This window comes from Platichthys flesus, chromosome 15 (assembly GCF_949316205.1).
Source record: "Platichthys flesus chromosome 15, fPlaFle2.1, whole genome shotgun sequence".
NCBI lineage: Eukaryota > Metazoa > Chordata > Actinopteri > Pleuronectiformes > Pleuronectidae > Platichthys > Platichthys flesus.
Genome location: NC_084959.1, coordinates 527,141 through 664,434, shown reverse-complemented (window position 1 = coordinate 664,434; position 137,294 = coordinate 527,141). Strand labels below are relative to the sequence as shown.

The 137,294-nt window shown below is 46.2% G+C and overlaps 16 protein-coding genes, 2 long non-coding RNA genes and 2 other non-coding genes across 38 annotated transcripts in view; 13 read left to right on the top strand and 7 right to left on the bottom strand.

Annotated features, from left to right (window-relative positions):
* LOC133969124 (stromal interaction molecule 1-like) overlaps nt 1–4,037 on the top strand; it is a 9,689-nt gene extending 5,652 nt beyond the window's left edge. Inside the window, exons 8-16 of one of the 4 annotated variants that reach the window (XM_062405399.1) lie at nt 261–438; nt 539–706; nt 826–926; nt 1,191–1,426; nt 1,991–2,077; nt 2,404–2,467; nt 2,781–3,321; nt 3,434–3,469; nt 3,654–4,037. In XM_062405399.1, the coding sequence (XP_062261383.1) occupies nt 261–438; nt 539–706; nt 826–926; nt 1,191–1,426; nt 1,991–2,077; nt 2,404–2,467; nt 2,781–3,186 (1,240 nt within the window). In that variant the 3' untranslated portion in view covers nt 3,187–3,321; nt 3,434–3,469; nt 3,654–4,037. Of the gene's footprint in view, nt 1–260; nt 439–538; nt 707–825; nt 927–1,190; nt 1,427–1,990; nt 2,078–2,403; nt 2,468–2,780; nt 3,470–3,621 lie in introns of all 4 variants that reach the window. The other 3 variants (XM_062405398.1, XM_062405396.1, XM_062405397.1) reach the window with 3 other exon arrangements.
* Nucleotides 4,038–9,477: 5,440 nt separating this feature from the next.
* dub (duboraya) lies at nt 9,478–13,952 on the top strand. Of its 2 annotated transcripts, none has more exons than XM_062405394.1 (7): nt 9,478–9,554; nt 12,054–12,143; nt 12,225–12,293; nt 12,401–12,469; nt 12,541–12,777; nt 12,895–13,247; nt 13,532–13,952. In XM_062405394.1, the coding sequence occupies exons 1-6, from the start codon at nt 9,549–9,551 to the stop codon at nt 13,207–13,209; spliced, it is 786 nt and encodes a 261-aa protein (XP_062261378.1). In that variant the 5' UTR covers nt 9,478–9,548; the 3' UTR covers nt 13,210–13,247; nt 13,532–13,952. The 2 variants fall into 2 exon arrangements, with proteins under 2 accessions (XP_062261378.1, XP_062261379.1); XM_062405395.1 differs by having other exon boundaries at nt 13,466–13,952.
* Nucleotides 13,953–16,304: 2,352 nt separating this feature from the next.
* guca1d (guanylate cyclase activator 1d) lies at nt 16,305–22,588 on the top strand. The gene is made up of 4 exons (XM_062405393.1): nt 16,305–16,783; nt 19,071–19,220; nt 20,527–20,614; nt 20,698–22,588. Exons 1-4 carry the CDS (start codon nt 16,589–16,591, stop codon nt 20,820–20,822), a joined length of 558 nt encoding a protein of 185 aa, XP_062261377.1. The 5' UTR covers nt 16,305–16,588; the 3' UTR covers nt 20,823–22,588.
* On the top strand, nt 22,572–23,114 carry LOC133969811 (putative per-hexamer repeat protein 5). Its single transcript, XM_062406509.1, has one exon. It carries the CDS (start codon nt 22,572–22,574, stop codon nt 23,112–23,114), a length of 543 nt encoding a protein of 180 aa, XP_062262493.1.
* Nucleotides 23,115–23,652: 538 nt separating this feature from the next.
* alg8 (ALG8 alpha-1,3-glucosyltransferase) lies at nt 23,653–29,504 on the bottom strand. The gene is made up of 13 exons (XM_062405392.1): nt 29,400–29,504; nt 28,889–28,967; nt 28,614–28,807; nt 28,207–28,316; nt 27,974–28,041; nt 27,732–27,858; nt 27,224–27,327; nt 26,638–26,758; nt 26,012–26,151; nt 25,748–25,887; nt 25,341–25,438; nt 25,081–25,153; nt 23,653–24,511 (listed from the first exon to the last, which is right to left on the bottom strand). The coding sequence occupies exons 1-13, from the start codon at nt 29,486–29,488 to the stop codon at nt 24,295–24,297; spliced, it is 1,560 nt and encodes a 519-aa protein (XP_062261376.1). The 5' UTR covers nt 29,489–29,504; the 3' UTR covers nt 23,653–24,294.
* A 608-nt stretch (nt 29,505–30,112) lies between these two features.
* ccdc90b (coiled-coil domain containing 90B) lies at nt 30,113–32,371 on the top strand. Its single transcript, XM_062405390.1, has 9 exons — nt 30,113–30,270; nt 30,459–30,578; nt 30,759–30,862; nt 30,934–31,035; nt 31,628–31,669; nt 31,739–31,810; nt 31,888–31,941; nt 32,092–32,206; nt 32,276–32,371. The coding sequence occupies exons 1-9, from the start codon at nt 30,222–30,224 to the stop codon at nt 32,329–32,331; spliced, it is 714 nt and encodes a 237-aa protein (XP_062261374.1). The 5' UTR covers nt 30,113–30,221; the 3' UTR covers nt 32,332–32,371.
* A 1,418-nt stretch (nt 32,372–33,789) lies between these two features.
* pcf11 (PCF11 cleavage and polyadenylation factor subunit) lies at nt 33,790–45,262 on the bottom strand. 2 transcript variants are annotated; one of them, XM_062406145.1, is made up of 17 exons: nt 44,879–45,262; nt 42,551–42,676; nt 42,031–42,213; nt 40,776–40,997; nt 39,022–40,028; nt 38,687–38,861; nt 38,241–38,574; nt 37,806–37,949; nt 36,391–37,631; nt 36,185–36,251; nt 35,964–36,089; nt 35,758–35,881; nt 35,491–35,674; nt 35,176–35,331; nt 34,779–34,871; nt 34,647–34,682; nt 33,790–34,564 (listed from the first exon to the last, which is right to left on the bottom strand). In XM_062406145.1, the coding sequence occupies exons 1-17, from the start codon at nt 45,044–45,046 to the stop codon at nt 34,343–34,345; spliced, it is 4,608 nt and encodes a 1,535-aa protein (XP_062262129.1). In that variant the 5' UTR covers nt 45,047–45,262; the 3' UTR covers nt 33,790–34,342. The 2 variants fall into 2 exon arrangements, with proteins under 2 accessions (XP_062262129.1, XP_062262127.1); XM_062406143.1 differs by having other exon boundaries at nt 38,172–38,574; nt 44,879–45,261.
* Nucleotides 45,263–47,361: 2,099 nt separating this feature from the next.
* ncbp3 (nuclear cap binding subunit 3) lies at nt 47,362–52,580 on the bottom strand. Its single transcript, XM_062406142.1, has 13 exons — nt 52,404–52,580; nt 51,806–51,871; nt 51,610–51,715; nt 51,393–51,518; nt 51,112–51,237; nt 50,891–51,036; nt 50,571–50,679; nt 50,350–50,449; nt 50,130–50,239; nt 49,304–49,622; nt 49,004–49,149; nt 48,768–48,932; nt 47,362–48,683 (listed from the first exon to the last, which is right to left on the bottom strand). The coding sequence occupies exons 1-13, from the start codon at nt 52,578–52,580 to the stop codon at nt 48,358–48,360; spliced, it is 2,022 nt and encodes a 673-aa protein (XP_062262126.1). The 3' UTR covers nt 47,362–48,357.
* Nucleotides 52,579–57,581, top strand: LOC133969574 (uncharacterized). The gene is made up of 3 exons (XR_009924220.1): nt 52,579–52,708; nt 57,232–57,352; nt 57,450–57,581. It is a non-coding gene; the product is annotated as an uncharacterized LOC133969574 (long non-coding RNA).
* LOC133969571 (rap1 GTPase-activating protein 2-like) lies at nt 52,937–75,649 on the bottom strand. Of its 5 annotated transcripts, XM_062406141.1 has the most exons (23): nt 75,314–75,649; nt 68,160–68,195; nt 62,738–62,822; nt 62,611–62,637; nt 61,894–61,926; nt 61,538–61,753; nt 61,257–61,360; nt 61,068–61,146; nt 60,738–60,791; nt 60,567–60,650; nt 60,373–60,473; nt 60,148–60,277; nt 59,883–60,038; nt 59,590–59,661; nt 59,426–59,512; nt 59,210–59,356; nt 58,754–58,858; nt 58,526–58,617; nt 58,350–58,454; nt 57,494–57,602; nt 56,896–56,947; nt 56,723–56,793; nt 52,937–54,031 (listed from the first exon to the last, which is right to left on the bottom strand). In XM_062406141.1, exons 1-23 carry the CDS (start codon nt 75,355–75,357, stop codon nt 53,939–53,941), a joined length of 2,082 nt encoding a protein of 693 aa, XP_062262125.1. In that variant the 5' UTR covers nt 75,358–75,649; the 3' UTR covers nt 52,937–53,938. The 5 variants fall into 5 exon arrangements, with proteins under 5 accessions (XP_062262125.1, XP_062262123.1, XP_062262124.1 ...); XM_062406139.1 differs by lacking the exons at nt 68,160–68,195; nt 75,314–75,649 and adding an exon at nt 54,148–54,195 and having other exon boundaries at nt 61,894–62,347; XM_062406140.1 differs by lacking the exons at nt 68,160–68,195; nt 75,314–75,649 and adding an exon at nt 54,148–54,192 and having other exon boundaries at nt 61,894–62,347.
* LOC133969573 (uncharacterized) lies at nt 70,619–74,397 on the bottom strand. 3 transcript variants are annotated; one of them, XR_009924217.1, is made up of 5 exons: nt 73,294–74,397; nt 72,695–72,876; nt 71,989–72,075; nt 71,133–71,280; nt 70,619–70,897 (listed from the first exon to the last, which is right to left on the bottom strand). It is a non-coding gene; the product is annotated as an uncharacterized LOC133969573 (long non-coding RNA). The 3 variants fall into 3 exon arrangements; XR_009924218.1 differs by having other exon boundaries at nt 70,622–70,897; nt 72,695–72,801; nt 73,294–74,392; XR_009924219.1 differs by having other exon boundaries at nt 70,622–70,897; nt 72,695–72,796; nt 73,294–74,391.
* A 2,241-nt stretch (nt 75,650–77,890) lies between the features above and the next one.
* Nucleotides 77,891–77,972, bottom strand: trnas-uga (transfer RNA serine (anticodon UGA)). Its single transcript has one exon. It is a non-coding gene; the product is annotated as a tRNA-Ser (tRNA).
* A 775-nt stretch (nt 77,973–78,747) lies between these two features.
* Nucleotides 78,748–78,819, top strand: trnaa-cgc (transfer RNA alanine (anticodon CGC)). Its single transcript has one exon. It is a non-coding gene; the product is annotated as a tRNA-Ala (tRNA).
* Nucleotides 78,820–79,555: 736 nt separating this feature from the next.
* On the bottom strand, nt 79,556–85,538 carry LOC133969200 (trafficking protein particle complex subunit 14-like). Its single transcript, XM_062405508.1, has 13 exons — nt 85,283–85,538; nt 83,697–84,037; nt 83,284–83,379; nt 82,783–82,912; nt 82,625–82,711; nt 82,296–82,416; nt 81,922–82,069; nt 81,703–81,785; nt 81,156–81,307; nt 80,878–81,014; nt 80,700–80,778; nt 80,271–80,385; nt 79,556–80,203 (listed from the first exon to the last, which is right to left on the bottom strand). The coding sequence occupies exons 1-13, from the start codon at nt 85,473–85,475 to the stop codon at nt 80,047–80,049; spliced, it is 1,839 nt and encodes a 612-aa protein (XP_062261492.1). The 5' UTR covers nt 85,476–85,538; the 3' UTR covers nt 79,556–80,046.
* Nucleotides 85,539–93,241: 7,703 nt separating this feature from the next.
* Nucleotides 93,242–94,189, top strand: LOC133969933 (odorant receptor 131-2-like). The gene has a single exon (XM_062406667.1). The coding sequence runs from the start codon at nt 93,242–93,244 to the stop codon at nt 94,187–94,189; it is 948 nt and encodes a 315-aa protein (XP_062262651.1).
* Nucleotides 94,190–104,028: 9,839 nt separating this feature from the next.
* On the top strand, nt 104,029–104,997 carry LOC133969810 (odorant receptor 131-2-like). Its single transcript, XM_062406508.1, has one exon. It carries the CDS (start codon nt 104,029–104,031, stop codon nt 104,995–104,997), a length of 969 nt encoding a protein of 322 aa, XP_062262492.1.
* Nucleotides 104,998–106,172: 1,175 nt separating this feature from the next.
* On the top strand, nt 106,173–107,120 carry LOC133969765 (odorant receptor 131-2-like). Its single transcript, XM_062406454.1, has one exon. It carries the CDS (start codon nt 106,173–106,175, stop codon nt 107,118–107,120), a length of 948 nt encoding a protein of 315 aa, XP_062262438.1.
* A 14,188-nt stretch (nt 107,121–121,308) lies between these two features.
* Nucleotides 121,309–122,277, top strand: LOC133969809 (odorant receptor 131-2-like). Its single transcript, XM_062406507.1, has one exon. The coding sequence runs from the start codon at nt 121,309–121,311 to the stop codon at nt 122,275–122,277; it is 969 nt and encodes a 322-aa protein (XP_062262491.1).
* A 1,177-nt stretch (nt 122,278–123,454) lies between these two features.
* On the top strand, nt 123,455–124,402 carry LOC133969965 (odorant receptor 131-2-like). The gene has a single exon (XM_062406719.1). It carries the CDS (start codon nt 123,455–123,457, stop codon nt 124,400–124,402), a length of 948 nt encoding a protein of 315 aa, XP_062262703.1.
* Nucleotides 124,403–125,953: 1,551 nt separating this feature from the next.
* The window catches only part of nup98 (nucleoporin 98 and 96 precursor), a 17,500-nt gene continuing 6,159 nt past the window's right edge, over nt 125,954–137,294 (top strand). The window contains exons 1-24 of one of the 8 annotated variants that reach the window (XM_062405713.1): nt 125,954–126,082; nt 127,621–127,731; nt 128,137–128,232; nt 128,500–128,685; nt 129,134–129,282; nt 129,637–129,744; nt 130,285–130,465; nt 130,635–130,801; nt 130,984–131,121; nt 131,360–131,495; nt 131,607–131,699; nt 132,187–132,330; nt 132,436–132,569; nt 132,663–132,850; nt 132,972–133,088; nt 133,423–133,606; nt 133,793–133,892; nt 134,023–134,136; nt 134,307–134,445; nt 134,543–134,720; nt 134,808–134,969; nt 136,592–136,825; nt 136,900–137,032; nt 137,125–137,294. The exon at nt 137,125–137,294 is cut by the window's right edge and continues 72 nt beyond it. In XM_062405713.1, the coding sequence (XP_062261697.1) occupies nt 127,653–127,731; nt 128,137–128,232; nt 128,500–128,685; nt 129,134–129,282; nt 129,637–129,744; nt 130,285–130,465; nt 130,635–130,801; nt 130,984–131,121; nt 131,360–131,495; nt 131,607–131,699; nt 132,187–132,330; nt 132,436–132,569; nt 132,663–132,850; nt 132,972–133,088; nt 133,423–133,606; nt 133,793–133,892; nt 134,023–134,136; nt 134,307–134,445; nt 134,543–134,720; nt 134,808–134,969; nt 136,592–136,825; nt 136,900–137,032; nt 137,125–137,294 (3,330 nt within the window). In that variant the 5' untranslated portion in view covers nt 125,954–126,082; nt 127,621–127,652. Of the gene's footprint in view, nt 126,221–127,620; nt 127,732–128,136; nt 128,233–128,499; nt 128,686–129,133; nt 129,283–129,636; nt 129,745–130,284; nt 130,466–130,634; nt 130,802–130,983; nt 131,122–131,359; nt 131,496–131,606; nt 131,700–132,186; nt 132,331–132,435; nt 132,570–132,662; nt 132,851–132,971; nt 133,089–133,422; nt 133,607–133,792; nt 133,893–134,022; nt 134,137–134,306; nt 134,446–134,542; nt 134,721–134,807; nt 134,970–136,591; nt 136,826–136,899; nt 137,033–137,124 lie in introns of all 8 variants that reach the window. The other 7 variants (XM_062405719.1, XM_062405718.1, XM_062405715.1 and 4 more) reach the window with 7 other exon arrangements.

Sequence of the window (137,294 nt, the reverse complement as noted above, 5' to 3'; positions counted from 1 at the left end):
CACACACACACATTCCTTCATGCTCTGTGCCACAGCACCTCCTGCTGGCACCAACATGCTACTGAGGCTTCATTCTTCACTGTGGTATAGCAGGTGTGTGTGTGTGTGTGTGTGAAGCCCAGAAGGCCCCCTGGTGGCTGGCTGCAGTATAAATCTGTCTGAAGAACAAACTCAGTGAATGATAAACGTACAGAGATCAATACACTAACTGACATGAAGTGCTGAGTGAGCTGTCAGTGACGAGCTGTCGTCTCCGTCAGGCTGCAGCAGGCTCAGGAGGAGCAGCGCTGCGTTCAGGTGGAGAAGGTGAAGGTGGAGGAGCAGCTGAGGAACCAGATCTGCTCGGCCAAACAGGAAGCTCAGCGTCTCCGAGAGCTCCGAGAGGGAACGGAGAAGGAGAGGAGCCGACAGAAGTACGCAGAGGAGGAGCTGGAACAGGTGGAGCCCACGTCGCCTGCATCCCTGAGGCCCTGAGTCCACTGCTGCTGAACAGTGTGTGTGTGTGTGTGTGTGTGTGTCTGTGTGTGTGTGTGTGCAGGTACGTGTGGCATTGAAGAGGGCGGAGAGGGAGCTGGAGTCACGGGTTCACTGGGCTCCACCGGAGGTTCTGCAGAAATGGCTCCAGCTGACGCACGAGGTGGAAATTCAGTATTATAACATCAAGAAACAGAACGCAGAGAAACAGCTGCTGCAGGCCAGAGAGGGGGTGAGGACACACACACACACAACACGTTCACAGACACACACACACAACACGTTCACAGACACACACACACAACACGTTCACAGACACACAAACACACAGATGAAGAGGTACTGTTTCAGGCGGAGAGGATCAAGAGGAAGAGGAGTTCTCTGTTCGGGACGTTCCACGTCGCTCACAGCTCGTCGCTGGACGACGTCGACCACCAGATCCTGTCGGCCAAGTGAGTGACCTTTGACCTTTGACCCTGAACATGTCCAGAGCTGCAAAATAAATGAGTATAGTCAAAATTATGAGAAGTATAGATTAGTTCAGTTTTTAATTACTTTTATTGTACACTTTATATTAAATGTTTTTATATAGATTATAAAAGATTAAACCTGTGACCTTTGACCTCATCCAGTTTTATTTTGAAAGCTCACAGCTGTCAGATTGATGCTGAGAGCATTACTTTATAAAGTCCTTCAGTCAGTGCCCCCCCTCTCAGGCAGGCGCTGGCCGAGGTGACGGCGGCGCTGCGGGAGAAGCTCCACCGCTGGCAGCAGATCGAGTCCCTGACTGGGTTCTGTCTGGTCAACAACCCGGGTCTGGGAGCGCTGGCGGTCGCCCTCAACCTGGACCCCTCCGTCCTCGGCCTGCGACCTCCGACCCCGCAGCACCTCCTGCTCTCCGACGACCTGGACGACATGGACGAAGACATCCTGTCCCCTGGGACGCTGCAGTGTGAGTCCTCGTTAACACGACAACTTTCTGGTTCCTGACAAACGATGAGATTCAGATCAGACGACACAGGAAGCAGCAGGTGTGACATCATCAGAGCCACAGACAGGAAGTGCTGCGAGACCGACAGACATGTTGCCTGATTGAGTCTGAACCTCACACTGTAAAGAGATGATCGCCCCCTGGTGGCCACGTGGACCGCTGATATTTGTTCGAGTGTCAGGGTTAAGAGCGTGTGTGGGCGGGGCCTCAACACCAGGGCTCCACCTCCCGATCACTACTGCACAGACTCTGACCGTGAATGACATCATCACCACAAGATGGCAGCGTTCATTGCTGAGCCCCTTCACAGGAGACGTGGTCTTTGGTTTGAATGTAAACAGAACAGAACTCGCTCTGTGTAGTTTGTGTAGTAACAGCTTCAGTTGTTGATCGAACAGGAGACAGTGAGTTTATCAATCCACGTGTGTAACTGTAGTGAACCTCAGATGACTCTAACCCTTTCCCTGTTGCCCCGCCCCCTCCTGTCATTGGTCCCTTTTCTGTCTCCTGATTGGCTCCCTGCAGATGCAGCGTGGCAGATGGACCGGCGGGTCAGCGACCTTTGGCCCCTGAGTGGCATCGCAGACACACAGTCGTCATGGAAACACTCTGGTTGGCCCCTCCCTCCTTCCCATCTGCCTCTCTCTGATTGGTTCATACCTCTTACTTTGATCGAGGTTTCCTATTGGTGCTTGAAAACCTGGATATTAAAAATAATTTTGGGGAAAAAATCTTATTTAATTAAAGGGAAATAAAAGTAGAAAGAATTGCAGTCTTTATTATGAATTTTAAAACATGTTCAAACGTCAGAAGCTGATTCGTTTCTAGGCTTCAGATCCACTTCCTTCTTAACGTGGAGAAATAAACTGCTTCCTGTTTATGAACTGTACTCCCTTTGATTTGACTTTCAAAATAAAAGTTGTTCTACTCTTCTGCAGCTCAGAGCCTGATGCCCTTGCGACAGCGGACAGGAGACCCCGCTCTGATGTTCAGCTCTCAGAGGTTGGTTGAAGGGCGGGGCTTACCTATACAAGAGGCAGAATGCAGCCGCTCTATTGGCCAGCTGGAGTTCCTCCCCCTGCCATCACCCTCTCGCTCCTCCTCCCTGTCTCACCCCTTCATTAACCCTTCCTCTCCTCCTCCCCTCCCCCTCCTCTCCTGTCCTCCTGCTAACTCCGCCTCCTTGTACACCGAGAGCCCCGCCCACATTTCTGCTTGCTCTTACGGACTTCTTAATTCCACTCTCTGGAGGCGACGTCCAGCCTCCCGCCTGCAGGGGGAGCTTTAACGAATCATTATTCTCTTTCTTCATCAGAGACATTACCAGCCGCTCAGACTTTGACTCCTCCCTCCCACTCTCTCCCGGTGAATCTCGATGTCTGTACATTCAAAAGCCCCTCCTCCTGCCCTCTGGGCTCCACCCCCTGCAGGGTCAGGGTTCTGGGCTCGTCGGAGGCCTGGAGAAGAGCTCCAGCCTCGGGGAGCTGAGGAGCAGCGCTGCCTCCATCCTCACCTCCTCCTGCTCCACCCGCTCCCTCTGCATCACACCCGACCGCCCCGTGGCCTCCTCGTCCGGCTCGTCGGGCAGCGCCCAGGGGACCGGCCCCCAGCTCCTGACCAGGAGGAGCCCCGTGGAGGAGGAAGGAGGCGACGAGTCGGCCAGCAGCCGGAGGAGAAACACGTTCAATAAGATCTTTAAGAAGAAGCAGGGACGTCATTGATTCTCAGTTCCAGAGTCACCATGAGACTTTAACCTTCGTCTACTTTTACTCTTCCGACACAGTTTGATTTTTGCTCTCCTTAAAATGAGTAAAGATCAGATTCAGACACATGAAGATGGATCGGGACAAAAACAGGTGAATAGAGACAGACAGACAGGTGGATAGAGACAGACAGGTGGATAGAGACAGACAGGTGGATGGAGACAGACAGGTGAATAGAGACAGACAGGTGGATGGAGACAGACAGGTGAATAGAGACAGACAGGTGGATAGAGACAGACAGGTGAATAGAGACAGACAGACAGGTGGATAGAGAAAGGCAGGTGAATAGAGACAGACAGGTGGATGGAGACAGACAGGTGGATGGAGACAGACAGGTGGATAGAGACAGACAGGTGAATAGAGACAGACAGACAGGTGGATGGAGACAGACAGGTGGATGGAGACAGACAGGTGGATGGAGACAGACAGACCAGTACCATCATGATCACATTCATCCTGCTCTCATTGTTCTGCCACAGCTCACAGGATGGAAACACAGGAGAACAGGATGAGTAACAATCTCATCTAATGACACTCGTGTCCGTCCTTAGAAATTCAAACTAAACACAAAGATCAACTGGATTCCTGAATCCAATCATTGAGATTCCAACCTGCTGATGGAGCTCAAAGAACAATGAGTTATCACGGTTCATCCTGAGGGAACGTGAACGTTTGTAAAACACTTTATCAAGAAGTTTAACTCAACGAGCCTGGCGAGGAAACGTCTGCGTGGTTCATCCTGTGGGAACATGAATGTTTGCACTTCATGCTTCATCATCTACACAAAGATAAACTTCTCTGATCACGAACCATTAGTGTCTTTTTTTGCTCATTAATGCTGCAAACAGCCACTTAACACAATCAAACATCTATTTCATTATTTCTTAAGTGCTTCTTCAGAACTTTCTGGTCAAAGTCGACCATTGATGTCAAATTTCCATCGAATTCTCTCTGTGGCCACAAACGTCTGATTCCTTCAAAACTACGAAGCCACTCAGAGCGAATCCTCCTCCAAGATAAATACAGTTTGTAGAAAATACACAAAAAGATGAGAAACATCAATATTATTGAAATGAAGCTGGTAAAAGATTTGTTTAATTTAAATTGAAAGACAATTTATTGATGCTGACATTGATTATCGAGGCTCAACCTCCTGATTTCAAGATCTTCAGTCACATCTGGAGTGATGAAGATTAATTCATTAATCAGATAATCAGGTATATTTAATACACATTATAAATATGAGACATAATTACACACATTTTCTGTCTAAACACCAGTTCTATAAGTTTCACGAGAGATTCTGCTGTTAACAAATTAACTAATTAAGACTTCAAATGTCGTCATATCTGCTAATGAAGTGGTAGTAAACAGTAAATCTATCTAAACTAGTGGCAGCTGCTTCTTCTGGTGACTATCGACACGAGGCCCTGTAGTATCCCAGTAAGTCAAGCCACTGGGAGCGCTGGGAGGTGACGCACAGCTGCTGGGACACTGTCCGTCTGGCTCTCAGTTGTTCTGCATTGTGGACCGAAGAATCTGACATTTGAAAAATAACTGACCGAAGGGCAAAAGACTGGCTGAGGGGCGAAAGCACAGCACAGGAGAGTCGGACCTCAAGATGAAGTTGATGGACACAAACCGACCTGAGAGCATGCTCAGCACCAGAGATGGTTCTGCCATTGAATCTCGAAGAGAAATGAACTGTTTCTCCGAGTAGATCCTTGACCGACAGTCTTCCACTGACAGGAGCTCCCCTGGTAATCCAAGACTAAAACACCTGGTTCAATGGGCTGGGTAGAGAACACACAACTTAATAAACATTTACTAACAAGTAACATTGAGGGATCTTGTGCTTCCACCATTTGCAAATTCTATGCGGTGTTACCGGAAAAAAATGTGATATGACTTTTGAATAAGTTGGAGCTGACATATAATCATTCTCCAACAAGGTTATTTATTTAAAATGCACATACACACAAGCAATATAAACCTGAAAGCAATGTGTTGCAATTTAATCTTTTCAACTTTATTTCATGTAAATATTTATGATAGACACCAGGCTTATGTAAACTTGCTCACACAGGGCTGCACTCATTTTACAAAAACAGCAGCTATAAGCACGTGTTTTTTAAAGATATCTACTTCTGAGATAAATAAATATGTATTTATACCACATGTAAATGTTAATGAATAGTACTGAGAAATGCACAATATGCTACACCGACTGGACCAGACATGCTTCTTACCTTTGTTACTATCAATATATTTATCTATAAACACTGCTAGACCCTTGAAGACAGAACCCACGATATTGCCTCCTCTGCAGGCTGGACCCTCTTCCTCTCTAACATGTGGCTCTGTGAAAATCATTTTCAAATCAGACAGCAAACTAGGGTTTATTATCTGGGACTAGTCATCAGAACTACAGGTGTGTCTAAGAGGTTTGTGCCGATGGCACAATAACACTCACTTGTAATCATGAACCCCAGCATTCAACTCTTAAAGGGGACATGTTATTTCCATTTCTCCACAGTTGATCTGGCTCCTTGGGGTCTTAATGAAATGTCTGTGACATGTTTTGGTCAAAATACCACAAGGGTCATTTAAACCAGCCCTCCTCACATTGACCTGTTTGGAGTGCCAGCGATGAGTCAATGAGATGTGAACCTATGACCTGACGACACCAACTCTGAGTGGAGGATGATTCCTGATCCAAACATTAACGTTTCACATAAAACACAGATATGCTTCATAAAGTGATTTCTGACTGACTTGTGTCTCTGATGTTCAAACTGATAAAGACAACATTTGTTGTTTTTAGAAACGTGTAGCTTCGGTTTTGTTGATGTGTAAATTCTATAATGATTTATTGATGACACTGTTGTGTTGAACAACTAGGACAACATATTGTGTGGTGAACATGTGAAGTTGTGGGTTTGTGACTCACTACGAGCTGCAGCAGCTGAACTATTGATCATAACTCATCGAACTGTCAGTCAAACAACTGTCACCTGCACACCCCCCCCCCCCCCCCCCCCCCCCCCCCGGTGGCTGGCTGCAGTATAGGTCGAAACCAAATTAAAGACCTTGAATTTAAAGCAGGTTCAAACTGAATCACTGACGTCTTACAGCCTCATTTTACAACTACATGTTGTACATTTATAACCACCTGTCTGTCTCCATCCACCTGTCTGTCTCTGTTCACCTGTCTGTCTCCATCCTCCTGTCTGTCTCTATTCACCTGTCTGTCTCTATCCACCTGTCTGTCTCTGTTCACCTGTCTGTCTCCATCCTCCTGTCTGTCTCTGTTCACCTGTCTGTCTCCATCCTCCTGTCTGTCTCTATTCACCTGTCTGTCTCTATCCACTTGTCTGTATCTATCCTCCTGTCTGTCTCCATCCTCCTGTCTGTCTCTATTCACCTGTCTGTCTCTATTCACCTGTCTGTCTCTATCCACCTGTCTGTCTCTGTTCACCTGTCTGTCTCCATCCTCCTGTCTGTCTCTATTCACCTGTCTGTCTCTATCCACCTGTCTGTCTCTGTTCACCTGTCTGTCTCCATCCTCCTGTCTGTCTCTATTCACCTGTCTGTCTCTGTTCACCTGTCTGTCTCTATTCACCTGCCTGTCTCTGTTCACCTGTCTGTCTCTATCCACCTGTCTGTCTCTATCCACCTGTCTGTCTCTATTCACCTGTCTGTCTCTGTTCACCTGTCTGTCTCTATCCACCTATCTGTCTCTATTCACCTGTCTGTCTCTATCCACCTGTCTGTCTCCATCCTGCTGTCTGTCTCTATTCACCTGTCTGTCTCTATCCACTTGTCTGTCTCTATTCACCTGTCTGTCTCCATCCTCCTGTCTGTCTCTATTCACCTGTCTGTCTCTATTCACCTGTCTGTCTCCATCCTCCTGTCTGTCTCTATTCACCTGTCTGTTTCTATTCACCTGTCTGTCTCTATCCACCTGTCTGTCTCTGTTCACCTGTCTGTCTCCATCCTCCTGTCTGTCTCTATTCACCTGTCTGTCTCTATTCACCTGTCTGTCTCTATTCACCTGTCTGTCGCTATTCACCTGTCTGTCTCTATTCACCTGTCTGTCTCTGTTCACCTGTCTGTCTCCATCCACCTGTCTTTCTCTATTCACCTGTCTGTCTCTATCCACCTGTCTGTCTCCATCCACCTGTCTGTCTCTATTCACCTGTCTGTCTCTATCCACCTGTCTGTCTCCATCCACCTGTCTGTCTCTATCCACCTGTCTGTCTCTCAGTACCTTGCCAACTGAACTGTCCCTGTCTGTCTCACTCTCCTGTCTATCTGACTGTACTGAAGGGTAGCCCTTTAAGGAGCTGTGTGTGTGTGTGTGTGTGTGTGTGTGTGTGTATGATCACATTAATATGGTTTATTGGAGATAATATTTCTGCTTCCTGTAAATCACAATCGATAGACGATTGTGCCTGATGGTGCAAATAGTACACATACCAATGAAGGTATTGGAAGCACTCTGCCGCCATCTAGTGGTCGGAGTGGAAAATAAATACTAGCCCCTTGGGACTGTACAGCAAACTTATTTTGAGGTATTAAGCTGTATTTGAAATACTGTAATGATGAAACAGGAATGATTGTACCGAAATATAAGTTGTTTTTCAAGTTCAAGCAAAAGCAGCAACAATATCTACATACCAGACACTGGAAAATGTATTAAATTAAGGTTATGCCCCATTATGCCTAATGTCGCTAATTTGCCTCATACCTTAATGTATATCTACTGTAGTTGCTATATTGAAATTAACAATCTCCAAATAATTTAGCATCTGTATGACAGCCAAAAACACAAATAATAATTTCTTTATATAATTGGAAATTAATTCAGGCATTAAGGGGTTCAAACCAACATGATTAAAGTTCCACTTCAGCATGTGACCACCAGGTGGCAGCACAGAGCCGCAGGTCATCAACAACAGACTGAAGAGAAGCAACATTTACGCTTTTTTAAATGTTTAGTTTAAAGTTTTCGTTCTCATCATCTGTGGATGAAGAACAAACTCAAGGTGTAATCATCAGAGGTTCACAGCAGCACGTCAACATGAGCAGCTGGAAAACCTATTTCACTTCTGACTGTTTCAGGTGGATGAATAAATTATCATTTCATTTCTTAGTATTTCAGTGTTGAAAAACTCTACATGTCTGAGTTCAAGTCCAGAGTCGTTATAATTGTATAACTGGACACTGGTCCAGTGTGAAACAGGACCAGTGTGAAACAGGACCAGTGTGAAACAGGTCCAGTGTGAAACAGGACCAGTGGTTCGGTCACATTGTGTTTTTGCAGGAATCATCAGATTCAAAACTCGGGTCTTAGTCTCTTAAAAACAAGTGGTTTGTGCGTCAGGTGAAATGTTTCTCATTCTGGCAAAACGTTTGTGGGTTTGTGGGTTTGTTGACAGTTGTGTAACGTTTCTGGTCACATTTCCGGTGGCACTCATCAAACCTTATACGGTTTACTCCTTCATGCAGCCAACGTTTCAGCGAGTCTCCTCCCCTCCACGTCCTGTGTCTCTGCTCGATGCTCTTTGGTCGAAGATGAACTGACAACGTTTCACATCAGATCTCCTGATCGTCTTCAGTTTGTCTGCTAATCTTTAAAATCAGTTTCTGACCCAGCAAACGGTTTGTGGTGCCTTGTTCATCCGTGTCATTCACCAGGACCGTCGGTTTGAGGCTCTGTTGTTGAAGCAACGAGGGGAAGAGGCAGAAGTGAAGAAACCCAAAAGGAGAAATGAAAGAAGAAACTCTCTCTCTGCTCGGGTGACTCAACTTCCTCCAGCAAACTGAAGACAACAGGTTCCTCTTCAGTTTGAGGAGGACGAGTGAGAACGAGCTGCAGCTCCCAGAGGTCCATCGTGCTGCTGACAGAAAACACCTGCAGTGCATTGTGGTCTATCCAGAGATAGTGTGAGGAAACATGAGCACCACAATCTGGAATTCTACTTATTGGTGAATTATTCATTCATAAGTGAATTGAAATAAATGAATAAAATTGACCTAAAATAAATATTATACTTTTGAATTGAATTCAATGAATTAAGTTACAAAGTAACTCAAGTTTATTTGTTTTTGAATAAACATGAAACTGTAGATCGACACAGAGAAATGATCAACATGTGTCAGAACATGAGCTACAACCCCCCCCCCCCCTCTCTCTCTCTCTCTCTGTAGTGACACTGGTTCTATATTTAACCTGCAGGCCTGCTCGCTCGCTCCCTCTCTCTCTCTCTCTCTCACACACACTTGACATAAACGAGGCCACAGAGTTGACGAGCAGGATGGAGGTAAACGTCTAACTTGTGTTCTGCTGCTATTCACTGTGTCTCTGTGTGTGTCTGTGTGTGTCTGTGTGTGTGTGTGTGTGTTTGATGTGGATCATGTTGTGAGGGTGAAACACACGAAGGAGAGACGGTCAGTTGTAAAATGTTTTATGTTTATTTCAGTTTGATGCTGAAGCTGTGATTCTCTGAAGTGTCGGATCACTTCCTGTTTCAGGAGTCGTTTGTTCAGCAGCAGTTTGTGGATCAGACACGTTTCTCACTCTAACGTCGTTAACATCCGCAGATCAATTCTATTCTCATTTTAAAGTTTAGTCCCTCGTCAGCAAAACAAAAGAATGTTTCTTCACTTTTAACATAAATAAACATCTGCAAAAAGTGTTTTAACTTGGTTACTTAGAGGGTTTGAGTGCAGCATGTGATCTCTGACCTGGAGGTTACTACAGGTCACAGCCGACAGGTCTCCACGTTTCCAGTTTGAATTGATTCTGTTTTACTGATATTTGACTTGAATGAGTTGTTTTTCATTCGTAGTTATGATCTGAAACTTTCAAACAGAGCTCAAGTTCATGAAGCGGAAAAAAAATTAAAAATGATAAAGAATAAGTTTAGTGAAACATTCTCAGTTTGATGGATCATTGAATCATTCATCGTGTTTCCATTTTAAAGCATTTAAATTACCTGCAGAAAAGTTTGATTAGAATAATTCAAATACAAAATTAGAATCCGAATAACATTATATATTGATAATGATATAAATGATGATGGCCTCTAATTCTACTTTCTTGATTCTTGTCGTCCTGGGTCTGTTCCCTCGGGGTTGATGCACTTACTGTGAGTCGCTTTGCATAAAAGCATCAGCTAAATGTAATATAATATAATGTAATATAATGGAATGGAATGGAATGGAATATAATGGAATGTAATGTAATTCGTTAGGACTTTGACAAACATTTCAGAGCGTTTGGTTCATGACTATAGGAAAACTTTCATTTTACAGAATAAACAATGTATATTTATTTATTATTATTTATAATATATTTATATTATTTATATTTAAGCTTAAAATGTTAAATATCGAACCTCCTGGACATGAAACTTTAGAAAGCGACATCTTTGCAATAACGTAAAAAAATGGCTTCCTGGTTCCTTCCCAGTTCTTATACTGGTTATGAAATACATTCTCTCTTGTAACATAGCTGGTGCTGCCACCTAGTGACGACACTATTGTTTTTTTACCAACTGTACGAACTCTCAGTGAATAATACAAACTAAAGCATGGTCAAGTGATCTCAGCAGTGGTTTATCTTAAAGAGACAAACTCAGAGTGTGACAGCAAAGGCTCATGGGAGCTGTAGTTGTTCAGGGAGAAATATGATGAATGTTGATTCTCATGAATCTACAATTTGAAACTGAGCAAAAGAAAATCCTGTGTGGAATGTAATGTTATAATTATATGTGAAAGACTGTGAACAGCAGCTGGACACACACATACACACACTGATACACACACAGACACACACACTCACAGAGAACTCTCACACACAGAACATACACACACACGCACACACACACACACACACACACACAGAAAGAGGAAGTGGTTAAACGGATTTTCCTCACTTGCTGCCTTTAGTTCATTGGATGACTCAAAACAATATTTGTGTGTGTGTGAGTATGTGTTTGACTGTGTGTATGTGTGTGTGTGTAGCGATGTGATTTCATTATCTGTTGAATGTCAGCAATGTGAGACCTTCAGCTGAAATAGACATGGATCAACCTCACGTCCACAGCTGTTAGTGTGTGTGTGTGTTCTCTGTGTGTGTTTGTGTGTGTGTGTGTATCTGTGTGTGTGTGGACTGATGAAGCCAGTGACGGATGATGTAGTAAAGACGATCAATGAATTTATATTTGTTTGATTTCCTGATTTAATTTCTTACTTTGGTTCATGTCCCATCTGCTCACATGTAGGAGGAGGGTTTTATTACCTGTACTGCAGCCAGCCACCAGGGGGCGATCAGAATGACTGGACTTCACTATACGGAGCCGTCATGTTGTTTATCACAGATTAAGGGGGGGCTCAACAGTTGTTGTATTACAGTGGGCGTGGCCTGTGATATCGCTACATCTTGTTACTATGAAGTCATCAATGTCTCTCTGACCCTTCATCATGTGTTCACTAACACACACACACCCACACACAAACACACACACACACACACACACACACACACACACACAAATACCCACCCACACAGACACACGGGGCGCACCACCCTCGGTTCAGGCTGTGGTTTCTCCTCCTGGTGGACACACTATGACACAACGGCTCCTTGACACTGACATATAAAAGGCCCCGCCCTCCTACAGAGTGACGGTGACAAGTCACTGACAGGAAGTCTCTCTCTCTCTCTCGCTCTCTCTCGCTCTCTCTCTCTCTCTCTCTCTCTCTCTCTCTCTCTCTCTCTCTCTCTCTCTCTCTCTCTCTCTCTCTCTCTCTCTCAGGAGGAGGCTGCCTCCCAGCGCTCGGTGGCTGAACTTGCAGGACGGTTCAGAGACTCAGCTCCTCCACACGGTGGCGCTGTGAACGATCCAGTGAGTTCAACGTCAGTTCAGACACAAACTCACCATTGATCCTTTAACCAGTTCCAACACAGTGTTACTTTGTGTCACCAGGAGAAGCCGGTGAGACGTCGACCTCCTCGTTCACTACAGCTGCCGAAAACACACGGAGACGACCAGGAGGTGAGGGGGGGGGGCTCCTTCAAATCAGAAGTAAACAGTTTCATCACTTGAGAAACAAACAATATGAAACATCACAAGTTGTTTTGTGTGTGTGTGTGTGTGTGCAGCCTTCAGGTGTCACCTCACCTCTTTCTGCCAAAACCAAGAGGAACTCTGCCCTGATCGAGAAGCTTCAGGTGAGTAGTGCTGCCCCCTGCTGGTGGGTACAGAAAGATGCACTCTGAAGTCTCTCTCTCTCTCTGCGTAGGCCTCGCTCGCTCTCTCTCCCTCGGCCCAGCTGACGTCACCGAAGAGCCCCGCCTTTCGGCTGCTGTCCCCCGCCTTCCCCCCCCCATCCCCCGGCTCCGCCCCAGTAACCACACTGACCACCTCCTCCACAGCGCCTCCCACTAGGGCCTCACCAGGAACTGAGGAGGAGGGCCCCGTCTCCTTTGAGGCCCCTCCCATGGTGGAGGAGGGGTCCATCCTGCCCAGTATCAACAAGGTCCGATTTAAAAAAGAGACACAACACCACCACTGAGAGACACATTCGTTTATCAGTGAATAAATAAAGTCATAGTTACTTTCTAATAACTAACTTTCTCTGCCCTGATTGGTCCAGGGCCGAGCTCGTCTCTCCCTCCGGCGACGCCCTCCATCCCGCCGCCACAGGGCGTCCAGCAGCGGGGACGAGGTCGGAGTCACTGACGACGTAGCAGAGAAAGCAACAGCAGGAGGAGAAGAGGTCTTTAAGACAGACGATAAAACTGATGCTTCAACGTGTCCCGAGAAAAAACAATCAGACAAAGACGATGAGTCAAAGACCAGAGAAGAAGACGAGGAGGAGGAGAAGGAGCGAGTGAATGGACGGATGGGAGAAGACGAGAGAGACAGACCTTCATCAGGACGAGAAGAGGAAGAAGCTGAGCAGATGTGACTGAAGGAACGATAGAAAAAGAAGAAGAAAAGAAAGAGGTGAGTCTCTGATCATTTATTCACTGAACTCAAACTCAAAGATACAGAAATAGAGAGATCACTTTGTCCAATCGGTCCCTCAGAGGGACGAGAGAGACACATCAAGACAAACAGGAGCATCTTCAATTAAACAAATTTTAACAAAAACTTAAACTGTTGTAAGGTTAAAAGACGACCCAGCCTACAGGACACTCATTATGTCGGTGCTTTGTCAATAGGTGGCGCTGAAGAGCACATGACTGTGTCGTCAGGAGCTCGTGAACCTTTTTTCTTTTCTCCTTCAGCTCCATGAAGATCCAGATGTTGGGCTGATCGGGTCGTGAACACTGGAGACCCACATGTTTCTTTATCTGTGAAGACGACCTGAAGGAACTTGTACATTAACAGAGACGTTGTGAATTTATCGGCTCGAAGCTTTTGAATCTGGAGCGACACATTTGATCCTTTTTATAAGAATCTGATGTTTTCTCACTGGAGCGATGGCGACAACGAGGAGATCGAGGCTGGAGACTTCTTTCGTACAAACGTTTCACTTTTAACAAATTATCTTTTTTTTGCTCAGAGGGAAAACCTGAAGTTTTATTTTTTTAACTCATTTTTAACACGACTGAAAGTTAACATTTTATTCATTTTAAAACTGCAGACGTCAAGTTGTGACCTAAAGTCTGAAAGTGAAATTAAAATACATATTTTTGCTAAATTACAGATTGTTTGATTTTTGACTTTTTTATGACTTCTGTAACTAAAGTACCGAGTAGACGGTAGATTTGTGTTTTTGGTCAGTGCGACACTAACGTGAGTCAGCAACACACAATCACACAATCACATCAGAGCTTCTTAACAACGAGAGATAGAAAAACCCTCAGTTTCAAGTTGGATGTTGAAGTTAATTCTCATTTTTCTACTATTCATTTTAGAAGAACAATTTAAAGCTGAATAAAAAACAATGACTATTTCCAGAGGGGTGGGTTTTATAACCTGTACTGCTTCCAGCCACCAGAGGGAGATCCAGATGTTTCCTGTCGTCCATCTTTAGTAACAATCATTGGTTTGTCCATTGTGCACATCCTCAGAAAGACTTAATATGCACACGGACACTAGGGGGCAGTGTAGAGCAGGAAGGTTGAAAGAATAATTAATTTTACGATTCAGTATTTTGCCATAAACTTCCGCATGCAGAGGGAAAGACTGTGGATTGAACCACCGACCCTCTGGTTAAAAGACAACCCATAGATGTATATATATAAAGGCTAGATGTCTCATCTGCGTTTCCGGTCAACAGAGTCGAACGTCCGCACATGGCGGCCATCTTGCCACAGGCAGCTCGCCCACCCATAACATTCTGCTGGTATCGGTACATGTACTTTTTAAATAAAAAAGATTAAAAAAAATCTTGATGTATATTTGTATAAGGGAAATCTTGTACCTATATAGAACATTATTCTATTTTTTAGAAAATAACATAATTATTCATAAGTAGTCAGTGTCATAACTACATCTCTGACGTTTGTAACAATCCGAACCGTTTAAAAATCGGTTGAGAATTTAGCAAGTTATGGTTATTTAAAAAGTACCAATTGACATGAAATAATAATGTTAGCATGTTTACTGTTAATTATCTCTGTGGGGCCCTCTAGAGGAATCCTCCAGTATCACAGGTGTTGGTGGTGACCTGAACACAAGGTGGATCACGTTGGTTCCAGTTGTTGAAGCAGCAGAATCCTGCAGGAGACGCAGCGTCCCTCGAGGACACAGCAGGTGAATCAGTGATGAACTGTACTTACGGCTCAAGGGAACGTGATCTCTCATCTGGCCCGTCTCCACACGACTCAGCGTTAATCTGCAGAGGACTGAGGAGAAGGGTCTGGAAGGAGGAGGAGGAAACAAATCCACATCTGGATCAGTCTGATAAACCTCCAGTCTCACTGCCGCTGCTGACAGAACAACCAGCATCCTGAGTCCAGAGGCATGCTGGGAAACTACTGTCTTACTGAGGTGAAGGTGAGAAGACAACTACAAATCCCAGGAAGCATTGCTGTATATAACCATATATGGGGGGAGCCGGAGGTTGTTTCAGTACCAAAGGTTAAAGATGAAAGGTTCTCAGTCCACGTCCTGTCAGATGATGAATCATCAGCATCGACCCACCGTGACCTCACCGGTCGGTTTGTGAGCTGCCGTCCATCTTGGTTTTCTGAACCACATGTAATGTGGAGGAGCAGGGGGTGGAGCCTGAATAAGAGTTCCCTGCTGGTCCATACGCAGAAGACAGGATCCAGACTCTTCCTCATTGGCTTGAGGTGGAGGTTGTTCAGGGTTGGTCTGAACCCTGGGCTCAGTGGAGAGCTACTTGTGAAGCTGTGATGTGAGCGGCTGGCAGGACGAGCTGCTGATGAACACATGGTTCCTCAGTTTAGCTGCTGAAGCTCCGTTCTGGCTCTGATTTGAGGCGTCAGGAGGATTCAGGGTCACGTCCGAGTTCGACTCCATATTTGTAGGAATATCTAAACTGAACAGTGTCGACAGAGTTTACGTTGTTTCTTCATCTCTAGTTTTCCTCTTCAGATGTTTCACTGGATCACTTCCTGCTGCTCGGAGCCTGTTGCCTGTGAATAAAGATGGCTGACACGTCGCCACGTCTTCTTGTGGTGTTGACATCTTTACGTCAGATTCTGTGCGGTAGTGATCGTAGAGTGGAGCCGTGGTCTGGTCAATGCTCCATCTGCCAACATGGAGGAGTTTACGACCTATACTGCAGTCAGCCACCAGAGGGAGATCCAGATGACTTGGCTTTACAAGCTCTTCCCTTATTTACAGTCTGTGCTGTGGCCGAATGACAAACTTCATGAAAGGATCATTCTCAGTATTTTGGTGTAAAAAGTGAGGTTCACAGGTTGGTTATATAAGGACTCAGGGCCGGCAGGTCAAGCCTCCTGAGGCCTCTGGCAGCGGCGCCCTGCAGCAGAGCGGCCTGATCTCATTAGGTTGTTTATTTTGGGTGCTTCCTTGATTCTTCCTCCAGGTCCTAAGAGGGTTAGAGAGTCCTGAGGTCTGCTCTCAGTCTGCACAGTCACTGCAGCCTGGATGTGGGCCGGCCTGCTGCTGAAGACTGTGGCCTCGCCGCCGCCCCCACGGATATCTCCCCCGTTCCCTGTCCTCGTTTCCCGCTGAGGACACAAGAGAACAACTCTGCGTCTCCTGTCATCCACCACTGAGGATCTGAGGACGTCAACTTTTCTTCTGCGGTTTGTTTCTGAAATCTCGTCTCAAAGGGACAGGATCTCGTCTTCGTCCTTTTTCTTGTCCGTCTTCGCCTCGGTTGCACCCGTCGGACCACACTCATGGGGAACCACGGCTCGAACCTGGAAGACATCCTGGCGGAGGACATGCACCACTGGTACAACAAGTTCATGAGAGAGTCTCCGTCAGGACTCATCACGCTGTTCGAGCTGAAGGCCATTCTGGACCTGAAGGGAATGAACGAGAACGCCAGCAGCTACGTGGACCAGGTGTTCTTCACCTTCGACATGGACGGGGTGCGACACACACACACACACACACACACACGTGTGCGTCCTAACCCTCAAAAAGCCAATTTAATTTGTGAGGACCAGACAAAATGTCCTCATAACTATAACTAGACATGAGCACACACACACGGACACACACACAGGTCAGTGCAGGAGGTGAAGAAGGTAGAACCTCAGAGACACGTGTGAGGATCTGTCTCCAGGACGGACACTAGTCACAGAGGACATCACAGAGATCAGAGTGTTTATCTTCTTTCTGGTTCTGACTGAACGAACACGTCTGATGATCGACAAACGTTTGTGCTTCACAGCAAAAATCCTATCGTCCTAGTTTGGAGACAAAGTCGTAAAAATCATCCGTAACGTTTCATGAGGCATGATGATGGATTGACGGAGCTCTGACCTCCGACCTCTGACCTCTGACCTCTGATCTTTTCACTACTGTTGGATCTGACATTTCTCCAGAACCAGAAGAATCTAATATTTATGACTATTTAAGTTTTTTCTTTGTTGGATCAGATTCATCAGAATCTTATCGTCTCCAGCTCCACGTTCAGGGCTGCACCTAAGCTCAGGGCCCCCAGGGGCCCCCAGCCCACTAACACTCATTACATAAACCCATCTTTATCTTTGCAAAGCGACGGTTTAATGATCAGAAAGTCAAACTTCAAAACAACAAACGGAAGATTTAAAGTTTTACTTGAGACAATCTAAGTCTATCTTATTGTTTTATTCAGATTAACTGATTATTTCTACTCTGGAGTTAGAACACATCATTTCTATGAGGAAAAGTAAAAATTGCTTTTAGGTTTATTAACACAATAATAGCGTCAATGGGTTGAAGGATAGATCCTCCAAGCAGAAGGTGTGTGGTTCGAGCCCATGTTCCCCATCTGCATGCCGAAGTGTCCTTGGGCAAAATGTTGAACCCTGAATGGTCCCCGGTGCCTCCCATGATGCACTGTGTGGATGTGTGATGGCAACTGAGCTGCAGAGTGTCATCAAGACTAGAGAAGATCTTTATAAACACAAAGTATTTGAACTATTCTGCAGAATATGAATGAATCGATCAACTGACACGTTTCTCTTCATTAAACACGTGTTCACTTTTGAACTTCTCAAGGTTTTCACATGTGAGCTGATGATGTCACTGACATGTGACCAAAAGCTTCTGTTAAAAACAAGCAAACTAAACAACAAAAACCTTTATGCTGAAGTTCTGTGCATTTATTTTCAATCAGTCAATCAAATTTGATTTGTATAGCCCATATTCACAAATCACAATTTGTCTCATAGGGCTTTAACAACCTGAGACATCCGCCAACCTTAACCCTAATTTTGAAGATTGAACCAGATACCAGATTGAATAGATATTGTATGTTTTTCTTCTGGTCTAGATTTTAAATCATTTTTTTTTTTTTTATCTTGTATTATCCTTCAGTCATTTTATTGTTTATATAAATAGATAATTTCCTTTATTGATTTGGATTGTGCTGTGGAGGTGTGATCGAGAACAAGCATGGCTGACCTGACCCCACTGGCTCCCTGACTAATTGGCTTACAGCGTTAGCATGCAGAGCTCTCCTCCCTGCTGGCTGAGGTGATGCTGAGCTAAGTGGATTCAGGAGCGTGGAGGTGAGGTCCAGTGAAGAGGTTCTGAGCTAAGTGGATTCAGGAGCCTGGAGGTGAGGTCCAGTAAAGAGGTTCTGAGCTAAGTGGATTCAGGAGCGTGGAGGTGAGGTCCAGTGAAGAGGTTCTGAGCTAAGTGGATTCAGGAGCGTGGAGGTGAGGTCCAGTGAAGAGGTTCTGAGCTAAGTGGATTCAGGAGCGTGGAGTTGAGGTCCAGTGAAGAGGTTCTGAGAGCTCTGACAGATGATGAAATCAACGTGTTTGGATCAAAACCTGCGACATAAGCAGATTGAGATTTAATGTTTTAAATACTTTAGAGTCAGCGATGAAAACATTAGTACGGTTGGTCAGCACTTCCTTTCTGTTGTCCAATCAGAGACGAGCCTTGTCAAGCGCAGGTAAAAACCCTTCTCTATGACAAGTTCATGCAGTTGTGTTCTGCGACTTGTCGTGTTCATGTCCACGCAGCTCAGACACACAAAAAACAACTTATCGTCTCTTTCACCTTCAGTTGTGTAGATAACGATTTTCACTCTGCGCTCAGAGAAGAGATGAGAAACCTAAACTATGTGTTGGTTATTATTTGAATGAGATTTACATTCAGGACAGATGATGGAACCTTGATCATGAATCAGAGTGTAACCCTGTCCTTGGTCTTCTGCAGGACGGTTACATCGACTTTGTTGAATATATCGCGGCCGTCAGTCTGATGCTGAAAGGAGAAATCAACCAGAAACTGAAGTGGTACTTCAAACTGTTTGACCAGGACGGCAACGGGAAGATCGACAAGGACGAACTGGAGACCATCTTCTCGGTAAGAGGCTCGAAGCAAAACGCACAAAGAGAACAGGCTCCGATTAAAGTTGTAACTGTAAAAATATAAATGCATGAGAACGATACTTCCAACACTTTACACACTTTAGAACATAAATGGGAAATCTGTTTAATCATGTTTTACCATTAACGTCAGTAATAAAATAACAGATGTAATCATTCACCTCAGCTAACTCTTGGTTGTACTCTGTTCATGGGTATTATATCGATAGTAATTCAAAATGGATAAGAAAATAAATGTAACTTTGCTGTGGAGAGAGTTTGTCCCACTTCTCTTTGCAGAATCGTTAATTCAAACAAACTTGATGGTTTCAAAAAGTCTTGTGGGTCACAATGTGAGACCAGTCGTTGTGTCGTGTGTCTCCCATGATGCCCTTGAGACCAGTGTCTTTCTCCCTGTGGAACCTTCACCAGATCCTTAGATGCTCACCTGGGGTTTGGCCAGTTGATCCTGGAAAGTTTCACTTCTAATTACACCACTCATTTGTAGACAAGGTTCTCATTGGTTCCCAGAGACTCAGTGGGGACTTTGTGATCCTGTCCGAGGACTTGTTCTGAATTTCTTTAGTTCGCAGTTTCATCTGATGCTTTTCTGGACCTTCAGTCTACTTCACATTGTCAGGTTCTAATTAAGTGTTCAGATTGAACAGGTCTCAGTAATCCAGTCAGGTGTCACAGGGAAGCCCATCATCATTTCAGTTCGGGGGTTTGGTTGATTTCCTAAAGGAGGGGGCTTTTTCACAGCACTTTAAAGATTCTGATTCCGATGAGGTGTCCATTCAGATTATAGAGCCATCCCCTGAACCTGACCTTCTGTCCAGAAACGACTCCTCTGAGTAAAGCCACGCTGAATCAGCAGTAATGAAGCTGCTCCCACGGAAAACTGGGCTGGATTAACTCTGGAATTAGGTGAGTGCTAATCTGCTGAATGAGCTCAGGAAGGAGTCAGTGACTCCAACCCAGAGGAGGACGTCATCCCAGTCTGAAAGCTAGAGTCCAGTCTGAAGATCAAGGTCCAGTCTGAGGACGAAATTAGTCAAGCACTAATCTGCTGAATGAGCTGCAAGCCAGAGGAGGACGTCATCCCAGTCTGAGGACCAGGATCCAGACTTTTACAATTTCTCTCTTTCCTTAGTCCAATAGAGATTCTGGCCCAACGATCCAATAAACCCAAGTCATCAAAATAAAGTTCAGATTATGAATTTTAAAAGTTGTTTTAAACCTTAAACACCAAGTAGAGCCGGACCTCCTGATCAGTTGTTTCGTTTGTGTGTCTCCCCCTGCAGGCCATCCAGGACATCACACGGAACAGAGACATCGGCCCAGAAGAGATCGTCTCGATCATATTTGAGAAGATTGACGTGAACGGAGAAGGTAAAGAGATCTAAGTCAAATAAAGGTATAAAAATCTAACTAGCCCAATTAAAACCCTTCATCTGTCTTCACCCTCTGACCAGGTGAGTTGACGCTTGAGGAGTTCATCGAAGGAGCCAGAGACCACGAGGACATAATGGACATGCTGAAGAACCTAATGGACCTGACCCCAGTTTTACTCATCATCGTGGAGGGGCGGGCGGGTTGAGAGCGCAGGGCCGGAGCTGCAGAGGGACCACAAAGACTGAAGCAGAACCTTCTCCCAAAAGAATCCATGGACCCTCACCCCTTCGAGAAGAGAGAGACTTGCTCTACCCTTTCTGCTGTTTGCTGGTCTGGACGAGGCAGCAGGAAGCAACAGGTGCTGAAAACATCAAACATTTTTGACAGCCTAGAATTGGTTGTCCAGACTCCGCACATCCAACTGTCCCTCGTCCTCTTCGTCCTCATCGTCCCCCGGTGTCAGGTTGGAAAGGGAACAACGATTTCTAAAGACTCTGTGTCCATCTGAACTGTCTGTCCTCTCAGGTCAGTTCCTTCAAATCCAGTCAAACACAAAAGACTCGTTCTGAGACAGAAGTGGTCCAAATGAGTAGGAGTTGAGATCCGTTTCTCAGATTGGATTGTTATTCTGTGGTCTCATGACCCCAGACTTCATTCATAGATAATAACTCCTTTTCTAACAGCTGGATTATAGACTTTTGGATTTGTAGAAAAACATCGTATTCATCAAACTGACTCTGGTTCCATCATGGAGCAGTAGTATCGAAACCTTCCTGTCCAGACCCGGCGAAAAATCTTCAGCCTGGATTTTAGTGAAACCTGTTTAAAAGGAGCCATTTCTACGTTAGCATTATCGGTACGTAGCTAATGTTAGCATTAGCATCACTCGACATATAAATCTTTCAGCAGCAGACAATATTCCAATTTCTGTCTCTGGATATAAAACCACAGCTTCATCAGTTTGTTCTGTTTCTGTCACTTCGTTCCTCACACGGTGATCGACTGGCGATCAAGTGATTTCATATCAAAACAAACTGAATCAATGTCCTTCCGGATATTACCCATGATCCTCTGCTTCCTGAACCTGCAGAGCTGCAGCTGTATCACATCCACCACCTCTGTTCAGAAGTCTTCATGGTTTAAAGTTTCCTGCTGAATCCTGGAGATAAACTCTGGTTTTTAATAACTTCTGAGTCTTTTTAACTGATCTCAGTTCAGCTTCACTCTTCAGCTGCAGCTGGTGGGGACAGTTGGAGCTGTGACTCTCACAGAAACCAGATCAGTTTCAGACAGAGTTTCTCACAGTGAAGAGCAGTGCATGCTGGGAGTCGGCGTTGATCCTCTTAATGCTGTAAAAGGTTCAGCAGCCTGAGCCGTAATGGAGCAGATCTACAGACAGTTTCAGCCCCACACAGGTTTACATCTCAAGAGCGAAGCAGCAGGAGGACGAGAACCTCCAAACACAATCAAACTGGAGTTCTTGCATTTTATAATTTACTCCATTTTAAATATATAAACAGAAAATTCTCTTTCCTCTCTGGTTTCCACAGCAGTGAAGTCAAGGGCAGAATAATCCTCAACAACCTGCTCTGGAATCAGGCCAAACCAGGCCAAACCAGGCCAAACCAGGCTAAACCAGGCCAATCAAGGTCACCAGGGCCACCCAGGGGAGACGAGTTTAAAGAAGCAGCTGAATTATTAGGTGAATGGTTTCAGGTCTGACAATGAAATAAACTCTGAATCAACTCAGTTAGTTAATAAAATAAAAGTTCTTCATTTAAAACCTAGCGTCGTCAAACTCAACCAAGATTTTCAAGTTCAGAGGTGAAGTTAACACTTTGTGTCTGAAGGAATTCCCCCAACCAGCAGCTCCAAAGAGCAGGAGACTCCGCTGGCTGCCTCCGGAGAAGAACCTTCATCTGTCATTTGAGTGTTACCTTCTTACTTTTATCAGATGACCAGGGGGACGGGGTCGGGACCAGGGGGACGGGGTCGGGACCAGGGGGACGGGGTCGGGACCAGGGGGACGGGGTCGGGACCAGGGGGGCGGGGTCGGGACGAGGGGGACGGGGTCGGGACCAGGGGGACGGGGTCGGGACCAGGGGGGCGGGGTCGGACCAGGGGGACGGGGTCGGGACCAGGGGGACGGGGTCGGGACCAGGGGGACGGGGTCGGGACGAGGGTGACGGGGTCGGGACCAGGGGGACGGGGTCGGGACCAGGGGGACGGGGTCGGGACCAGGGGGACGGGGTCGGGACGAGGGGGACGGGGTCGGGACCAGGGGGACGGGGTCGGGACGAGGGTGACGGGGTCGGGACCAGGGGGACGGGGTCGGGACCAGGGGGACGGGGTCGGGACCAGGGGGACGGGGTCGGGACGAGGGGGACGGGGTCGGGACCAGGGGGACGGGGTCGGGACGAGGGTGACGGGGTCGGGACCAGGGGGACGGGGTCGGGACCAGGGGGACGGGGTCGGGACCAGGGAGCGTGTGAACTGATGAAGAACTCGCACTTAATGGAACAGAAGAGGAAAAGAGACGAGGCCACTTTGTCCTTAAAGCTGCTAAACTGATAATAGTTACAATACAGTCCGATCTGAGCATAGATTGTGAATCAATGACCCAAAGTAAAGATGGACGACACGTCTTCACTTCCTCCAAACTTTAAGCCACAACTTCTCACCATCTTTGTGCAGTAGTGAATAAACGTCTACTTTGACTTTAGTTTGGTTCATGTCCCATCTGCTAACACGGAGGAGGAGGGGTTTATAACCAATACCAATACTTCGTCCATCTTTATTTACGATGTGTGCATTTGACATGCAGGTTAGCATCAACGCTAACACTTTGTATTGTGCAATAGTTCATTCTAACTGATCATGTCTTGTGTTGCCTTATCAATAAAGTTTTTAAACCAACTGTGTCTTTAATTTGAACTTTGACTTCAGACATCGAACTAAACAAACCATCAGACTCAAACACGTCATCGGATGCTAGCAGCCAAACAGCTAACGACAAATAATCACAAACACCAACGTGACAGTTTCTTCTTTATTTGAAAATATAGAAAAATATCATCATCATCATCATCATCATCATCATCAGCGTTTCACTTCCTCTTTGGTTCACGTGGCTTTTTATTATAAACATGACTGACAGGTCGTTTCATTCACTTGATGTGACATCATAGTTTGTACAGATGATGTCACCGCTTGTCAGTCTTTTGTGTGCTTCAGTTTTCACTGACCTCTGACCCCTGACCTCTGACCCCTGACAGACCTTTATTGTTGATTATCAGCTGTCACAGAACGGATGGAGTCTCAGTAACAGCTGTTTGATCCAGAGACTGACGAATCAGAGCAGTCGATGTGATCCTCTGGAGAACAGACGTCTCACTCTGCTGCAGCTTGTGACGACAGAATGTTTACGGAGGTGAAGCAGAGTGACGCCTCTTCACACAGTTAGGTTTCGTTGCAGCTGATGTGAATTGTGAAGTTTGTCACTTTAGCCACTGAAGGCGTGTCTGACGATGTTTGGTCAAGTTCCAGAGGAAGACAAGTTTTTGTGTTTTTGTAAATACGAGCGTCGCCTCCTCTGACTGGAGGACAGCAGCTGGTGTCAGTGTCTTGTAGGTGTCTTGGGGATCTAACCAGCAACCTCTCGACCACTCAACGCCGTCTCACAACTGTTTGGACTTCTCCCGACTCAGCAGACTGACGTACAGACGCAGGAAGGAGTAACAGACGCCCAGGGAGCAGTACACCGACGTCACCAGCAGGGGGAGGAAGGGCAGCTTCTGTTGCCACGGTGACAGAGGGAAGAGGACTTCGCAGACGATTGCCACGGCAACCAGACCGAGCAAGAAGACAACCTCCAGGGGGCGCAACACAGAGCCGCTGAGGGGCAGGAAGTAATCTGATTACTGAATCGGTTACATCAGGATTGATCGATCAGTCAAATGTAGAGTGTTCCTGTGTGTGTTTGTGTGTGTGTGTGTGTGTTTACCTGTGTGTGTTTGTGTGTGTGTTTACCTGTGTGTGTGTGTGTGTGTGTTTGTGTGTGTGTGTGTTCCTGTGTGTGTGTGTTTGTGTTCTTGTGTGTGTGTGTTTGCCTGTGTGTGTGTGTTTGTGTGTGTGTGTGTGTTTGTGTTCCTGTGTGTGTGTGTTTACCTGTGTGTGTGTGTGTGTGTTTGTGTTCCTGTGTGTGTGTGTTTACCTGTGTGTGTGTGTGTGTGTTTGTGTGTGTGTTTGTGTTCCTGTGTGTGTGTGTGTGTGTGTTGCTGTGTGTGTGTGTGTTTGTGTTCCTGTGTGAGTGTGTGTTCCTGTGTGTGTGTGTGTGTGTGTGTGTGTTTACCTGTGTGTGTGTGTTCCTGTGTGTGTGTGTGTTTGTGTTCCTGTGTGTGCGTGTTTACCTGTTTGTGTGTGTGTGTGTGTGTATGTGTGTGTGTGTGTGTGTGTGTGTTTACCTGTGCAGTTTCCTCAGCGCAGTGAAAGAGTAAATGGTAAAAATCAGCATCAGAAGGACTTTGATTGGCAGCTCTGAAACAGGAAGTGACATCAGTTTGATCACAGTCAGACAAAAATCAGGAGGAAACAGCGTCACCTGACATAACACACCAATCGCACAACAGTCACACAGCAACACACAATCTGACAGAGCTGAAACATGTACCAAAAACAAGATGAGGTGTAAGTGTCATGTGACCCGCGTGTCGGCTGCGTTTACCTGCGGGGGTGAAGAGCAGTGGGAACAGCGAGTAATGGCCTGTGGTCGTCAGAACCAGGAAGATCCCAGCATCCTCTCTGCTCTCAACCGCCAGGATGCTTCAGAGGAAAAAACACACAAACGATTGTGTTCAAACGAAGGTCGAGACTTCGATGACTTCATCTTTCATTCATCTACTTTTTGTTTGTAACAGTTGTTTAACTCTGCGTCTGCCCGGCTGGCGTCCTGCAGCCAATCAGCTTCTCATCGTTTCCTGACGACGCTTCAGGGCGGTGACGCTAACCTCGTGGTCATGTGACTACCGGGGGTCGTACCAGGCCAAGTAGGAAGTGATTTTAAACTTCTTTGCACTAAACAAAACTCAAACTAAGGCAGTGTGAGATCTCAGGTAGTGAGTCGGCGCCGACCTCAGAGGCAGGATGGCGATGAGGACAGCCTTCTCGTGGACGTGCCATCCGAACAGGAAGGAGCCCAGAGCGCAGAGCAGCAGGCAGCGCAGAAAACCTCGAGCGCCACGAGGACGCCACCAGATGGACGCTACCGCCGGCTTCAGAGGTGCAGAGGACAGAAACAAAGATAAACGTGACTCTGAGAACATACAGTGCACTAATCAGGGAGTCGGATGAAAACTTGATTTTAAATCCTGTCTCAGTTAATTTGTTCTCACGCACCAGGATGGAGAGAAGAGTGCAGACGAGTGTGACGGAGGGAGAGACGGAGGGAAGGACCGAGTGTTGAACCTCCTGAACCAGGCCGCCCGTCATGGAGGCTCGAGGAAGCTGCGTCTCGTCCAGCAGCTTCAGACCGACGCCTGAAAACAATCATCAAACTAAACTCAGCTCAAAACCAATCAAACATGTTTCCTTCATCTGAAAACATTTAGTTAAAACCATTTTCCACATCTTTGATTTCCTCCTGTGTGAAACAGACGTGATGTGTGTAGCTATAGAGCAGGGGTGTCCAAACTACGGCCCGTGGGCCATCTGCGGGCCGTAGTTTGGACACCCCTGCTAGGGAGGAACTGTTGTGGATGTTGATTGGTCGATGACAGCTGCCAAAAGCTCTGAATGTGCACAGCGCCCCCTGTGGCAGAGGAGACAGTAAGAAGCAGCTTGACCATCTGCTCTCTGCCGTTAAGGACCTCCGGCCTTTGTCTGCGCCGGTGGATTCAATGACCGGGACAGCGGACGTCCCAGTGCAGCGGGGGCCAACTGAATTTATAGACCGGGGGGGGGGAATTCGGAGAGACGGACCCCAACCCAATCAGACAGGACGTCATGAGGAGGCGGAGTCTCACCGAGCGTCGCCAGGCTCTTGTCCAGCACGTTGTAGAGGGCCCAGACGTTTGGGGCCCAGTAGGCGTGGCAGAGGCCCCGCTTGAAGGGGAAGAGACGAGACAGGACCTGCGGCAGCTGACCCTGGAACAGACGCCACGTGACGACAACATCAATCCCTGGTCATACACACACTTCCTGGATTTTAAGTCGACAAAGTAAAATGTTCCTTTAACTCATTTATGTACAAAAAGTGATTTGTCTGTTTCAAACGTGGTAACGTCACCGCCCACTTCCTTCATGGTGGCATGGCTCCTCATCTATACCACCACTAGAGGGCAGCACAGAACGGTGAGCTCTTGTGAACAACAACATGGTGGCGGTGGAGGAGGCTGCAAAGGCGTCCGCGTTGCAAACCTGTTTGTCCCGGAGGTCGAAACCCGGGGACAGGGACATTTCTTGGTGTTCTCGCTGGAACTATTGTTACACTGCCCCCCCATGATTTCCGGTGGTACTGCTGTTTTGTGTTTGATCCGGAGCGGACGAGCACAAACAGATGAACTGGAGAGAGAGTACGAAGAGAGGGAGTGAGACCTGTGAGACTCTCACCATCATAATAAAGGGACCGAAGGACAGAGCGCAGACGCTCGCCACGATGGTTCCCAGACCAATCAGACGCCGCAGGCTGAAGCTCGTCCACCTCACAGAACCGTCTGAAAAAGAAAACCAGTCACAGCAGAACCAGTGAGGAGAACCGTAAATCCAGTTTAGGTTTGAATGTTGTGAAAACTAGTTGGTAACCTTTACTGAGGCTAACTTCTCTTGACTATTTATACGACAAAAACGTTGTTCTTTAATGTCCTGACCATACACTCAACAACATGACATGACATCATCTGGAGCGCCCCCTGGTGGCTAACTGCAGTACACGTCACGGACCTCCTCCATGTTAGCAGAGAGGACATGGACCGAACGAAAAAATAAAAGTAGATGTTTCTGTCAATTCAGTTCATACTGTGTGTGTGTTTGTGTGTGTGTGTGTGTGTGTGTGTGTGTGTGTGTGTGTGTGTGTGTGTGTGTGTGTGTGTGTGTGTGTGTGTGTGTGTGTGTGTCATACCTTTGTTGTCCTCAGTGAAGCAGTAACTCCTCAGCAGGAAGATGCCGTAGGCTGGAGCCACATACAGGTAGATGTGCTTCAGGTTGAGCAGGATGGAGAAAAGTAGCGCCCCCTGTAGGTGCTGAGACTTTTGCAACATAAAAAAAACACACAACGTGAAACGGTGATTTATATGCCACAAAATATTAAAGATGAAAATAACAGAAAACCATGAACAGTGTTTGTGAGCGTGATGTTCAGACCTGCAGGTGTTTGGACAGCGACAGCAGCAGGAAACCAAACAGGAAGCCGTTATACTGGAAGTGAACGTCTGAGTGTCAGGTCAAAGGTCATTTCTACAAACTGATGTGACCATGGAAAATGAAAGGTTTCACATTGAACATATCAAACCTAGAAGCACAAACAAACATACTCTACATTTAGAATAAACTGTTTTGAGAGCAGTGGGAGGAGCGAGCGGCTGAGCTGAGGATACGGTCGAGGATGAGGAGGCCGAAGTTGAAGAGCAGCAGGACGGCGAGGACGAAGGACGGACGGCTCAGGACGTCCCGAGAGCCTTTCTGCTCCTGAACGCACCTGCAGCACCTGGACCACGGCACAGCCAATCACAACCAATGTTTCAAACTGTTACTGTTTATTCTATTTAAGACCAATCCTCCTGATCGCCCCCTGGTGGCTTACTGCAGAATAGATCCAAAACTGCTCCATGTTAGCAGATGGGACACGGACAACAAACATTATACATCACAGTCAAAATAAATGTTTCTCAAATGGTTTCTGTCTTTTTAGGTAGTTGTCAACATTGGATTAAAGCTGGAACTGACTCCTGATTGGTTTAGCTCGTGTGTGGGCGGGACCCAGAGATGATGTCATGTTACTCACTCTCTGGCACCGAAAGCAAAAACCAGGTCTGTGAAGATGACGGACAGCCTCTGAAAGAGAACCGTGGACGAGCTGGCGTAGTTCAGATTCTCCACCTGCAGCATGTCTCTGTCAAAGTGCTGCGCCACCTGGGACAGGCCGAACTCGAACCAGGCGAACAGGGGGGGGTAGTCCAGGGTCCACACGGACGAGTTCTGCAGAACACAGAAGATCCGTCACCACAACAAAGAGGCGTCGACCCGGTGATGAGCTCAGAGGCTCGTGGATCCACTGACCTCATGGTACCACCTGGACACCGGCAGGCTGTGTGTGATCGCCAGCCAGTTCCTGTGCACCTCAAAGTCTGTGGAGTGACTGACACACACACACACACACACATCAAACTCCATCTACACAAACATACACTAAACACATTAATACAGTTCTAACGTTGTTAGAATCTACACACACGTCTCTGTTAACGAGATTTAAATAAAGACTTCATTTAAGCAGTTAGCCAGATGCTAATCGGAAATAAACACTGTCTCTGTGTGTGTGTGTGTGTCTGTCTCTGTCTGTGTGTAAGTGTGTGTGTGTGTGTCTGCTCAGTTTTTGTGTCGGTGTCTGTCTCTGTGTGTGTCCGTGCGTGTGTGGCTGTGTGCATACGTGTTTGTCTTTGTGTCTCAGTGTTTGTGTGTCTTTGTGTGTCTGCTCAGTTTGTGTGTTTGTTCAGTGTGTGTGTGTGTGTATGTGTGTGTGTCTGTCTCTGTGTCTCTCTGTCTCTGTGTGTGTCTGTGTGTGACTCACTATGAAGTGATGAACACACTCTTCAACAGAGAAACTCCAAACACTAAAGCAGGAAACCAGCGGCCGCTGACACACTCCGCCGCCGCCATGACACCCGGAAGGTTCCCTTTCAAAACAACTTTATTGACAGCTCCGTGCAGGACAGTGACAATAATCCGCTGTTGGGTCCTAGCTCCAGTTCGTTTTGACACTTAACGTTAAGAGTATTGAAATAGATTGTTTAATCAATATATGTCATTATATGATGTAGTTGAATTATGATAATAATTATTGATGCATTCATGTCGCACCTGATAAATGTGTCGTTAATTCAAGTCCCTTCATCTACTGCTGTGTTCGTCAATTAACTTCACCTATTTATTAATCATTGAATTATAATTGATCTGAATCAGTGCAAATCTGTTAACTGTTAAATGTTTGTGACGTCATAAAACACAACAGTATTTCAGAGAATAAACAGAAGCAACTGTAGTATATCTACTATTAGGTAAACTGTAGTATAACTACTACTAGATAAACTATAGTGTAACTGCTACTAGATAAACTGTAATATATCTACTACTAGATACACTGTAGTATAACTACTACTAGATAAACTGTAGTATATCTACTACTAGGTGACTACAGTACATGGGTAGATATATCTTCAACCACTGGAGGACGCTGTCTCATTAGCTCGAGCAGTGAAGTGAGAATTCCGAGTGTTCCTGAAGGGTGACCTGACCGTCTCCTGTTACGTCACAGTGTTTCCGGTCTGTTCCACGATCAGCTGATCGTCAGTTTTCTCACTTTGCTCAAACTTGTAAACACTGCAGCTTCCGGATGCACGCGCTGCGGAGGTTCCACCTGTGGGGGTTTCGAACCCGGAGACGTGAGTCCGACTCCAGCTGATTACTCTCTTGGAATACTGGAGTAATCTATTACTGTTAGACTTACACACTGGTCAGTTGAAATAATAATATTCGTGTGTGTGTGTGTGTGTGTTTGTGTGTGTGTGTGTGTGTGTGTGTGTGTGTGTGTGTGTGTGTGTGTGTGTGTGCGTGTGTGTGTGTGTGACAGATTTCCACTTGACAGCCCCTGCATTGACCTTTGACCTGAGAAAAGTTGAACTGACGCCTCTGGAGCAGCGAAAGCTCACGTTCGATTCCCACACCATGGTGACAGAGCTGGAGCAGAGCGGTGAGGACACACTGACAGGAAGTACATCACAGTACTGTTGTGACATCACTTCCTAGTGATGTCAAGATGATGTATCACAGTGGTGCAGTGAGAGCCATCAGTCAGTTCAGCTGCTTTTATTTTGAAAGAACAGGATCTGATCCCAGTGTCTCCAGTAAACATGGAGTTTCTTTGTTTCAGGTTTTGAGAAGCGTCAGGCCGAGCTGGTCGTCTCCGCGCTGGTGACTCTGACCACGGCCAACATCGACATCGTTTACAGAGACATGGTGACCAAGTCCCACCAGGTAGGACGCAGGTCAGAGGTCAGAGGTCAGAGCAGGTACTGAGTCAATCTTCTCATGCGTGTGACTTTCAGGAAATCGCTCTGCAGCAGATTGTGGCTCATCTGGACTCCATCAGGAAGGACATGGTGATCCTGGAGAAGAGCGAGTTCGCCAACCTGCGGTCTGAAAACATGGTAACACAACACGCACAGCCACACTGTAACACAACACGTACAGCCACACTGTAACACAACACGTACAACCACACTGTAACACAACACGTACAACCACACTGTAACACAACACGTACAACCACACTGTAACACAACACGTACAACCACACTGTAACACAACACGTACAACCACACTGTAACACAACACGTACAACCACACTGTAACACAACACGTACAACCACACTGTAACACAACACGCACAGCCACACTGTAACACAACACGTACAACCACACTGTAACACAACACGTACAGCCACACTGTAACACAACACGTACAGCCACACTGTAACCTGTGGTAACACAACACGTACAGCCACACTGTAACACAACACGTACAACCACACTGTAACACAACACTTACAACCAGACTGTAACACAACACGTACAACCACACTGTAACCTATGATAACACAACACGTACAACCACACTGTAACGTATGGTAACACAACACGTAACGTATCCTGTGACACAACACTCTGTACACCACTGTTGTGTTATTTCTAACAATGGACACACTTTCTTTATTCCACTGTGCGCCACCTGCTGGACAGAAAATGAAGCGCGAGCTGGAGCAGCTGTGGAACCGACTGAAGGTACAAACTCTTTGCTGACGGATCTGGAAGCTGCACAGGTGCGATCTGATGAACCCGTTCTCTGTTCAGGAGGAGACGCAGAGAGTCCGAGCTGAAAGCAAACTGGACATCAACCTGGAGAGCAGCAGGATGTCCGACATGGTGAGTCGGTCAGTGAACGCATCGTGTACACGAGTCAGTGAACGCATCATGAGTGTAACTCTGTGTTCTTGTGTCAGTTCACTGAACAGGAGAAGAAACTGATGGAGACCACGTCAGAGTTCCATCACAAGGTGAAGCAACCGGATCGTAAAATGATAACACCACTGTAATATTACTGTAATATTACTGTAGTATTACTATTATACTGAAATACTTCGGTTATACTCTAAACTACTGTGCTGGTTGAACTTTGACCGGACGTCTCCTCGTCTCATCTTCAGAAAGTCGACCTGGAAAACGACAACATGGAGATCAACAAGAAGATCGACCTGCAGGTGGCGTCACTCAAAACTCTGCTGGAGTCTCTGAAACTGGAGACGGTCACCTACCTGGCAGGTAACTTACAGAGTAATCAGAGTAATCAGAGTAACTTCAGTAACTAATAGTTGTCCTGTTCCGCCTCAGCGACCGTGTTCTCGTGTCTCGCCCTCGCTCTCGGTGTCTACAGACTGTGGAGGTGAAGACCTGGAGCTGGTTTAATAAAGTGAAAGTACACAAACACTCTCAGCTTCGTGTACTTTTATTTATAGTGAAGTATTTTTTCACAAAATATTTTTTATTAAATGAACATCGCTATTTTTTAGAGGAAAATGATTTGCATTCCTTCCAGCTAGATTAGACTCCGGATTTACTCTATGGCAAAGACAAGGCATTTACAGATTTAAAGATATGTATATAAACAGTATTTTTGTAGCTCTGATGACTTAGCCTCCCTCGCTCTAGCCTGTTTCGTTTTTTCCAAGTCCGCCACTTCCTTCAACATCATGACCCCAACTTTCCATATTGACCATCACCTTCTGGTTTAGATGATCTGTTAGAAACTACCTTCAGCTTTAAAGGACTTGTTTCAAGAATCAATAACTGTATATCCTCTTTCAAAAATACAACTCTTGCAAAGATCAAGGCAGCTTGGGTGGATGAGCTGGGAGAGGACTTGGAAGAAGACGTTTGGGACAGTGCTTTACTAAGAGTGAATGACAGCTCTTCATGTGCCAGATTAAGCATAATGCAGTTTAAGATCTTACATCGCATCCACTACTCCAAAGCCAGAGTAGTGCTCAGCCTTAACATCCTATTGGTTTACAATCTTTAAAACACTGTCAGAGGCTCTTGATATTGATCTACAGCCCAGTGCAGTAATGGCCATATTTGGTACTACTGATAGAAGATACTGTACAATGAGGAAAAGATATAAAAACATCATTGCTTTTACAACACTGCTGGCACGTAGAAGAATTTTATTACATTGGAAATCTAAAAATCCACCTCGTGTGTCTCTGTGGTTTGATGACCTAATGCAGTTCATACAGTTAGAGAAAATAAAATACACTCTCAGGGGGTCCAGGGACAAATTATCTTCAGTCTGGGATCCAGTGCTGACATATTTGGGTAAACTTAAGACTGCCTGCTTAGTACCACTTCTCTAGCATCTACAGCTGTGGTATTTGTCCTTGTGAGCTACAGTGTGTAGTACACAACTTGAAAAAAATGGTGAGCCTATGTTAATGTATGTGTTGTTTTTTTCCCGTTTATTAAATATTTACTTTCATTTTTTTTTATCAGTATTATTATCATTATCTTCTTTTTTTTTCCTGGATGGATGTCCTGTATGTTCGGGGAGGGGGGGAGGGGTAATTTATACAAAATGATGTGAGCATTGGTCCAAAGCTCTTTTCATGTACAACTCCTTTGATATGAGTGCTCAATAAAAAATATAAAAAAAAAAAATGATTTCCAACCATAACACTTGGGGGCGCTGTAACATCTAATCAGTATTTTAAGCATCTGAAATCTAAGTTACTAGTAATGTAATTTGAACTAGTCTCTGTAAAATAACTAACAATTAAGTTTTTTTTAATTTCTCTAAAATATAGAAAATCTCATAAAAATACTTAGTAATGTAATGAGACGAGAAGACATTTAAATTCACTGGAACTTTATTTTTGAACTGAACGACAATAAACCTTTATTAAATCAGAATCACACAAGAACAAACAAGTTTCACTCGTTTATTGAAAATCATAAAAAAACTAAAGACGGCGACTCCGATCCTTGATGGGAACCAATCCTGAAGAGTGGGCGGGGTCTCCAGTCGGCCAATCAGACCTGGCTTACCTTTAATGCAGCGGGAAACAACTCAACACCTGAAACTACTCATCAACCAATAAACAGATCAATAAACCCAACCATCGATAACCACCAGAGTTTAACAGCAACAGCTGATCATCAATCACTTTAACACCAGAGATTCAAAAAATACTTTAATTATAAATTAAATCATTTACAGGTTGAGTCAAACAAACAGACGTGGCGTTCACAAACAGACGACCTGAAAGGGTCGGGTTGGATCCAAATACAAAAATGTATTGACGAGAGCGTTGCTGACGACTCGACCTCCGCTCGTTAAAAACACCTTCTCCAAAAAGGAAAAAAGGGACGGAGGCTGAGAGCAGCGGCGGCAGAGGAGGCGTGTCACACATTCTCTTCTGATTGCACTTGGTCGATTAAAAGCTCCGCCTCCTCTTGTTTCACGTTGAGTAGCTCCAGGGCCTCGGGTTCCACTTCCTGTTTGACCGAGGCGGCAGCGTCTGAGCAGGAAGTCTCCTCCTCCTCCTCGGGCTCCACGAAGGCGCTGAGCGGGTGCTCGCTGAGCAGCTTGCTGGGGGACGGCGTGACGTCCAGATACGAAGACGTCTGCGGAGACAAAGCAGAGGAATTATTACAGATTCATCGATTGATTCATTTTCATTTTGATGAATCATCGGCAGTTACTCACATTTTTATAATCTTCAAAACATGCCGGATGGAAATTCTGAGGAAGAAAAAAAACATGTCAGTCACCAGGACGGAGTGTTTTGTTGTGTCATTGTGTACTTCTGTCTTGTTGTGTGGTTGAGTTGTGCGTCACCTTGTCATCGACTCTGACAGCGTCCTTCAGGAACCAGTCCTCCTCCTCCTCCACCCAGTACGTCTCAAACGGCTCCTGACAGATTTCACATGACTGCAGAACAAAACAAACTGTGAGTCCCTGCAGGACACCGTACTCTGTACCAGCCAATCACAGTGAGGGTGCTTTACACCGTACTCTGTACCAGCCAATCACAGTGAGGGTGCTTTACACCGTACTCTGTACCAGCCAATCACAGTGAGGGTGCTTTACACCGTACTCTGTACCAGCCAATCACAGTGAGGATGATTTACACCGTACTCTGTACCAGCCAATCACAGTGAGGGTGACAGTGTCTGACTACTACTCAATTCTGTCACTTAGCTTCTGATTGGCTGATGAACAGCCGCTCTCTCACCTCTCCCACTTGGTCCTTGGTCGCCCTGACGATTTGGATCTCTCTCTCTTTTGCCGCTGCCTGACTCTTCTGAACTTCCTCCTCGTTCTCTTTCTCAAAGAAGTGACTCTTCGCTCGTTCCTCCAGGTCGGCGATTTCCTCGAACTCGATCCAGTCCTGACACACACACACACACACACACACACAGTGTTTGCAGTGAATATGTGTCTTTGTGTGTTCTCTCCATGGGGCAGTAGTACCAGCAGCTGTGTGTGTGTGTGTGTGTGTGTGTGTGTGTGTGTGTGTGTGTGTGTGTGTGTGTGTGTGTGTGCTCACCTTGAGGTTGTAGTACCAGCGGCGGTGTGTGATCTTCTTGCTGGCGACCTTTCCGGCGTGGTTCTGTCTGAAGTGCCAGTCGAGGTGGTCGGCGTACAGGTCCGTCTGGACGGTGGTGAACCTCATGCTGCAGAGACAACACTGGTTCCCCGAGTACAGCTTCATCACCACGCACTCATAACGCCTGCGGGGGGGGGGGGGGGGGGGGGGTTAGACGGGCGTGCGACCAGTGGTGAGGGAGCAGTTGATTGGTTCGACTGTACTTACGGTTTCATATCATCCACGGTGAAGCTGGTCAGGTCCGGGATGTCGTCCTCCTCCTCCGCCTCCTGCTCCTCCTCTTCCTCCTCCTCTGCTGGCGGAGCCGCCGGCGCCACAACGGCCGAAGATTCTGGAAAAACAAACATATTATTTTTTATATTTGAGAGTAATGTTTCCATAGCAACATCTGCATCAAATATCCGCCGGCTCACCGGTGCTGGTGGTCGGCGCCGCCTCGGGCTGTGACGGCTTGATGATGCCGGTGGAGAGGAGCTTGGTCAGGAGCTCGTTGACGTCCACCTGACCGAAGTGGTTCTCTGGAGGGACGACCTGCGGCGCTGCAAACAGACGGCAGGTCAGAGGTCAGTCTGACACATGAGTTTGGATATTTACATGTTTTAAACATGTTCTGATGACATCAGTGAGTTCTTACTCTGAGGTCTGTATGGAACAGAGTTCTGAGGCAGGAACGGTTGATTCATGTTCCCCAACAAGTTCACCTGAAAACAACAGGAGCAAATAAATGACAAAGAAAGAAAAGTCTACGCTGATAAATTTACCTTCATCGATTTTATATTCCCTTGATTATAATAGAACTTCACTTAAAAGAAGAGAACCTGATTGACAGGTGTCACTCACCGGCTGCTGCAGGCCAATTGCTGGGTTGGCAGGGTTGTAGAAGGGGGCGGGGCCCGGCTGGGTGAATGGCGGCTGCATGTTAAAGTTCACCGTCTGTGCCGGGAACGCCATTGGCCCCGCAGGGAACTGAGGGTTCATGGGCTCTGGGAAACACTGAGGGCCCATGTTGAAGTTCTGCTGGGGGTTCATTGGGTTGTCGTAAATGGGCGGGACCATCGGCCTCATGGGTGGTTGCATGTTGTGTTGGGGAGGGAACCTGGGGGGCCCCTGATGCCCAGGGGGGCCCTCAAAGTGTGTGTGTCCACCCTGATGGGGTACGTTGGGCATGTCATACCCGTGATTGGGGCCGTCAAACCTCATGGGGCCCATTTGGTTGGGAGGGCCTTCGAAACGCAAAGCCTGCTGCTGCTGGAAGCCCATTGGTCCAGGGGCCATGTTGTTGTCAAAGCGTCTTGGTGGTTCAAAGTGCTGCATTGGCCCCTCAAAATGTCCCGGCCCCTGAGCCCCAAATCGCACTGGGGGCTGTTGGCCAATGGCACCATCAAACCTCCCGGGGCCTTGAGGGTGGGGGTGAACCTCGAACCTCCCCATCCCGTCTCCGCCTCTCATTGGACCGTGGGGCAGGTGGGTGCCGTCTGGGCCGTCAAACCTCTCCGGTATGTTGTGATGTGGTCTGCCGCCATCGAACCTGACTGGCCCCTGGGGTTGAGGCCCTTCGAACTGTGAGGAGTCATCGTACCAGCCGAGAGGGTGGGGTCTGGGGGGGGCTATGTGTTCTGGGCCATCATACCTGGACTGCGGAGGCCCTGCTTCGTGAGGGGGGGTGTGTCCCGGCGAGTTGCTCTGCTGTCGGACAGACGACAGGGGTCCAACACGCGCTGGGGCCTTGAGGATGGGGAGGAGGGGAGCTTGTGGAGGGGGGACATCCGGTTTGAGGGGCCCTTCATCAGAATGTTCACTGTTGGGGCTCTCAAAGCGCGGGACCGGGCTCATCTCAGCCGAGTCCTTCTGGTGAAGAGGTGACAGGCGCTCACGCTCGAACCTCGGAGTGGGGGCGTCCGGACCGTTCGGACTGGGACAGTTCCTGTGAACCACTGTGCCGGAGGGAAGGGGCCCCTCCGGCCTCCGGGGGTCAGGATGTCTGGGGTCAACAGAGGGCGTGTACCTCCGTGGAGCGTCGTATCCGCTCTTCTGCTCCTCGCGCTGGCGCTCTGTCAGCGGCGAGTTCCACTCTCTCTCACCTGGAAACAACAAACAACAAATATCATTTAAAAGAGACTCAGCGACCCGGACCTCTGGCTGTAGACGCAGCCACAGGTGGACACGTGAAGGACACGTGAAGGACACGTGAAGGACACGTGAAGGACACGTGAAGGACACGTGAAGGACACGTGAAGGACACGTGAAGGACTTACTGGAGTCTCGGGGGTCGGCTCGTCTCCGGAAGCGAAGGCCCGGCAGAGACTTGAGGGTTGGGAACTCTTTGCCGTGGTTGTACTCTTCGATCATGGGGCCGAGCGGAGGCCGCGACTCTTCTCGTTCTTTACTCCGTCTTTCACCTGAAGGTCACAAACCAAGTCAGTGACACAGGAAGTGAAACACAGATGCCACTTCACATTAAAAGAACCAATTAATCAAATTATATTGAATCTAATGTCATGAACCTGTAAACTGTAAAATAAATTTAAAATGATTAAATGATGGATAAATGAATGATGAATCAGTGCAGCCTCAGTTTGATTCGTGTTCAGTTCTCTCTTCCTACATCAAGCTGGCCTGACCTTGTCTGTCTCGTGGCGCTCGGCTGTATTTATGTGGCGGTGGGTGTCCTCCAATGCTCCGGCCCCCACCTGTCTTCTCGCCTACGCCTGTTACATCCACATCCTCCACATTCTCCTCGCCCTCCCACTCCTCTCCGGCCACTCGGTGGGTGACCTGCGTCTTCCTGAGCTTGGACTTGTGCTCGTAGTACGACAGCTCTGCGGCGTCCATGGCATCGTGGGGGCGGGGCTGGGAGGCGGGCGCGGCCAGCAGCGGCTGTTTCTTGGCAAAGTTACCAGAGCCGTCCCAGCTCTCCGAGCGCTGCAGCTTCTCCTCCTGATACTGGAAGAAATGTTTGATCTGGTGCGCCACGTTGAGGAATTCCTCTTGAGAAATCTCCCCGCTCTCCAGACGTTTACTGGCCTGCAGACAAATGCAAAGATGAACACTTGTAAATGAGCTGATGATTTTAAAAGAGATAAATGATCAAACAGCTGCTGATCTGCAGCTGTTCAGGTGAAGCCTCGTGACGTACCCTCCTCAGCAGGTCCTTCTTGGAGGCGGCGTTGAGGGCTTCAGGTATCTGCAGGTTGGCGTCCACGCTGAGGCGGTGCTTCATGGTTCGGGGGGTGGGGGGGCGGGTCGGGGGGGTGTATGGTTTGTGTCTCTGGGGTCCAGGCTTCATGGAGGCGTCTTCTGGCGACTTCAAACTGAAGAAGCAGAAACAAAGTCATCAATGAATAAAAACAACAACCTGCTGCTGTTCTCACTGTTCATCAGTTTAACATAGAATATTACTATGAATGATCAATTATTAGAATTAAATTACATTAACTATACAAATCTATTTGATGACGTCTGGTTACTCACTGTTTGTTCTCCTGCCAGCCGCTCCTCCAGCGATGAGGAGCCTCCTTCGTCTCCTTCCCACTTCCATCATGACTACGGGGCGAGTGAGAGTCTCTGGACTCGGAGTGTCGATCGTCCTGTGGTCTCTTCGACCTCCTGCTCTCTGATTGGCTCTTCTTGAGTGTGACCCGGTCATCTCGGCCGGGCTTGCCATGCAGCGGTTCATCTACACGGACCCTCCGGGGTTTCACTGGTTTGTGAGAGGGTGACGGGGACAGCGAGCTGCTCCTGGCTCTGCCTTTGGGCGAGCGCCTATCCTTCCTCTTCGGGGAGGAGGTGGGCGAGCGAGACCTGGAGCGTGTCCGCTTCCTGGCGTGTGTTCTGGCGTTGCCTCCACTTTTGAACTCGACCTTCTCTGCCTCCTCGCGCTCGTGTTTGATGACGAACCCATTCGCCAGCTTCCCTTTGCTGAACCTCTGCAGCTCCGCCCCCAGTACCGCCTCCTCTCTCTCCTTCTTGTCGTTGCATCTCTTCTTCTCCTTCAGCTCTTCGTCTTTGCTCTCTCCGCTCTTGACCTGTGTGCGTTTCCTCAGCCGTGGATCTTTTTTGGAGCCGTCAGATGATTTCTGACCTTCAGCCTCAACCTGTTTGTTTTTGCTTTGGATGCTTTTGGTCATCGGAGACAGAGACTTGGACTTGATCTTCTCTTCCGACGTCTCTTTCCTTGGGGTTCTGGTCTTTTCCGGTCTGAAGGATTTCTCCGGCTGCCGTTTCTCAGGCGTCAGGGCAGGACTTCCTTTTTGGAGACTGTCTTTTTTCCCAGCAGGCTGTTCTTTGGTCTGGGACGCAGCTGGGGGGCCGATGCGGTTCAGACGAGGGTCTCTGGTGGTCGTCTTGGTGTCAGACTGAGTCTGAGGAGGGATCCAGGGTCGGACCACAGGGGCATTCTGGCTGAGGGCCTTTGGCGTCATGGTCGGAGCAGCTGGAGAAGAGGCTGAAGGCGGTGTGGGTAATGTGAATCCTCCGGCCTGCAGACATAACAAACACGTGTTGTTGTCTCATAGATCTTAACAAGGTGCTACATCCTGTGTCCTTAACCCTCAACAAGAGTAAAACTAGCAGAAAACCTCAGAGATGCAAAGTGTAACTGAGAACATCTTTCATATTTTTCTAAAATTTGCTATTCTGCACTTTACATTTGTTACTTTAAGGATTCTTTTCAACTTGAATCGATTTAGTTAAGGATGGAGAATAAAGCTGTAAACTGAAGGAAACCTCTGACTGGGTGCAGATTTAACATAGTAAGGTAAGCCTGTCCTGACATTTTGTTGGATGATATATTGTCCCAGAAATGATAAGTGACATGTGGCTTTGGGTTCATGTTACCAGCTGTAAACAGGATGGTTATGACTCAGGTGACCAACGTCCGGCCCTGTTAGGTTCGCAATCGATCGAGTCGGATCCTTTCGGCGTGTCGCTCGTTTTAACACTGAGTCCTGAGTGTGAGCGCCTTGTGTTGAGTCATATTCATGATGTTTGAATGAGTCTGATAAACAAAGCAACACTCTGTGACTTCCTGTGCTGATCAGGTCCTGAGAACTAGTAATGAGTGTGTATCAGCTCCAGTGAGAGCCGAGTGGAGGAGGACACAGAAACAAACCAACGGCAGCTTCTGCCCTGATCGCTGAGCAGCTGCGACTAGAGAAACTCTTGTATGAAACTCTGAATATCTGTGTCAGACAGATCTGGGATCAGATTGAATACGTGTGTCCTACCAGCTGAGCTTTAGTCTGTTCCAGCTCCAGCTCGATCTTCTTCTGCTGAAGCTCAAGAAGCTGTTTCTGTTTGGCCAGCAGCTGCTGTCGGATGAGCTGCTCCTGGGTCACGCTGGACTGGCTGACCGCTGGGACCGGCTGGGGAGCCGGCGCCACCACCGCGGCTGACACCGGCGCCGGGGGCTGGGAGGGAGCCGGCTGCGGAGAAGAGGCCTCCTCAGACTGGACACAGGATGATGTCACAGAGGGTCGCAGGAGGGACGGAGGAAACAAAGAAAGTTTAGATATTATTCAAAGAAAAACAGTGTAAAGCCGAAATAATTTTAATTGATTATTAACACATCCTCTGCAGCAGATCATTTGATTAAGATTTCCCAGAGGATTCAGATTTACAGTAGTTTTCTGTGGGTTATAGGATATTTTGACACCTCGTTTGATTCAGACCTTCAGACTTCTACGTTTAGTCTGGACCTAAATATCAGCTGTGAAGAGGTGGTCTGGGTGAACCATGGTTTGTTTGTTTGCAGATTGAAAACAAACCCAGCCGGTTCAAATAGAAACACCACATGAAGCTTCAGACTGAGAGAAAACATCAATAACATGCTCAGAGGCCTTTGATTACAGGCATTTATTATTGTAGCCGTTTTCAGACATGAACTGTGTAGAACGTTGTCCTGACATGTTGTGTAGTCAGTGTTTGTGAAGCAGCAGCAGGTTGTTGACTCATTCAAACAGGAACATGTGAGGAACATCCAGGAGAGGGGCGGAGCCTCTAGAGCAGCAGGAGACGTATAAACTCTGCTTTGGAAAGATCAGTGTTGCTGCAGGAGAAGATCCAGGACATGTCCAGAGACACTGACTCCGACATTTTTTCTCACAGACAGAACCACAAGAACATGTCAGGAACATGTGAGGAACACGTTTAGAGTTCATGTCTGAAAACAGCTAATCTTTGTTTTGTGTAAGACAAGAAAATTCTAATATCCGCAGATTAATAAACAACTGGAGTTGTAGAATAGACCTCTCACCTTATCTATAAATGCTACTGTATTGAATATTAAAGACAATGAGAAAATAAAAGATTATTAAGTCTTTGGTTCCTGCTTCTTAAAATGTTTTTCTACTTGATCGAATTCCAGAAACGTCCCTGAGCTCCTTTCTCTGTGTGACATTGAACTAACATCTTAAGGTATAGAAAACTACAACTTGAACATTTAAATCCAGGTCAGGTGTAATGTTCGCTGCCCGTACGCACCTGCTTTAAAAACTTGGGGTTGACATGAATGCTGGCGTTAACGGTGGGCGGCAAAGGCTTGATAGGCCACGCCGGGTCCACTGAGTTGACGCGCACGTCCACCGCGTACAGCTTCTTCAGGGGGAAGACCTCGTCCCATGTAGAGCGCAGCTTAAACAGACTCTTTCTGGTGTTTTCCTCCACCTACAAACAGAGGACATGACTTGGTCCATGGCTACAAACACACAACACTCCTAAAAATGTCACTTTAATGCAAAAGTAAAAGCTCAGCATTCACCCTCCCGTGCACACTTTATTAACAGGATTATGTTAAAGCATCATAGCGTATGAATATTGTCAGTCACCCAGGTTGTGGCTTTTGCAGGGATTCTACATGTCGGAAATGCAAGTCCAGTGACCCACCCCCGACATGTACAACCCCTGACAACACACAATAAGAAGCAACACAACAAGTCAAACAGGAAGGAAGTGAGCTGCTAAAACTGTGAATAATTTGTAACAGCAGCAAAGAAGACTGTACCTTTTCAAAGACACATATAAATGAAGTGATTAGGTTTTTAGCAAACACAGCAAGGTACTCTCCTCCAACATTCTTCACTATGGAATCCACTAAGTACAAAACTGGAAGCTTCTCTGCAGCGGGGGCCTGGAGCGATAGAGAACTCAACAAGTTTAGAAAAACAACAGGGGTTAAAGCAACAATTCAGAACAAATTATTATTCACAACTTATATAAAAAACAGGGGATGACAGCCCTCCCATTTCACCCCCCGCCGTGTGAAGAAAAATCTAAAAGAGTCCGAAAAATAAAAGTTCATGAGGTGGTTTCTTCAGTCTGGATCAATCGGGGGGGGTGGGGAACGAGTTGAATAAGTTCTGATTGATCAAAAAAAAAAAAATGGCAGAAAAAAATCGGTCATCTTCAAAAGTCAATCAGTTCAGTCTCATGTCAAGTCCCATGATGCAACAGGGTTAAAAAGTTCCCTGGTTTACCTCCAAAGAGGGTTTTCTCCACGAACCACTCTTTGTACATTACCCTGACGAAAAGTCGTGAGGTTCCCTCCACTCCCGCTGAGCTTCACACTCTTTCAAAGTTTTACCCCGGAGACGGCTTTTCTCCTCGTTGTTCAGAACACTGGGAACCAGTGAAGAACCAGTGAGGAACCAGAACATTTAGATGTGGACTCGGCACTCGAGCCTCGTTACTGAACTGCAGCGTCAGCTAAGTGAAACACTTGTTTGTTAAACCAAGTCCACAAGTGTCAGTAAATGAGTCACCAATAAATTACACTGGAAATAAAAAAATGACAAAAAGCACATTTCACATTTTTTATTATAAACATTTTAACCATTCAATGACAGTTCAGTGATTCAAGATTCACTCGTGAATTTAAGCAGATAAACTTCTTTGGTTGACCAGGATGAAACATGGAGCTGAGTAAGAATCATTTCTATAGAGCCGCGGCGCCGGTGGAGAGAACTACCCGACAGATAGGTATTAACAACTGGTCAGACTGGAACCTCTTCTAAACACAGGGATGCGACCCGGCCTCGATCAGCAGAGAAGTGACCAGCGGAGCCAGTCGAGTGAAAACCCGCCGTAAACAAAGTGAATGTGAGAATGTGGTGTCTGTTGCTCACTAACTGTCCACTGACGCCAGCGCCTGGCACAGACGCCGATCCCAACAGACCATCTGGTCACGTGATCCTGTGGTGTGACGGGTTTACAGACAGGATATTGATGACAACATCAGTGTCTCAAATCTTTAATTGTAACCATCAAACAAATCAGAGTGGTGTGGTATGAGACGAGCAGTGACTGGACAAACCAACGACCAACAGCCACGAGAGGGAGTGGACTGGGAGCTCACCAACCAGATGTTATCAGTAACAAGCACAGAAACACAGCTGCCTACAGCGTGAAGTACACTCGTGTCTCTGTGACCTGGAGGGGAGACGCAGGGATCTGTGGGAGTGTTTGTGTAACCAGTGGACATCTCACATCTGTTATACAAGGTTCTGTAACTGGTCCAGTGTGTGGAAACCATTTACATGTGTGTGTAGTGATTGGAACAGGAGTTCAGATCAGTAAATCGTCTGTTGTGCAGCAGATTTAAGATTCTGACAGACGACTGGTTTCCAACAGACCAACATCTTCTATTGTTTAAATCACTTGCACAGTGAGACTAAATGTGATTATTAATAACAGCAGCTACACAGCGTCTCAGCAGCTAAAGGTGCTTCACACGTTCCACAGGGAGAACTGATGGGAAACTATTAACAGAAGAAGATAATGTATTATGTCTAAGTAAAAGATGACGGTCACTTTTCTTTCCTGAACTTAGTTCCTAATGTTTGATTATATTTCCTGTTACTTTTTCCTGTTCCTGTTTTCACTTCAACTACTTCTCAACGTTTATTTCTGATTTCACAGACTCCAGTTATCCACCACCTCAGATAACCCTCTCACCAGAGTTAGCCTGGGTGTTGATATCACATGGATATGAACTATGTTAACCTTGAGATAACCTGGATAGAAACACTTTAACCCTCAGTTAACTGGTTCACATTCACTTCAGTGCTAAATCACTTTACGGTGGATTTTCACTCCGTTAAATTTAAATTAAATCTGTTTTTTTAAATCAATGCGGTTTGGACGCGTGTGAAATAAGACATGTCTTCTTTATTAGTCTCGATCAGAATGAGGCGTTTCCTAACGAAGCTCCGGGGTTAGAGACACGGACATGTCGTAACGACGCTGGCCGCCATGTTAGCGCCTCCTGGGCCTGCGACACCACTAACATCCACAGAAAGCATCTGAAAGGTGAAGGATCTATATTTATAAAAACCTTGCTGATTTGAGCTTCAATTATTGCGACGATATCCTTGGCGAAGGTCAGGTTCTCCTCGGCCAGGATGGTCAGCATGTTGATGTGCGGCTTGCTGTTGAACGTCAGGTCCTCCAGGGAGGACTGGTACTCCCGGCAGGCGTCTTCTCTGGCCGCGCTGTCCTCCATCTTTGAGCTCGGAGACCCGGGAAACCTACAGCGGCTGGTTCAGCACCATAGCCCCGGGACAACACAGTTCATGAACCCGAACACACAACCCTCCGCCCCGGGCAGCTCGCTCACAACACCGGGCTGAACGTTTGATTCTCTGTCGCGGCTCGTCGCGGTTCTCGGTACTTTTTCGACGAAGACAAGATGGCGACTGTGCCTGAAGACCTGCGACGTCACAGCAAGCGCGTTAAACCGCCCCTACGTCATGACAGCCCCATTGGCTGGTTTCAAGACGAATGGGAAGGGATTTTGATTTTGGTTGGTTGAGTGAAGTTACAGACTCACGGATGAGCGAATCAGCTTAAAGCAGGGTGAGTTTCTGATTACATAAAGGAGCACATGACGCTGAAGCGTGTTCCAGAGGTTTCAACATGTTACTCATTGTGTGTAACATTCTAACACATGAGGTGTCACGTGTGATCAGCTACATACGTTACTCATTGTGTGTAACATACTAACACATGAGGTGTCACATGTGATCAGCTTCATACATGTTACACATCATGTTCACACTAACTGGGTCGAAACGGCTCCTTGTTGTGTGCTTTTTGTGCAAAGCAGGAAGTCACCTCCTGCTTCCGTCACGCGGAGCTGGACCATGATCACTAATCAGGCATTAGGTCCACAACATTACGTTTAGACCACGCTGTGAAAATTTAATGTAAATCGAATTAAGGTTTTAAAACTAGGCTGACCTCCTTTTGACAGTAGGTGGCGCTGTGGCCATCCCTACATTGACTAATTGTGTGTTCAGTGTGTCTCTCTTCAGATTGTATAAATCTGTCATCTTTGCAACAAGACTTCATCTATGACCATAACAGTCTGACATCACAGCAAACTAAAGGAAGGCTTTGCTTGATGAACCCAGTGACGTGCTCATTAATATAAAGTCTGGGAGAAGTTTCGACTTATTTTCTTTATCTCTGTAGTGAATGAATTTCTTCATTCAGTTTGTCAGGTATTCCCCATTTCCCATTTTTGTTTTCTACTTTTTGAATAATTTAGTTTTTTTGTATTACTACCCTTCTAATGCACCATGACCCATATTAATTGCCTATGTTATTTCATGCATGAATGTTTGTTTGCTATATTTGTTTAAATTAATGTATTTTATTCTTTAATATACTAATTATTCATTAAATATCTTATTTTTCATACCACAAATCAAAATTTCCCCTTTCTTCTCTTACTTTATAAACAAACCTACACCTTGTATTTCTACATCACGTTTACACACATGGGTCAAAATGACCCGTACAGAATGAATTCACTACAGAACACAGCTCAATCATTCCACAGCTGCTTTGGCACATCTGATGCATGTACGTCTTGTTTTATAATCCATACTCGTGAGAAAGAGGAATATGTACAATACTAACTAGGTGTTAACTAGATAGCTTCTTTTCTGGCTAGCTTGCCATAGCTTGATCAGTTTATACTTAATAGACGCTTATTGGACAATGCACAGTGGAGTTAAAAAATACTTTTGTGTTTCATGTCGAATCAGTAGATGGCGCTATGATCCTGAGATAATATTGACATATGGAGCTGTTCAGGCCGAGACACTGATCATGTGACATAATTTGGATAAAAGCGTCCGCCAAATAACATGTATTATAATAATGTAATGAATCATCAAACTTTGACGCCACGTGACACACTTTAAAACTTTTACCAACTTGTATTCACCATGAAGTTGAGATGACACTTTAAAGATGATCAGATGAAAGCTCTAGGAGTTTGTTTAAATACAACACATGGAAATGGTCAAAAAGGGCGACTTAATTGAAAAGGCCCAACTTCCTGTTTGGTCTGGCATCTCCATCCAAGACGGTTTTGTGTCAATCGTGGTGCTAGGGCTGCTCTTAAGGAGGCGCTATTGAGCTACTTATTGTTGCAACCAGGGGGCGCAATCAATTTGTCATGATTTCTGTGTAGATGTCTACAGTCCGGGACTCTTGTCTTACATGTCAAGTTTGAAGTAGAATGGACCATTGATGTCCGAGATACAACCACCTCGTGTTTGGATGGAGAATCATCGGCAGTTCTGATCTCCCAGGAGTTAAGATCAAAGGTCATGATCAAAGCTCTCGAGTATGTTCAAGCCGTCGAGAAGGTGATACGATTCCTGACTAATCGAATGAAAAGCAATAGGACTCTGACACTGTCGCTGCTCGGGCCCCAATAAAATGTGATTAATAATAAAAGGTTAAATAAATAACAGTCGTTTAGTGGAGAAAAGAAACCGGCCCAGAAAGGACAGACACGCAGAAGACTGTTCATGATTTTATAGATATTTTCAGACCTGAACTGCAGTCTGCACATGTTCCTGACGTGTTCTGTATGTGAGGACAAATGTCTAAGTCAGTGTCTCTGAACCCCCCCTCAGAGTAGAATGTCTGTAAAATGTGAGAATTCAGCAGGAAAATGTCTGGAAATAGAATATTTGTGTACGGCCACTTGTCTTCACATGTACAACACCTCACTAAATCCTTCACACGGAACTGGATGTGGTAAGATTGTGTATTACAGATAAAAGACACACGTGTGTTTCTGTGTAAAATGAATAATCAGCCAACTTGACAAACATGTCCATAAACTCACACACAGACACACACATAAACAGGGGAATGAAGTTTTGTCCTGTTAAGTCTGAGTGTCACGAAGAATGGTCCCGTGTGTGTGTGTGAGTGGGGGGGGGGGGGTGGTATCTCCACGGTAATGCATCAATGACTTACTGACAAACAGACGTTCCCATGATGCTTTGTTACATTCTGACAAGGGATGCAGGGTTTTCCAGTTAAATATCAACACACGTGATTAAACATCAACCAGAGCCTCTGCATCATCTGGGCTGCAACACTCAACACTGGAAACCATTTTGTAAGAAATTCATATTTTTCAGCTTCAAACTCAGGCATCAAATAATGTTCCAGACGAGTGTTTCTGAACCGACTGGTTATTGATTATCACTAGATGATCAGATTCTAATATTCACCTGCACATGATGTACATTTCAAAACAAAAACCAGAGGGTCTCGTTGGTTCATCTGAACAATTTGAAACTGATCTGAGCTCGGTGTCGCCCAGTGATGCGTCTGCTCCCGGTCACATGACCGCAGCGTAATGGGACTTTCATTTCAAATCTAAATAAGTCATCATCGGTACGAGCGTCTCCTCAAAGTAAAAACCCACCACAGCGTCATGTCTTTAGAAGATCGCAAAAGACAGAGTTAAGAAGGCCCCCCCCCCCACCCCCACCCCCCGGTTCAGGCGTCGGAGTCGTCGCTGCTGTCACGGCTAATCTCGATCTGCAGAGACGGCAGGTTGTCCAGTCGGCTCTTCTTCATCGTGTGGGTCAGCCGCTCCTGTTTCTGTTTGATCATGGCGCCCCACACGTTCTGCAGCGTTGTGTCGTCTTCCTCCACCTCCTCCTTGTCCTCCTTCCCTCCGTCTCCTCGGCTCACCTGACCACCATCGCCGCTCCGCCCAGAGGACGAGGAGAACAGGCCCGGTGACCGGCTGCTTGGTTTGCGGTCGTGACGTCCGGAGCCGCTGTCATCCTCCGCGGAGCCGAGTCTGCTCCACAGGCCACCTGATGAGAGGGGGCGGAGCCACGTTAATGATGCCATATCACACAGAGAGAGAGAGACAGGCAGAGGGGGAGAGAGAGTCCTACTTGTCTTCCTGTCCTTGGACGAGTCAGAGAACAGGCTTCTGGTTTCTTGACTGGCCACGCCCAGTCTGCGGTGAATGTCTCTGATTGGTTCTCTGGTCGGTGGGGTTTCCCTGGGGGAGACGGGGGAGGGGGAGCGTGGTCTCTTGCCCAGTCTCTGTCGAACATCTATGAACAGATTTTTATTAACAAACTGTATTTTCTCTGAAACAAAAAAAGAACACCACAGTGTGTCCCACCAGTTTTTCCTGCGCTGGCCAGCGGGGGGGGCGGCCTCTGTCTCTGTCCCTGTCTCTTCTCCTCCAGCAGCTGGCGCACGTCCGTCAGTTTTGGGGGCGACGGGGATTCGGTCCTGCTCTGAGATCCTGTCTCCCCGAGACGGTTCCTGCGCACAGGAAGAAGAACAAACGGATTGTGTTAATGAATCGGCGAGAGGAGGAAACTGACTTCATCTCTTTGTTTCGGTCAAAATCGTGTTCTGTGAAAACATCAGATTGTTGATGTGAAACACACGAGAGTAAAATGGCGGCGGCTCTGACCGGATGCTCTTCAGGTGAGTGTCCAGCTCGTCGGCATACATCGTCATCTTCTTGCTCTTCTTTGGCGACGGCGTGGAGATCATCTTCAGCTCCAGGTCGTAATCCATCTCGTCCGACTCCGACCAGGGAGACGGAGAGCGCTCCGCCCGGCTGCGAAGCCCCGCCCCCGGCGAGCGCGAGGCGGCGCTCTTGTCTCCTCGCTCCTTGTACTCCACCACCCGGTCGTCAGAGTCCATGTCCTCGTCACCGCCGTAGTCATCGTCCTCCTCCTCTTCTTCTTCTTCTTTGATTGGCTCCTCTGGCAGGTTGACCAGGTCAGCTGAGGGGGTGGGGTCAATCCAGATTAATAAACTGATCCTGAATCACAGTTCTAATAGTTTACATAACCCTGAAGTGAGCTTCACTCTGGTTCCATGAAAGTCAACTGGATCATATCACCTTGCTAACAAAGAGCTGCTCTCACTCCGGTCAGTCTTTTGCTTGTGAGTCGGCAGAGATGAGGAACAAATACAGATTTCCAGTAAACTAGGATTTAAGTACAGATCTGAATCATCCTCAGAGATGAAACCCTTTGTTATTTTCAAGCACAAATACAAATCGACAAAGGTACAAATCTGACATGAGATTTTAAACAGAGTCCCGTCTGATTGGTCACTGAACTCGTGAGTCAGTCGACCTCTGTCCTCTGATTCCAACTCAGTGTGTTTTAGAAACACATCAAAGATGAGACGTGGAGTTTTACCAACGGATTTTATGTTGTACGTATTTCAGACGGAACTGAAGACACATGGAACCTTGGAGCCATGTTTCTGAGGTCGAGGTTCACCTGAGTGCCGGTGCGTGTACGGCGGCGTGTGACCCATGCTGTCTCCGATCAGAGGCTTCTTGGTCTTGATGACGTCTCGCTGGATTCGCCGGTTGTGAAACCTCCGCTTCCTGAAACACACACGAGACTCATGATGCTACAAAGTGTGGAGAGACAAACAACAGAAGAAAAACCTCTGAAGACGTCTTCTGAGGTCAGAGGTCGTTGATCTGAGGCTCACCAGGAGTTGCTCAGGATTCCCCTCATGCCTCCATAGTTGGGGTTTCCGTACTTCATGTAGTACCTGCTGCGGCGAGCGGCGCCCAGCTCCTTCTTGTCTTCTACAAACAAAAAGTGTATTTACTTTCACATCTGAACTAGGTTGTCACCTGGATGGTTTCATCTGGTTTAGTATTTTCAGAGGATATGAATGAAGCTCTTCTCAGTGTTTGTGGGAGTGACCTTGCGTGGCGAAGCGCAGGAGGATTTTGTTTCCTTTAAACGGTTTGATGGCCGGCCGCAGGTCGTTCCTCAGCAGAGACTCTCTCTCCACTCCTGATAGGTCCTTTATCTGACACACACACACACACACACACACACACACACACACACACACACACACACACACACACACACACACACACACACACACACACACACACACACACACACACACACACACACACACACACACACACACACACACACACACACACACACACACACTCAGACTACAGAGTATCTGGGATCAATAGATCTGATCAGTTCCTGTGAGACTCTACCTGACTGCCCTCCTCCTTTGTCTTCTGCTCCACCTCTCCGTCGCTGTCCTTCCCCTCGATCTCCTCGCCACTCTTCTTCGGTGTCTCGTCTTCTTCCACCTCACCCTCCTCCTCCTCCTCTTCATCTGACCCCTGACCCTGGCAAACTGTGACAACACAAGTCAGCTGTTTATCCTCCAATCACCTTCTGTGTGAGTTTGTGTCTTTGTTCACACACTGACCTTCGCTCTGCTCGGCCGGCTCTTTGGTGCCGTGTGTCTCCGTGGTCACGGCCTCGGCGTCTGGCGCCCGGCTGCCGTTGACGAGCGCTCTGATGGGCGTGTTGTCGTCCAGCCAAACCACGTTACCTAGGAAACAGGGCGCTGGCCTTGAGCAACACTAGAGCAGCGGTCGACTTTCATCAGACTGAAACTTGTGACGTGAACCCGCCATCAGACTGACCGCCTGCGTCAGGTTAACACAGATGTGTGTCTGTGTGTGTGTGTGTGCGTGTGGTACTCACAGGAAGCATCGTCGATCCACTCGATGTGTGCCGGAGGATATTCCTTAAAATATCCAAAGACGTCCTGCGTGCTCATTTCGTCCACGCCGGTCACATAGATCGCCTCCATGCGTAGATCGGGGATGGCTGAAACCACAGAAGAAGACAGGGTCAGCAAACACACAACTGGGTCTGACACAATCAGTGGGTTTGCATCCAGGGTCACGTGACCTCTTACCTTTCTTCAGGATGTCTTTGTCGAGAAGAAGGGTCCTCTGTCCATCGCCCTCCTCTGCTTGGAAATGAAAACGTCTCGCTCGCTTCTCTTTTCTCTCAATCGCCTCCTGATTAAAAAACATCCAGAGGTTCAGCTCCCACAGTGTGTGTGTGTGGGGGGGGGGGGGGTGGGGGGGGGGGGGGGGGGGGTCAGGTACCTTGGAGTTGACGTCGATCCCGGTGATGAAGGCTCCAGCTTTGTTCTCATACCTGCGACTTGTGTCCTGTGAAACACAAATCGATCATCACAGTTTGTCGACCTCCTCAAGTCAAACTAATAAACCTCATAACACAAACAGATCAGACCCGGTGACGTCAGTCTCCACTTCAACCAATCACTGACCTACAGACAGTTTCCCACAGACACCGAGTTGTCATGGAGACCAGCCCTGTAAGTCAGATGCGTTTAATTTAAATCAAAGGAATCAAAGGAATCAAAGGAAACAGCTGATTTCTCGCGCAGAGTTCAATATGAACCGGTCGGAACATCAACAGTCGGTCCTCGGTTCTACTTCCTGTTTATCGTGCGGGGTCTCGTGCGGTCAGTGCGCGTGAGGCTCAACAAGTGACTGAAACTAACTCAGCGACAGAACCGCGCACACGAGCCGCGTCACAGGCGCTGAACCCGGCGTGACCAGCCGGAGCAGCCGCGGTGCTCCCCGCGACCTCCGGGTGCCCGCCGGGACTCTTGCAGCGGATGTGGCGGCCGCGGGAGACGCCAGCCCCCGGTCCGCGGGGCCTTGTTCGGACACTCACCGGCAGCAGCTCCTTCAGGGAGCGGTTCACGGACACGTCCTCCAGCTCCCCCTCCTCCACCTCCATCGGCTCCGCATCGCGAACATCTCGGTCCGACTCGGAGTCCGAGTCCGAGTCCGAGTGCTCCGAGCCACTGTCCGACTTCACCGACACCCGTAGGCTGCGTACGGCCGCCATGGCGCTGCAAACAACGGCTGCAGCTGTGGATTGAACCCGGAAACGGTTCTCTCTCCACAGTCTTCTTCGTCGGTGCTGCTGTGGTGAGATCCGGCCCCTCGGAGCAGCAGCGCCACTCAGTGTTGCAGGTGAGTATAAGTACTCAACCACAAACGTACTTAATTACTTAATGTAATAAAGTATTAGACATGTATGTTTATTAAATATTATTTCATTATACACATCTACAGACAAGCCGACCTTCACACACACACACACACACACACACACACACACACACACACACACGCAGTAAGTGAAACAAAGTCCTGCAGGAACTCCATAACTTCAGATCCATATTCAGACGAGAAACATAGTTTGTGATTTAGTGCTTTCAAAAGACAATTTAATCAAGACATTCAGACATCGTGTGAATCTGTTCCAGCGGAAACAAACATCTACAACCAGTGAACGATAGAAAGCAATGTGAACATGTTGATGACATCACGTGTGTGACACTCATGTGACATCACATCATGACTCAGTGTGAGAAGAGAGTGAGTGACACACGTTTACTCTGGAGCTCTGTGATGTCACAGTGTTCTCTGGAGCTCTGTGATGTCACTGTTTACTCTGGAGCTCTGTGATGTCACTGTTTACTCTGGAGCTCTGTGATGTCACTGTGTTCTCTGGAGCTCTGTGATGTCACTGTTTACTCTGGAGCTCTGTGATGTCACTGTTTACTCTGGAGCTCTGTGATGTCACTGTTTACTCTGGCACTCTGTGATGTCACTGTTTACTCTGGCACTCTGTGATGTCACTGTGTTCTCTGGCACTCTGTGATGTCACTGTGTTGCATCTGTATGAACGGTTTCTGTTGTGAACTGGATTTTAAATAGTCAAGTGAGGGATGTCACAGGACAATAGGTGTTTACTTTTACAAAGAACGTGATTAATACCAATCTATTGTATTTACACTGACTGCAACCTGTGATGAAGGAAGTACTCAGATTACTTCAGGAAAAGTACCACAGTGTAGAAATACCCAAGTAAAAGTATAAAACTATTCTCGTGAATTAAATATGTTCAGAATCACGTCTGAATTAATATTTAAACATGATAAATAAATGTAATCTTAATCAATAACAACACTTTAGAATTCAACTGTAATCAATCCAGTGAAAAGAAAAAGTGAACCAGGACCAGGACCAGGACCAGGACCAGGACCAGGACCAGGCCTCCTGTCAAACAGTCTCTGTCTTTCTCTGCTGTTTGGACACATTTAGTTTTGTCCTCCGTGGTAAAGACATGTTGGGTTCAGATATTTATTGTTGATGTGATGAGCTCAGGAATGAGTCAGCACACAGGTGCGTTTGTGATCAGATTTCACCTCCTCCTCCTCCTCCTCCTGGTCCTCCTCCTCCTCCTCCTGGTCCTCCTACTACTCCTCCTCCTCCATGTTGTGGTGGAAACTGCAAAGAGACAGAATATATGATTCAGAGCAAATTCAAAATATTTCAAAACAACAAATAATAATACAAATAAAAAAAAAGAATTTATGTTTAATTTTCCCGCTGAGTGTTTGTACCTCAGCACTCGTGACCCACTGCTGAGGTTCCTGAGTCTAGTGTCCCTGCTGACAACACAAAGAGAAAATCATCATCCTCCTCTAAGTGTGGGTTTCTCTCTGTGTGTGTGTGTGTGTGTGTGTCTGTGTGTGTAGTACTTTTCCTTCTCCCCCACCCACTGTTAATGATACTAGTGCTGTGTATAAACATTATTTGGCCAAATGTCAATCACCCCCTTGTGAACCAGTGACCCCGCCCCCCTGGGCCAATAGCATAGAGTCAGCGGCTCCACAGCTAACTTCACTTTTGATGAAGTGGATGAAGTTGTGCCCCAGCTGCCAAACAACACAGCTGGTGGATATGATGGGGTGACATACGAAATGATTCAGTTCTCTACTCCCCACTTTTTACAAAGTCCTCATGAAATGTCTTCTTGCCCGCATCCTCCCATGGCTTGTAGACACAGGCACTCTCTCACCTAAACAAAAAGCCTACACAGAAAGACAAGGCATGCATGAACATGTGTTCTGCCTTAAAACTGGAATTGATGACTTCAAACATGAATCATGTAAATTCTACACTGTATTCCTGGATTTAAGAGACACTGTTTGACAATATGATGCTCCACACACTGCAAGAACTCCATCTACCTCAACCCTTTGTGGACATCATCACAGACGTGTATTTGCAGGTCATCTGTGGAGACCAGCTCACAGAGCCTGTACCCCTCCAGGTAGGGATTAAAACAGGCTGCCCCTGGAGTGCTGTTAACTTCATTCTTGCCATCAACCAGTGGCTGAAATGGCTCTGTCACCCCAAATCAGTTCCCCAAACCCTGTCCAGGGGTACACTGATGATGTGGAGATGTCCTCTAGGGATCAGAGTGTAATTACCAACATGCTGGGCAGACCAGAGGAGTTTCTGCTCTGGTCAAAGCTGGAGGTGAAACACTCTATGAACGACGCAGTGGTGGTAACCGCTGGTACAAAGCGAAGTCAGACAAACCTCCCATCTTCACACAGAAGCTATCCTGTGACTATAAGAACAGAATTGATCTAATTGATTCCTCACCCCTCCCTGTAGTCATGAAACTGGAGGCCATCAGAGAAGTGGCCCTGGCAAAGATACAACATCTCTTTGTGAACATCCCACAGAATGTCCTACAAGACATGAACAATAAATCAGTGGAAGCTGTCAGGAGATGGCTGGGACTGAACACTCACTCCACTCGGGATATACTCTTCCTCTCACACAAAGTGGGGGGGCTCGGTGTCCCTGATGTGGAGTGGACCTACACCACTACAAGGCTGACGCACCTCATCAGGATGCTTAATAATGACGATGCTGCCGTTCAAGAGCTAGCCAGAGCCTCCCTCCTACTGGCCCTCAGGAGGAGGAAGGTCCCTTTGGTAAATGCTGCCAGGAGAACTTCCTGGGCTTCAGGAGGAAAGGCAATGGCAAGCTGGAGACCCAAGCTGATGGATTAACAAGCTGCAGGTTACGGTTGTCGGTCAGACAGGCCGGACCTCAATGACCTGTGCAACAGAGCGGCAGTTCGTCTGAAATGGGTGAAAGGAAATTCACCCACTGCACCAGACGCATCTGATGCAGTTGTCACAGACCCAGCGGTCAGTGTGGAGGCTACTGTCTACCACAATGGGACACAACACACACTTCAAAACACAACATCAAGAAAGTCCCTCCTGAACATTAAACAGGCAGAGACAAAACCACACTGGACTGGACTGAGACTGCAGGGAGAGGTGGCCTGCCTTGACTTTGCTGACCACTCTGTCTCTCGTTCAATGTACAGGAAGGCCTCTGTAGGAGAGGACATCCTCTGCTTCACTGTTAAAGCCAGACTACAGGTGCTGCCAACTAAATACAATCTTGCATTGTGGTACCCTAATAATCATCAGCATGCATTCTAATCCCAACCAACATTTAGAATCCATTGCTCATATTGTTAATGGCTGTAATAAGTACAAAGGACTCTATACTGCACGCCATGACCACATCGTCGACCTCATTTCAAGTACTGTTAAGGGAGTATTCCCCCCAAATGTGTCACTGTATAAACACTCCTGTATAATGCCAGAGTGGTTTAACAGTTCTGATGATGTGTTCTGTAACATCCCTAACACCCCTGAGGTTGTTTTCTTGGACCAGGTTCAAAGGGAGGTAGTAGTGCTTGAGGCAGCCTGTGTCTATGACCTCTATATGGACATAGCCTTCCTTGACAAGTTGACCAAATACCAGCCCATTGTTGCTCAAATGAGAGACCTAGGCTATACATGTAAGCTGGTAATATTGATATTTGGAAGTCTGGGGCACGTCCATAAGCTTTCGGTCAGTGGACTACGACTGGCAGGACTTAATAAGACAAGGTCTAAACAACTAGAAAGTTCTGCTCTGTATCAGCTGCTCTAGGTCGTCCTGCTCTTTGGTGTAGGAGATGTTTCTTGTACCCATGAGTCATTGAGCTCAACCTCTGAGAAATGTTTGAATCCTTTTGTACGAACATGATTGGTGGATTCAAATCAATTATTTAAATGTGTGTGTGAGTGTGTGTGTGTGTGTTGGGGTCACACTCACTGCAGCAGAGTGGCTCAGCTTGTCGAATCGAAACTTGAGATTTGATCTCGGAGAGTTTTTGTTTTTCGTCTCTGAAACACACAAGCACAATAACTAACAGACATATGGACAGTGTGTCTGTGTGTGTGAGCGTGTGTTTGTGTGTGAGTGTTGTGTGTGCTTGTGTGTGTTACCTATTGGGCTGTGACAGACAATGAGGGGACCTGAACTTTGACCCTCTGCAGCCTGAAGACAGAAACAGAACAAACTTCATCTTCTCTGTTTACATTTGAAACGTTTCAGGTCCTGTGAATGAATTCACCTCAGACACAATAAATTCAAATTCATCAATAGTAGTTTCACTTTGGAACAGTCCACAGTCAAAGTACTCCAGTCTGTTTCTTATTACTGTAACAGGCTCTTAATGTGAGAATACTGTTGAGCAGAAAACTGAACTTTGTCTGTGAGGAACAGGAAGTGAAAATGAACGTTATGCAAACGTGTTAATCATCATCTAACTCGTTCTACAGGCGCACACGGAGCTGCTGAAGAGAGTCCTCGACATCAGAGAGCAGCTCGATGTTGAGCTGCTGGCTACAGTCGATTCTGCCACATGGGGGCGCTGACGCTCATTCAGAGCTTCTGACTGATGTAAACGACCAATATCACAACAGTTCTTCCATAGCTTCATGTTTCTACCAGACACACTTAAACATGAGAAATCAAATATCTACCGTCTGTTTCACAGGAGCTGTAATGATCATGTGACTCTAGCGCCACCGTGTGGTTCACCTGCGTGGTGGTGTGAGGTCTCAGCAGGGGGGGGTCGTCAGCTGTTGGTCCGAAGCTGCAGCTGCTGGACGTTGATCTGGAGATCCGACTGCTCTCCTTCACGTGAATCCTACAGGGAAGAAACAAACACCGGGGATTCAGACCGGATCTCTGCATGTTTGGAAATTCTTATTTTCAATAAGAATAATATTAATTCAACAATGAAAATAAACTTATTGTCATAGTTTAACGTCTATCTTCAACTCAAACAATCAGAGCATGAGCAGCGTGTCCACAGAAAACAATGGGGGATCTAAAATGAAGCCCTGTGGAACCTACAGATAAAACTTTGTCTGCATTTTGTAAACTTTACTTTACCTAAACAAAGACTCTTCTGAATTCTGAAAGCTTCTCAAACTGTTCACGGTCACTTGAAGGTCAGTGAGCAAACAGGTGAATTCAATGTTCATCAAATCAACATTGAATTCTGAACTTTTGCTCTCTCATTAATAAATAATGACTTCAATAATGTAAAGTTTCCTCCATTAATCTCACAAATTAAAGGGAACTCAAAGATAGTTTAGATTCCTTATTAAAATCTTTGTGTTTACTGTGTTTAGAGTCAAATCCAGGAAAACCATTTGTCGTTCACCAGCTGATGCTCTTCTTCTTCTTCACTGCTTTGTTGGCACATTGCTCGTTATGTGTTGTGCTACCGCCACTTGCAGGTCAGGTGAGAGTAATGTGACGCCACTGTGTCGCTGTTGTGTGTTGAATGTGTCATAAAACTTATTGTGATTGTGATGAATGTGCTGAGCAAGAAAAACACTCAAAATGAAGAAAGGATCCAACGAGGAGGAGCCTGCTTCCCGCTCACCTGTCCCGGTGTCCCGCCTCTGGAGAGCTGGGATTGGACGGCAGCTCGGAGCCCCCCCCCGGGGCGGGCTGGCAGCTGTCGAAGCTCCTCTGCTCGCTGAGGACACTGAGGGACAGGACAGACACGTTGGACACGCCTGGATTCAGGAGGAGCTTCTGTCTCAAATAGAACTTTACCTTCGCTGGTTGTGTTTCTCTGTCTGGCTGTCGATGCTCAGCAGACGAGGGAAAAGCCCCGAGCGCCGCTTCACAGGAGACCGGACGTTACACTGACGACACACACACACACACACACACACACACACACACACACACACACACACACACACACCAGCTGTTTACACAAACCGACACTTAAGCAACAACAGTCATGATCATGAGGAAGACGACTCGACCTCTACTCACCTCCATGCTCATGTGTGCCAGACCCCCCCCACTCAGACTGGTGGGCAGACCCGCCGCGCCGCGCGACATCGTCTCCATGGAGACGCTCCGTCCTCGCATCGCCCTCTGGGAGGAGAGAGAAACACACGGGCATCAAACCTCTGAGCTCCAACAACATGAAGGCTCCTAAAGTGAAGCCGATCCTCTGGATCGCCCCTGGTGGCTGGAGGCAGTACAGGTCCTAAACCCTGCTCCAGCCCCTGGTGGCTGGAGGCAGTACAGGTCCTAAACCCTGCTCCAGCCCCTGGTGGCTGGAGGCAGTACAGGTCCTAAACCCTGCTCCAGCCCCTGGTGGCTGGAGGCAGTACAGGTCCTAAACCCTGCTCCAGCCCCTGGTGGCTGGAGGCAGTACAGGTCCTAAACCCTGCCTCCTCTATGTTTGCCGATGGGACATGTACCGAACTACAAAGGACAAACCTTGATGGACTCCAGCAGTCCTCCGTGGGGGTGTCCGTTGTCAGCTCGAGCGTCCTCCTCCAGACCTGATGATATACCCAGCATGCTCTGGGAGCGTCTCTGCAGCTCGTCGTGGAGGCTGTCCAGCAGGGCGGCGCGAGTACGCTCCTGAAAACAAATACAAACGTTCATTGCAGGAATGATTCAGTGTCTCCAGAGGAGTCCTCAGGGCCTCACCTCCAGTCGGGCGAAGCGCTCGCTCCTGTAACAGGCCAACTCTGCGTTGATGAGCTTCGTGAGAAGGAACTCTCTGAACTCTGGACCCTGAAGGAAAACATTTCATTAGTAAATGTTTCTCATCTTTTTTCAGGTTTGACCAAAACCATGAAAACACACGGCACCTTCTTAAAGACGGCCGGATTTGGGAGGGGTGGGCCGAACGGAGGGACGTCTTCTCGTGCTGTGACGGACACCTGTCAATCACAACAGATTCTGATGAACAAAAATCTCAGTTTGTAACTCGTTAAATAATCTAAATCCGTCAGAGCTGTGTTCTGACATCATATTGTCCTCCCCTCTGTGTCAGTGACCTCGTGTCAGTTTGAAGTCTTTTCTTTACGATGCACTTTTACATCTCGTGGTTTTATCTCTCTGTGTTAACAGATCAGTTTCTGATCACCCAGATGGTTTGTACCGTGTAGCTGGTGCTGCCGGAGCCGGGCTGGTCCACCTGCACCAGGACGAAGGCGTGGAGGAAGTTGGAGGCGATCATGTCGGGGACGAAGGGCGTGGCTTCTTCTTGGAACACCAACGCCACGATGTCATTTCCAATGTGGCGTTTCCTCTGAAGCTGAAGTTTTATTTTCACATTATCCCGTGTCAGGCTGTCGTATCACATGTTACAGTGTCACGTCCATCAATGACTTGTGTTGTGTGTGATCGCTCGGCTGGTTTTCTACCTGTTGTGCGTCTCCCTCGGTGAAAGGCAGTCGGGTGGAGACGTGGAACATGATCTCCTGTTGTCTGTGGACAGTGTAGACGGACTGAGAACCCGTCTGTCCATGGGACACGTCCAGACCCCCCCGGTAACTGTACGGAGAGAGGAGGACGATTCTCTTCTCTGGTTAATCACACTATTGTTTGACCATCATTAAAGCTTCATGGTTTTTGGTTGTGACTCTGACCCTTTGAAGTCCTGCAGCTCCACTGTGTCTCCGAGCAGCTGCAGGAACTCTGTGAACGCTGACGTCTCCTCGGTGTTCCTGAACAGCTCCTCCTCCGACACCTGAGGGACACAGGACCCCCATGTCCTCATCACATGTTCAGCTCACATGTCACTGATTGTCATATAACATGTCTGTGTGAGGTCACATGGTACCTGTCCAAATCTCTGCAAAATGACTCCGAACTTGAACGTGTTGTTGACCTGGTGCTCGTCATAGTTTAAGATCAGCTGCGACGCCTGGAGACAGTTTGATAGAATCAGTCCAACATGAGGACGTCAGAGGACGACAGACAAAGAAGGAGAAAGAAGGAGGTGGAGCCTCACCTTCGGGTAGAGGACGGGACTGAACCTCAGGTCTGTGGCTTCATCACACAACAGCTTCTCCGCAAAGACAACGTTATAAAGACGAAGTTTAGACTCACAAAGTTGAGTGTGTGTGAGTGTGTCTGCATGTGTGTGTGTGTGTGTGTGTGTGAGTGTGTCTGCATGTGTGTGTGTGTGTGTGTGTGTGTGTGTCTGCATGTGTGTGTGTGTGTGTGTGTGAGTGTGTGTGTGTGTGAGTGTGTGTATGTGTGAGTGTGTGTATGTGTGTGTGCGTGTGTGTGTGTGTGTGTGTGTGTGAGTGTGTGTGTGTGAGTGTGTGTGTGTGTGTACCTTGGCGAGCTCTGGGACACTGGGGATGTCGGTCAGTTCGGTCAGTGTCAGTCTCTGATAAACACTTTTTAGTCGAGACCTGACGAGACAGTTTAACAGATGAACATGAGAGTGAACATCTTACACCTGTAAAGTGTGTGTGTGTGTGTGTGTGTGTGTGTGTGTGTGTGTGTGTGTGTGTGTACGTACCTGATGATAACGTGCAGGTACTCCTGCTCCCTCTCCTCCTCGTGTCTTACTGACATTAGCAGATTTCCCAGAATGCTCAGCGAACATGAGAAGTTGAGATGTTCCTGAGAGACACAGTCACTTGTAAACAAATAGTCACATGTAAACAAACAACACGTTTAACCTACAAAAGCAAACGGGAAGTGTGACTGTGACCTCATCATGTCTCCTAACAGAACCAGGAAGTGATGTCACGCGTTGACTCCAGCTCAGTTAAAGTTCCTGACGTTCTCTGACCTCACCCGGCCTAGGAAGTGCTTCCTGTACGCCCGCACCGCCTCGTCCTTGTCCTCCAGGCGGTACCCATAATGCCCTGCAGGTGTCTCTTCTTCCTCCTCTGCTCCTCCCAACGCCCCCCCCTCCTCCCCCGCAGCATGAGGAGCCTCAGAATCCTCGATCCAGTAACCTCCGAACTCAGGCAGGATCACCTGAGGGTACGGCCCCCCCCTCTCCAACACCTGCACAACACACACACACACACACACACACACACACACACACACACACACACACACACACACACACACCCAGAGGACTTAGTGAGAACGTTGCAGACGATGTGTTCAGAGGAAACAGATGTGACGAGGTTCAGTCTCACCTCCTCAATCCGGGGATAAGGAATGTAGTCGTCCTGAAAGACAAAGACAAGGAAGTAACACACACACACACACGTGTCTTCAACACACATATGAACACATGAACCTGATGAGGACAAAGACACTGTCACAGTCACAACGTTAAATCTCATTTCAGGTCTGCTCTGCTTTTTATGAGCAAATAAATTAAAAGAACCTAAAGACGGACAGACGTGAGGACTTGAAGATGGACAGACGTGAGGACTTGAAGATGGACACATGTTAGCACTTGAAGACGGACACATGTTAGGACTTGAAGATGGATAGACGTGAGGACTTGAAGACGGACACATGTTAGGACTTGAAGATGGACAGATGTTAGGACTTGAAGACAGACAGACGTGAGAACTTGAAGATGGACAGACGTGCCTTCTGTCTCTGAGGGACGGCCTTCATCTCTGCAGCCTCTGGGACCTGCTGCAGCAGTGTCAGAGACAGAGGACAGAACTGAGACAGAGTTTCAGATCCAAGTCTGTTCGTTCCATTGAGGACGCAAATTCAAAGTTTTGATCAAAGGAAGGAGGAAACAGGGCAACTGCTGCACTCGTCTCAGACTGGGTTTAGAAGATCTTCAAACACACACACACACACACACACATACACACACACACACACACACACACACACACACACACACACACACACACACACACACACACACACACACACACAGTTCTTACCTCCATCTGGTCAAAGAAATTAGCTGACTGGACAGAGAGAGAGAGAGAGAGAGAAGTGTGGTTAATGTTGGGTTAAAATGATGTGTGTGTGTACGTGTGTGTGTGTATGTGTGTGTGTGTGTTTGACCTTCATGGTGGGGGGTGCGGTGCGAGGCGGAGAGGGGGGGCACTCTGCCACAGCAACATTGGAGATGGTCAGTAGTTCCTGTTTACTGTGACAAAAATCATCAGGATCAACGATCATCACACAACCCTTATAACCGAATGGGGGGGGGGGGGGGGGGGGGGGGGGGTCATGGGAGTTCTCTGAGCCAAAACACCTTCAGGCACAAAATGGTCACTTCCTGCTGAGCTGGAGCGTTTCCACCTCTGCCCCCTGCAGGACGTGATGGAGGATGCACTCTAACACGGTGACCACCATCTTTTAATTTGGAATAAAACCTTTAATTAGAACTAAAGCTTTTTATGTATTTCAGCTCTTCACAGCTCCGGAGATGACTGACGGTTGTTCTTCTGGGTTTTGACTCATCATCAGAAACACAAAGCTGATCCTGGATCCTGAGAACGAACGGAAAGGTCACGAAGACGCAACGAGATCAGAAGAAGACAAGAAACCTGCTGAGAGGTCTGTGAGGTTTTCACACAGACCAGTGTCTGTTCATTTCCTGTAGTCAGTGTCTGTGGAGCAGCAGCAGGTTGTTGGGTCCGACTCGTTCAAACAGGAACATGTTGGGACATCCAGGCGAGGGGTGGAGCCTGTAGAGCAGCAGGAGGCGGAGCCTGTAGAGCAGCAGGGGCGGAGCCTGTAGAGCAGCAGGAGGCGGAGCCTGTAGAGCAGCAGGAGGCGGGACATGACGTATAAACTCTGCTGTGGAAAGATCAGTGTTGTTGTTTCCAGCTCATCCACACCGGGTCGGCCCTCATCACCAGAAGATCTGGAACCTCCTCGTGTTTCCAAGTGGACGTCTTCATCTTCTACGTGTCCGGCTCCTCTTCTTCATCCTGAGATGTTTGTGTTCTTTGGGTTTCACGTCACGTGTTAGAAACCTCATCAACACGTCCACTCGCTCACTGGGAAGCTTCCACACATTGTCCTGCTGGTTCCTCACATGGACTCTGACATGTTACACACATGTTACCAGGAGGCTGCAGGAGAAGATCCACAACATGTCCAGAGACACTGACATTTGTTCTCACATAGAGAACCTGCAGAACATGTGAGGAACACGTGGAGACTTCAGTTCATGAGGGTGAGTGTCCTCACAGCTATAGAAATACAAATATGTGTGTATGTGTGTGATGTAAACCTCCTGACCTTCAGTTTGAAATAAAACCAGTTTCATTTTTAACCCGACTCTCAGCTGGTTCATTATCTCCACTGACAGCTGCATGTCACAGCAGATAACATCATGTCCAACACACACACACACACACACACACACTGCTCTGGGCTTCACACACTGAAGCTAAAAGAAGCCTCCTGTTCTAATGTTAAACATGTCCTGTCATTTGTGTATCAAACCCTCTGAAAATTAAAACAACATGTAAACAACAATAAACAAACACATGTGTTTAGTGTCATTTTGAACACCCGTCTCAAAAGAGAAAACAATGCTGAAGCGTCTGAAACCTGTGTTCTCACCCTGACCAGCAGGGGGCGACTCCTCTGGTAGCTTCTATAGAAAGTGACTTCTCTCTTTCTAACGTCAGTAACATTCAGGAGTTTCTGTCTCAGTCTCTAGTTTCAAGTCTTCTTCAAACAGCTGAAGATCATTTAGTGAATTATGATCATTCAGAGTCAAACAGACCATAAAGCACCGGATGTGTATGGGGGGGGGGGGATACCACAGTGTGATTGACAGCCGGTACCCTCCAATGGGTGGAGGTCTCAGGTGTAGTTGGGCTTGTCCTCGATCTCTCCAACCCCTGCTCCTCCAAATATGGTTACTCCCAGTTTCGAAAAAAACTAAGATGGCGCTGAACACATTGTCAAACAGCTGCTCACAAACCAACAGGCGGCGTTGTGAGTCGACATGGTCACGACAAAAAGTCTTTAAATATCAGGATGTTTGCTCGTTAGCTGTTTCCTGACTCCCCCTGGTGGTGGTTTGAGGAATCTGACAGCAAATACTGAAACAATATGACATGTTCTGAACCATGTATTTTATTTAACAGGTAGTAAAATGTCTTCAAGCATGAATGTGTGAATGAATCCTGTCGAGTCACAGCTGTTTACAAACGCATGACCTTCACGTTACGTAGCACGTCTGACCTGCAGATACAGTCGGACAGTTTCATTCTGCTCAGTTGTTGAATCTTCCTTTATGGAAAGCCATGAAACACATTTCTGTGTTTCTCTTTCAACCCTCATGGGTCCTGCGCTCGGATCAAAGTGTTTGTTTATACTTTTAATTTAACTCTCAAATTCCTTCACCACGGATCTGTGACGTGACAACAGTAGGACGGCAAAATAAAACCATAGATTACTTCATGATATTTTAAAATACTTTTACAGGGACTCCTCTTAAAAGTTCAAATCTACCTGTAAAGTTCAAAATTATTCAACAGTGTCAGTTTTCAGTGGCTTTAATGATTCGCTAAGACGTCTGAGGTCTGACTCTGGAGTCGAGCCAGAGGCTGAACCGTGAAAAGGTCTGGAATCAAAGTGACAGTCGAGCTTTCTTTCTCCCGACACGTTGGCTGACGCTGATCAGCTCCAGCACAGATCACTCGCCCATTTCTGCAACTTGACAAAGTTACAGTCATCACGTGCTGTTCATCGAAGTCCAACAAGCGTGAGGAGCCTGAGAAACTGAGCTGAACACCGACTCCTCCCCAACACATCACACTCACTGCCTCAGGGGATGTCACAGAAACAGACATACATCATCTGCAAAGAATAAATCCAGAGGTCACCATAGTCTCCACCCTCCAGAGTCTGTCCATGACAATCACACATAGAGCTGATGACAAGGCCGAGGTCTCCGTCCAACACTCCGGCCTCGCGGCGCAGAGACAGGAAGCCGTTAGCGTCACGACATGTCGGACCAGGAGCCGCCAGCGAGAAGACAACGCAGTTGAAGGATCCAGAAAAAAAGATTTGGAAAATACTTCTTCAAGGACTAGAGCAACAGGCTGAGAAACAACAGTCAAACGTGCTGAAGTTCATCTCACTCACCACCAGGGGTCAGAGAAATGCCTCTACCCCTGTTTGGGAACGCTTCAGTTTCAGATCATTAAGAATCGGCCTACGCACTGAAAGCTGTGTCACTGTTGTTGTTGTGAAAACTGGATACACAATAAAGAGGCAATTTGCAAGTTTGTGCTGATGCTCTATAGCTAATGTTAGCTTAAGTAACTGTTTTACCTTTAATCTCCATCTTCTGTCTGCAGAGATGAGAACACGTGTTTGCTTCCGAAGTTAGCATGCTAACACGCTAGCTCTGACCCATCTGGTCAGTTTTTCCACTCCCCCCCCCTGCCCCGCTCTGACAGGAAACCACAGTTATACATATATAAAGCGTATGTGTCGTTACTTTACACTGTATATCATATCTTCTGTAGATTGTTAGTTTGCTCCAACCCTTCACTCCTCAGAGTGTAGTGAACAACACGGCCTCCAGGGGGCACTGGTGACCCCTCGCGGCTCGACCTTAACGTCAATGAAAGAGGTCACTGACTTTGAGAAACGTGTCAAACCCACATGAGGATGACACATGTCAACAACACTGCTGGAAAAGAGACAACAACGAGATCAATAACAACAACAACAACAACAACAACAACAATAACACGATCAAAAACAGGAGAAGACGCTGCTTGACTCACTTCCTGGACAGATGGACTGTCTGCCCTTTGGCTGCACACACACACTCACACAAACAACACTCATATACACACACACACAAACACACGCTCATACACACACACACTCACACACAGAACACTCATACACACACACACGTTTGCACACATGTAATGTTGAATACTTAACACCTGAATACATCATCATCTTCGTCATCAGATCAAAACATAAACTCATCAAAAATAATATACTCACACTCACGCTCACACTCACACTCACACTCACACACTCACACACACACTCACACACACACACACTCACTCACACACACACACAGAACACTCACACACACACACAGATGGAGGATGAAGAGCCAGACTCACCAGTGGTCATACGACATTGTTGCGTTGCCGTCGGTTACTGAGCATCTCATTTAAATCTCTATTCTCTCTCCCCCCCTCACTGTCCCTCCTCCCATAACATGAGAGAGAGAGAGGGAGAGAGGGAGAGAGACAGAGAGAGACCGAGAGAGAGAGATAACATGAGAGAGAGAGAGGGAGAGAGGGAGAGAGACAGAGAGAGACAGAGAGAGACCGAGAGAGAGAGATAACATGAGAGAGAGAGAGGGAGAGAGGGAGAGAGGGAGAGAGACAGAGAGAGACAGAGAGAGACAGAGAGAGACCGAGAGAGAGAGAGAGAGACAGACAGAAAGAGAGAGAGAGAGAGAGAGAGAGAGAGAGGGAGAGAGACAGAGAGAGACAGAGAGAGACCGAGAGAGAGAGAGAGAGAGAGAGAGAGAGAGAGACAGACAGAAAGAGAGAGAGAGAGACAGAGAAAGACAGAGAGAGACCGAGAGAGAGAGAGAGAGAGAGAGAGAGAGAGAGAGAGACAGACAGAAAGAGAGAGAGAGAGACAGAGAAAGACAGAGAGAGACCGAGAGAGAGAGAGAGAGAGAGAGAGAGAGAGAGAGACAGACAGAAAGAGAGAGAGAGAGCAGCAGATGGCGGGAAACACTAAGAGAATAAATTTGGAACGATGGAGTGAGCGACAGATTTGTCTTCTTTTGTTTTTCCTGAAGCCTCCAGGTGGAGCTGTGACATCATGACGTCATTCTCCCGGGTCTGAATGATGACACCGTCATGAAGCTGCATCGACCAATCAAAACCCTCGTACGTTTCAGACTTTACAGAGTGATGTGGTGATTGTACAGTTAACATCATAACCCTGGTGACAGAAGACAACTGAGCAGCGCCCCCTGCAGGCCCCTGTGATGACCTGCTGGTGTGGGTGGAGCCTGTGTAGAAAGCAGCTCCTCATATGAAACCGTCTTCTCTGATCAGCTCGTTACCAACTCTCCACCGTCCTGCACTGTTACCATAAGAAGCAGGGGGTGGGGCCTGAATGACACCTTGAGGACACTGCACACCCACCTGCACCTATTGGACACTAAAAGCTGTCAATCACACTGTGGTATCCCCCCCCCCCCCCCCCCCCCCCCCAAACACATCCGGTGCTTTATGGTCTGTTTGACTCATAATTCACTAAATGAACATCAGCTGTTTGAAGAAGACTTGAAACTAGAGACTGAGACAGAAACTCCTGAATGTGACTGACGTTAGAAAGAGAGAAGAAGAGTCACTTTCTATAAAAACTACCAGAGGAGTCGCCCCCTGCTGGTCACTACACAGAAGACAGGTTTCAGACACTTCTGCAGTGGCTTGTTTTTACAGTGTTTGTTACTCACCGAGCTCTGAGAGCGCTGACGGTGGACTTATCAATCCTGTAGAGAGAGACAGAGAGAGAGAGAGAGAGAGGGATGGAGAGATGCTGTCATCAGACACGATAACGAAAAGGAAGAACATTTAGACTGAGGCGCAAAAGGTAGAAAACCCCTGCCTCATTCATTGTAGTATTAATGTGTTTGAATAAGTCAGGCTGCTGAATACCAGCTACTGATTTGAGTCAAACATATATTGTTATCCTCTGTGTTCATTTCTTTAATGTTAAGAATGTCTCTCATAAGACCTTATCAGATTGCATTGTGAAACATCTGGGTCACCTAAATTTAGTGTAAACAAGAGAGTGAACTCTTGACTAATGACGGTATGTATTTTGCACTGATACACAAACTTGATGTTACACATCTTAAACAATATGATATGGGTGTATGGAGGACCATACATGACATAAGTAAAAATAAATACATAAATAAATGTATAAATAAATACATAAATAAATAAATAAATGAATAAATAAAAATGGAAATAAATAAATAAATACAGAAATAAATAAATAAATATGTTAATACCAAAAGAAATGTCAAAAGAAATGTCTTAAATATATTTTAACATTTATTTTTTCCCTGATACATTTCCTTTGCATTTGCAGTGTCCTTATGCTAATGAGAAAGGCGGGCCTAACCGCAGTCTCATGCAGGATTGGTCACAGGAGTGTAATGATCCAGCCCTACTACTTCTGCCTTTCAATGCTGGTGTCCAGTAGCTGTTTGCAGCGTTGAGCCAGTTCACACTTAAAATGAACTAGTTCAAGTTCAGAGGGTTAGTTAAGGTTATATTTTATTGGGATGATTTAGCTGTCAGTAGTCCTGACTGTGAGCGTCACGTCTCGTGTTGTACTGAGCACAAGGAGCGAGCCGAGAGGAGGAGGAGGAAACAGAAACTCCAGCTCGGTACAAACCACCTGCAGCCTCTGCTCTGATCATGAAGACGCTGATCTCTGAGCAGATGGGACCAGAGAAGCTCTGTGTTTCCACTGTTTCCACTGTTCCACAGAGTCACTAACTGGCTGTTACACGGTGAAGAGATCAAGTCTCAGTCACTGCCCGTGTCTCTGAGCGAGTGTGTGGCGGAGCGCAGGGGCTGTGTGTGTGTAGCTCAGTTGACCAATCCTGCTCGAGACTGAGGTTAGGCCCGCCTTTCTCATTAGCATAAGGACACTGAAATGTGGAAATAAATAAATGTGGAAATAAATAAAAGTTGCAATAAAAGTGGAAATAAATAAATAAATGTGGAAATAAGTTTAAGACATTGATTTATTTAATTCTGCATTTATTTCCATATTTATTTATTTATTTCCACATTTATTCCAACTTTTATTTTTCGATTTCAGTGTCCTTATGCTAATGAGAAAGGCGGGCCTAACCTCAGTCTCGAGCAGGATTGGTCAACTGAGCTACACACACACAGCCCCTGCGCTCCGCCACACAATCGCTCAGAGACACGGGCAGTGACTGAGACTTGATCTCTTCACCGTGAAACAGCCAGTTAGTGACTCTGTGGAACAGTGGAAACAGTGAAAACACAGAGCTTCTCTGGTCACATCTGCTCAGAGATCAGCGTCTTCATGATCAGAGCAGAGGCTGCAGGTGGTTTGTAACGAGCTGGAGTTTCTGTTTCCTCCTCCTCCTCTCGGCTCGCTCCTTGTGCTCAGTACAACACGAGACGTGACGCTCACAGTCAGGACTACTGACACCTAAATCATCCCAATAAAATATAACCTTAACTAACCCTCTGAACTTGAACTAGTTCATTTTAAGTGTGAACTGGCTCAACGCTGCAAACAGCTACTGGACACCAGCATTGAAAGGCAGAAGTAGTAGGGCTGGATCATTACACTCCTGTGACCAATCCTGCATGAGACTGCGGTTAGGCCCGCCTTTCTCATTAGCATAAGGACACTGCAAATGCAAAGGAAATGTATCAGGGAAAAAATAAATGTTAAAATATATTTAAGACATTTCTTTTGACATTTCTTTTGGTATTAACATATTTATTTATTTATTTCTGTATTTATTTATTTATTTCCATTTTTATTTATTCATTTATTTATTTATTTCTGTATTTATTTATACATTTATTTATTTATTTATTTTTACTTATGTCATGTATGGTCCTCCATATGGGTGTCCCTAGACAACCCGACCTGTGTGCTTTCCTGAGACTATAAATGACTGGAACCTCAGATAAAGAAATTTATTTTCTGACTTCAATTACTGAAGTCAGAAAATAATCTCTCTACCTTATATCTGATATTTCTCTACAGAATGTAATGTGCCCATTCTACTTCAGATCCATTGAATCATTGTGTGTTTATGTTGCTTAAAGCAGAGCATTCACTGCTTTTAATGTAATCAGCATCTTATCTGACAATATCATGGTGTAGAAGTGCAAGGAAATACCAATATGTTATGATCAATGTCATTTATTGTTCACAAACATTACATTAAGGCATCTGCTGGAAATGTTATGATCAACAATTCTCATGCAAATAAGACTTTAAAAACGCCACAAATAGTGTTTTGGAGAGGGGGGGTTTCAGAGGGAGGGAGCAGCTCTGGAGAAAGGTCTGTCACTCCAGGTCTGCTGCTTGGTGTGATGGAGACATGAGGTTAGCATCAGGAGCGGAGGCTGCAGGAGGGACCGTGGAGCTGAGGCACACCTGTACTGCTTCTCTTGAGAAGAACTGAAGGACACACACACAAACCATAGTGTTAAATTATGAAGATGGTTCCCTCAGATTTTTTTTTTAAAACATAAACGTCAGACAGGCCGCTAAAAACTAAAAATGCTGAAGCTAACAGCTACCCAACAGCAAGCTAATGCCTTCTTAAGGCTGCCAGGGAGTAGCAAGAGTAGCCTTGTAGCAAGAGAGTGTAGCTAATCACAGCCCTCACTGTTCTTCATCAGTGGAGAAGTACCTCGCCATGTTTTCATCTTCAGAGGAGTCATCCAAAGACTGTGCTGCTGTTCCGGAATATGTCAGGCCCGCTGCACCCTGCTGGGCTTGAACTCTGAGCACGCAGAGTAGGCCCTCACGTCCCGTCTCAGTACATGCATCAGTCCTTCCTGAGAATATATGATCAAAAACTAAACGTCTCAACAGGGCGTTTGTACGTGTGTATGTATACATACACACGTATGCTTCCAGGGAAGCATGATTGATGTATACATACACACGTACAGGGCTTTCTTTTCTACAGAAATATTTTTCCTGAGTTGATGTCTCTGCTTATGCCATCTAGAATGTGAAACCAAAGATATTTTGGCATAACTGTATGTTTTCGGATTGTCTAACTGTGTATTTGTGTTAAAGTCAAAAGGTCAAGGCCACACTGACCTCCTCTTATGGTTTCAGTTGTCAAGAGACACAGTGTCATTTATACGAGAGAAAATATGTAGAAATATGTAGACGGACACTGCGCTGGTTAGCGGAGTCATACAACGCAGTGCGGTAATTCTAGTGTAGTTTTTTTTTAATAAATGGGTTCTCTTTTTTTACAATCTACAAAAACTTATCTATACATTTGGTCACAGAATGTTACACAAATAAATTGGCATTTAAGTTGGCATCTTGCTGTCTGGCCAGTCTGACGATGCAGCTGAAGCTCCATCAAGGGCGTTCTGCAGGTAATTTGGATTGTTTGTTTCTTGTGAAGAGGAGAATAACATGAATTCATACCAATATCAGTTTACAATCAAACCTTTTTGTGTTAACCTTGTGTAAACAGAGTCAAAGGACATTGTACAACAATGACACACATTTTTCCACAGTACCTGTCGTTCACTACTGAACTTCTGACACCCATTACTGGACTGTGTCTTCCTGTAGAGTGGCGATGTTCTCAACGCTCTTTTCACAGTCTGTCAAAACAAAATTAGAGTTACAAATGTTAATGCCCAACAACCCATTGCCGATACGGTTGCATTTGCACACCACATCGGACCAAAACAAAACTGCAGTCTGTGAAACAAGCAGTTTTGGTAGATATAAGGGAAATGCTAATATTTCTACATGATACATATTCAGTCCCTTAAGCAAAATAACGATGATGGCAGGCCGCAACCTCGATGCCTTCGTCTACTTTGCTTACAGACTAGTTTGCGGAGTCTCGTGCTGCCGCCCACTGACCGATACATCATCGCTCTTTTCTGAAACTAATGAAGGCAAATTCACACATGTAGACAGAAATAATCAGTATTAATTAAAAGGTGTAAAGATTGCTAACATTATGTTTGATGGGGGTCATCATTATACATAACATAGGAAAACTTTGAACATGTATTCCTTAAATTGACTTGCCTTCCTGTGGAAAAAGTTGTTTTCCCAGTTAAACAATCACAGCAGGGAAGCATGATTGATCAAAATTCTTTCAGTGTGATATTAACTTGTATGTCAGCAAGCGTACTTTGGGGATTTTATAAAAATGTATATTTGGCATATTATATAAAATGGTGTTTCTGGTATGTAACTTAAAAGTACCTCTTTAATGGTAGGATCATTTCTCTCCCGCATCTTCCTCGTGGTACGTGAATGATGGTAGTGGGCTCAACCCGGCTTCTCTTTCTCTCCAGGCTGCCCTTCCTGCTCTTCATCAAGCAAAACAAAGTGTTCGTCCAAGTTATTGACGTTAATGAAACTCCTGTAGCTTCACTTGGATCCTCCTTGATTAAAAAACAGAACATAGCAATTGTTTTAGAAAATGAATTGCAACTCCATAACATGGAAACATTATTGTCATATTGCATACTATACATTAAACCAAATTTACCTAATATTGTGGAGTAATGGTAGAGAAATACACTCCTTATTAATCTAAAGCATTCATAAATCAAATTCATGTTTATATTTATATTGTAGCGTCCCTCAATGATGAGCTAAGCGTCTTGAACTGGTTTCAACAACCATGTATTCACCTCCCAGGTAGCACAGGCTACGGTGGGCTGTAGCATGTGGCTAACAATGGCGTATTAGCTGAAGATTAGCATTGTGTTTATCAACGGACTCCGCATCCGCTGTCTCAGCACTCGGACTGTAAAAACCTAGATCGTAACGATCTTTAAAAACAATAAACTACTCACCTGACAGAAGGAAGATGACATCGTTTGTCTTCCCAGCGCTCGGTGGTTACTACGCAGCCCCGAGTTAAAGAACCGGATGTTTACTAAAAGCCACACGTCAGTTCCGCTCGCCCGTCCGTCCGTGGCGCAGTCGGTCCCCCTTCGGGATGAACGGTCTCGCAGGATCCTTCGCATTAGAGGTGTAATCTAGCCTCAAATATTAATATTATATAACGTGAATAACATTCACGATCACTGAACGACGCCACGCAGGGACGGTGATTTTAACAGCACGCTGTGGCCTGGTCTTCCGCATGGCAGCGTCATAGCAACCCTCATAGCAACGATAAAAACATTCGTGATAACTAATAAAATATTTATCATAAGCACGAACTGGCTGAAGACTATGGAAGCAAAGAGCACATTTCTCGCTAGAAATGGTGTCAGAATGTATTTTTATGCCCAAACTAAGTTACAAAAGTATATTTTTATCTGAAAAAACAAGGAATATCCGCCATGTTTTCCTCTCCGCAGACGGGAGCTTGTGAGTCACGTGACGTGAGAACACGCCAACGCAAAACAATGGGTTGACAAAATGTTACCATCTCACACTCTGAGAGGCCAGATTGTGAGATGGTAACGTCGTTCCAAGTGGACCAACGTTGCCACTGAACGTTTTCTGATGAGACTGGGTTGCTCACACACACACTTGTTTGTACCTCTATCTTAGTGAGAACATTTCCTTGCCCCTCACACTAACCTTAACCATCCACAATTAATATATAACCCTAACCCTGACCTTAAGATAAACATAAACCTAACACCAAGTTTAGGTTTAAAAAAGTGAGGACAGGTCAAAAAAAATGTTTCCCCTCATCAATGCTGCTAACAACTTTAATCTGATGATGTTTCCTTCACTGGACCTCTGTTGACTTGTGTCCGTCCTGGGAGACGGGTCCTCACATGTGTCTCTGAGGTTTCTGTGTATTTGTACCTGTTAAAGGTTTTTAGTAGTTTGTCCTGACTCTTGTTGAGGGTGAAGGACAGAGGACGTCTCACCATGTTAAAGCCCTATGAGACAAACTGTGATCTGTGAATATGAGCTATACAAATAGATTTGATAGATTGATTGAAAACGTCCTCATTCAGTCCTTATATCTGATATTTAGGTTCAGACTAAACTGAAAACTCTGAAGCTCTGAAACAAACAAGGCTTAAAAGAATCATAAAACCCAGTAACATCTGCATTTTGTCTTGAATGTGAATTAAATGAATCAAGAATCTCTTTAAATTGTTAAATCTCGTAATAAACTCACTGATAATAAATAAACTCGTGTTTCTCTTTAGACTTTACGTCTTCATTGACTTTTCGACCATGTTAGAGATTGAAAGGCTGAGTTTACAGTTTCTGTCTGACGAGGACAGTTTGTGGAATCACACAGAGGAAGAGGAGGAGCGGTTAATATAAACTGGTCCTGCAGTCGCCCCAAATCCTATGGAGAGCATTTGTAGAGATGAATTGATGATGAGAACAAGTGGGTGCAACCCGGAAGCCAACACACTGAACAAGAACTGGATCCAGAGAAAAAATCCATATGAACGAATGAAAAAGACGATTTAAATAGTTTCCACATGAGTGATGTGACACGTGCAGTCGACCTGTTCGTGTTACAGAACCCTGAACTCCTGCGTTAGACTCAGGTGTTCATTAACTGCAGTTTGTGTTCGTTGTCGCTCGACTGGAAACAACGACCAGAAAACCAAACACACAAAGAATCAATGAGTCTGGAAAGTTTTCAACCAAAGCTCATTCAGAAAGAGTCAAACTTTAACTTCAGACACGTTAATGATCAGTAACGAGGTCTCGTCCTGAATCAAACCATCCTGTGAACTAACTTCTTCAAAGAAGGGGGGTGATGCAAACATGGTGTCACCGTGACGTCACTGTGATGTCACTGTGATGTCACTTGAGTGCAGCTCAGACAGGAAATGAACTCAAAGCCATGAAAGGTGGTTATCAGAGGATGAAGAATGTTCTCACCATCCGAAGCCTCCGAACGACACGCTCCTCTTCCTCCTCAGCATGCTCCCTCGCTCCCTCGCTCCCTCGCTCCCTCGCTCCCTCGCTTGTTCCTCTTTGTCTTCTGTTCTTCTTATTGTGTCTGGATTCTCTCTCTCTCTCTCTCTCTCTCTCTCTCTGCTGTTCTACCTCCTCATTTCTCCTCCTATAAATACTCTCATCTCTGTGAGACGCCCTCCTTTACTTACCCCCCTTCTTCTCTGCCACTGTCTCTCTCCCTCGCTCGGCCTCTCTCTCTCTCTTCATCCTGTGTCTCCTCCTGCTGTTATTGTTTCTATCTCTCCTTCTCTCACTTCAATCCACTGCTCAGCCAGGAGAGAGAGAGGGCGAGAAACAAAGAGTGAGAATATAAATGGAGGGCTACATGGTGTGCCCCCCCTCCTCCCTCTCTTTCTCCCCTCCCTCCCTCCCTCTCTCCCTCCCCCCTCTCTCTCTCCCCTGACAAGGCAGAAAGGACGTGGTCCATGAGGAAACTCATCATTCATAATGAATGGACGATGGAGGAGTTACTGGGTTGATGTTAGAAAACCAAGTCAAAAATGAGAAGATCAGACTCGTGAGGTTTTTACCTGTTTAGTATGATTTAGGGTTTTCATCCATTTGTTTTTAAAAGAATCTAAGATTATATTAATCATTATCTGTCCTATATGTATAATGTTATATGTCAGATGTTAATAATAAATCAATCAAAACGCTTAGATAATGACATAAATGTGTAAAAGTAAAATTAATTAATAAATAATTAATCTGATCTAATACTGTTTGCTTTTCTCAGCAGAATAACATTTTACGTACCTTAGCTTAGCTTCGTTAGCTTACTGGTTGCTTATTTTTAGTTAACAGATACTCAAACACTGGTGAGATGTTGAGTCAGGCTTCCTGATGTTCGGCCAATCAGAGGAAAGTAAAGAAAGTTCTTCACATGCGAACATACATGATCATGTGACTGTGACGTCCTCACATGAATCGTTTCTAGCATGTTTCCACGTTGTTTTAATCAGCTGTCACTCTACAGCTCCACCTGCTGGTGGTCTGTGACAGAAAAAAGTCATCACTTGCAAACTTGGTGACATGTTGAATCTTCACTCTGCAGTTTAATAAAGATTTCACTGGAGCTGGTGAATCTTAGCCTGGATGGCAGACGAATTTAGCCCCGCCCACAACATTTGAGGTCGGGAAGTTCGGTCTGGAGTCGCTCGGTTGGGGAGAAATTATGCCCGGTTCGAAATCATCCGGACCAATCAGATTGTCAGGGATGACTTTATACGATGATGGACAGATGATCAACGGTACGTAATCAACCACGTCATCAAAGTGCCCTTGGGTTGAATTCGTTTTCAACAAACATGTCTGCTGCTGGAGAGCTGAGATGTGTAGATGCTGCCATTGAGTCTGTTTTAGAAGACATCGACAGCGCATTCATTTTGAAAGAGGAACAGAGAACGTGGAGGCGACGCCAAAGCACCGCGCTAGTCCCTATCGCCCCGGCGCTGGGCTGTTCACACCGGACACTGAAGCGACGCTGAACCGCCGGGCAGCGCTAATAATATCACCCGTTGATCCAGTAGATTAAAGGCATAAACTTACTTGTTGCTCCAACATTAAGCAACAGCGTCCCAACATGTGTCTTTATACAACATGTTCCGAGGATCATACAACTCACTGTACTTCTCCACTTCAATTATTAATTTAATGTCATCCATGTTGAAGAACTTCGCTGTTTGCTCCGTTACATGTCGGGTGTCGGGGGTAAATTACGGATTCTCCACTCAAACCTATGTGGAGAACGTAGCCCCCCCCCCCTCTCTTTTCATCTGTATCACTGCTTGTGTGGCTGTAGTGGATGGGCAGAGGGGGACATTTAATAATGTCATTGGTCAAATTAAAACTCCAGGACAACAGAAGGGGACTTCAAAGTATGGGATGCATATTTGATCATTTATATCATATAAGATATGTCATCAATATAGTTTAAGATCGTTTTTCAGTGTGTTTCCTGGTGCGATACACTCGCGTCAAGTGCAAAAAATAGACTCGACGCCGAAACGATCGCTGCACGGCTTTGTGCGGGTCACACCGGAGGCTGAAGCACCGCGCTGCGCCAAGGCTGCCTCGCGGTGCTTCAGCCTCCGGTGTGACCCGCACAAAGGTTTAACATGGGAGTGGATGGGAGCCAGCTGTTATTTAAGGCTTGGCGCTGCGCTGAAGCGTCCGGTGTGAACCCGGGTTAGTTAATAACTCACAATGCGTTGCTTAACATACGTCACATACTACATTGCTCGGATTGGTTGTAGGTCTATCCAATTGAGCGAAGAGGAATTTTACTTCCTGGTCAGTTGAAACACGCCCCATAATCACAGCCCAATGGAGCGGTCTCAGACTCACATTCTGACTAGAATTGTGAGTCTGAGAACGTCAGGCTAGGTGAATCGTGTTTTAATCATAAAATAATAATAATAGATTCATTATTTCTAATAAAGGTTTTACGTCATCACTCACGTGTCGTGTTGGTCGATAATAAAAGGATCAGGAACAAAACGCTGCGAGCAGGGTTCGAACCTGCGCGGGAAGATCCCATTGGATTTCAAGTCCAACGCCTTAACCACTCGGCCATCGCAGCAGACGGTACATTATATGGTTTTCTACCATTATATGCAAATACCTGTGGATACACATGGTCATATACATCTGCATATACATCTGCATATACATGTACAGAGACATGTAGAGGCCCGTGGAGACACGTGGAGACACGTGGAGACACACCCGGCTCAGTTTGACCCTGAAGAAGAAAAGACTCCGTCACTAACTTCTCAGTCTTCAGACCTCATGAACATGCTCTCACAGACGGTCCTGCACCGCCCCCTGCTGGAGACAACTAGTACACGCAGATACACAGTGAAGAACCCTGGAGCCTCCTCCATCTTTAACCGCCTCCACAGATAAAACTCACAGTTGTCTTCATGAATAACACGTGACAAGGGCCATGTCCCGTCCACACACATAGAGACTGTTCCTCCATGTTCATGTTCCCTGGGACCAGGAGTTAGAAGGTTCCATGTCCAAACACCTCACTTTTCCAGAAGGTCCTTGAACATGGCAGCGTTTTGGCACGTGACACTGTTGTGTTTCTCATTGGCTGGGAGACTTTTAGTGTGAGTTGTGGTGGGTTGAGAGAATTCATATTATTCATATTATTCATATTAATAGAATGGAATGGGTCGAGTCACCAGTTAATGAAGGAGTTCGTTGTGGGAACTGTTGGTTTCTCTATAAAACCTTGAAGGTGATGATGTATATTAATAACACGCTACAGAAGAGAGCGGTGAGGAGGCGCGTGCTCTGTCCTATATGAAGATATTAATATTGACCTCCTTGCTCTCAATGCACTCTGTGGGGATGTAGCTCAGTGGTAGAGCGCGTGCTTCGCATGTATGAGGTCCCGGGTTCAATCCCCGGCATCTCCATTCTGTTTTTCACCCGTTGATCAGAAACCAAGTGTTTCACGTTTCAATACAAACTACCTGTCTCACCTCCACATCACATGCTTTTATTCTGAAATTCACATCATACCATGAACAGAGTGTTTATACAGTGACTTGATTTCACTGAGGTGAGGTTTGATCAATTACCATATAAACCAATCAATCACATTGGATTAGTGTAGTCTCATATTCACTGGTCCCAGTTTGTCTCCTTGTCTTTAACCAGTGAGACGTCCTCTGTCCTTCAACAAGAGTCAAACTACTGAACCCTTCAACAGGTGGAGAAGATAGAGACCTCAGGGACACATGTGAGGACCCGTCTCCAGGACGGACACTAGTCAACAGATGTCCTGTGTCACAGAGGACATCAGAGAGATCAGAGTGTTTACAGCTTTCATTAGAATAAACACTTTGTAGCAGAACTGAAGATCAGTGACCTGATGGATTATTATCAGTAATGGTCGAGTATCTGAGGAGAAATATTATATATCAAGCAGACTTGTTGTGATCAGAGTCCACCATCAGGATCAGGATCCACCATCAGGATCAGGATCCACCATCGTCCACATGTACATAAACATGTGGATCTGTTTTAAGTTCCTGTAAGCTCAGTCTACCACACCTCTGTCATCACTAATCTTTATATGTATATATATATGAAATCACCTTTACATACAGTCACTGCCTTTGATTTGAAAGTATTTATTGATCAGTAATATTTAGTTACAGATTATAAATCCTTTACAACGAGGTCGTAGACAGTGATTCTGTTGCTTTAAATAATACACACGTGATAATACATCACATCAAAAATTCATAATACAGTGAATGGTTTCCGCAGTAACACGGGTCAGCAGGTTCGACTGGAATCAGGTTCTGATGAAGAGAAGCCGAAAGCTGGGATCAGTCATCGAATCATGTTCTTCTTTCAAGTCTCTCCTCCTCCTCGCCGTTCATCTCCCTCGCTGCCTCGCTCCCTCGCTGCCTCGCTCCCTCGCTCCCTCGCTCCCTAGCTCCCTCGCTGCCTCGCTCCCTCGCTCCCTCGCTGCCTCGCTCCCTCGCTCCCTCGCTCCCTCGCTCCCTCGCTCCCTCGCTGCCTCGCTCCCTCGCTCCCTCGCTGCCTCGCTCCCTCGCTCCCTCGCTCCCTCGCTCCCTCGCTCCCTCGCTCCCTCGCTGCCTCGCTCCCTCGCTCCCTCGCTCCCTCGCTCCCTAGCTGGCGGGATCCAGCACCAGGACTTTGCACTCCCTCTTGGCGATCTTGTCCAGTGACAGCAGCGATCTGTCCTGTGGCGGCAGGTAGAGCGGTCGACCAACCGGAGAGCCGACCGGGGGGGTAATGGCCCGCCGCTCCATGGCGCTGCCCGTCCTGAAGCAGAAGCGCACATGAGGCCGTGGTCACATGATGACAGTAAATGTGACTGAACTGACTTTACCTCATGATGTGGGATCGAGACGGCTGCTGGTGTGAGAAGGACTGAGATCGACCCAGACTCGCCTGGTGACGGTCCAACAGGTCTCGAACCGCCGGACTGGACGGGCTGTTTTTACCTGGGGGGGTGGGGGGGGTTCAGTTGTAATTGTAACACCACCGATGGTAAAATACACAACTATGCCGGAAACAGATGTAGCCAAGGTAATAAGACTTAGCTGAGATGGAGACAACTGTTACCATGATGAGCTTTCATAGTTTTTAATAATAAAAGATCAGTAGACATTAGACGCGAAGAATTAAATGAAATCAAAGTTTCTGAAGCTCGATGTGACTTATCGACACTGAAGCTGATCCAGATTCATACGTCTGGAGAGCCACAGAATTGAATCAAACACGATTCTCACCCGAACAAATCCAGAAAAGTTCTTACGTGACAGAGGCCGAGCGTCTGGAGGAGGGTTCGAGACTGAAGCCGTGAACTGAAGCTTCAGCTTCATGTGCTGACTCAGCTGCAGAGAGGAGGAGGAGGAGGAGGAGGAGGAAGAACAGTGTGTAAAACAATTTTTACTTGACACAGTCCAAGCTTTACGGAGGCGGAGCTTCAGTACCTCGTACAGTCCTGGTTGGAGGATCTGGAACGAAACACAGAACGACAAAGTTCTTCCTTTACGACAGTGACCGAGGTTACTGAGAGGAGAGTGACACACCACAGCCGCCAGAGCTGCATCGTCACCAAGACCACGACCTGCACACACACACACACACACACACACACACACACACACACACACACACACGGCTGAGCTCAATAAATCATTCTTATTCTAAGTTTCTAATCTTTTACGTGAAGTTCAAACGGTGACTCCATGTTGAAACACACACGGACCCTCTGGGGTCCAGACGAGTCGGACAGCCAGGAAGTCCTGCAGGTTGTTGAGCAGAACATATTTGACCTTGAAGTTCTCCTTCACTCTGACCGTGCTGGGGCAACTGGCTGTCATGACGAACCGAGGTCGGTCCAGACGGACGCTGGGCAGCCTGGGGGGGGGGGGGGGGGGGGGGGGGTTAAAGGTTACTATTGTATCATATTGTATTAAGTCGTATTAGATCATATTGTATTTTATTGTAAAATATGATATATAAAATAATATTATAAAGTAGTATAGTAATAGTGTTTGTTTGTAATATCGTGTTGTCCTGTGTTCATACTTCAGAATTATTTCTTGTCATTAGTGACGATGCAGAAACTGGAGAGCAGAACAAACACTGTGCTTTTAGTTTGAAGACAAATTGCCAAACAGGAAGTGATTCTGTGAATAATGTTTTCATGATGGAGCTCAGCTGCTGCGTCTGCCTCAAACCGATTGGGTGAAATAAAAAGCATGGACTCCTTCGATGTTCAACATTCAGGCAGCTACCTGATTGGTCCTTACCTGTAGTGGGTGTAGATACAATTGGTGAAAGGCATCTTGGGAGTTGACCACTGCAGCACAGCGACCAGGGGAACCTCCAGCCCCTGAAATACATCAACACAACGAAATGTAGTGACCACAGGAGGGCGCTGATACCAAGTCTCTGTGAGACCCACAACACAGACCCACAACACAGACCCACAACACAGACCATGATTAAGAGCCCAAACGTGTCCACACCTCGTTGGAGTCGTCCTGCCCCATGTCGTTGAGGTGCAGCTGGAACAAGAGGTCGTGCTCCTCTAAAGCGCTGAGCATGCTGGGAAGGCGGCAGGCCTCGCTGTCCACCCTGCAGAAAGACGCCATGCCGACCTCACCGGACTGGTGGCTGAGCAGAGGACACACCAGGACGTGAGACGTGGCGCATTTCAATTTAAACATCATTTAAAAAATCTGCCACTGTGATTGGCTGGTTAATACAATGAGATGTGACATAATAACATTATTACATTAGTTATAAAGTTAATATAAAATAATATATCATATAATATAAACTACTACAAGACACGTTGTATCTCAAAGTGAAAGGTGACGTATTTGACTACACAACGCACCACACGTTGTCCACCAGCAGGACGGAGCCGTCGGGCATCATGGGAAGGTACGAGGCGTTCAGGTTCGGCAAAATGCGAACGTCCCGAATGCTCACCTCCTCCTGAGAAGACTCGTTTAACACTGTGGGGTATAAAGTGAATATTTGATTTGATATTGATCTGAAACCTTTCCACCAACCCATCGTCTCTTCAGAGCCTGTCCTGATGCTGCTGACGTCTGGTTTCTTTTCCTCTTTCAAAGTAAATGAGGGATCAGACTAATTCCTGCCTCTGTTCTCTATCACACCAACACTCAACAGAAACATAAAGCTGGACAAACCATCTGGTACCTTTGAGGACAGCGAGGTGTCTCCCGGACACGGTCATCTGTTTACAGCGGATGGTTGGCGGCGGCAGGACGGTCAGAGTGGTGCTCACTGTGGAGGACGGGGGTTAACGCTGAGGTCAGAGGTCAAACTGAAAGTGTATGAATGTGTGTGTGTTGTACCCTGAGCCTTGAAGGTGTTCAGGTCGTGTCTGAAGGTCTGTGTCGGTTCTCGCTGCTGCAGGACGCTCAGGTAACCAAGCTCCTGAACCTCCGCTTTCTCTGCCTCCTTCTTCCAAACCGTGACCATCACCTGAACAACGACACGAGGCGTCAGACTGAGGAGAAAGATGGACGACATGAAGGCTCCTCTACAGTGAGGCCAACGCCTCTCTATCTCCCCCTGGTGGCTGGCTGCAGTAAAGGTTACAGGCCTCCTCTGCGTTAGCAGATGGGACATGAATCAAACTTCTGCACGTACTCTGACTCCACATGACGTCCTCAGCGTTCGTACGATATATATATAGATATATAAATATGTAAGCTTCATTATGTATACATTATGTACATCTTAATTTGTGTCGTTCTCTCTTGAGAGTCGTTACCAAACAGACATGAATCACTCCTGAGTCTCGGCCTCTCTCCAAACAAGATGGATTCTAGAGCCGACGGTGACGTTCTGACCTTGACCTTCAGCGTGCTGACAGGAAGTTTGTCCAGAGAGACGGTGAGAGGGAAGATCACTTCATCCGTCAGAACCACCGGCTCGTCCAGCGGCGACTGACAAGAGGAGACAGACGCATTTCAATTATCAGTCAATGTAAATCAGTGGTGTCAGCAGAGGGCGCCGCTGAGCAGAGCGCTAACAGCCACATGTAGTCTTGTGTAGCTGGTTAGCATGCTAACATCTGCTTTACTGCTGTTGCGACAGTATCAGTCTGCAGGGGGCGCTACAGACAAAATGTCACAGACATCATTAGGGTCATTCTGGGAACGTGACGTCATGGACACAGTTTCAACTGTTTCCTCTTTAGATGCTCACTGGTCCCCCCCCCCCCCCCCCCCCCCCGTAAACCTGAACCACAACTCCTCCTCACCTGAACAGGCGCCCTGCGGAACTCCCTGTAGGCCGTCCCTGACGAGTTGTGGATGAGCAGAGGTTTGCAGTCCCTGAAGCTGCGACACCGGGAGTCCACCCTGCTGCCGAGCGCCGCGATGGCCGCCTCCGCGGCAGCGATGTAATCCTCCTCGCCATCTTCATTAGCCTCGTCCCCGCCGCTCTGGTAGTCACGGTGGAGCTGGTGGTGGTTGCCTCGGTGGCGGCTGCTCTCACCTGGACTCACACTGGCCACAGCGCACAGAGAGCCGGCGAGCTCCCTCCACGCTCGACTGCTGGCCGACTCCGTCCCGAAGCCTGCCGCAGCGCCATCACCGCCCCCTGGTGGAGGAGGAACAGAATAAATATACCTTGGCTTTCATTTATAATCGTCGACAGCTACTCACGCAAATATCTGGATTTATAAAAACAAACTTGACGGGAATATTTGCACATTTACACGCAACTCATGCGTACGAACGTTTTGGAGACGTGTTGAACTGAAGCAGATTATTGATCCACTTCATTTACACTAAAACCAAGAGCTTTAGTTTTGCTCACGAGACAAAACTGTTCCAATTTAATGAACCTTTAAATTTAAAAATATACTAAACCACTTACAGCAAATTACTTTCAGATTCCATTAATCATGTGAGCCGAGTCGTTAATGGTTTTTAGATATATCTTCTAACACTGTGCGTGTATCATCAAATCACTGCAGTGAACGTGGCTGTTCCATCAGGTGCACAGAGCGACCTGGAGATCACTATGAACAAAACTATTCACTTTCAAACTTCTATTACCAAACAATATCCCAGAGGAGGTGAGGATCCACGGATGTGAGGGAATCGGTCTGAGGCTCTAGATAAATCAATCCTGATGTGACTCTGGAGCGTGAAGCTGCAGATGGATGAGGAGGACACGAGGGTTCAGTGAAATTCAGAGACATCTGTCTCTGAATTTAACAACCCTGCAGTTTGGGATGATTAAAACACGAACATGAGATACAACAACTTCCCTCACATTCTGACACGGTGTGTCTTTGCCTCCACCTTTGAGTTTGATCCTTTCTTCTTTCAGACTCTTGTCTTCTCTCTCTCTCTCTCTCTCTCTCTCTGTGTCTCAGCAGCAGATCAGTGTTTTATTTATTAGTGACATCACTGCTGTCCCATAAAAGGTCTCTTCACCTCCACCTCACTAACAAACACCTCGTGTCAGAGTCAGAAAGTCTTAAAGAGACAGAAGCTGAAGACTTTGGGACAGAGGCTGAGAAGAGGAGCTGCAGCGATGGACAGTCTGAGGACAGTGATGTTTTCACCTACAGGATTAAAAAGGTGGATATATATTCCCTAGATGTATAATAATCTATAAAATAAAATAAGATGAGAAGAGATTTATTCATTTATCTCGTTACAGCAGCAGATCGTCAGAATGAAGAAGAGAAACATGTGAATAGAATCTTCATGAGAACTGAAAACTCTGATTCTCTGTCTGAACCTTGAACGTTACAGTCACAATAAATGGAGCGTCTTCATATCATCCGCATCCGGATGAAGATGATGAAGATGAGGATGGTGGAGGTTTTACCGGGGCCGTGCTCGGTCGGTGTCGCCCCCGCGTCCCTGCAGCGCAGCACCAGCAGGAATCGAACCGTCTCCCCCAGGTACAGGTGGCTCCGGCGGGGCAGGCTGCGGTACCGAGCCGGGTCCGACAGGTCCGTGATGGGCACCGCCGGGAAATACATGAAGTACTCGCATTGAGACTCCATCATCTGCACCATGGTGATGGAGGTGATGGAGGAGCTGGAGGAGCTGGACCCGCTGGACCGCAGTCACACAATGACTCGCACTTCCTCTTTCACAATAAAAGCACGGGCAGGCTCACACATAGACTATTGCGCCCCCAGTGGCCACATGCAGGTGGGGCCTGACCTGATCAGTATGTAGTGAAGGTTTTTATAAAACTGTTCAAAGGTTTATGAACTATTTTGATGAGATTTATAAATAAATCCTTCAATCTCACTTCCCAGGGCAAATATAACCTTACTGTTAAATGTGTGGAGGGGGGGCCGAAAATAATAACCCATCCGCTGTCGAAAGAATTGAACGAAAAGTTCTTTAAAAGCACTTTTGTGGAATCTGAACTAAAACAGAGGATGTTTGTGAATCAGAGGGAAAAAGGTTTAGAATACTGATGTAGTGTTGTACTTGCTGTATGACGTCATGGGAGGGAGGTATAATGTATAAGTATAATGTATAAGTATAATGTATAAGTATAATGAGAGAATAAAGAACCTGGAGGAGTTAAACTTCATGTTGGCACAGATGTTTATGTGGGAGGACAAGATTCAAGATTCAAGATTCAAGATTCAAGATTCAAGATTCAAGATTCAAGATTCAAGACTTTTTATTGTCAAATGTTGAACAATAACATGAAGCAGTCGCTGGCAGTGAAATGCTTGAGTCACAGGCTCTCTTCTAACAATGCTCAAGTAATTACAACCTATACAATAAAATAAGATAGAAATAGTGTAAAATAGAATAAAACCGTCGGCCAGACGGCAGCAGACAATAATGTTTATGGCTGGGTGAAGAAGTCTTTAATACCTCAAACTTCTGCCGGAAAGTATTTAAACTACGACGATGACAGAGTCGTACAAACTTCATCAACGTGATACGAAATCCAACTTCAGGAAAAAATAGAAAACATATACTTGTGTTTTAGCACTGAGGGAAGTGGAGAGACTTGATGTGGACTGTTATCAACAGCTCTGTGGGAGATTATCACCTTGAATATTACAGATGAGGTAGAAAGACATTTGCGGGAAAGCCCCCGCACCGCAGCAGCACCTCCCCCACCAAAAAAACGTTGAGGCGTGCTGCACACCGAGCCTCCGGCGGCGTGGTGAGGAGGGCGACGGGGGGGACTGCTCCCCCAGCCGCAGGACGTGCCCAGCGGTTTAACCACAAATACCGAAATAGTAACGCAAGGTGACTTGGACAAGTAACTTTAATCTGATTACTGGTTTGGAAATAGTAACCCGTTAGATTACTCGTTACTGAAAAAAGTGGTCAGATTAGAGTAACACGCTACCGGCATCACTGCTGGTCAACATGAAAACGACTTGCACCAGCTTCATCTAAACAACACATTTCTCCCTTAACTAAAAACGGCCTGCAACTGTTTAGAGTTGGCTCATTGCTGAGTGTCATGGATAATAGAGTTAATTTCTATATTCGTTATGGTTGGTTGAAAAAATGAACACTTATTAGATCAATGTTTATCTTTTACTTTCTGATTTGATACTTTAGAGAAGAACCCAGTGTTTTATTTTTCTTCTTTGCCATAAGAGACAGGACATGGTCATCACAGCTGAGTCCTTCAGGCTCATCCGTCCCTAATAAAATGATAGGAAACATAAAAGTATGGCATTATTGTAGAGGAAGTGTTGCTTATGAACAAGATTTGTATCCTTATTTTCTGTGGATATTCAACTATGTATTTTAATATGCTTTGGATTAAACTGTGCACTACCAGGACAATGAATGTACAGCATGGAGTGCTTCCACATTAAAGGTATTTTTTTGAGCACACATCCTCCTGCAGGAAGGCTCCATGAACCGGCTGTGGTTCAATGGGAAGTTACTGAACTCTGCTGCTCTAGTGATGGAACTTCACAAAACATTGATGTACACAAATAAACAATAAAAAAATGGTCCGATTAGAGTAACGCGTTACCGGCATCACTGGCTAAGACCCAGCTACACTGGCAGCATCATCCAGAGTAAAGGCCTGCAGCTGCGGCTTTTGTCCCTGATCTTTCTCCACAGCTTCGTACACTGGTCGACCTGCAAACCGACGTTAGCCGAGATCTCCTTCCAGGAGTCACAGGCCATCTGCGCGTCCTTGTATTCCGTCAATGACGGGTTATACAGGTGGTCATACTTTCTGACCTCTTCTGCCAAAAGCTCATCTATTTGGTCCATATTCATTCTTTTAAATCTTCCTTGGTTTCTGTCAGTATTATGGGGCATGAAACGGGAAATGTGACTTCAGAAAGGATGTAGTTAGCAGACCAATCACAGCCTTGCTGGCTGCGTGAGGTTTATGTAGCATTGTCGTACAGTTACAAAAATTGGGCGACGCACGCGAGGGGCTCTTGCTTGTCCCTGAAAACGCAGAAGCATGCACCGGCCTTAAGAGTTAATCGACCTTTATTAAATGAACCAGAGAATCTTTTGCTTCCTTTATGAAATCTTTTGTCAGTAGTGACATTTACGTGGTTTGTCCTTGTTGGTATCTCCATCTAAATTCTTTGGCCCTGATCCCGATTCAACAATCTACCAATCCCTTAACTCTATTTACCTAAATGTTGATGAAGGATAAGCTTTCTACGTTCAGTACAAATTATTTTTTAGTTCGTTCCAAGTAGTGGAACCACTTTAATGCTAATAATCTTAAATTGTTAATCTGATTTATGTTGTTGTCTGGGATCGAGCAGGTCGTCCATGAATCAGAACTTTTTATCATAATTATTATAATAATAATACATTTTATTTGTAGAGTGCTTCAAGAAAGTCAAATACACTTTACACAGAGTTCAGAGGAGAATCTAAAGTCTCTGCTCATTAAGGGAGAAGTTTCCTCAGCTCACAGGTTGTAATGTTGTTTGTCAGCTGTAAACACTCAGGGGTGTCACACAGAGAAATCCCTCATAGACCTTTCCCCAGATATCTCATTTAGACACATTAAATATTCAAAACCTCATTCTTTCAGTAACTATTGACATGATTAATGATTCCTCTGGGTGATCATCAGAGGGGATCGAAGTTGAACAAGCACAAACAAAGTCTTCAGCAAACAGAGAAAACTTAACTTCAGTCTTCAAGGTCTGAATCCAAAACTTGTAAATCTGAGACGTTAAAAGTTTCATTAACTTATAAAGAATGAAAGTGTTTTTCTAAGTTTAAAGTTTGGCTGCAACAGAGAGGATCAGCTTAGCGTTTCCTCCCTGGTGCATGAGGTGAAAGATATTTCACACAGCCGTGGTTCACTGAGGGGGGACTCATGTATAAAGTACACTACAGGTGTCCAGACGGGAAAAGACAGATTTCATTTAGGAACTATTTCATAGATGGAAGTATCAGGTTTAATGATTTCGTCAACGTGATTTAAAATTCTGTTTGGATCGAATGTGACACCTGTTGTTTTCAAACTGGTTGCCGGGCGACTGAAAAGTATTTTTTCTGTTGTATTTGAATTTACCTGAAGGAAGTTCGATGACATCATTTCTCTGATGGCAGTTCCATCACAGGTCATTAAGCCGTTTTAGGGGTTGAGTATCTTGCCAAAGGGCACTTGGGCAGGCCGATGGGGAAGACTGAGGATCGGACCACCGAACCTCTGGTTGGAGGACGACCGCTCTACCCCCTCAGCCACAGCCGCACCACAGTTACACACTGAGCAGCTGACATTGTCGGTTACTGAAATCATCGGCATCGCAATGATACGATATCCCATTAACATGGCCGATGACGTTTTCTATTGGGAGTAGGTACAGGGAAACTAAAATGGGACCAGGAATCGAACCTCTCTCTGTCTGAGAGCCTCTAAGGGCAGCTCCAGATCTGCCCGTCTCCGATAAAGCTGCTCGGACAGAGGCTTGATGCTTCTCTAGCTGAGCTACGATGCTGAGGAAGGGGATGCTAGCAAGAGAAGCTAACTGACTGTAGCTCAGTGGTGAGACCTGATGCTCGATCATCTCAGCAGTCAAGTGTTGGAATGTAATGTGGATTGTTTATAATCATCAAGTTAAGGCAAGTATGCTATGCTATGCTATGCTATGCTATGCTATGCTATGCTATGCTATGCTATGCTATGCTATGCTATAATATGCTATGCTATGAATCGACCCAAAGGCTCCTTGTATGTGGGACTTGTTCCAGAAGGCACCCCTGGTGATGCCTGAGTTTAGGTTTATATCATCTGTGGAATAACTTTGACCTGACAGCCAGGAGGCCTCAGCCAATGAGAGGCGCTCATAGCTGAACACACGGGTTTGGACACTCTTAACTTTATACACACCAGTGAGTGTCTGAAGATACGTGGCGCGTTGTGGTTTGTGAGTCTGATGTGTTGATCCTGTGATGGGAGATTTTATATTTAGTCAAGTTTCATGCAAGGATTGACAGTTATAGAAGGAAATATTATTCTGATGTGTTCCTGTGTGTTTAAGACTGAAAACATGTGGGGGTCAGCTTGGCAGACTCAGATGTGTATTCGTTGGAGATTCCTCTGTGCCTCTGTGGAGACACACCTATGTACAGGGTCATCCAGCAGAGCCAGGGGTTCACTGAGTCTAAGCCTGAAGACAACACGCAGAGAGCTGATTGGATAAACATTCTACCTCCATGAAAGGAGGGGCTTATTTAGTATAAATCAAATGTGATTCCATTGTTCTGGGCCAGTGACCCTTGTCTGACTAAGTGACAGGGTGCTCTGGTCCCTAGCCACAGCGAGGTAGAATTGTATGAACCAGAATTGATAATTGTCTTTGCTGTGAAATGTAATTAAATATTCCATTACAATCCAGATGCTTCTCACGTTTGGAAGCTGTCCTGTAGTCCATCTTTATTTGAAGTTATTGGCACAGAGACCTTGAGGAGTGACTGAATGTCCATGTCTTTGTGATCTAAAGGGACATGCTCATTGTGAATTGAATGCCCTCTTCCATCATTCACCAGAGAGATAGACGTTCCTCTAAGACATCACATGACCATGATGCTGGAGAACAGTGCAGAGATGATGCAGAAGGTGTCAGCCAGCTGCTGGTGTCACGTGATGTGAGGGTTCATATACCGTGTGAGGACAGAAGGACGCTGCAGACAAGCTCTGCTCACATGGAAACCAGAGGAGCCTCGACCAGGTCTCTCCACTGACAGCCCCTCGTTACTGTTGTGGGAATACGAGCGAGAAGAAATGTGTGTTACTGCTTCATTGATTAACAGGTTCATGTGATGCTGGAGTAAAATGTTGAGTGCAAATCTCTCTCTGACCAATGTCACAGCTGGAGACCAGTATCAGAGTTTACTGGAGAGACTGCTGTTCTCCACTGTGACCTCTGTGCCCTGCTGCATCTTCCTCTTCATTAATGTCACCATGTTGTTCACCCTGAGGAGCAAAGCAGTGTTTTGTGAGTCCTCTCGTTACATCCTCCTGTTCAACCTCCTGCTGGCCGACACCATGCAGATGACACTGAGTCAGTTAATGTATATAATCGCTGTCTGTAGAACACGGCTGTTGTATCCTGTGTGTGGTCTTCTGGTCATGCTCTCTACTATCACAAACGAAGTCTCCCCTCTCACTCAGTACACACTGTATACACACATATCTACATTTAAAATATGCGCTACTGTACTTTCAAGCCCCGATGAGAGACCAGTAAGCAGCTGAGAGCTAGTTCGATTTGACGGTTCTCAACGTCTCAGTCCGGTTGTCGTCACGCCCTCACTCCCGGAACCCCTCACACAGACCTTGGGCTCGTGACTTACCCCGACCGCAGGCTCTGCTTCTCGGCCAGATCTCCGCCTCTCACCCCGCTCACCGGCTGGTTAGTGTCCCCCCTCGGCTAGCTTCCCAGGTAACACCCGTGCTATGGCTCATAACGTAACCCGGTCTCCTCCTCCACCAGATCTCCGCCTCCAGGGGGGGGGGGGGGGGGGGGGGCTATGCCATGAAGACCGACTATGACGTCAATTCTGTTTTTTTCCTCCAAAGAGAGTTGTTGTGGTATATTACATATGATATGTCGTGAAAACAGGTTCATATTATATTTATATAATTATGTATGTTTATCAAATTTATGTCCTAAATGTTTTTCTGTGCCTCAGTCACATTGTATTCCATTAATGTTCTTTCAGAAATGACAACAAATTTTGTATTTGTCAGGATCCACACTTTTTCATGTCCTCTTACACAAGAAGTTATTATATTGTAACGGACTGGGTTTATGTTTATGTTTGGTTTTGATGTTTGTTCAGTAGAACACTGTGTTGAAGGAGCGTTCTGATATCCTGAGGATCAGTGAAGGGGTCGGGGTGGGACATGTGACTGTTTGGACCAATAGGGTGGGGTTGTTTGGGGATGTCAGGTTCTCATTGGCTCGGTTTTGTTGGGGATCGGGGCCAATCAGGAAGTGAAGAGTTGTTGGGGGTGAAGTGACGCAGTAAGAATTTGTAGTTGACATGTTTGTGTGAACTATAATAAAAGTTACGAAACAAAGAAGAAGTTCCATGTTGTCGTAAGAGGGACGCTACAATATGTTATGTTAAAAAATGGGAAGCTGGTTGCGGGTGGGGGGAGCTTGTATGTTTTAACTTTCATTATGAACTATTATTTCATCCAACTTTTAAAGACACTGAGATCATCACGTCTGGATCATTCCATCTTTCTTGTTAATGTGGTATATTCTATGGAGCCTAGAGGTTGATGATGTTGTAGAAGTTGTTGATGATGAAGGAATCTCAGCGGACCCTGTTCTTGTTTGTATAATATGTTTATTACACAGAAGAATCACAGGCCAGAAGGGCACCATGGTATACCCGGAGAAATCACACAGGCCAAATAGTGAAATCTGACTCGCAGGGGTCGAGCACGCAATATTTAGGGAGGTTTGTTCCGCCCATGACTTGAGGTAACATGCCGTCCCACATGGGGCCTTCTGCCTAAAGAAGGTTTTTGTACCTGAAGATGAAAACACATTGGTCAAGAACATTCCTTCTACACCCATCCATTAGCTGGTCAGAGGTCATTCCCTAAGTCAAGGGTCCTTCCAAAAAGGTAGAGAACTTCTAGAACATCTGGAGGACTCTCTGAGAATGTCTGAGAGTCCAGAAGGCAGGCATCATAAATGTAAGCCTGTCATTATGTTTTAAACACATGCCAAAATGTTTTACTGTACCAAATATACGACATTAACTTACTACAACAAAGCTATTTGGAGCTCAGCTGCTTCCACGTGAACCGAGTGTTGGGATCACATTGTTTGAGCGTGTTTACACGGACGCCTCCAAGCGTCTCTCTTCATTCAAGTTGTGACTGTTCCATGTCGGACTCAGCAGCTTGCATCATGAGATCCTCCGTGGAGCCAGTTCTCTGTCTCAGACCCGGCAGAGACCTCAAGGGGACAGTTATCATATTATTACGATGTAATATTCCCACAGCATCTTCAGTTGTGTACTGTCCTGTTTCTGACCACTTACAGCGTGGTCACGTGTCAGAGTCATGTGAACTCCTGTGCAGCTGATATACAGACGGTGGGAACGTGTTCCCTCAGCAGATCTGCTCACACTCAGACACACACTGACCTGCTAATGATCTGCACAGGGAAATGTGAATGCTTTTGGGTTTTTGATGCAACTCGATAAGCCTTTGTGTTCTTTCAACTGTTCTCAGAATACAGGGGACATATGAAGATGTTTATTGTGCTGTAGTTTTCCAGCTGCATCAACAGGCTCTAGCTCTTCATGTGGTTAGTGCTTCTTTGAGATGTCAGGTACAGCTCAAACCAACATTACTTCTTCTTCTCGTGTGGCGTTTCGGGAGCGAGTGATACTGGGCACTGTGACCTCTGTGCCCTGCTGCATCTTCCTCTTCATTAATGTCACCATGTTGTTCACCCTGAGGAGCAAAGCAGTGTTTTGTGAGTCCTCTCGTTACATCCTCCTGTTCAACCTCCTGCTGGCCGACACCATACAGATGACACTGAGTCAGTTATTGTACATTTTGTCTGTCTGTAACGAACGGCTGATGTATCCTGTGTGTGGTCTTCTGGTCATGCTCTCTGTTATCACTAATGAAATCTCCCCTCTCACTCTGGTGGTGATGTCTCTGGAGAGATATGTAGCTGTGTGCCACCCGCTGCGACACACCTCCATCATCACCATCAGAAACACAGCACTGGCCATCATGGTGGTTTGGGCCATTAGTTCACTGAACGTCCTCGTCCACGTTGTGTTGCTGTTAGATTTCCCGTTTGAAGACCTGGACACTCTGGTAATGAAAGACTTTTGTGGAAGCCTTGTCATGTTTCTTGGGTCGATGTCTGAAGATTATGACAGAGCTTTCACTTGTTTTGTGTTTGTATCAGCGGCTGCAGTGATCACGTCCACCTACATCGGTGTGATGGTGGCAGCCAGGTCAGCGTCTGCAGACAAAGCTTCAGCTCGTAAAGCTCGTAACACGCTGCTGCTGCATCTGGCGCAGCTGGGCCTCAGCCTCTTATCAACTATACACAACTCTGTCGTTGGATCCATTGCAAGGGTTGTGACAAGGCCAGTACTTATAATCATCCTGAATACTTTATACGTGCTCGTCATCATGCTCCCCAGATGTCTGAGTTCTCTCATCTATGGGCTCAGAGATAAGACCATCAGACCTGTGCTCTTCTACCATCTGTGCTGTGGACTGAAACTCAGACCTCGGGTCTCACCCTGACACATGTATTCACTTGTTAAACTCATGCTGCTTGTCAAATGCCAACATTTCCAGCATTTGACTTTAATGTAAAGTTCAGGCCGAAAGTCTGAGTCTCATCAGTTTGTCTCTTTTTATTTAGTGAATAGAATCCTGTCAAAATTATGATTGTCTCAACCAGACCAGGCTACAGCGACCTGTCATTGAAAGGTGTTAATGGAAGTGGATGTGTTGAACATTGAGGGGAGGTGAAGGTTAAAGATGTCATCTGTCTGTTTCCCACCCGAGTCAGGACTGAACCTTTGAGATGATATCGGCGTCAGGTTGGTTCAGACCCGCTGGCTGGGCTGCTGGATGTTTTGCCTGTAATTGGGGGAATCATCAGGCTCAGGTTTCTCTCTGGCTCAGTCGGGTTCAGACAGAAAATGGACCCGAGCTGATCAGAGGCCTCAGATGGTACAGAGAATGAGAATAGGTGTGCACCAGACTGAATAGGAGTAGGAAGAGACGAGTGAAGGAGGAAAAAAGCTGAACGAGGATGAAGGGAGGTGGGGTGTGATGAGAGAGGAAGAAGAATGGAGAGAGGGGAGAAAAAAGGCTGAGTCAGACGGATGTATTGTGGAGGTGTGGTTCAGATATGACCCTGATCCTAGGTTTACTAGTTCACTTCGTTAGGCATTAACATTTCAAGTTGCATCATCCTGGTCTAATGTTCCTCCAGAAACGTTTCAGATTGTCTTTAAAGAAAGGTTCTGTGCTGTATCACCACAACATGAAATAAAATGATTTCATATCACCTTTGTGTTGGTCTTCATGGTGTCACATGTTTTCAGTCCATTTAAAATTGAGTTGTTAAATCTGTCCTTTTTTTAAGCTACCCAAAAAAAACTGTTTTCTATTTATTTCTATTTCAACCGGGGCAACACACACAAACAGAAGCTAAGACTCGGTTTAGCCTCCGAGAGCATTGTTTCTCCACACTGGACCCGAAATGGGATCCCCCCCCCACCTCCCGGTCCGATACTTCCCGGGTGGTGTGCCACATATCCCTGCAATACTGCTGTAAATACGTGCACAAGCAACCATTCCAGAAAGTGCAGCAACTTTAAACACAAACTAGCAGCAAGCTAGTGTTAGCTCCCCACAAACAGCTGTTTTGTATTTATACCTGCTGCTTCTACCGGGGCGACACACACATACTGAAGCTAGCGTGGCTATGCCATGTAGATCCCATTCGACGCACTCTAGCGTATAGTTCAGGGGTGGGCAAACTTTTTGACTCGCGGGCCACAATGGGTTCTAAAATTTAACAGAGGGGCCGGGCCAGGACCAGATGGAGTGTTTTTGTGAACTAATATAAATTAAATGGAAAAATCATTACATTAAAGGATTTGGCCTTTAACAGGTAGCAAAGCATTTATTTGCAAAGCAATTTAACAAATATTCAGCCGTTGACTGCTTGCTAGCGTGGTTAGCATGCTTTTTGGGTAAGTTTCAGATTTCAATTCATAAATAACATCAATGGAGGGGGGCCCAAAAAATACAGTCTGCCTAGTGTAGTCCATTTATTCAATCCGGCTACGACTCCGAGAGCATTGTTCCTCCACTCCAGACCCAAAATGGGATCTCTCCCCCCACCTCCCAGTCCGATGCTTCCCAGCCGGGGTTCCACATGCAATACTGCTGTAAATACGTTCACAAGCAGCCATTCCAGGAAGTGCTGCAACTTTAGACACAAACTAACAGCAAAGTAGCGTTAGCCCGCTGCTGCTAACCGAAGCGGGACACACACAGGGGACACACAGGCTGGAGATTTGTCACAGATCGACAATGATCAATGATGAAAATGAGACATACCCTGCAGACGTGGGGAACCCTGAGCCAGTGAGACGTGTCCGGCTCTCAGGTGTGTGAAGTCAGCGCGAGCATCGCCAGCCTCGCAGTGAGCCGCCACCGAGCAGCTGTCTGCCCGCTGCCGCTGCCGCAGACACCGGCTGGCAAGCCTGGCACTGATTGCTATGAGGATAACGCCACCTAGCTTACATGTCACCGTCAATTACCGAAACAAAACAACAGCTTTTTTTGTTGAAGACACTCACTGCGACACGAGACACGCACTGTCAACGCTCCCCTGGCCTTGGGGAGATCAGTCAGGCGGCTGCTGCTAACCGTAAACAAACACAGACAGGTCCACCAGAAGCGAGCAGCTGACATGGAGCCAGCAACCCCCGACATTACCCAGTGAGCCCGAGCAGAGGACCCCCGACAAGTGTCCAGAGTCGCCCCCGCCGACAGCTGTACCTGGTCCCCTCCAACGGCCAGCCTTCTGCACCGGCGACAGACACCACCCCGCGGTCCAAGTGGAAAGAGAAAGGCACCCGCACCAACAACGCTGTGACGACCTCCCCCCCAAAAAAACGTTGAGGCGGCCACACAACGAGCCTCCGGCAGCTAGAGAGGAGGACGACGGGGCGACTGCTCCCCCAGCCGTGGCACGTGCCCAGACGCGGCCGAACATCGGCCGATGATATCGGTGAAAGTGAAATTTATACAGATTTGCCGATGTCGTTAAACGAGTCGAATATCGGCCGCTACCGATGTTCGGCCTATACATTGGTGCAACACTAGATGTTAGATAATTTCCCACGGAACACCTGACGATATCTCACGCTGGTTGAAAATGACTGGTCTAATGAATCAAAGCAAAAGCTTGTGTCCACAGTGAAGGTGCACAGCCAAGGGGAACAGGATGCACGGGATCCGGCCCTGGATAGTTCCATGAGCTAAATCCTTTAATACACTTGTTTTTAGTTTTGATGAAAAGCTAAATTTCAAAGTAAAATTTTAACATTATTGGTAGAAATGATGAGAACTGAGGATGTACCAGTCCTCTGCCAAGGCCCGACAGGCTCTTTATGAAACCACATTTAAATTCACTAGATCAAGATTTTTATTCAGAACTGCACCAGATTACACAAACATAAATATCATCGCCATAAAATTGTGAAAATGACGACATGAAGGCTCCTCTACAGTGAGGCCAAAGCCTCTCTATCTCCCCCTGGTGGCTGGCTGCAGTAAAAGTTACAGGCCTCCTCTGCGTTAGCAGATGGGACATGAATCAAACTTCTGCACGTACTCTGACTCCACATAACGTCCTCAGCGTTCGTACGATATATATATATAGTGTTGTGCAATAGTAGGAGTAGAATTGACGTTGGCTTATTATTAATAATCATGAAATATGATTATTAAATTAACAATTATTTATTAAAAATAATCAAAAATGATAAAGCTATTAATTAAGAACATTAACACATTTAATTAGAAATGATACGGTTATCCATTAATAATAGTTAAAATAATTAATGAAAACAATAAAATTATCAATTAAGAATAATACAAATCTGTAATCATTGCTTATTGTCGAGGGGCACCACCCTGGTTACAGGGACCAACAATTCAATCTTTAAATATCAGTCTCATAATGATAAATGTCAAATCAATAATCTCAATATTTAATATTAATAATTATTTAATTAACAGTGAAGGCTTCTAAGTTCGAGCACAGGCAATCATAATCCAGCTGCAATCACATACATATGCACAAATAATCACAGACTACAGATACTTTAATTACAAAAGCATTTATTAAAAAGGGGAAATAAAGTTAGTGTTATTTAATGTTTCATCATTTTAACAAACTCCGATATTTCAAAGATAAACACAGCAGCAGCACTTATCACAATTCAGAAAGTACATGTAAAACCGGCGGTCTACCTATTTATGTCTGTCATGGTATGCGTGTGTGTCTGTGTCAAAGTGTCTCTCTGTGTGTGTGTGTCTATGTGTGTGCATGTGAAATACAGTTAGTGTTATTTAATGATTCATCATTTTAACAAACTCCCATATTTCAAAGATAACAACAGCAGCCGCTTATCACAATTTAGAAAACACATGTATTCATCTATGTGTTTCTGTGTGTGTGTATCTGTCCGTGTCTATCAATGTGTCTCTGTGTCTGTGTGTGTGTGTGTGTGAGAGAGCGAGAGAGAGAGAGAGAGAGAAAAAGAAGGGGGGCGTGGCGATGACGAAGTCACGTCACCTCTAAGATGGCGGCCGATCATGATTCGTGGAACCAAGGCCTAAAAACTCTCAAAATGGCGAATTGACTACAAAACAAGATGGCGGAGCCGTTATGAATTTAGAGCCAGAATGGGAGGAGAGTGAGAGAGGAGGCGTGGCAATAATAGACTCAAAATGGTGGTTTAACTTGCGTTCTTCAAAATGGAGTCTATGTTAATGACACCATGTGGCCGGAGCTCACACTGGTGGTCGTCACCTGAATTACACAAAGGGATTTTCAGACAAAGGGAATTCTTTGTCTCTGCTTTGTGCAATTTCCTGTTTGGTCTTTTCAAGTTAAAACAGCAAAAGTCCTTTTGAAAATAAAAACGTCGACTGAGATAAAAGACAATGAAAGAAATGAAAGAAAATAACTCTGGTTGCCCCATTTAGCAACTAAATCATCTGGAAAGACCCGGAGGGGTCTGTTGACGTCTTCAGAGCAGGGAAAAATGGCTGATAAACTAGAAGTTAAGGTTACCCCCTTTAGCAACTAAAACAGCTGGGAGGCCCCTAAGGGGCCTCGTGATGTCTTCAGAGCAGGGTAAAAATGGCAGCGATTATTGATGTCTCAGTGGTTTTGTTCTACCTGAGAGGTCCTGCCTCCTTGAGGTGCTGGTCATGGGATGATGCTGGCTTTTAGCCAATTGAGTGTCAGAGGTCAAAGGAGAGTGGGAGGGGCCAGGAGCAGAGCAGGGGTTTCTGGGGAGACCCCAGGGATTAAGTTAACACCAGAAGATACAATCTCCATGCTGGATCTTAGAGGGAGACTTTAGCTGGCTTCATCTTGGCTCAAAGGCCACGCTTTTACGACCCATTGTGTGTGGATCCTACCACATGGTTAGTTCTGTAGGGACTCTTGCCCAACAATAGATATATAAATATGTAAGCTTCATTATGTATACATTATGTACATCTTAATTTGTGTCGTTCTCTCTTGAGAGTCGTTACCAAACAGACATGAATCACTCCTGAGTCTCGGCCTCTCTCCAAACAAGATGGATTCTAGAGCCGACGGTGACGTTCTGACCTTGACCTTCAGCGTGCTGACAGGAAGTTTGTCCAGAGAGACGGTGAGAGGGAAGATCACTTCATCCGTCAGAACCACCGGCTCGTCCATCGGCGACTGACAAGAGGAGACAGACGCATTTCAATTATCAGTCAATGTAAATCAGCGGTGTCAGCAGAGGGCGCCGCTGAGCACAGCGCTAACAGCCACATGTAGTCTTGTGTAGCTGGTTAGCATGCTAACATCTGCTTTACTGCTGTTGCAACAGTATCAGTCTGCAGGGGGCGCTACAGACAAAATGTCACAGACACCATTAGGGTCATTCTGGGAACGTGACGTCATGGACACAGTTTCAACTGTTTCCTCTTTAGATGCTCACTAGTCCCCCCCCCCCCCGTAAACCTGAACCACAACTCCTCCTCACCTGAACAGGCGCCCTGCGGAACTCCCTGTAGGCCGTCCCTGACGAGTTGTGGATGAGCAGAGGTTTGCAGTCCCTGAAGCTGCGACACCGGGAGTCCACCCTGCTGCCGAGCGCCGCGATGGCCGCCTCCGCTGCAGGTCCAATGACTTTGGTTCAATGACATCAGCATCTGTAGATGTCAAATTTACAAATGTTTGTAAAAATTTGCTAAAAGAAAGTTTCTCAGTTATAATTTTGTATGTGTAAATTTGTGAATATTTAATAAGATAATTTAAACCTCTACCACATCCAATAAGTGTTTTAAGGTCAGTGATGAACTGGAGAAGGTTCATGGTGATGAACAATGGTTTATAATGATTAAGGTATAAATACTAGTTAGTGCTTGTTAACAGTTATGACCTAGTTCACCTGTGCCGACTTGTTTTAAAAGAGGAACAGATGGAACGCTGTGATTGGTTGGTATTCTTGCTGGTCGCCGCCATATTGTTTTCCGGAAAAAGCGCCTGGAAGTTGTTGAAAGTTGAGTTAGCTTAAGAGCTAGCTCGCTTTTAAGATCAGATGTTCATTTTGGTCTGAAGACATCATTTAACAGAAAAATAGAAAGACAGTAGATACATCTATCATTTACATATTTCACATCTGCAGTTGTCAGTTTATTAGGAACACCTATTTTAAACAAAGTGAGCACACATCCCACTGCAGGAAGGCTCCATGAACCGGCTGTGGTTCAATGGGAAGTTACTGAACTCTGCTGCTCTGGTGATGGAACTTCACAAAACATTGAACCACAGCCGGTTCATCACTTCCCTGGATTCATTGCTATTTACAGCATGTTGTGTTGTGAGTTGTTTTCTTCATTTGCAGTTTGTTGAGCTCTCAACTAACATCAGTTGTTTATTCTTCTTTTACAAGTACACAAATAAACGTCATCTGTAGTAACTGAGGTACAAAGTACAAACAGTAGCAGCAAGTTAAGTCAAGTGTTCCTGTTAGTTCCATAACTTTGGTTATGTTAGCTAATGTTAGCTAAGACCCAGCTAAAAATTGGGCGACGCACGCGAGGGGCTCTTGCTTGTCCCTGAAAACGCAGAAGCATGCACCGGCCTTAAGAGTTAATCGACCTTTATTAAATGAACCAGAGAATCTTTTGCTTCCTTTATGAAATCTTTTGTCAGTAGTGACATTTACGTGGTTTGTCCTTGTTGGAATCTCCATCTAAATTCTTTGGCCCTGATCCCGATTCAACTATCTACCAATCCCTTAACTCTATTTACCTAAATGTTGATGAAGGATAAGCTTTCTACGTTCAGTACAAATTATTTTTTAGTTCGTTCCAAGTAGTGGAACCACTTTAATGCTAATAATCTTAAATTGTTAATCTGATTTATGTTGTTGTCTGGGATCGAGCAGGTCGTCCATGAATCAGAACTTTTTATCATAATTATTATAATAATAATACATTTTATTTGTAGAGTGCTTCAAGAAAGTCAAATACACTTTACACAGAGTTCAGTAGAGAATCTAAAGTCTCTGCTCATTAAGGGAGAAGTTTCCTCAGCTCACAGGTTGTAATGTTGTTTGTCAGCTGTAAACACTCAGGGGTGTCACACAGAGAAATCCCTCATAGACCTTTCCCCAGATATCTCATTTAGACACATTAAATATTCAAAACCTCATTCTTTCAGTAACTATTGACATGATTAATGATTCCTCTGGGTGATCATCAGAGGGGATCGAAGTTGAACAAGCACAAACAAAGTCTTCAGCAAACAGAGAAAACTTAACTTCAGTCTTCAAGGTCTGAATCCAAAACTTGTAAATCTGAGACGTTAAAAGTTTCATTAACTTATAAAGAATGAAAGTGTTTTTCTAAGTTGAAAGTTTGGCTGCAACAGAGAGGATCAGCTTAGCGTTTCCTCCCTGGTGCATGAGGTGAAAGATACTTCACACAGCCGTGGTTCACTGAGGGGGGACTCATGTATAAAGTACACTACAGGCGTCCAGACGGGAAAAGACAGATTTCATTTAGGAACTATTTCATAGATGGAAGTATCAGGTTTAATGATTTCGTCAACGTGATTTAAAATTCTGTTTGGAACGAATGTGACACCTGTTGTTTTCAAACTGGTTGCCGGGCGACTGAAAAGTATTTTTTCTGTTGTATTTGAATTTACCTGAAGGAAGTTCGATGACATCATTTCTCTGATGGCAGTTCCATCACAGGTCATTAAGCCGTTTTAGGGGTTGAGTATCTTGCCAAAGGGCACTTGGGCAGGCCGATGGGGAAGACTGAGGATCGGACCACCGAACTTCTGGTTGGAGGACGACCGCTCTACCCCCTCAGCCACAGCCGCACCACAGTTACACACTGAGCAGCTGACATTGTCGGTTACTGAAATCATCGGCATCGCAATGATACGATATCCCATTAACATGGCCGATGACGTTTTCTATTGGGAGCAGGTACAGGGAAACTAAAATGGGACCAGGAATCAAACCTCTCTCTGTCTGAGAGCCTCTAAGGGCAGCTCCAGATCTGCCCGTCTCCGATAAAGCTGCTCGGACAGAGGCTTGATCCTTCTCTAGCTGAGCTACGATGCTGAGGAAGGGGATGCTAGCAGGAGAAGCTAACTGACTGTAGCTCAGTGGTGAGACCTGATGCTCGATCATCTCAGCAGTCAAGTGTTGGAATGTAATGTGGATTGTATATAATCATCAAGTTAAGGCAAGGTATGCTATGCTTTGCTATGCTATGCTATGCTATGCTATGCTATGCTATGCTATGCTATGCTATGCTATGCTATGAATCGACCCAAAGGCTCCTTGTATGTGTGACTTGTTCCAGAAGGCACCCCTGGTGATGCCTGAGTTTAGGTTTATATCATCTGTGGAATAACTTTGACCTGACAGCCAGGAGGCCTCAGCCAATGAGAGGCGCTCATAGCTGAACACACGGGCAGGGGTGTTGTTAGGATCATGAGACATCGGGGGCTTAGCCCAGGGGCGAACATTGACTAAGGGTGGTCCGGGGGTTGCCCCCCCGGAGAAAATTTTGCACGTCAGTTAGTTAAATCCATCAATCTGGTGCAGTAGAATAGTTAAAATAAAAATGTCAGTCCTCAAATGCCTGCTGATTTGATGCAGACCATTGGGTGTGGTGGTGTACATATACAGGGTACAGGCTGTGCCAACTATTCTCCCCTTATTGTGATAAACCGTGTTTAAAAAAATATATATATTGGCAGCTTTATCGAACAGTTTGTCTTTAATAAACATCCAAGAGACAAAAGGTACATTGGAATAGATACATAACGGTGGTTGTCATGTCTCTCTGCTTTTTTGTCTTTTACTTAATCAGTTGCTAAAAAAGAGAGCATCCGTCCTAGCTTATCTTGCCTTACCTGGCTTGGTTTGTTATAGCATCATCAGATACAGTATGGTATTTCACCGCAAATTAGCATACAACTTTTACAGCTTTCCTCACTTAGAGATGGTTGCTATCTATGCCAACGCAATGTGGATATGCTGCCCGTTCTATGGCCAGGGGAGAAACTGGAGCAATTCATCTAAATTTTCTAAAACATACATGACTGCTTTGGAAAAACGTTTGCTTTATAATCAGCGAATGTTATCGCGGGGCTATAATTAAAAAAAAAAAAAAAAAATTAAAAAAAAAAAAAAAAAAAAAAATTGATGCGAAATTAATCCGGGGCTATTCATAAAACATCCGGGGCTAAAGCCCCGGACGCCCAGGGCTAACGACGCCCCTGCACACGGGTTTGGACACTCGTAACTTTATACACACCAGTGAGTGTCTGAAGATACGTGGCGCGTTGTGGTTTGTGAGTCTGATGTGTTGATACAGATGCTTCTCACGTTTGGAAGCTGTCCTGTAGTCCATCTTTATTTGAAGACATTGGCACAGAGACCTTGAGGACTGACTGGATGTCCATGTCTTTGTGATCTAAAGGGACATGCTCATTGTGAATTGAATGCCCTCTTCCATCATTCACCAGAGAGATAGACGTTCCTCTAAGACATCACATGACCATGATGCTGGAGAACAGTGCAGAGATGATGCAGAAGGTGTCAGCCAGCTGCTGGTGTCACGTGATGTGAGGGTTCATATACCGTGTGAGGACAGAAGGACGCTGCAGACAAGCTCTGCTCACATGGAAACCAGAGGAGCCTCAACCAGGCGTCTCCACTGACAGCCCCTCGTTACTGTTGTGGGAATACGAGCGAGAAGAAATGTGTGTTACTGCTTCATTGATTAACAGGTTCATGTGATGCTGGAGTAAAATGTTGAGTGCAAATCTCTCTCTGACCAATGTCACAGCTGGAGACCAGTATCAGAGTTTACTGGAGAGACTGCTGTTCTCCACTGTGACCTCTGTGCCCTGCTGCATCTTCCTCTTCATTAATGTCACCATGTTGTTCACCCTGAGGAGCAAAGCAGTGTTTTGTGAGTCCTCTCGTTACATCCTCCTGTTCAACCTCCTGCTGGCCGACACCATGCAGATGACACTGAGTCAGTTAATGTATATAATCGCTGTCTGTAGAACACGGCTGTTGTATCCTGTGTGTGGTCTTCTGGTCATGCTCACTAAGCTCACAAACGAAGTCTCCCCTCTCACTCTGGTGGTGATGTCTCTGGAGAGATATGTAGCTGTGTGCCGCCCGATGCGACACACCTCCATCGTCACCTCCACAAACACAGCACTGGCCATCATGGTGGTTTGGGCCATTAGTTCACTGAACGTCCTCGTCCGGGTTCTGTTGCTGTTAGATTTCCCGTTTGAAGACCTGGACACTCTGCAGATGAAAGACTTTTGCTCGGACATTGCTATGTTGCTCGGGCCCGTGTCTGATGATTATGACAGAGCTTTCGTTTCTTTTGTGTTTGTCTTAGCGGCTGCAGTGATCACGTCCACCTACATCGGTGTGATGGTGGCAGCCAGGTCAGCGTCTGCAGACAAAGCTTCAGCTCGTAAAGCTCGTAACACGCTGCTGCTGCATCTGGTGCAGCTGGGCCTCAGCCTCTCCTCCACCGTCTACAACCCAATCCTCACAGCTGTTTCTAGACGTGTAAAAAGATTAGTATTTGTGCGCCTGCAAAATGTTTTTTATGTTTGCATTTTTATTTTCCCCAGATGTCTGAGTTCTCTCATCTATGGCATCAGAGATCAGACCATCAGACCTGCTCTCACGTTTTATCTCTGCTGTCGACTCAAAGTCCTTCGGACCAACACGAGGGTCTCAGCCTCGTAAAGTGGCCTTATTCACTGTTTTAGCATCTGATAGAAAGAAACTGACTAAAACAAGCTTGTAATTTATTTCATGTCTCACAGCTCCACCAACAAACCCCTTGTTGTAACACCTCGTGCTGTTTGACTGTTTGACTGTAATATGAACGTTTGAATGGACAGCATTCACAACAGACTCTGGGCATCCACACAAATCTTAATATAATGTCATGTATTTTATTACTTAATACAAACACAGTATAAATAAAACCAAGTAGCCGCTGAGTTTGATGAGTTATGGTTTGTGATTGTCTCGTCCTCCAAAGAGAGTTGTTGTGGTAATTTACATGTGCTATGTCCTGAAAACAGGTTCATATTATATTATATATATGTTTATCATATTTATGTCCTAAATGCTTTCTAAATATTAACTTTTAATTCTAATGATTTTGCAACTTTTTTTTTGCTTGAAATGCTCCATAAATATATATTATTATAATAATCCACAGCATAGTGTCACATGCTGTCTTTCTCTTATTTCTTTCTCTTATATATTTTGCAAAAAATATAAGATTCGATAGCTGAATGTATTTAAATTGAAATTGATATAGATGCTGCATGAATTCAGAAAAATGCAGATATTATATTCAGATCACTGCGGCAGTTTTCTGAAAGGTGCAGGTCTCCAAGGAGGGAACAAAGGAAACATATTACAAAGTGAAATGAGTTTGTACAAACCAATAACAGTGACATGCCATTTCATCATAAATAATAATGATATTCATATTTATAATATAAGTATTAAAAAAAGAATAGAAATATTAATAATGAAAGTACTTTTTAATATTATTATTAACATTTTAATATTCCGACAGCGTCTTCAGTTGTGTACTGTCCTGTTTCTGACCACTTACAGCGTGGTCACGTGTCAGAGTCATGTGAACTCCTGTGCAGCTGATATACAGACGGTGGGAACGTGTTCCCTCAGCAGAGCTGCTCACACTCAGACACACACTGACCTGCTAATGATCTGCACAGGGAAATGTGAATGCTTTTGGGTTTTTGATGCAACTCGATAAGCCTTTGTGTTCTTTCAACTGTTCTCAGAATACAGGGGACATATGAAGATGTTTATTGTGCTGTTGTTTTCCAGCTGCATCAACAGGCTCTAGCTCTTCATGTGGTTAGTGCTTCTTTGAGATGTCAGGTACAGCTCAAACCAACATTACTTCTTCTTCTCGTGTGGCGTTTCGGGAGCGAGTGATACTGGGCACTGTGACCTCTGTGCCCTGCTGCATCTTCCTCTTCATTAATGTCACCATGTTGTTCACCCTGAGGAGCAAAGCAGTGTTTTGTGAGTCCTCTCGTTACATCCTCCTGTTCAACCTCCTGCTGGCCGACACCATACAGATGACACTGAGTCAGTTATTGTACATTTTGTCTGTCTGTAACGAACGGCTGATGTATCCTGTGTGTGGTCTTCTGGTCATGCTCTCTGTTATCACTAATGAAATCTCCCCTCTCACTCTGGTGGTGATGTCTCTGGAGAGATATGTAGCTGTGTGCCACCCGATGCGACATGCCTCCATCATCACCATCAGAAACACAGCACTGGCCATCATGGTGGTTTGGGCCATTAGTTCACTGAACGTCCTCGTCCACGTTGTGTTGCTGTTAGATTTCCCGTTTGAAGACCTGGACACTCTGGTAATGAAAGACTTTTGTGGAAGCCTTGTCATGTTTCTTGGGTCGATGTCTGAAGATTATGACAGAGCTTTCACTTGTTTTGTGTTTGTATCAGCGGCTGCAGTGATCACGTCCACCTACATCGGTGTGATGGTGGCAGCCAGGTCAGCGTCTGCAGACAAAGCTTCAGCTCGTAAAGCTCGTAACACGCTGCTGCTGCATCTGGCGCAGCTGGGCCTCAGCCTCTTATCAACTATACACAACTCTGTCGTTGGATCCATTGCAAGGGTTGTGACAAGGCCAGTACTTATAATCATCCTGAATACTTTATACGTGCTCGTCATCATGCTCCCCAGATGTCTGAGTTCTCTCATCTATGGGCTCAGAGATAAGACCATCAGACCTGTGCTCTTGTACCATCTGTGCTGTGGACTGAAACTCAGACCTCGGGTCTCACCCTGACACATGTATTCACTTGTTAAACTCATGCTGCTTGTCAAATGCCAACATTTCCAGCATTTGACTTTAATGTAAAGTTCAGGCCGAAAGTCTGAGTCTCATCAGTTTGTCTCTTTTTATTTAGTGAATAGAATCCTGTCAAAATTATGATTGTCTCAACCAGACCAGGCTACAGCGACCTGTCATTGAAAGGTGTTAATGGAAGTGGATGTGTTGAACATTGAGGGGAGGAGAAGGTTAAAGATGTCATCTGTCTGTTTCCCACCCGAGTCAGGACTGAACCTTTGAGATGATATCGGCGTCAGGTTGGTTCAGACCCGCTGGCTGGGCTGCTGGATGTTTTGCCTGTAATTGGGGGAATCATCAGGCTCAGGTTTCTCTCTGGCTCAGTCGGGTTCAGACAGAAAATGGACCCGAGCTGATCAGAGGCCTCAGATGGTACAGAGAAAGAGAATAGGTGTGCACCAGACTGAATAGGAGTAGGAAGAGACGAGTGAAGGAGGAAAAAAGCTGAACGAGGATGAAGGGAGGTGGGGTGTGATGAGAGAGGAAGAAGAATGGAGAGAGGGGAGAAAAAAGGCTGAGTCAGACGGATGTATTGTGGAGGTGTGGTTCAGATATGACCCTGATCCTATGTTTACTAGTTCACTTCATGAGGCATTAACATTTCAAGTTGCATCATCCTGGTCTAATGTTCCTCCAGAAACGTTTCAGATTGTCTTTAAAGAAAGGTTCTGTGCTGTATCACCACAACATGAAATAAAATGATTTCATATCACCTTTGTGTTGGTCTTCATGGTGTCACATGTTTTCAGTCCATTTAAAATTGAGTTGTTAAATCTGGATTACTTTCATGTTCAGACCCGAGAATTGACCCTAACCCCCCCACCCCGTGACCTCCACGTTTCTCAAACAAGTGTTTCATCCATACACTGTTTTTTAAAAGGTTTTATCCCTCTATGTCCATTCATTCTCCACCACTTACACTGTTCAGTGATTTCTTTCTTTCTATTAGGGTTGAGATTTATTTGAATTAGATGCAGCTAAAGTAAATAAACTCAATCAGTCATTAATAGGGTTGGGTACTGAGCACCGGTTCCAATACAACCGGTGCCTACCCGGACCGAAATGCAACGCAAACTTTGGTGCTTCATTTCGGTGCCTGAGCCAATTGAAAGAAATAACAGCAACAAATCTTGCAGCTTAATGAACAAAACTTATAAACAGGACTTATACACCTTCGCCCCCAGCGTTTCCAAGCCGACTCAGAACCGGTTACGGGAGGCTAACACTGCTGCAACTTTTGCGGCGAAATGCACTTAAAACCCCGGGTATGAGTTTATTTTAAAGCTAGCTACGGAGGTGGTTAGGAGCTGCTGGTGACCCTAACCCTAACCCAGAGCTGCACCGGTTCGTGCAGCTCTGGGTGCGTGGAGCAAATCTGTACGGGCCACAAAAGTTATAAGGCGCAGCTCTCTCGCCCCCTCCTCCTCCTCCGCCAGCCGGGCAATGCAGGAGAGGCTGTCCGCTGAGCAAGCGCCCACGCACCGGTACAATGCAGCCGGGGGTGGGGGGGTCCTGGAACACGTTCCGGTGCTATTTTCGAACAAAGCTACCCAAAAAAACCTTTTTTCTATTTATTTCTATTTCAACCGGGGCAACACACACAAACAGAAGCTAAGACTCGGTTTAGCCTCCGAGAGCATTGTTTCTCCACACTGGACCCGAAATGGGATCCCCCCCCCACCTCCCGGTCCGATACTTCCCGGGTGGTGTGCCACATATCCCTGCAATACTGCTGTAAATACGTGCACAAGCAACCATTCCAGAAAGTGCAGCAAACTTTAAACACAAACTAGCAGCAAGCTAGTGTTAGCTCCCCACAAACAGCTGTTTTGTATTTATACCTGCTGCTTCTACCGGGGCGACACACACATACTGAAGCTAGCGTGGCTATGCCATGTAGATCCCATTCGACGCACTCTAGCGTATAGTTCAGGGGTGGGCAAACTTTTTGACTCGCGGGCCACAATGGGTTCTAAAATTTAACAGAGGGGCCGGGCCAGGACCAGATGGAGTGTTTTTGTGAACTAATATAAATTACATGGAAAAATCATTACATTAAAGGATTTGGCCTTTAACAGGTAGCAAAGCATTTATTTGCAAAGCAATTTAACAAATATTCAGCCGTTGACTGCTTGCTAGCGTGGTTAGCATGCTTTTTGGGTAAGTTTCAGATTTCAATTCATAAATAACATCAATGGAGGGGGGCCCAAAAAATACAGTCTGCCTAGTGTAGTCCATTTATTCAATCCGGCTACGACTCCGAGAGCATTGTTCCTCCACTCCAGACCCAAAATGGGATCTCTCCCCCCACCTCCCAGTCCGATGCTTCCCAGCCGGGGTTCCACATGCAATACTGCTGTAAATGCGTTCACAAGCAGCCATTCCAGAAAGTGCTGCAACTTTAGACACAAACTAACAGCAAAGTAGCGTTAGCCCGCTGCTGCTAACCGTAGCGGGACACACACAGGGGACACACAGGCTGGAGATTTGTCAAAGATCGATAATGATCAATGATGAAAATGAGACATACCCTGCAGACGTGGGGAACCCTGAGCCAGTGAGACGTGTCCGGCTCTCAGGTGTGTGAAGTCAGCGCGAGCATCGCCAGCCTTGCAGTGAGCCGCCACCGAGCAGCTGTCTGCCCGCTGCCGCTGCCGCAGACACCGGCTGGCAAGCCTGGCCCTGATTGCTATGAGGATAACGCCACCTAGCTTACATGTCACCGTCAATTACCGAAACAAAACAACAGCTTTTTTTGTTGAAGACACTCACTGCGACACGAGACACGCACTGTCAACGCTCCCCTGGCCTTGGGGAGATCAGTCAGGCGGCTGCTGCTAACCGTAAACAAACACCGACAGGTCCACCAGAAGCGAGCAGCTGACATGGAGCCAGCAACCCCCGACATTACCCAGAGTCGCCCCCGCCGACAGCTGTACCTGGTCCCCTCCAACGGCCAGCCTTCTGCACCGGCGACAGACACCACCCCGCTGTCCAAGTGGAAAGAGAAAGGCACCCGCACCAACAACGCTGTGACGACCTCCCCCCCAAAAAAACATTGAGGCGGGCCACACAACGAGCCTCCGGCAGCTAGAGAGGAGGACGACGGGGCGACTGCTCCCCCAGCCGTGGCACGTGCCCAGACGCGGCCGAACATCGGCCGATGATATCGGTGAAAGTGAAATTTATACGGATTTGCCGATGTCGTTAAACGAGTCGAATATCGGCCGCTACCGATGTTCGGCCTATACATTGGTGCAACACTAGATGTTAGATAATTTCCCACGGAACACCTGACGATATCTCACGCTGGTTGAAAATGACTGGTCTAATGAATCAAAGCAAAAGCTTGTGTCCACAGTGAAGGTGCACAGCCAAGGGGAACAGGATGCACGGGATCCGGCCCTGGATAGTTCCATGAGCTAAATCCTTTAATACACTTGTTTTTAGTTTTGATGAAAAGCTAAATTTCAAAGTAAAATTTTAACATTATTGATAGAAATGATGAGAACTGAGGATGTACCAGTCCTCTGCCAAGGCCCGACAGGCTCTTTATGAAACCACATTTAAATTCACTAGATCAAGATTTTTATTCAGATCTGCACCAGTTTACACAAATAAATATAATCGCCATAAATATATGAATTGTTCTCAGAGAAATTGTGAAAATGACGACATGAAGGCTCCTCTACAGTGAGGCCAAAGCCTCTCTATCTCCCCCTGGTGGCTGGCTGCAGTAAAAGTTACAGGCCTCCTCTGCGTTAGCAGATGGGACATGAATCAAACTTCTGCACGTACTCTGACTCCACATAACGTCCTCAGCGTTCGTACGATATATATATATAGTGTTGTGCAATAGTAGGAGTAGAATTGACGTTGGCTTATTATTAATAATCATGAAATATGATTATTAAATTAACAATTATTTATTAAAAATAATCAAAAATTATAAAGCTATTAATTAAGAACAGTAACACATTTAATTAGAAATGATACGGTTATCCATTAATAATAGTTAAAATAATTAATGAAAACAATAAAATTATCAATTAAGAATAATACAAATCTGTAATCATTGCTTATTGTCGAGGGGCACCACCCTGGTTACAGGGACCAACAATTCAATCTTTAAATATCAGTCTCATAATGATAAATGTCAAATCAATAATCTCAATATTTAATATTAATAATTATTTAATTAACAGTGAAGGCTTCTAAGTTCGAGCACAGGCAATCATAATCCAGCTGCAATCACATACATATGCACAAATAATCACAGACTACAGATACTTTAATTACAAAAGCATTTATTAAAAAGGGGAAATAAAGTTAGTGTTATTTAATGTTTCATCATTTTAACAAACTCCGATATTTCAAAGATAAACACAGCAGCAGCACTTATCACAAGTCAGAAAGTACATGTAAAACCGGCGGTCTACCTATGTATGTCTGTCATGGTATGCGTGTGTGTCTGTGTCAAAGTGTCTCTCTGTGTGTGTGTGTCTATGTGTGTGCATGTGAAATACAGTTAGTGTTATTTAATGATTCATCATTTTAACAAACTCCCATATTTCAAAGATAACAACAGCAGCCGCTTATCACAATTTAGAAAACACATGTATTCATCTATGTGTTTCTGTGTGTGTGTATCTGTCTGTGTCTATCAATGTGTCTCTGTGTCTGTGTGGGTGTGTGTGTGAGAGAGAGAGAGAGAGAGAGAGAGAGAAAAAGAAGGGGGGCGTGGCGATGACGAAGTCACGTCACATCTAAGATGGCGGCCGATCATGATTCGTGGAACCAAGGCCTAAAAACTCTCAAAATGGCGAATTGACTACAAAACAAGATGGCGGAGCCATTATGAATTTAGAGCCAGAATGGGAGGAGAGTGAGAGAGGAGGCGTGGCAATAATAGACTCAAAATGGTGGTTTAACTTGCGTTCTTCAAAATGGAGTCTATGTTAATGACACCATGTGGCCGGAGCTCACACTGGTGGTCACATGAATTACACAAAGGGATTTTCAGACAAAGGGAATTCTTTGTCTCTGCTTTGGCGTTCGGCCGCATGGCTTCCAGATGTGTCCAGCCTCTCTGAATATAGATTTAACTATGTTACCTGAACTGTATTCTAAATACAGATCGGATGTGTGTATAAACAGGTTTAGGAGAAGAGAGAGAGAGAGAGAGAGAGAGAATACAAGGAGAGAGCAAAGCTCTCTAAGAGCACCGTCAGAGACAAGTTACATTTACTTTACCACTCAGCACCCAAGTGGCGTTGTGTGCTGAGGTTTGACCGGTAAAGTATCTTCAACGTTGTTCAAACGGTCACAATGAGCTGGAGACGCTGCTCACGGCGCTTAAAAACTATGGCACAAGGCCGTAACCGGAAACCGGAAGTGGCGAATCGCCGCTAAAACACTGGAGACTCTGCGGTCTCATACAAAACAAATACATTCAAGTATTAAAACAATACGCTACGTATTAGATTAACATCTGCCCAGACAATAAAGCCTCTTACTGTGACCTTCACGGTGTTGCATGCGCGTGTCGCGCGGATATTTCGGAAGTCCAGTGAATAATCGTGGCCGCTCAAGCTCTGTTGCGCTGGTTCCTCTGTCGCAGCGGCGTCGGCTGGTCCGAATAGGAGCAGATTCGTCTTGCTCCTCAACGGGATGAACATCGTCCTTCTTCTTCAGGGATGTGGAGGTCGTTCTCCTCAGCGGAATGAATCTCGCGCTTCTGCAGGGGACGGCTGTGGAAGCCGTTTGTAGATTGTTGGGAAAAGAAAGTAAAGTCCGTGGGGAAAGTGAAACAGTCTGAGATTGTTCCGCGTGCAATTTCCTGTTTGGTCTTTTCAAGTTAAAACAGCAAAAGTCCTTTTGAAAATAAAAACGTCGACTGAGATAAAAGACAATGAAAGAAATGAAAGAAAATAACTCTGGTTGCCCCCTTTAGCAACTAAATCATCTGGAAAGATCCGGAGGGGTCTGTTGACGTCTTCAGAGCAGGGAAAATGGCTGATGATGCTGGCTTTTAGCCAATTGAGTGTCAGAGGTCAAAGGAGAGTGGGAGGGGCCAGGAGCAGAGCAGGGGTTTCTGGGGAGACCCCAGGGATTAAGTTAACACCAGAAGATACAATCTCCATGCTGGATCTTAGAGGGAGACTTTAGCTGGCTTCATCTTGGCTCAAAGGCCACGCTTTTACGACCCATTGTGTGTGGATCCTACCACATGGTTAGTTCTGTAGGGACTCTTGCCCAACAATAGATATATAAATATGTAAGCTTCATTATGTATACATTATGTACATCTTAATTTGTGTCGTTCTCTCTTGAGAGTCGTTACCAAACAGACATGAATCACTCCTGAGTCTCGGCCTCTCTCCAAACAAGATGGATTCTAGAGCCGACGGTGACGTTCTGACCTTGACCTTCAGCGTGCTGACAGGAAGTTTGTCCAGAGAGACGGTGAGAGGGAAGATCACTTCATCCGTCAGAACCACCGGCTCGTCCATCAGCGACTGACAAGAGGAGACAGACGCATTTCAATTATCAGTCAATGTAAATCAGCGGTGTCAGCAGAGGGCGCCGCTGAGCACAGCGCTAACAGCCACATGTAGTCTTGTGTAGCTGGTTAGCATGCTAACATCTGCTTTACTGCTGTTGCAACAGTATCAGTCTGCAGGGGGCGCTACAGACAAAATGTCACAGACACCATTAGGGTCATTCTGGGAACGTGACGTCATGGACACAGTTTCAACTGTTTCCTCTTTAGATGCTCACTAGTCCCCCCCCCCCCCCGTAAACCTGAACCACAACTCCTCCTCACCTGAACAGGCGCCCTGCGGAACTCCCTGTAGGCCGTCCCTGACGAGTTGTGGATGAGCAGAGGTTTGCAGTCCCTGAAGCTGCGACACCGGGAGTCCACCCTGCTGCCGAGCGCCGCGATGGCCGCCTCCGCTGCAGGTCCAATGACTTTGGTTCAATGACATCAGCATCTGTAGATGTCAAATTTACAAATGTTTGTAAAAATTTGCTAAAAGAAAGTTTCTCAGTTATAATTTTGTATGTGTAAATTTGTGAATATTTAATAAGATAATTTAAACCTCTACCACATCCAATAAGTGTTTTAAGGTCAGTGATGAACTGGAGAAGGTTCATGGTGATGAACAATGGTTAATAATGATTAAGGTATAAATACTAGTTAGTGCTTGTTAACAGTTATGACCTAGTTCACCTGTGCCGACTTGTTTTAAAAGAGGAACAGATGGAACGCTGTGATTGGTTGGTAATCTTGCTGGTCGCCGCCATATTGTTTTCCGGAAAAAGCGCCTGGAAGTTGTTGAAAGTTGAGTTAGCTTAAGAGCTAGCTCGCTTTTAAGATCAGATGTTCATTTTGGTCTGAAGACGTCATTTAACAGAAAAATAGAAAGACAGTAGATACATCTATCATTTACATATTTCACATCTGCAGTTGTCAGTTTATTAGGAACACCTATTTTAAACAAAGTGAGCACACATCCCACTGCAGGAAGGCTCCATGAACCGGCTGTGGTTCAATGGGAAGTTACTGAACTCTGCTGCTCTGGTGATGGAACTTCACAAAACATTGAACCACAGCCGGTTCATCACTTCCCTGGATTCATTGCTATTTACAGCATGTTGTGTTGTGAGTTGTTTTCTTCATTTGCAGTTTGTTGAGCTCTCAACTAACATCAGTTGTTTATTCTTCTTTTACAAGTACACAAATAAACGTCATCTGTAGTAACTGAGGTACAAAGTACAAACAGTAGCAGCAAGTTAAGTCAAGTGTTCCTGTTAGTTCCATAACTTTGGTTATGTTAGCTAATGTTAGCTAAGACCCAGCTAAAAATTGGGCGACGCACGCAAGGGGCTCTTGCTTGTCCCTGAAAACGCAGAAGCATGCACCGGCCTTAAGAGTTAATCGACCTTTATTAAATGAACCAGAGAATCTTTTGCTTCCTTTATGAAATCTTTTGTCAGTAGTGACATTTACGTGGTTTGTCCTTGTTGGTATCTCCATCTAAATTCTTTGGCCCTGATCCCGATTCAACTATCTACCAATCCCTTAACTCTATTTACCTAAATGTTGATGAAGGATAAGCTTTCTACGTTCAGTACAAATTATTTTTTAGTTCGTTCCAAGTAGTGGAACCACTTTAATGCTAATAATCTTAAATTGTTAATCTGATTTATGTTGTTGTCTGGGATCGAGCAGGTTGTCCATGAATCAGAACTTTTTATCATAATTATTATAATAATAATACATTTTATTTGTAGAGTGCTTCAAGAAAGTCAAATACACTTTACACAGAGTTCAGTAGAGAATCTAAAGTCTCTGCTCATTAAGGGAGAAGTTTCCTCAGCTCACAGTTTGTAATGTTGTTTGTCAGCTGTAAACACTCAGGGGTGTCACACAGAGAAATCCCTCATAGACCTTTCCCCAGATATCTCATTTAGACACATTAAATATTCAAAACCTCATTCTTTCAGTAACTATTGACATGATTAATGATTCCTCTGGGTGATCATCAGAGGGGATCGAAGTTGAACAGGCACAAACAAAGTCTTCAGCAAACAGAGAAAACTTAACTTCAGTCTTCAAGGTCTGAATCCAAAACTTGTAAATCTGAGACGTTAAAAGTTTCATTAACTTATAAAGAATGAAAGTGTTTTTCTAAGTTTAAAGTTTGGCTGCAACAGAGAGGATCAGCTTAGCGTTTCCTCCCTGGTGCATGAGGTGAAAGATACTTCGCACAGCCGTGGTTCACTGAGGGGGGACTCATGTATAAAGTACACTCCAGGTGTCCTGACGGGAAAAGACAGATTTCATTTAGGAACTTTTTCATAGATGGAAGTATCAGGTTTAATGATTTCGTCAACGTGATTTAAAATTCTGTTTGGATCGAATGTGACACCTGTTGTTTTCAAACTGGTTGCCGGGCGACTGAAAAGTATTTTTTCTGTTGTATTTGAATTTACCTGAAGGAAGTTCGATGACATCATTTCTCTGATGGCAGTTCCATCACAGGTCATTAAGCTGTTTTAGGGGTTGAGTATCTTGCCAAAGGGCACTTGGGCAGGCCGATGGGGAAGACTGAGGATCGGACCACCGAACCTCTGGTTGGAGGACGACCGCTCTACCCCCTCAGCCACAGCCGCACCACAGTTACACACTGAGCAGCTGACATTGTCGGTTACTGAAATCATCGGCATCGCAATGATACGATATCCCATTAACATGGCCGATGACGTTGTGGTAAGACAAGGAAAGGCAGAGACGCAGGTACTGTTTACTGTTGTTTATTCAGTAGCAAGGAAGAACTGGCACATGTTCCCCATACGGGAAGTATATATAGCTACAGCCTCTAACATTACCCATCAACCCACTGGGTGAGAGGACACACCTATGAGTGCACGCCACACAGCCCCCCCCCCTCGAACACCCAGAGGGAAAAAAAAATTGGACAAAAGTCAGTACCTTCCAGGGGGTTTAACGAGGCGACCATAACGGCTACGCCGACCCCCGTCCCCAAACGCAGGGGTGGAACAGGCAGAAGGGACATCATTTACAACAGGCACAGGATCAGGAGGCACAACTGGAGAAAACAACACAGGGGTCTTAGAAGGGGGGCGACCACGACGGGGAACCCGGGCCTGTAGCACCTCCTCGCCGGCCAACAGGTGAGCTGGCTTAAGCCTGTCTAACGAAACGCGCTCCCTGCGCCCGCCCATGTCCAGAATGAAACTTTTAGAACCCGCCTCTAACATTCTAAACGGGCCATCATACGGGGGCTGGAGGGGAAACCGGTGAGCATCGTGACGCACGAAAACAAACCGGTTGGTCGCGACATCCGTTGGCACGAAAGACCGAGGAGAAAAATGATGGACGGGCACCGGTGCACAAGCGGCCTGTGACGCAGGACGTGCAACAGGAACCGGAAAGGGGGCGGAGCTCTGAGGCAGAAACTCCCCTGGGACGTGGAGCGGCTGACCCGAGCACCAACTCTGCAGGCGAGGCATCCAGGTCAGCCTTAGGAGCCGAGTGCAGCCCGCAATGACGCCTTAAGCGACCGGTGAAAACGTTCACACAAACCGTTAGCCTGGGGGTGGTAGGCAGTGGTACGGTGAACCTGTGTGCCCAAAGACTTTGCTAGCGCCGACCAGAGATCCGAAATGAACTGCGGGCCTCTGTCAGAGGTGATATCAGAGGGTGCACCAAAACGCGAGACCCAAGCTGAAAGAAAAGCGCGTGCCACGTCCGCAGATGTTGTGGAAGACAGAGGAACTGCCTCTGGCCACCTAGTGGTCCGATCTACCATGGTAAGGAGATGTGTAAAACCCTGGGAAGGGGGAAGAGGCCCCACAAGGTCGATATGCACATGATCAAAACGCTTGGCCGGAATCAAAAATGGCTCGAGGGGCGCCCTAGTGTGCCGGTGAACTTTTGCGTGCTGACACATCACACATGTGGCCGCCCACTCTTTGACCTCTTTGCGAAGGCCAGGCCACACAAACTTCGAAGACACCAACTTCACCGACGCCCGGACGTCGGTGCACCATATCAAAGACCCGACGGCGCCAAGCAACCGGCACCACCGGGCGGGGGCGGCCCGTGGAGACGTCTCAAAAAGAGGGCAGGCCCACCATTTTGCACCACTTCCTCCTCCAGCTCCAGACCGGTACTCGCAGCTCTCAGTGCAACGATACCCGGGTCCCCAGGTTGATCGGCAGCCAGTGCTGAAAAATCAACCCCAAGATGCACAGGGCACACCAGCACCCGCGACAGGCAGTCTGCCACCGGGTTCGCTTTACCCGCCACATGTTGGATGTCCGTTGTGAATTCGGAGATCGCCGCTAGATGGCGCTGCTGGCGAGCAGACCATGGCTCTGTCACCTTCGCCATAGCAAAATAGTCAATGGTTTGTGGTCAACATAGGCTGTGAAAGGGCAGCCTTCCAGCAGGAAACGGCAATGACGCGTAGCCAGGTACAACGCTAACAGTTCCCGGTCAAACACGCTGTATTTTCGCTCACAGTCTCGCAAGCCGCGGCTAAAAAATGCAAGGGGCTGCCACGCACCCGCAACACGCTGTTCCACAACTGCACCGACAGCCACATCCGAAGCATCGGTCGTGAGGGCGATGGGCGCCCGAGACGCGGGGTGCGCCAGAAGCGCCGCGTTAGCCAGGGCAGCCTTAGCCCCCTCAAAAGCCTGGATCCTCACAGGGGTCCAGTCAACCTGGTCCTTGGCTTTCTTAAGCTTCAAAGCACCATACAATGGTTGCAGGAGTTGGGCCGCACGAGGCAAGAAACGATTGTAAAAGTTGACCATGCCCAAAAACTCCTGTAGCGACCTGACCGAGACCGGACGGGGAAAATCCGCAACTGCATGCACCTTCGAGGGCAAAGGAACCGCACCCTGCGACGAAATGCGGTGGCCCAAAAAGTCTATGACAGACAGCCCAAACTGGCACTTGGCTGTGTTGACAATGAGACCATGTCCATCAAGGCGCTGGAAAACCTGCCTAAGGTGCGACAAATGCTCATCAACCGACGGGCTGGCCACCAAGATGTCGTCCAAATAGACGAAAACAAATGCGAGGTCACGTAACACCGAGTCCATCAAGCGCTGAAACGTCTGCGCTGCGCCTTTAAGGCCGAACGGCATTCGCAGGAACTCGAAAAGCCCAAACGGTGTAATGACTGCAGTCTTGGGCACGTCCTCTGCCCGCACAGGCACCTGATGATAACTCGCACCAAATCGATTTTAGAAAAAATTGTCATGCCCGCCAGACGAATCGAAGAATCCTGAACATGCGGAATGGGATAACGGTCATGGGCCGTAATGTTATTTAAGCAGCGGAAGTCACCGCATGGCCGGCAAGACCCGTCCGCCTTGGGCACCATGTGGAGCGGCGAAGCCCACGGGCTGTTGGACCGCCTAACGATCCCCAAACGCTCCATGGTAGCAAACTCCTCCTTCGCGGTGGCTAACTTCACGGTGTCGAGGCGACGCGAACGGGCGAAAACGGGCGTACCCGCAGTGGGAATGAAATGTTCCACGCCGTGTTTAGTAGCCAATAATAATAATAGGAACCGTAATGGAGGCTACAACAAAGTCACACAGAAATTTGCGTCCATTGAAACACACAGTCACAGACTTGGTACCAAACGTCTCTATAGCCGAACCGTTAGCCGCTGTCAGACGCGGACCACTGCCACAGGCCGAGAGGTCCGTAGCTGCAGGAGGGAGAAGGCTCTTCTGCGAGCCGGAGTCCACCAGGAACTGATTACCTGATATGGAGTCATGAACGAACAGCAGCTCCTCTTGCTCGCCAGCGCCCACGGCTGCTACCGAGCGCCGGCTCTTCCGTTTCCCGGTTTCCTCGAACGCGCACGGAGGAACGCAGCGGCGCGCCTTGCTGCCGAAGCGCTGATGGAAGACACAGCTGGCCGCGCTGTCTGCGGGTGGAAACTGCAGCCGTCAATGCCGGAACCTCGTCCTCCAACGTCGGCTGCAAGGACTCCACGGCCACACTATGCACGGAGACGTTCCTCGAAGTCAGCAGGATCCGGTCCGCCTGCTCAGCCAATCCACGGAAGTCGCCGGCCGCCAAACAAGAAGAGTTGGCGAGGGCTGCGCGCACCTGCAGCGGGAGCTGGCGCAGAAAGATGTGCGGGAAAAGGAAATCATCATCCTCGGAGCCAAGCAACGACAGCATCTCGTCCATCAGGTCCACTGCCGAACCATCGGCCAAACCGGGAAGCGACAGTAGCTTGTCCGCTCTCTCCGCGGCTGACAAGCTGTAGCGCCGGAGGAGAAGTCGGTCGCGGAAGCTGCGGCGCCATGGTCGTTGTGGAGACACGGTCCACGGGCGCCGGGGAAGAAAATACGTCTTCCCCCGATGAGGAAGGGACACTATCCTCCTCTACCTCGAACATGTCCAAAAAACGGGGTCACCAATGTGGCAAGACAAGGAAAGGCAGAGACGCAGGTACTGTTTACTGTCGTTTATTCAGTAGCAAGGAAGAACTAGCACATGTTCCCCATACGGGAAGTATATATAGCTACAGCCTCTAACATTACCCATTAACCCACTGGGTGAGAGGACACACCCATGAGTGCACGCCACAACGTTTTCTATTGGGAGCAGGTACAGGGAAACTAAAATGGGACCAGGAATCGAACCTCTCTCTGTCTGAGAGCCTCTAAGGGCAGCTCCAGATCTGCCCGTCTCCGATAAAGCTGCTCGGACAGAGGCTTGATGCTTCTCTAGCTGAGCTACGATGCTGAGGAAGGGGATGCTAGCAGGAGAAGCTAACTGACTGTAGCTCAGTGGTGAGACCTGATGCTCGATCATCTCAGCAGTCAAGTGTTGGAATGTAATGTTGATTGTATATAATCATCAAGTTAAGGCAAGGTATGCTATGCTATGCTATGCTATGCTATGCTATGCTATGCTATGCTATGCTATGCTATGCTATGAATCGACCCAAAGGCTCCTTGTATGTGTGACTAACTTTGACCTGACAGCCAGGAGGCCTCAGCCAATGAGAGGCGCTCATAGCTGAACACACGGGTTTGGACACTCGTAACTTTATACACACCAGTGAGTGTCTGAAGATACGTGGCGCGTTGTGGTTTGTGAGTCTGATGTGTTGATCCAGATGCTTCTCACGTTTGGAAGCTGTCCTGTAGTCCATCTTTATTTGAAGTTATTGGCACAGAGACCTTGAGGACTGACTGGATGTCCATGTCTTTGTGATCTAAAGGGACATGCTCATTGTGAATTGAATGCCCTCTTCCATCATTCACCAGAGAGATAGACGTTCCTCTAAGACATCACATGACCATGATGCTGGAGAACAGTGCAGAGATGATGCAGAAGGTGTCAGCCAGCTGCTGGTGTCACGTGATGTGAGGGTTCATATACCGTGTGAGGACAGAAGGACGCTGCAGACAAGCTCTGCTCACATGGAAACCAGAGGAGCCTCAACCAGGCGTCTCCACTGACAGCCCCTCGTTACTGTTGTGGGAATACGAGCGAGAAGAAATGTGTGTTACTGCTTCATTGATTAACAGGTTCATGTGATGCTGGAGTAAAATGTTGAGTGCAAATCTCTCTCTGACCAATGTCACAGCTGGAGACCAGTATCAGAGTTTACTGGAGAGACTGCTGTTCTCCACTGTGACCTCTGTGCCCTGCTGCATCTTCCTCTTCATTAATGTCACCATGTTGTTCACCCTGAGGAGCAAAGCAGTGTTTTGTGAGTCCTCTCGTTACATCCTCCTGTTCAACCTCCTGCTGGCCGACACCATGCAGATGACACTGAGTCAGTTAATGTTTATAATCGTTGTCTGTAGAACACGGCTGTTGTATCCTGTGTGTGGTCTTCTGGTCATGCTCACTAAGCTCACAAACGAAGTCTCACCTCTCACTCTGGTGGTGATGTCTCTGGAGAGATATGTAGCTGTGTGCCACCCGATGCGACACGCCTCCATTGTCACCTCCACAAACACAGCACTGGCCATCATGGTGGTTTGGGCCATTAGTTCACTGAACGTCCTCGTCCGGGTTCTGTTGCTGTTAGATTTCCCGTTTGAAGACCTGGACACTCTGCAGATGAAAGACTTTTGCTCGGACATTGCTATGTTGCTCGGGCCCGTGTCTGATGATTATGACAGAGCTTTCGTTTCTTTTGTGTTTGTCTTAGCGGCTGCAGTGATCACGTCCACCTACATCGGTGTGATGGTGGCAGCCAGGTCAGCGTCTGCAGACAAAGCTTCAGCTCGTAAAGCTCGTAACACGCTGCTGCTGCATCTGGTGCAGCTGGGCCTCAGCCTCTCCTCCACCGTCTACAACCCAATCCTCACAGCTGTTTCTAGACGTGTAAAAAGATTAGTATTTGTGCGCCTGCAAAATGTTTTTTATGTTTGCATTTTTATTTTCCCCAGATGTCTGAGTTCTCTCATCTATGGCATCAGAGATCAGACCATCAGACCTGCTCTCACGTTTTATCTCTGCTGTCGACTCAAAGTCCTTCGGACCAACACGAGGGTCTCAGCCTCGTAAAGTGGCCTTATTCACTGTTTTAGCATCTGATAGAAAGAAACTGACTAAAAAAAGCTTGTAATTTATTTCATGTCTCACAGCTCCACCAACAAACCCCTTGTTGTAACACCTCGTGCTGTTTGACTGTTTGACTGTAATATGTACGTTTGAATGGACAGCATTCACAACAGACTCTGGGCATCCACACAAATCTTAATATAATGTCATGTATTTTATTACTTAATACAAACACAGTATAAATAAAACCAAGTAGCCGCTGAGTTTGATGAGTTATGGTTTGTGATTGTCTCGTCCTCCAAAGAGAGTTGTTGTGGTAATTTACATGTGCTATGTCCTGAAAACAGGTTCATATTATATTATATATATGTTTATCATATTTATGTCATAAATGCTTTCTAAATATTAACTTTTAATTCTAATGATTTTGCAACTTTTTTTTTGCTTGAAATGCTCCATAAATATATATTATTATAATAATCCACAGCATAGTGTCACATGCTGTCTTTCTCTTATTTCATTCTCTTATATATTTTGCAAAAAATATAAGATTCGATAGCTGAATGTATTTAAATTGAAATTGATATAGATGCTGCATGAATTCAGAAAAATGCAGATATTATATTCAGATCACTGCGGCAGTTTTCTGAAAGGTGCAGGTCTCCCAGGAGGGAACAAAGGAAATATATTACAAAGTGAAATGAGTTTGTACAAACCAATAACAGTGACATGCCATTTCATCATAAATAATAATGATATTCATATTTATAATATAAGTATTAAAAAAAGAATAGAAATATTAATAATGAAAGTACTTTTTAATATTATTATTAACATTTTAATATTCCCACAGCGTCTTCAGTTGTGTACTGTCCTGTTTCTGACCACTTACAGCGTGGTCACGTGTCAGAGTCATGTGAACTCCTGTGCAGCTGATATACAGACGGTGGGAACGTGTTCCCTCAGCAGAGCTGCTCACACTCAGACACACACTGACCTGCTAATGATCTGCACAGGGAAATGTGAATGCTTTTGGGTTTTGGATGCAACTCGACGAGCCTCTTTGTGTTCTTTCAACTGTTCTCAGAATACAGGGGACATATGAAGATGTTTATTGTGCTGTTGTTTTCCAGCTGCATCAACAGGCTCTAGCTCTTCATGTGGTTAGTGCTTCTTTGAGATGTCAGGTACAGCTCAAACCAACATTACTTCTTCTTCTCGTGTGGCGTTTCGGGAGCGAGTGATGATGGGCACTGTGACCTCTGTGCCCTGCTGCATCTTCCTCTTCATTAATGTCACCATGTTGTTCACCCTGAGGAGCAAAGCAGTGTTTTGTGAGTCCTCTCGTTACATCCTCCTGTTCAACCTCCTGCTGGCCGACACCATACAGATGACACTGGGCCAGTTAATGTACATTTTGTCTGTCTGTAACGAACGGCTGACGTATCCTGTGTGTGGTCTTCTGGTCATGCTCACTATTTTCACAAATGAAGTCTCCCCTCTCACTCTGGTGGTGATGTCTCTGGAGAGATATGTAGCTGTGTGCCACCCGATGCGACACACCTCCATCGTCACCTCCACAAACACAGCACTGGCCATCATGGTGGTTTGGGCCATTAGTTCACTGAACATTCTCGTCCACATTGTGTTGCTGTTAGATTTCCCGTTTGAAGACCTGGACACTCTGGTAATGAAAGACTTTTGTGGAGTCCTTGTCATGTTTCTTGGGTCGATGTCTGAAGATTATGACAGAGCTTTCGTTTCTTTTGTGTTTGTATCAGCGGCTGCAGTGATCACGTCCACCTACATCGGTGTGATGGTGGCAGCCAGGTCAGCGTCTGCAGACAAAGCTTCAGCTCGTAAAGCTCGTAACACGCTGCTGCTGCATCTGGCGCAGCTGGGCCTCAGCCTCTTATCAACTATACACAACTCTGTCGTTGGATCCATTGCAAGGGTTGTGACAAGGCCAGTACTTATAATCATCCTGAATACTTTATACGTGCTCGTCATCATGCTCCCCAGATGTCTGAGTTCTCTCATCTATGGGCTCAGAGATAAGACCATCAGACCTGTGCTCTTCTACCATCTGTGCTGTGGACTGAAACTCAAACCTCGGGTCTCACCCTGACACATGTATTCACTTGTTAAACTCATGCTGCTTGTCAAATGCTCAGGTTTCTCTCTGGCTCAGTCGGGTTCAGACAGAAAATGGACCCGAGCTGATCAGAGGCCTCAGATGGTACAGAGAAAGAGAATAGGTGTGCACCAGACTGAATAGGAGTAGGAAGAGACGAGTGAAGGAGGAAAAAAGCTGAACGAGGATGAAGGGAGGTGGGGTGTGATGAGAGAGGAAGAAGAATAGAGAGAGGGGAGAAAAAAGGCTGAGTCAGACGGATGTATTGTGGAGGTGTGGTTCAGATATGACCCTGATCCTATGTTTACTAGTTCACTTCATGAGGCATTAACATTTCAAGTTGCATCATCCTGGTCTAATGTTCCTCCAGAAACGTTTCAGATTGTCTTTAAAGAAAGGTTCTGTGCTGTATCACCACAACATGAAATAAAATGATTTCATATCACCTTTGTGTTGGTCTTCATGGTGTCACATGTTTTCAGTTCATTTAAAATTGAGTTGTTAAATCTGGATTATTTTCATGTTCAGACCCGAGAATTGACCCTAACCCCCCCCCCCCCCTCCCGTGACCTCAACATTTATCAAACAAGTGTTTCATCCATAGACTGTTTATTAAAAGGTTTTATCCCTCTATGTTCATTCATTCTCCACCACTTACACTGTTCAGTGATTTCTTTCACTGGTCAAGATAATATTTAACTCATCTGAAGGTTGAGATTTTTGTGTATTAGATGCAGCTAAAGTAAATAAACTCAATCAGTCATAAGTCTAATGAATCCAAGCAAAAGCTTGTGTCCACAGTGAACGTGCACAGTCAAGGGGAACAGGATGCACCGGATCCGGCCCTGGATAGTTCCAGGAGCAAAATCCTTTAATACACTTGTTTTCAGTTTTGATGAAAAGCTAAATTTCAAAGTAAAATGTTAACATTATTGATAAGAATGATGAGAACTGAGGATGTCCCATTCCTCTGCCACGGCCCGACAGGCTCTTTATGAAACCACATTTAAATTCACTAGCTCAAGATTTGTATTCAGATCTGCACCAGATTACACAAACATAAATATCATCGCCATAAATATGAATAGTTCTCAGAGAAATCTGTGGAAATGTTGAACTCTTTTCTCACTTTGTTAAGGAAAGTGAGAAGCAATCCTTGATCTGGACTCAAAGTTTACCAAGTACCCTGTGCCGTGCCCCACTCCGGGCTTTTTATGTAATCCTGTTTTTGTATCATCATCTCCGTAATAAAATACACAGAGTAAATTAATGAACTTTTGACATTTTGAGAATTAGAAGCAAGAATTAGGCACCTTGTACAGTTGGTACTTGTTATTTTTTATACACATACAGTCTTTTAGTTTAGTATTTTTAACCTTGTTCGTGTTTTTTCTTTTGGATTTTGTTCCAAAACGAAGTAAAATCTGAATAAAGTTGATCAAATAAAGGATTGATCAAGAGTGTCGGACGCAGTGACATCCAGGAGGAGGCAGCAGTGAGTCTCAGTGGACACCAGCTGCCCTGAAACGTAGAAGAAGAGGCAGTGTGACGTCAGGCAGTGCGCAGACGGTTTTCCCTCGTTGACTCGAAGCTTCAGATGATCCCGATGTTCCGTTAAAACGCGTCAGTGTTCGAAGTTTCAGCGCAGACACCGCGTCGCGTTCACCGCTGGAGGTAGAGGAGTGAGGCAGCAGCTGTGGTTCTTCACGTGTGCGCTGCTCGTCCGCCGAGCTGTGCTACCTAGCTAGCGGCGGAGCTAGCAGGCTAACGTTAGCCTGACAGCGGGTAACTTTGAACAGTGTCAGAGCGGCGGTGAGTGTCCGATAATAGGCTCAGTGTGTGTGCCTGCGTGTATATACATGTTCACTGTGTGTGTGAGAGGCAGGAGTTGTGTGACTAATGGCTCGGGTGTGAGTTGTGTTTGCGGTGCTATCGTTTTGTTAGCAGGAGCGGAAATGGTTTTGCTGCCGGAGTTCCACTTTAACTGGTGATGTCTTTATTCCGAATGTTGATGGTCGCTCGCTGATTCGTCCTCTTCACAAACTGTGTGTGCGCGCGTGCGGTGATCTGCTGAAGGTGTCGTTTGAATCAAACGACACCCCATCACGTGTTCATGTGACGTGTTCGCGTCACATTAAAACAACAATATCAAATATTAGATATCCAATAAAAGACGTGACCCGGAACGGAGAGGATGAGGTGAATTAGCTTCTGGCCTGTGACCTCATGATGACCTCAGCTGGATGCATAGGATGTTCTCCAGGAGGAGCCTCACTTATCTGAGGACTTGTCTGTCGTGGTTTGTGTAACGCAGGTGATTGTGTGTAATCAACAGATGATCTGTCTGAAGTGTGTTGTCAACATGACGTGTGTCACGAGGCAAATCTGAAGCGAGTTCACTTCATCACGTCGTTTCCAATCCTTTCAAGTTTTTTATAAGAGATCGATTATTTGAGATTGTTGTCAACGTGACGCGGACACGTCACATTAACTCGTGATAGAGTTTTGTGTGAAGTTTATTTCACACACACACACACACGGTTTGTGAAAAGCACGAGTCTGCAACAGACCATCAACATCTGTGATGAAGACAACATATCACCAGTTAAAGTGGACCACCCGCTTGTGTGTACATTGTGTCTCATCCGGTTCCGCCTCCCGGTGGTTCCGGTGGGCTCGACGGATCTCTGATGACACAGCTCGCTACACGTGGAGTCCGGTAACGACTCAGAACCGAGGAGCCGAACTTCTCCTCGGATCTGAGACGAGTTCAAACTTCACGTGTCTGATTTCCTCTTGATTCGGGGACAGTGATCCCGTTTTAGTTCAGGTCTGAGGTATTTGTACTTCACTCAAGTATTTCCATGTTACTTCTACTTCAATGCAAACAAATTCCTTAAAAATTTAAAAGTGAAGGGCGCATTGAGTTTTGAGTTATTTAGTTTGAGATCAAAGGAGGTGGAGTTTTGGTTTTTGATGCAAATATCTTTTGAAATTGTTCAAAGCTAAACAAACTACTTCAGTGTAGTTAATTTAAACTTTAAAATACGTATTTTTTGTAGATTATGGCCTGATATATCTTTGTCCGTTTTTCATTTTAAACTGTGTCCACTCGCTCACCGGTAAGCTTCCAGACGTTGTTTTCTCACCTGGACTCACTCTGACATTTGAGCAGGAGGCTGCAGGAGAATAAAGTTCATGTTTGTCTCCAGGCAGAAGACTTCGTTCCTGTTAACCGGGCAAGATGTTCAACAAGTCATTCGGAACTCCCTTCGGTGGAGGAACAGGGGGCTTTGGCAACGCTTCCACCTTCGGACAACAAAGTAAGTTTCCTTGTTTCTAATAACTTGATTTAATTCCAACCCACAGCAGCCTTAGGTGGAGCGCTTTCTCACAGGCCATCTAAATGATGGTTCCACATGAAGCTGTTAAGCATAGGAACTAAAAACCCCAAATCGACCAAACCAAAAACCCACGTTGCTTATAAAATCAGATAATTGTCTGACAACTGTAATTATAAAATATGTGGGATTAACGGAGGTGGGTGTTTATTTCAATCAGTGAAGTCTGATTCACAAACAGAAAAACCCCAACAAACAAGTGATGGTGATGTGAATGTGCTCTCAGCTCTAACTGTGGGAACAGTGGGAGAAAGCTTCTGTTTTTCCGGTGATTTAAAGCGTCACTCAGTGTCGTGTCAAACCGTCGCGTGAACTGTTTATCTGCAGACACAGGCTTTGGGGCGGCAGGAGGATTTGGGGCTTCTACGTTCGGGACGACCACCAACACTGGAGGACTGTTTGGTTCCACACAGAATAAACCTGGTTTGTCAGCTCTTGTCTCATTTTCTCCACGTTCTAGTTACATTTCTTTATTTAAAGTGCTTTGTGTTGCCTCCTTGAAACTTATCTGAAGATTCCCAGTTTGGTCTGAACTGAGTTAAACTCAACTGAGGCCAGCTGTGGATTTACACTTGAACAACTCCTGAAGACTATTTGTTGAAATGTTCTGCACAAAAAAGTTTTAAAGTGTAGAACTTGGTTTGAAGACGTGTAAATGAACTTGAATCTGCTCCTGTCTCTTTCCCCCAGGCGGTCTGTTTGGATCGAGTACGTTCACTCAACCGGCGACTTCCGCACCGAGCACCGGCTTCGGCTTCGGTGCAGCGAGCGGCACCTCCACCAGCTTGTTTGGCAACACGGGAACAGGCACCAGCACCGGCCTCTTCTCCCAGCAGAATAATGCCTTCAGTGCCAACAAACCCACCTCTTTTGGAAGTGAGTCACACCTTTTTCTTAAAGGGTGATTTTATTTATTCAGATGAAAAAACAGAGATTCTTGCTGGGTTAAAAGTTTGACCTTTTAAACAGTTCAATTCATCCAATTTCTTCTGTTCCTTTATACCCATGGTGCATTTCATGATTAATTAGTATGCACTGACACGAATGTGATGTTTATGGTATGGATCTGAATAAAACCAGACTGGTTTCTCTGAGTCTGAACTGAAGAAGACGAGAGGTAAACGTCTTCAGGAGCCTCAAGCGAGTCCAGTTTCCGTTGTGCTGCTCAGAAACACGGTTTTCACACACTGTCGCATTAATGCAGCGTCTACCTGAAATGTTGCAGATAAAAGATTCTGCTCATAAATCATCAGAGAACTGCCGACAGGTTTAATGTCCAGTTGACATTTGGATAAATTAATGTGGCCTCTCTTCTGTCGTCCAGGCTTTGGGACGAGCACCAGCAGCGGCGGCGGCGGGCTCTTCGGAGCCACCAACACCGCCTCCAACCCGTTCGGTGGAACGAGCTCTCTGTTCGGAGGAGGCGCTGGGTTCCCCGCGGCACAGCAGCCGGGAACAACCGTGAAATTCAATGTGAGTAAATCTGATGCGACAAGAAGGAACCGGTTCTGATCCGGTGACTCTGGTTTGTACCACAAACCTAATCGTTTTTGTTCACATTGGAAAAACAAGGCAAGGCTTTATGAGACAGTCCAGAATGAATGAGGGCCCAAATACATGTATAGATGATGGAGAAACTTTTCCAGGATCTGAAAGGTTTTTATACTATGAATTGACAAAAGTATTTAACTTGTAGCTTCAAATGGAATCTGCAGTTACAGATGTTAATTTCCTCACAATGAAATACCAGTTTAACGGTTTACAATCTGTATGTTTCTTGTTTTAAAAGAGTGAACAGAGCGTTAACAGGTCTTTGTTCTCATTCAGCCTCCAATAGGAAATGACACGATGGTGAAAGCTGGTGTGACCACGAGCATCAACACCAAACACCAGTGCATCACGGCCATGAAGGAGTACGAGAACAAATCCCTGGAGGTGAGTCTGAAGGTCGACACCCGACCCGCTGGGTTTGACAGGTTTGATTTGACCGAACTCTCCTGTTAATGTCCGTGGAGGATTCAGAGAATACGTTCAAATGAATAATCTGCTAATTGGTTCAAGCGATTTGTTTGAGTAACTTTTTTGTGCGATATCGATATTAGAGGCTAATAAGTTTCATAATACCAATATATATATATATATAAAAAAAATGCATTTAAAATGTATTCGTGATTCCTGAGATGACGTTCTCAAACACAAAGTGTAATTGGGGTTTAATATTTTACTTTTTACCCATAAACTGTATTATAAATAAAAAGAAAATACAAATGCAACCAAATATAGAACTTTAATGTAGAAAATACAAATCTTTAACATAAGACGTCAACATGAATTCCCTTCTTTCCAGGCCTTGTTTATACCGTAAAACAAGTTTTCATATCCCAAACATTCACACACATTTAGATAAATGTGTGTGAACCCGTCTCTGTTGATGATCTGAGGATCTGACTTGTTGTCTCTCCGGTTTCTCTGCAGGAGTTGAGATTTGAGGATTACACAGCGGGCAGGAAAGGACAGACCAATCAGATGGCTGCAGCGACGAGCAGCTTGTTCAGTGCGACCGCAGCCGCGCCCAGTGCCACCACTGGCCTGTTTGGTGCCACGGCCCCCAACACCAGCTTCTCCTTCGGACAGAATAAAGGCACCTTCGGAGCAGGTGAGTGATGACAACAGAGCCTGCCTAGGGTCCATGTGATCACCACATGGATCAGAAGCCTTCTTGTCTGCTTCTATTTTATTTGTAGAAAAGATTTAAAGTCTCCTCAAAGAAGCTTAGTGTAAATTAGAGCAGGTGAAATGACGCTCTGTGTTTGTCTCCTCTTTAGCAGCGCCTGCCGGGTTCGGTGCGCCCACCAGCGGCCTGTTCACCCAGCCGCCACAGCAACCAGCCGCCAGCCTCTTCAAGCCGTTCGGTCAGACGACCACCGCGCCGAACACCGGCTTCTCCTTCGGTAACACCAACACCATGGGACAGGCCAACACCAGCACCATGGTGAGTCATTCAGGTTCTTTACGCAGCTTCTCTCATACTTAAACGTCCATCCGGCAAAGATTTAAAAACAAGCGAATCGACTTTAATAATGATATTTCAAGCATCAGCTGTTGCTTCACCCTCAAACTGTTCTGTCTGAGGGAACACGTGAACATGTCTGGTGTCTCTCGGCCGCACTGCAGGGTTTGTTTGGGAGCACGGCACAGCCTCAGACGGGCGGGTTGTTCGGCGCCGCTCAGACCAGCACGGCTGCCGGCTTCGGGACGGGCACTGGGCTGTTTGGACAAACCAACACCGGGTTTGGAAACGTTGGCACACAGGTACAAAGAAAACCAGGGATTACTCTCAGTGTCAGAACAGAAACAGACAATAACACAAGGTTCTTTGTCTGGGTCAGAATCAACAGTTTCTGTTGAACTGATGATTATGTCAATAAGTTCTGTGTTGGCCACTTGAGCGAGTCACTTCCTGTGACTCGTCAGGTCCCTGAAAGTCTCAGGATGTGGAGCACAGAGAGAGACATGTTTGTTTTCACTCTTCCTGTCTCGTCTCCATCAGCAGAGTTTATTCGGTAATAAAACGGCCGGATTCGGCACCACCACCACCAGCGCTCCCTCCTTCGGCACCGGCACTGGACTCTTTGGCAACAAGCCGGCTCTCACGCTGGGAACCGGAACCAACACCTCTACCTTTGGTGAGTGATGTGTTTGTTGACAACACAGCAAGAAAAAAAGCATTGTTGTTCATCTGAGGGTGACCGTGGCTGCAACACCAATCAACTCTGATCGCTTGTTTGTTGGTGGAGGTTTCGGAGCGAATCCGGCTGCAGGGAGTCTGTTTGGAAACAAACCGGCCACAGGTGGACTGGGCACTGGACTGGGAACCAGCTTTGGAGCAGGTAAGACACAAACCATGAAGTCAACATGATACGAAGAAGAAGGATCTTACTCATAGAATGTGTATTGAAATAATATCTTAAAGTTAGTCTTAAAACAGACTAACTGCCTGTGAGAGATTATTGTTTGCACAATTATCTTTAAATCGTTCTAAAATAAAAACGATCGTATTTAAGAACAATCATTCTTTTGGCCGTGGAAGTCCAGAAGTCTTCTACCTCATCATGATGCAAGTTGGTGATATGAGTTGATAACGTATGGTGGCAGGAAAAATGTGGCAGAGAAAAATGTTTTATGTTTAATAACTTACTGAGTTAAGTGCTATTTACTTTATGTTTCTATATTTAGAAATCTTTGTTAATTAATGAAAACATTTCAGATGTCTTATTTCTCTATAACACAATCTACTTTTATCATTTATTTTGAAACAAAGTGCAGGTTTCACACTGTTCTCACAAACATGATTGTAACACATCTGTGTGTGTTCAGCAGTAGGAACAGGACAGACGTCTCTGTTTGGAAACAACCAGAACAAACTGGGAACCACGCTGGGAACCATGGGATCATTCGGAACGACAGCATTCAACAGTGGAACCAGCACGATGGGGTTCGGAGCTCCACAGCAACCAGTCGGTGAGACAGACTAACGACATCCTGACTTTTACTTTGGTGTTAATAGTGAGTTCTTAGTGTTGGTGATGGCAGTGTATGATTTGGTTTGTTTTTTCTTTTCTGCAGCGCTCACTGATCCCAGTGCAGCGGCGGCTCAGCAGGCCATGCTGCAGCAGCAGCTCAGCGTTCTGGCGTATTCACCGTACGGAGACTCGCCGCTGTTCAGGAACCCGCTGTCCGACCCCAAGAAGAAAGAGGAGGTGAGTTTCTTCTGGAGTTACACAAGCTGCTGCTCTTTTGTCGCTCTGCGGATTGAAACAAATTCACATCATCTCCTCTTTTTCTATTCATAGCGTCTGAAACCAACCAATCCCACGGCCCAGAAGGCTCTGACCACACCCACCCACTACAAGCTGACCCCTCGACCTGCGACCAGGGTCCGCCCTAAATCGCTGACGTCAGCCGGCTCCTCCAAGTCGCAGCTCTTCGACGGCCTTGATGATGACGAGCCCTCGCTCACCAACGGAGCCTTCGTGCCCAGGTACCGTTCTGATGCCATGGTCACATGTGAGAATGTGGTCCTTACTGGTGGGAAGCTCCAGGTGTTTGGATCAGCGTGGAGCCTCACTACAAACTTGTGTGTGTCTGTGTGTTGTCCACAGAAAGAGTATAAAGAAACTTGTGTTGAAGAACCTGAACAGCAGTCAGTACAGCAGTCAGCCGGAGACGGAGACAGACGACCTCGCTTCACCCCCCGAGTATCCACAGAACGGACACAGGTGCACACACATTCATTACAGCTGCTTCAGAAGCTTGTGGTTAACAAACACCTTCATCTGATTCAATATGAAACCATCAATTAGGGTGGAAACTTAAAGTCCAGTTGGGAGAAAGTCTCATAGAGAAGTTGTTGGTTCAGAGGATGAAACAAGTGATTGGTCCAGATATAAATATGGTGCTGCGGGTGCTATGAAATAATCTGTCCATTTAGATATGCTCAATGATAGCAGGTAGTTGAAATGGTTCATCTCAAATTGCCCACAAGCTTGAGACTTTATTTTGATTAACTCTTTTTTTTTTTTTGTATTTAATCTCCTATGGTTCTGTCTGTAGCCTCATGGAGGAGGAGGAGGAGGTGCTGGGGGGCACTGGCAGCCAGGCAGACGATGACCCGGAGGTCACCCAGTTCTACGTTAACCCCATCGCCAAGCCCATCCCACAGGGCCGCGCCCAGACCAGCCTGCAGGACACCATCAGTGACCTGAACATGCACAAAGCGGCGAGGAGCGGCCTGGAGGTCAGCGGCTCCACTCCTGGAAGCTTCCACTTTATCATAACTGTTTAACATTTCTAGCACAGACCAACTAACTTAGTTAATAAAGATCATTTTCTTTCAGTTTGAATTGAACTGTCACAGATTCGATATTTGTTCATTGTGTTGAAAGTCAAATGATAACATGTGTTCCTGTGTGTGGATACTCAGCTGAGCAGTGAGGACGTGTTGGCGTCTCTGGGGGAGGAGTCTCTGCAGGAGGAGAGAGAGGACGAGCAACAGGAAATTCAACAGTCTCCTCATCCAGCAGGTTAGACGGACCACAGGCTACCAGCAGGGGGCAGCCCCACCGGTAGTTTCTGTAGATGTCTGAGAAAACCAACAGGACTGGTGATCACTGGGGAACGACTCTCAGACCGACTCTGTTTTCTGTCGTTCAGGCATCGTCCTCAACCGAGTGGGTTACTACACCATCCCCTCCATGAAGGACCTGGCTGACATGACGGACGAGCACGGAGAGTGTTTGGTGGAAAACTTTACCATCGGCAGGAAAGGTAAAGTTAACACTCGATGAACTGAGCTCAGCTAATGTTAAAGATAAATCTCCTCGTGTCATTGTTTGATTTCATTTGACATTAACACGCTTCAGTCAAACTCAGCCACTCGTATCACACGGCCTCTTATTGGCCCGGCGTCTCACCACTCAGCTGATTGGCCCTCACAGGTTATGGCTCCATCTTCTTCCCCGGTGAGGTGAACGTGAGTGGGCTGAACCTTGACGAGATCGTCCACTTCAGACGCAAGGAGGTCATCGTGTACCCGGATGACAAAAACAAGCCGCTGGAGGGGGAGGGGCTTAACAGGTTAGTCTACAATCCTTCTGCTGTGTGGGATGGTGTCTAGCGGGGGGAGGGGTCATTGAGCTCAAGTCCTCATCTCATGTCGTCACTTTGTGCGTAGACGAGCCGAGGTCACCCTGGATGGCGTTTGGCCAAATGACAAAACGACCTGTACTCAGATCAGGAGCCCCGAGCGTCTGGCCGACATGAACTACGAGGGTCGGCTGGAGAAGGCCTCGCGCAAACAGGGAGCGCGTTTCCTGGAGTACAGAACTGAGACGGGGTCCTGGGTGTTCGAGGTCAGTGACTGTCAGGATGTCATCAGAGCGAATCACATCTTTCAGGTGATTCTCAGGTGTGACAGACTCCTCCCCCTCCTCTCTCAGGTGGCCCACTTCTCGAAGTACGGCCTCCAGGATTCTGACGAGGACGAGGACCTCCCTCTGAAAACCGACCCCAAAAAGTTGAAGACCATGATGACAGCTCCTCCATCCAAGCTACAGCAGCAAGCTCCGCCCTCCCAGCATCAGGTGGCGCCACAGGCTCAGGTAGAGCAGCCTGCGCCCATCCACACAGTTCATCCTTTGTCGTCGCCGTCCACAGTGATAAAAGGAACATTTCACTAAAACTAGGATTTCATTCAGAATCGGAAGTTCTGTGGATGTTTCTTTGGTTGTTACCTCTTCCTCTCGTCGTACAGTCATGAAGCTCAGATATCCTGGACATGACTGCTGCCACTTGACATTGGACATCGTGCAGTAGTGATTGGGAAGTCGTGGTATCAAGGTCCCGTCCATAGATGCACTCAACCAATCCTCAGTCAGTGTCAGCTGTCAATCATAACATCTCAGTCTGTTATATCATAATAATAATAAGAATACATTTTATTTGGAGGCGCCTTTCAAGTCACCCAAGGTCACCTTACCATACAATAGTACAGGATAAAAACAACAATACATTAAAGATAAAAACAACATTAAAACAGAACATCAACATAAAAACAAGTAGATCATAATAATAATATCATAAAGTTAGTGATTCAAACCAAACTGATTAGAAACACATCAACGAGATAAGAATGACCTGAAATGACAGATTTATTGATCTACTTGGATTATTTTAGATTGGTCCCAACCGTTAACATGGAGGTGTTTCTGAACATTACCGCAGCTCGCCATCAGGGGGCAGTCCAGAAGATTAGTCTTTATTTTTCGGGAGCTGTTGCGTCGTCCGTCTCGATTTGGTCTAAGGTTGAATTCTGGTTCGTGCTGGGTTCATTTGAGCTCACGAGCAGCGGTCGATCAGTTTCACATATAAATCTATTAAGCTGGATTTTATGCTATAAAAATGCTTTATAAATAAATGTTATTATATTATAATCATCACAACGTCATCTCACTTAGCAGGAAACAACAGTTTTCTGTTATTTCAGGACTCCTTGAAATCATAAACATTTTAGGGATTTGAGTAAAAAAAAATCTTTATGTACAGACAAATTTGATACAAAATATAAAATAAGGTTATTTTTACTATCGTCTCTGTAGAGCAACATGCATTCAAGCCTCTTCTCTTAAAGCTTCACACCTCGGGCTCAAACCAGTCTCCTAATCCTCTTTCTTTCTTTTTGAGGGGGGGCTGTAGTGGGTGCTTCAGAAGAAGCGGGGGGGTGGGAATTGGTGGGTTTTATTAAATCTTTGACATTTGGAGGCGCTGATGTTTGGACTGTGATTCAGTGTCTGTTTGAGAAACGTTCTCATGATGAAAACTAAACTCCCTGAGAATCTTTGATGTTTTCATTGTGATGTATTAAAATGAGCTCATGGTTTGAATGATTTTATAAGACCTTCTTCAGCAGGAATCTCCAGCCTGCTTCAAGTCAAGTGACAAACTCTTTGTTTTTTTCATCTAACATTAAATAAAGTGATCGAAAAGGATTTTGAATCTTTGTTCTGTAAAGTTTGTTTGAAGAACAAACGATGATAAAAATCTGATGTGGTCAAATTTCTTTAAACTTAAAAACTTCCAGTTTGGTTTTTAATTTAGTTTCAGAGGAGGAACTCTTCAGTGTTTGGGTTTGGTTCATGTGATTTATCCCCTCACTCTCCGGCACACTCAGGAGCCACGAGTCTGATCATCATGATCAATGTTCACTGTCTGCCTCTTTCTTCAGTCCACTGTGGTGGATCCTCCCAGTGGCGTGGCGGAGCTGGACAGCGACATGGCCGACATCACCCAGAGCTTCCCGACAGAGAGCATGCTGGGAGCGGAGGAGGACAGCGACCTGCCCGGGGAGACGGACACGACAGGCAGGAAGCTCGGAGGATTGACCTCTGCTGAGCTCGATGGTATCTCTGCCTCCAGCCACATCGCGTCAACGTTGGGCATCAACCCGCACACGCTCCAGGTAGAGACCACAGTCCACGGACAGGAAGTTCATCACGACACCAGAATAAACGTGGAGCTTTGTTCTTTCTGCAGATCATGAAGGCCTCCCTGTTTGCTGAGGACGAGGAGGAGAGCGATTTGTTCCAGGGCCGAGGAGCGATGAAGGTTTCCACCGAGGTCTCGTCCCCTCGCATCGTTCTGCCCGGAGCTCAGAGCCGGACCTCTGGTACACAGCTGTCCGGTGTCAGTAAACTTATTGGTTAACTGCAAGTTGTTATTTCATGAGGGTAAAACAGTGTTAATCTCTCTCTCTCCCAGTGGGTGGTCTTCTTCAGGCTCGTTTTACCTCCGGCCTCCTCTCTCAGCTCTCAGACTCTCCTCAGCCTCCTCGGTCCGGGGCGTCCCTGAAGTCGGGCGACAACACCCGCTCATTACACTGGGCAGCACAGGGTCCCTCCTTCCTGCTGCCCCCCCGAACCCCAGAGCCG

Excerpts from the sequence above, each read along its gene's own strand:
- ccdc90b (XM_062405390.1), top strand. The coding sequence starts at position 30,222 with ATGCACGCGCTGCGGAGGTTCCACCTGTGGGGGTTTCGAACCCGGAGA. Across the intron at positions 31,036-31,627 it reads ACCTGCGGTCTGAAAACATG|AAAATGAAGCGCGAGCTGGA; the intron begins GTAACACAACAC and ends CCTGCTGGACAG. Across the intron at positions 31,811-31,887 it reads GCAGCAGGATGTCCGACATG|TTCACTGAACAGGAGAAGAA; the intron begins GTGAGTCGGTCA and ends TTCTTGTGTCAG.
- LOC133969933 (XM_062406667.1), top strand. The coding sequence starts at position 93,242 with ATGTCAGGTACAGCTCAAACCAACATTACTTCTTCTTCTCGTGTGGCG.
- guca1d (XM_062405393.1), top strand. The coding sequence starts at position 16,589 with ATGGGGAACCACGGCTCGAACCTGGAAGACATCCTGGCGGAGGACATG. Across the intron at positions 16,784-19,070 it reads TCACCTTCGACATGGACGGG|GACGGTTACATCGACTTTGT; the intron begins GTGCGACACACA and ends GGTCTTCTGCAG. Across the intron at positions 20,615-20,697 it reads GATTGACGTGAACGGAGAAG|GTGAGTTGACGCTTGAGGAG; the intron begins GTAAAGAGATCT and ends CCCTCTGACCAG.
- LOC133969765 (XM_062406454.1), top strand. The coding sequence starts at position 106,173 with ATGTCAGGTACAGCTCAAACCAACATTACTTCTTCTTCTCGTGTGGCG.
- LOC133969571 (XM_062406136.1), bottom strand. The coding sequence starts at position 62,223 with ATGTGTCCGTCTTCAAGTCCTCACGTCTATCCATCTTCAAGTCCTAAC. Across the intron at positions 60,474-60,566 it reads TTTTGCAGAGATTTGGACAG|GTGTCGGAGGAGGAGCTGTT; the intron begins GTACCATGTGAC and ends TGTGTCCCTCAG. Across the intron at positions 58,618-58,753 it reads TGGCACACATGAGCATGGAG|TGTAACGTCCGGTCTCCTGT; the intron begins GTGAGTAGAGGT and ends GTGTGTCGTCAG.
- alg8 (XM_062405392.1), bottom strand. The coding sequence starts at position 29,488 with ATGGCGGCGGCGGAGTGTGTCAGCGGCCGCTGGTTTCCTGCTTTAGTG. Across the intron at positions 28,808-28,888 it reads TGTCCAGGTGGTACCATGAG|AACTCGTCCGTGTGGACCCT; the intron begins GTCAGTGGATCC and ends TGTGTTCTGCAG. Across the intron at positions 26,759-27,223 it reads TCGGTCCCTTTATTATGATG|GGTCAGCTGCCGCAGGTCCT; the intron begins GTGAGAGTCTCA and ends CGTCTGTTCCAG.
- LOC133969810 (XM_062406508.1), top strand. The coding sequence starts at position 104,029 with ATGTTGAGTGCAAATCTCTCTCTGACCAATGTCACAGCTGGAGACCAG.
- LOC133969809 (XM_062406507.1), top strand. The coding sequence starts at position 121,309 with ATGTTGAGTGCAAATCTCTCTCTGACCAATGTCACAGCTGGAGACCAG.
- LOC133969811 (XM_062406509.1), top strand. The coding sequence starts at position 22,572 with ATGACCAGGGGGACGGGGTCGGGACCAGGGGGACGGGGTCGGGACCAG.
- pcf11 (XM_062406143.1), bottom strand. The coding sequence starts at position 45,046 with ATGGAGGACAGCGCGGCCAGAGAAGACGCCTGCCGGGAGTACCAGTCC. Across the intron at positions 42,677-44,878 it reads TTGAAGCTCAAATCAGCAAG|GCCCCCGCTGCAGAGAAGCT; the intron begins GTTTTTATAAAT and ends CTATCGCTCCAG. Across the intron at positions 34,683-34,778 it reads CTGTCAGAGTCGATGACAAG|AATTTCCATCCGGCATGTTT; the intron begins GTGACGCACAAC and ends TTTCTTCCTCAG.
- LOC133969965 (XM_062406719.1), top strand. The coding sequence starts at position 123,455 with ATGTCAGGTACAGCTCAAACCAACATTACTTCTTCTTCTCGTGTGGCG.
- LOC133969200 (XM_062405508.1), bottom strand. The coding sequence starts at position 85,475 with ATGGTGCAGATGATGGAGTCTCAATGCGAGTACTTCATGTATTTCCCG. Across the intron at positions 81,786-81,921 it reads GGCAGGACGACTCCAACGAG|GGGCTGGAGGTTCCCCTGGT; the intron begins GTGTGGACACGT and ends GATGTATTTCAG. Across the intron at positions 80,204-80,270 it reads TCTCGATCCCACATCATGAG|GACGGGCAGCGCCATGGAGC; the intron begins GTAAAGTCAGTT and ends CTTCTGCTTCAG.
- ncbp3 (XM_062406142.1), bottom strand. The coding sequence starts at position 52,580 with ATGGCGGCCGTACGCAGCCTACGGGTGTCGGTGAAGTCGGACAGTGGC. Across the intron at positions 51,872-52,403 it reads CCCTGAAGGAGCTGCTGCCG|GACACAAGTCGCAGGTATGA; the intron begins GTGAGTGTCCGA and ends TGTGTTTCACAG. Across the intron at positions 50,450-50,570 it reads CCTGCGCTTCGCCACGCAAG|AAGACAAGAAGGAGCTGGGC; the intron begins GTCACTCCCACA and ends TTTTGTTTGTAG.
- dub (XM_062405394.1), top strand. Across the intron at positions 12,144-12,224 it reads GTGGCGCTGTGAACGATCCA|GAGAAGCCGGTGAGACGTCG; the intron begins GTGAGTTCAACG and ends TTGTGTCACCAG. Across the intron at positions 12,778-12,894 it reads TCCTGCCCAGTATCAACAAG|GGCCGAGCTCGTCTCTCCCT; the intron begins GTCCGATTTAAA and ends TGATTGGTCCAG.